Source organism: Bufo gargarizans, chromosome 1 (genome assembly GCF_014858855.1).
Source record: "Bufo gargarizans isolate SCDJY-AF-19 chromosome 1, ASM1485885v1, whole genome shotgun sequence".
NCBI lineage: Eukaryota > Metazoa > Chordata > Amphibia > Anura > Bufonidae > Bufo > Bufo gargarizans.
The window spans coordinates 38,533,155-38,677,333 of record NC_058080.1 but is presented as its reverse complement, the minus strand read 5'-3'; positions in this window follow the sequence as shown (position 1 = coordinate 38,677,333).

Genomic DNA, 144,179 nt, shown 5'->3' with positions numbered 1-144,179 from the left:
GCTGCCGACCCTCATGACGCACATCGGCCCTCAAAGCACCCCAGAACACGAATGAGTGCCCCATGATCCAAACCAACGCGGAACCGGAATCTGAAAAACAAGACAAGGCAACACAAGACACATCAGTCAATGCCCTCCTACAACATTCCCACCCGCACATAGGACCTAAACCTAACAGATTCCCATCTACCAATCCTCTTGATTACCTCGTCACTCATGCCCCACCTGGCCGCCTCCGTCGCCGCCCCTATCCTGAACGAATGCCCCGCAAAGTCCCCCGCTCTAATACCCAACTCCTGCAAACAACGCCTGAACACTGCCAGAAATTGGTACCGGGACAAATACGAACCATCCCGGTGCCTCAACAACGGACCCAATTCACCACCACCCAAAGCTGTATACTCCCCAACACACCGAACCGGACACATTGCACAACCCGGAACCTCAAACAACCTCACAAAGCTCCCCTTACCTAACTTGTCAGTCTTAGACCGACGAATTTTTATCACCACCCTATCCTCCAACAACCCCACATCCTCCTTCAGCAGCCCGCCACCAACAACCCGCACACTTTGACACACCAACTCGCCAATCCGAAACGCTCCAAAAAACGCCAAAGAAAAAGCCGCCCTAAACAGCTTCACCTCCCAACCTGAACTACCAACCAATTCCAACCGCGCGCCTAATCTTAATAACAAATCAAACGAGACCGGCCTCCTTCTATCACTGACCTTCTGACCGCGCCGCCAACCCCTCAACACCTGCCTCACTAAAAACGTCTTGGTCACATCTGCCAAACCCCTCAATTTGAAGCCAAAAGCCAGCCCAGCAATCCATTTATTCAACTTTGACACCGACCACTCCAGTTCCCGCACATGCCCCAGAAACAACAATAACGGAATATCCCCCTCATCAACGTGCGCCCCCAACTCCTCACACCAATCCAGCCACTCTCCCCACACTTTACCGTATGCCAACCATGTTCCGGAACTCATTGAGTCCCGAAGGAGACCGTCTATGATACCTCCAACATCTCCCACATGGATTCCGGACATTCCACTCCCTCGGCATCCGCTCCTGGCGCCAGTTGCCGAAACCGCTCCAGCTGAGAACGAGAAAGGGCATCCGCAATATTATTAAAAATACCTGGCACATGTACTGCTACCACCCAAACATTCTGCGACAAACAGACCAAAACCAAATGCTGTAACAATCGAATAACCGGCGGCGAAGACGCCGTCATACCATTAATGGCCTGAACCACCCCCAAATTATCGCAGTGAAAACGGATCTTTTTATCTCTAAACCGATCCCCCCACAACACCACGGCTAGAACAATTGGAAAAAGCTCTAACAATGCTAAATTCCGAACCCATCCCCTCTCCACCCAGCTAATCGGCCACCTACCCGCACACCAATGCCCATGACAGTACACACCAAATCCCGAACCGCCCGCCGCATCCGAAAACAGCTCAAAGTCAAAATTATCCACAGCTGCCCCCAAAACCAAAGTCCGACCGTTATACTGCTGCAAAAATTCCCCCCACACCGCCAAATCCCCTTTTAATTCCTTCCCCAACCTTATAAAATGATGCGGGGCCGTAACGCCTGCAGTAGCCCCCGCCAACCGACGACAAAAAATTCTCCCCATTGGCATAATCCGACATGCAAAATTGAGTTTCCCAAGCAGCGATTGCAAGTCCCTCAACCTGATCTTAGTCGATATCCTAGCCCTCTCCACCACTAAACGTAAATCCTGCAATTTATCCTCAGGCAACCGACATTCCATCCTTTCCGTGTTGATAACAATCCCCAGAAAACTCAATTCCGTAGTGGGACCCACCGTTTTTTTCCTCAGCCAACGGAACACCAAATAGACCAAAAACCGACTCCAAAGTGCTAAGTAACAACGAACAGACCCTAGACCCAGCCGGACCCAAACAAAGAAAATCATCCAAATAATGAATAATGGATGAACAACCCGAAACGTCCCTAACCACCCACTCCAAAAAGGAACTGAAAGCTTCAAAATATGCGCATGACACTGAACAACCCATTGGCAAACACCTATCCACGAAATAACCCCCTTCCCAATAACAACCCAACAAATGCAAACTGTCCGGATTAACAGGCAACAACCGAAACGCAGCCTCAATATCCGTTTTTGCCAACAACGCCCCCACCCCCAGTTTTCTCACCCACTCCACAGCCGCATCAAATGAAGTATAAACCACTGAACATAATTCAGGGTCAATACCTTCATTGACCGACGCACCTTTAGGATAGGACAAATGATGAATTAACCGAAACTTGTTCGGCTCCTTCTTGGGTACAATCCCCAAAGGTGATACCCTCAAATTGACCAAGGGGGGACTCAAAAAGGGGCCATCCATGCGCCCCAAAGATACCTCCTTCGCCAATTTTTCAGACACCACCCCGGGATGCTCAAGTGCAGAACGCAAATTTTTCTTCCCTGCAACCACCGGCACCGGAAACGAGGGGATACAAAAACCTTCCGTAAAACCGACCCTCAAAAATTCCGCCATCCCTTGATCCGGATATCTATTTAGGAAGGGGCCCATCTCTGCTACCCGCACCGGTGTCAACCCCTTTTCCACCTGCCTCGCCCCCTTTTTGCCTACCCCCTCTGAAACAACGACTGAATCCATGATTCCCGCCGCATGCGGAACATTCGTGTTTAAAACGACACTTTGCCCCAAACCTGCAGTTGCCCTCGTTAAAGAGGAAGCAAAGCCCTTTTGCCGACGCCGCTGAAAAGGACGCCTGTCCTGAACCCCCCGACTCCCCCCGAAAGGACTGCTCCGCACGCACCGGAGCCATCACCCGCATCCATAACCCTATGTCCTTATGGTCCCATCTAATTGTACTACGCACCGCCATCCTCTGTCGGAACTGTTCGTCATACCGCAACCAACCCGTACCCCCGTACACACGAAACGCTTCCCCAATCGCATCCATATAGCAGAAAAGCGCCGAACAACACTCCGGCTTCTTTTCCCCTACCACACTGGCTAAAATAGCGAATGCCTGCAGCCAATTAGAAAACGTCCGCGGAATAAGACGAAACCTCCGCTTTTCCTCCTCCTCCTTCTTACCCTCCTCCTTCTTACCCCTATCTAAATTAAACCTCTCCAGGGGGAGCAAGGAAAATATTTCCACATACTCCCCCTTCCAAATGCGCTCCCGCACTTCCATTTTTAGGTGCGCCCCCAAAGGACCCTCAAAGCAGACATACACCTCCCCCCGCGCCGTGTCGTCCACTTTCGCCCTCTCATCCTCCCCCCCAACCTGCGTCTGAACGGACACCGAATCCCCCACCCTGCTCGTCACACTGGCCGGACCACCACTAACCCCAGCCCCCACTCCCCATGCAGGCCCAGGAGACATTCCCGCCCCCCCAAAACCAGCCACCCACCCCGCCAAACTCTGAAAAAGCTGCCCCAATCCCTTACCTAAATCACCTTGTGGCCCCCCACCTCCCCCTTGGACACCCGTCCATGCATTAATGATACCACAGTTAGCCTCACCAAGCTGCCGGGGGGCTGTGAACCCCGCAGCCGAAGGTCCTGCTTCCTGATGATCTTCCTCCTCAGCACGAACCTCTTCCTCTTGCGCCACCAACATCCCAGCACCTGGCCTGCTGGATGTGCCCTGGTCTTCACCCCTCACACGATGGGCGGAGCCTCCGCCATGTCGCCCAACCGTCTCCTGTGGCCTGTGCGCCGCCGCCATCTCACTGCACACAGCCACGACCGCCTGTTCATCTCTCCCACGCCGGGCGGCCTCCCCCGGACTGGGGGCACCCGCCGCACCTGGTCCCGCATCCACCGCTCTTACTGCCGGAGGCGGGGGAGGGATCCGCCCGCCTGTTCTAGGGCTCCGCCGTGCATATTGATTCCTCCCACGTCGGGAGGGTCTGGCAGCAAGCACACCGCCGCCCTCCCTCCGTGAAGGGTCCCCGCGGGGGCTCTGCACCCGGCGCCGAGCTCTGGGGGTCACCTCAGGACTAAGGCGCGCCGGCGGCCTTGCCCGCCGCGACCGTCTAACAGATGGCGGTGAGCTGACACTACTCACCGCCGCCCCCTGCAACACACCAGCCACCTGTTCCTGCAGCCATTCGGGTCCCCGGGTCTCCGCCGCTGCCCGCAACTGCTCCATTAACAACGCAATCTCCATCGCTAGTTTGCTCCTTCACAGTTTGCTCCTTCTCCCAGATTTTCAAAATCTAAAATGGCTCCTACACTCCTCCCCTTGATATAACCTCCCTACACCACCCCTTTCTAACTCCACCCACCGCAATTCCTACAGCTACTTAACCCTATCACCTCCGGCCCCCTCATGCCAAAACCCCTCATGACGGCCTCCCCTGACTGTCGCCTAGTACAGCCTCACTTTATTTTCTGTAATGTGCTGATAAACATTAGACTTTCATATATTGTAGATTCATTACACATAACTGAAGTAGTTCAAGCCTTTTATTGTTTTAATATTGATGATTTTGGCATACAGCTCATGAAAACCCAAAATTCCTATCTAAAAAAATTTGCATATCATGAAAAGGTTCTCTAAACGAGCTATTAACCTAATCATCTGAATCAACTAATTAACTCTAAACACCTGCAAAAGATTCCTGAGGCTTTTAAAAACTCAAAACCGCAATCATGGGTAAGACTGCCGACCTGACTGCTGTCCAGAAGGCCTTCATTGACACCCTCAAGCAAGAGGGTAAGACACAGAAAGAAATTTCTGAACGAATAGGCTGTTCCCAGAGTGCTGTATCAAGGCACCTCAGTGGGAAGTCTGTGGGAAGGAAAAAGTGTGGCAGAAAACGCTGCACAACGAGAAGAGGTGACCGGACCCTGAGGAAGATTGTGGAGAAGGACCGATTCCAGACCTTGGGGGACCTGCGGAAGCAGTGGACTGAGTCTGGAGTAGAAACTTCCAGAGCCCCCGTGTACAGGCGTGTGCAGGAAATGGGCTACAGGTGCCGCATTCCCCAGAAACAGCGGCAGAAGCGCCTGACCTGGGCTACAGAGAAGCAGCACTGGACTGTTGCATGTCATTCGGAAATCAAGGTGCCAGAGTCTGGAGGAAGACTGGGGAGAGGGAAAGGCCAAAATGCCTGAAGTCCAGTGTCAAGTCCCCACAGTCAGTGATGGTCTGGGGTGCCATGTCAGCTGCTGGTGTTGGTCCACTGTGTTTTATCAAGGGCAGGGTCAATGCAGCCGCTATCAGGAGATTTTGGAGCACTTCATGCTTCCATCTGCTGAAAAGTGGTAAATGGTTTACTGACCATGGTATTACTGGGCTCAACTGGCCTGCCAACTCTTCTGACCTGAACCCCATAGAGAATCTGTGGGATATTGGGAAGAGAAAGTTGAGAGACGCAAGACCCAACACTCTGGATGAGCTTAAGGCCGCTATCGAAGCATCCTGGGCCTCCATAACACCTCAGCAGTGCCACAGGCTGATTGCCTCCATGCCACGCCGCATTGAAGCATCCTGGGCCTCCATAACACCTCAGCAGTGCCACAGGCTGATTGCCTCCATGCCACGCCGCATTGAAGCATCCTGGGCCTCCATAACACCTCAGCAGTGCCACAGGCTGATTGCCTCCATGCCACGCCGCATTGAAGCATCCTGGGCCTCCATAACACCTCAGCAGTGCCACAGGCTGATTGCCTCCATGCCACGCCGCATTGAAGCATCCTGGGCCCCCATAACACCTCAGCAGTGCCACAGGCTGATTGCCTCCATGCCACGCCGCATTGCAGCATCCTGGGCCTCCATAACACCTCAGCAGTGCCACAGGCTGATGGCCTCCATGCCACGCCGCATTGAAGCCTCCTGGGCCTCCATAACACCTCAGCAGTGCCACAGGCTGATTGCCTCCATGCCACGCCGCATTGAAGCAGTCATTTCTGCAAAAGGATTCCCCACCAAGTATTGAGTGCAGAACTGAACATAATTATTTGAAGGTTGACTTTTTTTGTATTAAAAACACTTTTCTTTTATTGGTCGGATGAAATATGCTAATTTATTTTTAGATAGGAAATTTGGGTTTTCATGAGCTGTATGCCAAAATCATCAATATTAAAACAATAAAAGGCTTGAACTACTTCAGTTGTGTGTAATGAATCTAAAATATATGAAAGTCTAATGTTTATCAGTACATTACAGAAAATAATGAACTTTATCACAATATGCTAATTTTTTTAGAAGGACCTGTATATAAAGATAATGATACAAATGAGTAAAAAAATTTTACTTTATATTTATATTTGAGCAAAATGATTGAATATTACATGTCTGTTAGTGGCAAATGAATGTGACCCTTTGCTTTCAGTATTTAGTGTGACCGTCATGTGCAGCAATAACTGCAGCTAAACATTTCTGATAATTGTTGATTAGTTCTGAACATCGCCTTGGAGGAATTTTGGCTCATTCCACCATGCAAAACAACTACAGTTCTGTTCCATAAATTGATTGCTTTAGGTCCTTCCACAACATTTCTATTTGATTAAGGTCAGGACTTTGAGTTGGTCATTCCAAAACTTTAACTTTATTCTTTTTTAATTATTCTTTGGTAGAGCAACTTGTGTTGTCATTGTCTTGCTGCATCACCCGAGTTCCCTTGATATTCAGCTCACGGACAGATGCAGGTATAATTCAGAATTTATGGTTCCATCAATGATAGCAAGCTGTGCTGGCCTAGATGCAGCAAAACAGGCCCAAACCAGAATACCACCACCACCATGTTTCACACATGGGATGGGGTTTTTATACTGGAAAGCAGTGTTATCCTTTCTCTAAACATAATGCTTTTGATTTAAACCAAAAAGTTCTATTTTGGTCTCATCTATCCACTAAACATTGTTCTAGTAGCATTCTGGCTTGTCCAGGTGATCTTTAGCAAACTTCAGACAGGCAGCAATGTTCTTTTTGGAGAGCAATGGCTTTTTTTTTGTAATCCTGCCATGCACACCATTGCTGTTCAGTGCCCTCCTGATGATGGACTAATGAACATTAACATCTCTAATGTGAGAAAGGCCTTTCATTGCTTCGAGGTTACATTGGGTTCCTTGGTGACCTCACAGACCTTTTTCAGCCTGATGAGCATCAACAACTCTTCTTCTTTGGTCATCAGAATTCTCCTTTGTTCGTACAATGATATACCAAGGTGGGGGAAATGGCAGTGCATCTTATGGACCGAATGCTAATGACCACTTCATCAGTAAGCAGAAGGCGACAGCAGCGCTGAATGTAGAGCTGCGCTGGCTGTGCACTGTGCAGACTGGGGGGCTCTGATCTAAGGTCTGAGGAGGAATGGGAGTATGTTAAGGGTGATCTGAGGTCTGTGGAAGAATGAGGTTCTGATAAAGAGGTATGATGGACTTTGGGAGTCTAATGTGGGTCTGAACTGAGGTCTGATGGAGCTTGGGGTACAATGGGGGTCTGATCTGAAGTCTAAAGAGGAATGGAGGTCTGACCTGAGGTCTGAGGAGGAATGGGGCTCTAATGGGGGTCTGATTTGAGTTCTGAGGGAGCTTGGGGGTCTGATCTGAGGTCTGAAGGACTGAGGAGGAATGGGAGTATGCTAAGGGTGATCTGAGGTCTGTGGAAGAACGAGGTTCTGATACAGAGGTATGATGAACTTTGGGAGTCCAATGAGGGTTTGATCTGAGGTCTGATGGAGCTTGGGGTACAATGGGGGTCTGATCTGAAGTCTAAAGAGGAATGGAGGTCTGACCTGAGGTCTGAGATGGAATGGGGGTCTAATGGGGGTCTGATTTGAGTTATGATGGAGCTTGGGGGTCTGATCTAAGGTCTAAGGAGGATTGGGGGTCTGATACAGAGATCTGATAGAAATTAGAGAACTGATCAGATATTTTATTCTTAGGTGCGTCTTATGGTCCGGTGGAATTTGATTCCACGGGTCGTCAACTCATACCCGATTGTCATCCCATTAATTGAAAACACCTGACTCTAATATCACCTTCAAAATTTCTGTCTGGTTACTTGACTTTATAGAGGTTCTGGTACCATTGAGTGGGTGCCTTTGGCCTTTGACCCCCTCGTAATACTCAGTCTATAAACTGCAAGGAGTTGGGGTGCTTTACCAACTGCTTCCCTGGGCTCCTGCAGCAGTGAGGGGTAAACACTCCCTTACTGCACCTTGTCTGGTGTCTTTCCAAGTATCTACCAACTACAGCTTCCTGAAACTCTTCCCTTGGTAGGAAGCGGGAATAGCCCACTCCTGCCCAAGAGGGGGGAGAATGGAATGGTAAGTTCCATCCTATCTAAAGGTCTATGGCAGATACAATGCCACCTGCTGGACAACTAGGTACATTACATGCAATTCAATACATAACAGTTACATAGCACCTAATGAACAGACCTGGAAACAGAAGGTATGGTGTTGCCACACATTGGTTTGGCATTTAAGACAATAGGTTGTAGGAATGGTAGTGCCTGCTCTTTGGTACTACAGATGCATCCTTGGACATGTTCTTTGCAGGTTGTAGCTAACCAGACCAGGGCCCCATATTCCCATGGGGCCCCACAGCAGCCACATAGACTGCTTCTATGGTAATAAACCCCTTGTGCAGAGGCAGAACAAATAATTATAATAAAATAGCTGCCAGCAACCTGTCCTAGAATATGAACAGGACTGATTACCTCCACTTCTAGAGCTTCCTAGGGGCGAGAGGGGAAGGGCCTCACTACACACTACTCTATAGCACTTGCTTATACTACATATAAGTGAGTGTTCCTGTCAGGCTGCTCAGCCATGATGACATATTGTAGGCAGCATCGATCCATTACCATCTGTTGTAGAGCAGTGTTGTGAGTCATTGCCCTTTCTCCCCCTCAGCAGCTCCGCAGATGGTGGCAACCAGTCCTGCTCACACTCTAGGACAGGTAGTTGGCAGCCATTTTTAATCATTCAAGGAGAACTCCTTTAAGACATTCATGTCATATCCATAAAATGAGAGCTCCTCACTCAATATACGGATAAAGTGTGCTTGACTGCTTCTGTGACTACCACAGCAATGAAAGGATAAAAATGCACACGGTAAGCTCCTGTGTTCTGGAGATAGATACTGGTCTCATTTATCAAATATCCTGTGAATAAGCCATAAATGCTATGGAAATACCTGTCATGCTTTGTTGTGGGAGGGAAACACCACACCGAGCATAGGAGGGAAGGGGGAAACAGGGAATCAGGCCTGAGAACTAGGGAAGGAAGATGGATACCTCCTAATGAAAACGCTAACCAAAATCCTGACTGACTACCAGTATGAACAGACCCCAAAGATAGGTGAGTTCATATGCAGGAATACCTAGAGTCCTATCTTGCTCTATAGGACCCTGGTATTAATGGCAGGGAAGAGACTACCTGTTCCTACAAAAGGAAGGACGAATAGAAGTCTATTTCAGGCCTAATACAAACAATAGGGAAATGCAACACACAGAACCCATACAAAATACAAAAGGGAACGGAAAGGCTTAACTTAAAAGAGGCTATGGAAGCACCAGGAACTCAGCCAAGATCCAATCACAAACAATCCATAGGCACAGAAGCTATAAACCGCACAGCATAGTGGGAGAAGCAACTATAAATAAGGAAGGTTAAATTACCACATAAGCAACACCTGGAGGCAAGGGGTGTGGCCATTGCCAGAAACAACACAGACACCTATTGATCCACAAGTAAAACCTGTCAGATCAAACCACGTGTTGCCAGTCTCACAGATCTCTTGCCTTCACTGTCGCCGGGGCGTCCGTATGTCTTGGTACTTCTGTGACAGTACCGCCCATTCTACGGGTGACCTCTGGGCACCCAGGGCTGACCTTATCCAGGTGAGACCTGTGAAAAGCTTTCACCAAACGACTGGCATTCACGTCAGATGCCGGTACCCACATCCTCTCCTCTGGTCCATAACCCTTACAGTGAACAAGATACAGAAGAGATCTACGGAGAACTCGAGAGTCAATTATCTTGGCTATCTGAAACTCCAAACTACCGTCCACCATGACAGGAGTGGGTTGCAAGGAAGATGGCTTCAAAGGTTCAACATATCTCTTTAACAATGATTTATGGCCTGAGGAAGTTCAAGATGAAAAGCTACAGGATTATTAATGGCAGTGATCTTATATGGACCAATAAACCTTGGACCCAACTTCCAAGAAGGTACCTTCAATTTAATGTTTCTTGTGGACAGCCACACAGAATCACCCACTCTAAGGTCCGGACCATTCAGACGTTTCTTGTCAGCCACACGTTTATACTTGTTGCTCATATTCATCAAGATATCTTGAATTTTTCACCATATAGATGACAATGATGACGAAAAACGTTCCTCCTCAGGGATACCAGAAGTATCTGAACCAGAAAATGTGCCAAACTGCGGGTGAAATCCATATGCCCCTAAAAAACGGCGACTGAGGATGAAAAGCCGAAGAAAAGGACAGAACGCCTTCCAGAAGCTGGAAACAAACTGAGTCCCACGATCTGAGACCATGTCAGAGGGAATGCCATGAAGTTTCACAATGTTGTCAACAAACACTTGTGCAAGTGTTTTAGCATTAGGTAGGCCCAGCAACGCTATAAAGTGCACCATTTTACTAAAGCGATCAACTACCACCAGAATAACTGTCTTTCCTGAAGAATTAGGTAGATAAGTGATAAAATCCATGAATGAATAAGTGAGTCCATGGTCTGGACGGGATGGGCAATGGAAGTAGAGATCCGGAAGGCTGGGTATGTGTCACATTAGCGCATGCACAGATACTACAGGCTGACACATAGTCCTCAACACACTTACACAACCCTGGCCACCAGAACCTACAAGAGATGAGGTCGGCAGTGGATCTGCTCCCAGGGTGTCCCGTAAGAATGATGTTCCTCAAACACCTTGTGACGCAATTACGATAGCACAAACAGTTTCCCAGAGGGACAAGAATCCGGTGCGTCTCCCTGTGCCTCTAACACCTTCACCTCTAGGTCAGGGTAAAGAGCGGATATCACCACCCCTTCCGATAGTATAGGACTTGGATTTTCAAAATCCTCAACTCCAGGAAAACTACGTGACAAGGCATCTGGCTTGACGTTCTTAATCCCAGGACGATAGGTGACATTGAAATTGAATCTGGTGAAAAACAAAAACCATCTGGCCTGCCTCGGGTTCAGTCGTTTAGCTGACTCCAGGTAAGCCAGGTATTTGTGATCTGTGAACACCGTGATCGGATGAATCGCCCCTTCCAACCAATGATGCCATTGCTCAAAAGCCAACTTAATGGCTAGTAACTCTGTTACCTACATCATAATTTCTCTGCGGAAGAGTGTTTTTTTAGAGAAAAAGACACATGGACGCCATTTACCAGGTGACGGGCCCTTTGATAAAACTGCTCCTACCCCCACCTCGGACGCGTCCACTTCCACAATGAAAGGTTGTGATACATCCGGCTGCACCAATATAGGGGCAGAAGAGAAGCATTCCTTAATCGCAGAAAAGTCTTGCAACGCCGAATCAGACCACACTGAGACATCTGTGCCTTTCTTAGTCATGTCAGTTAAGGTTTTTACTATTGTCGAATAGTTCTGAATACATTTTTGGTAATAGTTGGTGAACCCCCAAAACTGTATAAGAGCCTTCAGTTTTTCGGGTTGATCCCAGTCCAATACAGCACAGACTTTCTCTGGATTCATTCGAAAACCCAAAGATGACAGCAGGTAGCCCAAAAACTGCCCCTTGTATACAGCAAAAACACACTTCACTAATTTTGCGTACAATTTATTATCTCTTAGGATCTGTAACACCTGTCTAACGTGATCCTGATTTATCTCCACGTCTGGAGAATAAATTAGAATGTCATCCAAATACACGACTACAAACCTCCCCACAAGGTGATGAAAAATTGAATTCACAAAATGCTGGAAAACCGCAGGAGCATTGGTCAACCCAAAAGGCATGACCAGGTTCTCAAAGTGCCCCTCAGGAGTATTAAAAGCCATCTTCCATTCATCCCCTTTCTTGATCCTAACCAGATTATATGCCCCCCTTAAGTCCATCTTGGAGAACACCTTGGCATCAACAATCTGGTTAAACAAATCAGGAATCAAAGGAAGATGGTAAGGATGATGGACAGTAATCCGATTGAGTTAACGGAAATCCAGACATGACCAAAGACCTCCATTCTTTTTATTAACAAAAAAGAACCCTGCTGCCACTGGAGATTTGGAAGGTCTTATGTGTCCATTAGCCAAACTCTCGACAATATACTCTCTCATAGTCTGTCTTTTAGGTCCAGAAAGGTTATACAATCTAGATTTTGGAAACTTAGCTCGGGGAATAAGGTTCATAGGACAATCATATTCCCGGTGCGGAGGTAAATCCTGGCATACACTCTCAGAAAATATATATAGTCAAAATCAGATATGTCTTAGTAGTTAAAACAGAAAAAGATGTATTCAGAAAATTGTCAATGCAATAATCACCCCAATCCAGAATCTGTCTAGCTTGCCAATCGATGGTTGGATTGTGCTTGTTTAACCATGGTAAACCCAGAACCAACGGAGTAGGAAGACCCTCCAACACAAAACACGAGATAAATTCTTGATGAAAGTCACCCACTGTTAATCTGATATCATCCACCACTTGAGATAAACACTTCTGAGTTAGAGGTGCAGAATCAATAGCAAAAATAGAAATGTTTTTTTCTAATGCACTCAGTGACAACCCTTGCATCAATAAAGTTCACCACGGCCCCGCTGTCGATAAACATCTCAATTCCCACGTTTTCTTTACTCTAGCGCCACATCAGCAGTCAGGAGAAATCGGTACTACCAGTCAAAGACAAATGAACATTTTCTGACTGTCCTCTCACCCCTCCAAGAGTCAGATGGGAATTAAATCTCCCTCTTTTTTCTTTTTGCCGTTGAATGTATGGACATACTCTGATAAAATGTAACACTCAAAAAACACACTCCCTTCCAATTACCAGTATGCTTAAAAGTAGATCCATAAGTAGCCCCCCTAATTGCATGGGTTCGTCCCCAGACATAAACCCAGGAGTAGCTTCACCCAAAGTGTCAGAGGAGGACGATACAACATGTGATAGTACGTCCTGAGAGTGGGGGCCCTTAGATCTCTCTCTCAGGCGTCTATCAATGCATATAGACAGAGACACAGCAACCTCCAGGGGTTTCATGAAAGGCCAAAGCGTCCTTCAGCCTCTCTGATAACCCTTGACAAAACTGGCTACGGAGGGCAGGATCATTCCACTCCGTATCTATAGCCCACCTCCTAAACTCAGAGCAATAAATCTCAGTGGAACGATCATCCTGACGAAGGCAGCGCAGGTTGGTTTCGGATAGAGAGGTTCGATCCGGATCATCGTAGATAAGACCCAAAGCTTCAAAAAATTCATCCACCGACTGGACAGACTGCGATTCGGTCGGCAGAGAAAAAGACAACGACTGTGCATCCCCCTTAAGAAAGAAAATAACCACACTGACTCGCTGTTTCTCATCCCCAGATGAGTGTGGGCCTAAAATACAGTTTGCACGCCTCCCTAAACATAATGTAATATTCACGTCCCCCAGAGAATCTGTCTGGGAAAGCAACTTTAGGCTCCAGATAAGCCTGGTCTCCACTACTATCAACAGGACCAACAGCCTATGATCTCTGCATCTGCGAGACAGTTGTGCGGAGGTCAGCTACCTCCAAAGATGGCTTGCAGCTGACCTGCCAGTGCAGCAACAGGATCCATGGCTGCACACAAACAAACAAAAAATGACGGTTAAGGCAGTTTAAGGGAAGGAAGATGGACACCTCCTAGTGAAAACCCTAACCAAAATCCTGACTGACTACCAGTATGAACAGACCCCAAAGGTAGGTGAGTTCATACACAGGAATACATAGAGTCCTATCAAACCCTATAGGACCCTGATACTAATGGCAGAGACGAGACTACCTGTGCCTCCAAAAGGAAGGAAGAACAGGAGTCTCCTTCAGGCCTAATACAAACAATAGGGAAATGTAACACACAGAACCCAAACAAAATACAAAAGGGAAAGGGAAGGCTTAACTTTAAAGAGAAACTCAGCCGAGATCCAACCACAAACAATCCACAGGCACAGAAGCTATAAACCGCACAGCATAGTGGGAGAAGCAACTATAAATAAGGAAGGTTAAATGACCACATAAACAACACCTGGAGGCAAGGGGTGTGGCCATTACCAGAAACAACACAGACGCCTATTGATACACAAGGAAAACCTTTCAGATCAAACCACGTGTTGCCAGTCTCACAGATCTCCTGCCACTCACTGTCGCCGGGACGTCCGTATGTTTCGGTACGTCCGTAACCCCTCTACTTAATTGTTTTCCTGCAGTAAATTCAAAGATGAATAATAGAGAAATAGATCTGCGATAGATAGCTTGATAGATAAATAGAGATAGATAGATAGATAGATAAAGAATACACTGATATATAATGGAAGGATACATATATAATAGACAACTAGATAGATAAATAAATATATAGATAGAGCTAGAGTGATAATGAATGGATAGATTGATATGCTTACATGCTCATGTATTCACTGTACACCAGCAGATGGCGTATGATTGGCAATAGGAATGGGCCTAACCATACTGTTCCTCCCCCTTATTAGGAGTGGTCTGGTCCTACTTCCTGTCAGGAGAGGGAGTTCTACTAAGACTAATACGGAGTGTAGAAGGACATGCTTAAGATCCTACTCCTAGGATCTTAGGGACCATTTCTTGATCCAACTCTCCCGTGACACCATTACTTCAGAAAGACTGCAAGAATATGAAAACCAGACATCAGAAAAGCTACAGCGTTTGCAGTCAGCAGACTGACCAGCAAACCACAGCTTTGCAGACACTGCTGCAGGTGAGGGACTACGGCTCAGATACCCATCACCTAGATAACACCTAGACCCAGCTCAAAGCCTACATTACACAGTAGGCTTCCAACACAAAGCTGTTAGACGGAAGTTTAGAAGAATGACATCTGCGAGAGAACATACCAGAGGAGCCATTATCTGCCACTTGTCCGGCCACCATACCTCATCATCTGGGGATAGAAATTGCACTGCTGGATGTCTACCTTTCCACTGCACTGATTCCCAGGGAGCAACAGCCTAAGGGAGTACACCGTGACACAACATCTCATCAAGGCCACTACCACTCCCATTTTCTGCCCTGCTCCTCACGAATTTGCTGCAGATGGACACTGGTCACATATCCACTATTCTTCTAACCATGCAGTTTACTGACCTATCCCTGCTATTCAGCCTCTGACCTGCTCTCACCCTGCCAGATTATCAGATAATTCCTGCACCACTGGCTTCCGGATTAACTAAATGTCACTGTGTCCTTATTACTTGTCCTTCTATCATCTACTAATATCATCACTGTATTATATGTAAGCCTCCTAAACCCCCATTCACGTGCCCTATTAGGGTATACGGGCATCACAGGGTAGTCCTCTGCTCAGTCTCCTGCTCAGGTGGACCTGGCATTACATGGTTGGCCATCATCCTGAATGGTTGGCCTGATCTAAAGCTGATACATACAGTAGTCAAATGTGAGGGTTTGAAAAGTCAGAGCGGCTGCGATCAGCTGGTCACCAGGCCGCCTTTTATTTAGGAGAATACCCCCTTTAATATGGCTTCCAATGACGAAAAGTTCAATATACAGTTTACCAAATGAAAAAATGTTCTCTTTTTTTTCAGGCTATAGACGCAGGTAAAATCTCATTTTCCGCCATTTCCATCCAGGGCCGGTAATTCATACATTCCTTCGTGACGAGCGGGGCGATGTGCCATCTGTGTTTCTGTATGGGAAGAGCTTTCCGTATCGATCGGCTATTCATTAGAGAAAATCCACTGAATGTCCATAGACACTGCAGCATCCGTCTAATTTATGTCTGGAGTGGACGAGCCTCGCCGCCGCCGCGCTTTATCTCTCCTAAGCCGAAACAAAGCTGTCACGCATTATAATGTTTTAAAGTGGTAACTGGGAGAACTCCGAAAATTAATTAACTCCACCACTGAGGGTTAAATGTGAAAGGAAAAAAAAAATAAGATGATGAGGAGGTTATCCCTGGCTATGGGTATACACAATGCCGAAAGATTTAAAGGCCCCTGGGAATCCAGGTTAGGATTGTAATGAGTTTAATTGCTGCTAATGCTCCAGGAGACCTCTAAATTATTAAATTCATCACACATGTGAATTATAATTACAAGCCCAAATTAGCTTCTTGGGCCCCATCCTCAAAGGGCCCATTAAACTAGTTGGTTGCCAATAAAGTATTCTAGTTAAACAGACTCATCCTAGTCCAAAATGCATAGAAGATTCAATTAAAGTGTAACTCCACCTAAGACAGATGTGTGTAGTTTTAGACAGACTGACCCTTAATTGAGGGAAACTCCAAATTTTTTCTACCTAGGGACTACATTGCCTGAGATTTGGGGGAGAGATGAGGTGTAATCCCTACTTGTGCTACCAGTAATATCTGCTCAGTAGTGGAAGGTGCTAAAGTAGTAGGTCTACTGATGCATTTAATTAAAGAATCACTGTGGCCAAATTTGATCCACAGAAAGGTCAGGGCCTTTGGGGGCAGTGCAGTAAGCAGGGGTGGAACAAACTCTCGTGGTGCACCAAGCTAGGGTTTAAGCTTGAGTCCCTAAAGTAAAGCACCATAGTTGTTGGATAAACCATCACTATTGAATTGCCCTCACCAATCCCTACCATTCTTATTTATGAATGATAAATCCACCCATGTTCTCCCCAAGTTCCTCAACTGATAAGGTGGAGCATGTTTTTTTTTTTCAAGGATTTATAAACTGCTACACTTCCCACTCCCCAGGGGCATGACAGAGGTAAAGAATTTTGGTTGACCAGATATATGGGAACTGCGTCTAACTTCTGTAGAGTGGTAGAATGCATACTTGACCATTGTTCCATACAAAGTCCTGGTGGGGAGGAGGAATTCAGCACCCAATAGACAGCGATCATTGGAGGTTCCAGTGGTCGGGCCCCATGTAGTTAATATTTACCATGTACTGGTACCTGATGATTCTATAAGCATCTGTTCCCCCCTGAGGTCTACGGAGATAGGCATGGGTTATATGAAGGTTCAGTGGCTAGGGGCAGCATGGTAGCTCAGTGGGTGGCACTGAATCCAGTCAAGAACAACATCTGCATAGAGTTTGTATGTTCTTCATTGGTTTCCTTCCAAAAACATACTGGGTCATTTGGTTGGAACCTAGATTGTGAGGCCCAATAGGGACAGTCAGCAACGACAATCTACCTACAGCTCTGTGGAATATGATGGTGCTATATAAATAAATAAGAGGCACCAGTATTTCATGAAATTCCAATGGAGAGTCAGGCGTACAATAGATGCATTAATTCTGCTGCCTGGGCTACACCAGGGATACACTGATGAGCAAAAGGGTAACAATGTTTTGAACTTTTGACATTCAGGCTCCATATCTCACCATCTACTACAGCTTCCAACGTGAGACTACCATTATTTTATAGATACTCATCTTGGCTATCTCCTACATAAATTGGACTTGCAACTATTTAGCATATAATTAGTTATGCAGATTCTTGGCGTGTAACTGCATTGTTACTGTTTTGCTTCTGGTGGTGGAACAATCTTTTTCTTCTTGTATACTACAAATTACAACCTGTACAACATGAGGAACATTTCCCAAGAAAAGAGAAACAGCATCATCCAGCTCATGCAGTATATTGGCCAAGAAAATTGCCAAACTGCATCATGTGAGTTGGGAGAACATGAAATGAAACCCGTCCATCCATTCCAAAGCCAAGAGGTGGTCGTCCAGGCAAAATATGAGAATCAACAAGTCGGCTCATCACAAGGTCTATCAGTTCTGGCACGACAAACATGACAGTGGAGGTGGCTCGTATGCTTCATAATATCACAGACGTCCATGCAAGCACCGTGTGATGCACACTACACAAGTTTGGTATGGTGGCCCGAAAAAAGGTGAAGAAGCCTCAACTTCAATATCGTCATAAAAAGGGTCAGCGCGAGTTTGCAAAAAAGTATGAACCGCGGATTGGAAACGGGGGATTTGGAGTGATGAGACAAAATTCAATAGATTGGGCTCTGATGGGTGCAAAGGGTCCTGGAAGAAACAAGGAAAAGGGGGCTAATGGATTGAGTAAATGAAGGAACTGTCAAAGATTGTTCCTGCTGACAGATGCTCTTTAAATTATAATATTCTGGCTACGAGCAGCCACCTCTAGAGGGAGCTTAGGGGCTTACTGCATACATTTATGCACTGAACTGGGCTCCCTCTAGTGGTGACTGCAGGCAACCTCTAGGTGTGGGGGTTTTATCCACCTATAGATCACAATTTTAACAAATCCTGCACCAAAAACTGAAGCTATTTCTGTAAGCTATGTTTTGCAGCGGTTTTTTAATGTTTTTTTTTTGTGTGTAAATTAGCAATAGGCATAGAATTCTATATGTCTGGGACATACTGTACTTTGTAATTTTACTATCAACTCATATGCCCCCCGATGCAGCAGGGTGGAGTTAGTCATTTGGCTGTTCTCATGTGAATATCTAGATGCATTATTTGTAGTTTTACATAGGACTGCAGGCAAAACCACTAAATTACCATCATTCAGAGGGTTCGCGCAATGCATGAGCAACGCTATACTAGATTTAGCTATATGTCTGCTATATCTTTACTCTTTTTTATTTATTTCAGTATTGATACTGTTTTTCTGCTATACCAGTCATATCATCCGAATCACAAATTATTTACTAGGAGCAGAATGGCGGATTATGTGGATTCTGCATAAAATCTCTCCCAGAGTTTATTCCGTACACACGGAGAGAATCAATTAACGCTATCAAGGGTAACATCTCCTCAGTAAGCAGAAAACAAGTGGCCGGGGTAATCTTAATTAGAAAATGAGAAACAAAGAGAATTTCCTTAAAGATCCCCATTATGAGGCGGTAGATAAACCCAATTTGAACAGCCCCTTGAGGCATCTTCTTTAGATAGGGCCAAGGTGATGCTCCCCTAAAGGACATCTCGGGGATGGTTCTCCTGGTCGACTACCACAAAGGCCGGTGTGCTTCCTTCGCGCTCTTCCAATAAACCTTCAAGGGGAAACGTTCCCTTAGGCTCCTTCAAAAATCTCTTAATCCATAGACTCTTTGCAACAATATAAGAAAAAAAATATATAAATCAGCCGAGCCAAATGTTGTACTAGTAAAGCCCCTCATCTTTGTGTTCCTTCCATTTATTCTCGTCTGAGACGTTCCAGGGAGGGGGGGCCGAAGCTGCTGAGAGGACCGCAGACGGTTTAACGATTTCAAATGAGCTCTGACTCTGGTGAAAATCTGACAATTACACATCAGGATGGCAGATGATGGTTAAAATTACCAGAAATCAATATTCTCACCGGGTGTCCCAGGCTGATAAGACCCACCAAGACAATGTTGACTATTAAAGTGGACAGCTTGAGATATTACACTATTAGTTATGCTATTTTTAATAATCTATAATATTTGGGCTATAATTAATTAATTATACGGGTCAGATAGTATCTAAGGCTGGAATGAGGTCTGAAGGGTCTATTAAGGTTGGTAATGAGAAAGGAGAAATCTAATCTAGAGGCTAAAATCCATGAAACACCGGTGACTTTAGATACATATAGCCCCATTTATACGTCCATCAGTGTGTGTGTATATATATATATATATATATATATATATTTATTTTTAACATATCCAAAAATAATATATAAACTGTAATATATATGTAATAAAGAGAAATATATATTTGTACACAATATCTATAAATCTATCTGTCTAGGTATCTATCTATATGTCTATGTCTACTGTATCTATCTATCTATCTATTTACAGTATCTATCTGCCATCATCTATCCCAAACAATAACACCATGAAATGCACAAATAATACCGCCACACAGTATCCAAATGGAAATAATACCACGTTGTGCCCAGGCAATTCATTCATTCAAAATGGACTGTTCTGTAGCTCCTCTCTTAAGCCTGTATCACACTGGCAGATTTTTCTGTGAGATGATCACTAATGAACCTTCGCAGTGGACGCTCGTTAGCGATGATCTGGCAGTGTAATACTACTGCCGATTACCTGATGAATGAGCATGCTGAAAGATCACAATTTGCAGGTGGCAGATCGCGGTGTCTAATAACGATCTGCTGCCGACAAATAACTATACAGCATGGGGATGAGCGATGGCGTAGCTGCGGAGAAGATCGCTGCATGTAATAGCATCGATCTCCTCCGGTAGCGAGCAGACGATTGGTGGGAGGGACACGCCTGTTGTGTAATACAGCCTTTAGGAAATGTGATTGCAAAGTTTGCCCATCCTGAAACTGGCCCTGCTGAGGCCCTCCCTGTGCAGGCTGTATATGTTGTACTGTATATGTAGAACTCAATATATATTGCTGCGTATACACCGCTACATACAGTGTGGACCTAGAGGTGTTGACTGAGGGGACAAATGTGTTAAAGGGGTTCTCTGGCTTCAGATCTGAACCTGAATAGAAGCTCTTTTTATTCATTGACTACATATGAGTGGAGCATGGGAGCATTTCCTTGCTCGGATGCTCCCACTTGCAATACTGCATTGCGCAGGTTTTGTGCGCTGATGTACCGGGCTTCGCATTACTATGCTAAGCGGAGACTTCTGCGTAGCAGTGAGTCTGGTGACGTCACCGGCACAGATGGCTGTTCTCTAGCATTAACGGAGGCTACTTTGCATAATACCCGCCTCCAAAACAGCCTCCGGCAGCGCTAGAGAACAGCCATCTGTGCCGGTGACGTCACCAGACTCACTGCTACGCAGAAGTCTCCGCTTAGCATAGCGCTGTGAAGCCAGGTACGTCCATGGCGGTAGACAAACAGATCTTGATCATTGGAGCAAGGAAATGCTCCTATGCTCCACTCATATGTAGTCAATAAATAAAGAAGAGCTTCTATCCAGGTTCAGTCCTGAAGCCGGAGAACCCTTTTAAGTAGCCTAAACAAACACTTGTTATGCTCATATTGGGAGCATACATTTTTGCTTTGTGGTTGTAGGGCCCAGGGGGGGATTGGGAATTTAAAGTGGCCCTGGAAAAACAAGTAAAAGTGGTCCCCATTTTTAAAAGCAAATTCAAATTGACCCGGTAGGGCAACAAAAGTAGATGAGTTCAACACAAGCAGGTAGGACCAACACATGTAGATGGGGCCAACACATGTAGATGGGGCCAACACAAGTAGGTGCGGTCAGCAATACCACAGGGCAGCACAAAATACTACCCCAGAAGTTGTCCCTCTGTGGTGGCCCTCAAAAGCTTTCATGTTCTGTCCTTCACCTCCAGTTGTCTCTAAGTAAGATATGGAGCAGGGGAGGTGAGATGTGGGCCACAGCACTAAGCCAGCCCTACCTTCAGCATGCTGCCTAGACTTCCTTTAGTAATGATCAGGCCTGTCTTCCTGTGCCACTGACTACAGGTGAATTTAGACGGCCTGATATTTGGGCAGATTATCGGGAATGAATATTCCTGCAATCTGCCCATGTAAGTGTGCGGCCAATCACCCGATGAACGAGTGAAATGCTCGTTCATTGCGTGATCGTGTCATTCGGGGATGAGCGATCACAATACTGATCCCTCATCTTCATACTGTGGAGGAGATCCACTGAACGTGCAGCCAACTATCGGAAAGGCACGCTTCCTTTCCGACAATCGGCTGTTACATTGGGATGTGTAAACCCGCCTTAAGATAGTGCCCTGTGGCCTATGAAGGGTAATAACAGGGCAGGGAGTCAGGGGCTCCCATGCCCTTCTGCGGTATCCTGAGGACTCCAATGCAGTTCAATTCAGGAGTGGGACCTGCGGCCACTGGTCAGGTACACAAGTAAATGATGCTCCCCGCAGCAGAGAGTAGAGCTCAGGTGGCCCTTTGATCATCGGCCCAATAAGAAATTTTCCTTTAAGGTCTATGGCCAGTCTTCCTTGGTAGGGCCACCCAAAAAAGGGCTGGAGTGGGCGCATGTCTGAGGGTCCAGTCCACCCACTTCCCCTGCCTAATCATATTTGACAACTGTGTCTGCTAAATCCCAGTCACACTGATCATTTCTATCCCTTGCTCTTTATGGTCAGGGTAGGACGAGGAAGCTCAGTTAGCCAATCACACTTCTGTCAAAACGTGGGGGAGCCTAAGGAAGAAGAGTGACCTTTTGGAAATGAGATATTTAAGAACCGGTCTCCTTCCCTAGAGCACCCGGAATGATTCCATTAAACCCCTTCATTAACCCTAGACCAACAGACACATTTTCATTGACTCTTTAACTACCCTGGACCACCTGGAGTATTAACACCAATCCTTTCACATCCAATAGGCCACTGAGAGTTACAATATGGTAACCCCTGAGTAATACTAGACCACACAGGTTGTTATTATTATTAACCCCTAATCGGACCTAGACCACCAGGATTATTACCATTAGTCCTTTCATATCCAATAAACCACCTGAAATAAAAATGAATTAATTCCTAACTAACACTGGACCACACCGGTTATAACCGCTTTATCTAACCTAGACTACTAGGATTATTTCCATTACCCTTTTCATATCCAATAAACCACCAGAAATAAAAACGCATTAACCCTTAAGGAACACTAGACCACATGGGTTACTACTAGTGACCCCTTACCTAACCTAGACCACCAGGGTTATTAGCATAAACACCTTCACACAACATATATCACCAATGCTAAAATTGCATTAAACCCCTAGCCACCCGGACCACTGGGGATATTGTAATTGATATTGTACCTTTTCTGGACCCTGTCATTCCATGTAGTAGTTAGTGATAAGAATTGATAAGGTTCCTTCTAGGACCATCTGTGACAAGAATGAGTCGTTTGCTTTGGTGAGAGAAGAGCGGTGAAGCTGAAGGATGGAGTTCGATAAACACACCTTTTATTGCTGATAGAAGAAATAAAACAGCTGTAAGGGGAACCTGGGCCTGGTTTTATGGTCGCACTGAATTCAGCTCAGTTCATTTGAGCTCCTGTCACGTTAGTGAAAAATACAGGCCACTGAAAGTGTGTACACTGCTGCTGACTTGACCATCCTTCATGTGAAATAACTTCTAGCTGGCTCCTGTGTTCCCAATCTTAGCCTACGGGAAGCTGCAGGCTAGAAAAACAGGATTATTATTAATGCCCTTCTTTCACGGGGTTCCTTTCTGATGCTTCATTTAACCTTAGACAGTAGGTATCAGATTTTTATGTTTGTTATCTTAGAATATGAAGAATAAAATAATTAGGCAACTTCATTAATGTAATCACATAAGGGGACAGGTCACTGTCTCCCACATAATCAGCATACTCCTCTCCTGCCGCTGTCATCTTTCCCATATTCTCATGGGCAACTAAGTATTATTTCCCTACCTACTTCTTAAAAACCCCGTGAGATGCACCAGTGTCCTCACTAATGCATTTGCAGAGCACTGACCCACAGAGGGAGGTGTGTGGGGATGGTGAGGATGATAGGAGTGGTGGTGGTGGTAGTAGTAAGGTTGATTGTAGTAGTGGTGGATAATCCCTGCTCCAGTGCTCCTTCTTCTCCTGAGGACACATCCTGGATTTGGGGCTCTTGGTTTGTGGTGGCTGGGGGGCCTTGGTGTCTGATAAAAAGCAGGGGTGCAAGGCAAGACTCCCATGAGGTAGCAACAGAGAGGGCAATGATGTGACAGTGCAGGTAGGTGATGCAAGGCAATAAGGAGTCCCGTTTGGGGGTTGCAAGTCCACTATACTTTAGTGAGGCACTTTGAGCATGTCACACACAGGCAGTTGAAAAATTAAGTTCAGTCTTTCCAGGTTACATACACAGATTTCACCAGGCTGTATATGGAGATATAGGCCATACAATAAATGCCTTCTATCCCTTCAATGCCCAACTGTGGGATGCAATCCTTCAATTGATGGCCAGTCCGTCTCAGTATAGTGGCAAGCGCCAGAAGCAATATAACCCAATCCACATGCAGTGAAGTCTACAGCCATAAACGTGCGTTACCTTTTACTGGCTATTTGTCCATGCTCTGTCCCTTTATAATGCGTACAGTGTACAGCTAGCAGCCAGAGAGTAAACCGCTAGTTTTTGCAGCTGGTGCCAGTGAGAAGCACCATACAGGGTTAAACCTAAGCTAAGCGAGGCAAAACTCTATTAAGTTAGATGGCATGCCACAGATTCTTCATTGGATTGAGCTCTAGGCTTTGACTAGACCAGGCATGCTCAACTTGCGACGCTCCAGCTGTTGTAAAACTACAACTCCCACAATGCCCTGCTGTAGGCTGTTTAGGCATGCTCAGAGTTGTAGTTTTGCAACAGCTGGAGGGCCGCGGGTTGAGCATCCCTGGACTAGACCATTCAGATTCATTAAAGTGTTTCTTTTCAAACAGTTCACTTTTTAGTATTCTCTTACCAGTTTGGTGAACACATGTTTTGTCATGTTTTTCTTTAAGCAGTGGTTTTTTTCTAATCTCTCTTCCATAAAGATCCCCTCTGTAGAGTGTATGCCTTATAGTGGTCCTATTGACAGATACTTCCATCTCCTATGTGAAGTATACAGCTTATAGTGGTCCTATAGACAAATACTTCCATCTTCTCTGTGCAGTGTGTGGCTTATAGTGGTCCTATGGACAGATCCTTCCATCTCTGCTGAGGAGTATACAGATTAAAGTGGTCCTTTGGAAGGATACTTCTATCTCCTCTGTGAAGTGTGCGGCTTATAGTGGTCCTATGGACGGATACTCCCATTTTCTCTGTAAAATGTGCGACTTGTATTGGTCTTATGGACACTTCCTTCCATCTCCTCTGTGGAATGTCCGGTATAGTGATCCTATAGACAGATACTTCCATCTTCTCTGTGGGGTATACAGCTTATAGTTGTTCTGTGGGCAGATCCTTCCATCTTCTCTGTAGAGTGTACGGCTTATAGTGGTCCTATAGACAGATCCTTCCATCTCATTTGTGGAGTGTATGGCTTATAGTGGTCCTATGGACAGATCCTTCCATCTCCTCTGTGGACTGTGTGGCTTATAGCAGTGCTATGGACAGATAATTCCATCTTATCTGTGAAGTGCATGTCCTGAGGAACATGTCCCTTTTTGTCAAGTTTTTTCCGCAAAACTGTGTCTACACTACAAACCCATGGCAGAAATCCAAGGGTCAACTTTGGATTTCTGCCATGGAAGCCGTTGCAAATGCAAGTTGCACTTTTCCATCATGTATTTTTCAGCACCTGAACATAACCTTAGGGTCCATATTAACCAAATGCTTCTACCTAATCAAACCAATATGACCATCAAACCCTATGATGATCTAAGTACTGTTTATTAGAAGCTCTTGGTTTTGTGGCTGAAATATGGACCCTAAAATATCTCCATATTACTGTTGTCCTAAGGTTGGCTTACCTTACCTAAATGGTACTCTAACAATCTGAGGATATGATACACAGTTTAACGCCTATTCTAGATGGTCAGGATGGGTGAGCTCCATTGACTTCCACTCCTGGCAGAAGTAAAGCAGCACCTCCTCTTGGCCCCAGAAAATGGTCACTCCATGAAAAACTCAAAAATTTCTAAAATGTTTTCTAAAATGACCTCTAACAGACATTGTGGGAAAATAAAAGAATGGTTCACAAAAATAATAGAAATTATGTGAATTTGGAGACTTATAGAATTGAGCCAACCTGTCCAACAATATACAAAGCGTGCAGAGCACGAGGCGAGGCTTTCTGTGTGTGGCGCATCTGCAGCAAATCCTCACAAGGATGCACAGAGCGATTATTAATTGAGTCTGCCTCCATTATAGGGCTAATTAACAATTAACACAAACATAATTACCGCACGTTGACATTTAACTCACAACATTGTTTTAATAATTTTGGGAAATTGCTCTCGGAGGCATTCTGTCATATTTAAATAATGGCCGCACTTTGTCATGTAAATCAAGTGACATTTACATTGAGTTTTCTGCACATTTGTAGTGAATGGTACAGTGTATAGAATAGACAGAAAACTCTGTGGAAAAGCACCTATGGGGCAAATTTAGGAAAACTGTCTAAAGCAAAAACTGTCTTTGTTGCCTATTGAAACCAATCACTGCCCAACTTTCATTTTTAATAGCAGAATTGAGAAAAAAAAGCTGAGCTTTGATTGCTTGCGATGGGCAACTTACAGTTTCATTACTCTCTCCATGTATGAAGCTTTAATATTCAATCTGGCATCTCATAAAAGATGGTCATAATCATTAGTGGTGCGTCCAGCGCCATTATTTATAGCCAAGAAAACTATTATTTTTAGAATCTGGTTTCTGTAGGTGATCAAGGTCATATGTACCTCAAAGCACATCCAATGGTCCTCATTGGCTCCAGTGGATCCAGTGGTGACCTGGCTGAGCTCAGGTTGGCCTCATCTTGTTCCTCGTGGGTGGTACCTGCAGTTTCTATTGGCTGCTCAAGCATAAAAAATCTTGGTTGTGCCAAACTTCTCACCTAAGGGGTAAAAGTGGCCATATTCCTTCAATAGTTGTCAGCTGAATGTTCGTTCAAGCAAAAGCTATTCCTCCGGACGCCTCAAATGCACGTATGTAGACTACATTTAGGCGAGTGTGCATATGTTCTCAATGCTAAGGAGAGTAAGAATCTGCCGGACATCTCTCTTGAGAATAATGAATTGGATATGTTGAAAATTAACATGCCTGAACTTTTTCCCCCTGACATGCCAAGTGAATGTTGGGCGAACACCTAATAAGATGTTCAGAGGATCCTACCAAAATCAGTGGGTTTAGCTGAGTATTGTCCTATGTGTTTGACCACCGTAGGTGGTGAAAATGAATAAGACTACATGCACAAGACATGTCAGTTTTTCATGGCCATTTTTTTACCATTTGTGCATTCATTTTCTGGCTGTTTGTTAAATTTCCGTTTTCCATCCGTTTTTCATGGCCATTAAAAACTGCCATGAAGAACGGATGAATTTCATTGGTATAATTTTTTTAGCATCCCTACCCCTGCAGTGTCCTCAGTACACCCCACAGTGCCCCCAGTATCTAAAATGGGTCCCCTGTAATGTTCCTAGGTTTTATAATGTCCCCCATAGTAGCCACAGTATAGTTTCACCCTGTATATAAAATCCACCTAATAGTGCCCCAATAGTGTTCCCCCAGTATAAAATACTCCCCAATGTTGCCACCCTATGTATGAACCCCCTCCAACAATAGTGCCCCCCGTATAGAAAATGCCCCCAGTAGTGCCCCCAGTATAAATTATTCACTAAGTTTGCTGGTTGCAAAAAAATTAAATAAATAAAATAAAATACCTCATCCACTAGAACGCTCTGACACTCGCTCTGCACTGGAAGGTGACACTCCCAGCATCTGGATGTCATATGTGATGTCATGACGCTGGGAGCAGAGCGAGTGTCAGAGCATTTAAGTGGATGAGGTAAGTATATACTGTATCTATCTATCTACTGTATATATATATAACCCCTGAAAGACATTTTAAACAGTTTTTAATGGCCGTTAGACGGGTGCACTCCTGTCTACACGGCCATTAAAAACGGGCCCATTGATTTTAATGGGGTCTATCTGGCCGTGAAAATGGCCAAAAATAGGACATGTCCTATTTTTTGATGGCCGGTATTTACTGGTCAATAAAAAAAGCGTCCATTTGAATAACCTTATAGAGTGCAATAGAAAATGGCCGTGTGACAGGCGTCAGAAAAATGGGCTCTATTTTGATTTTTACTTGGATATCCTCTCACCCCATAAAATGTATATGTCTTATATTATTCAAGAATATAAATTTTAATGATATTGGTTGCAGCTCAATAAAATGCATTGGTTGGAGCTCAATAAAATGAGTAAATGTATAAAGTATATTGATGTCAGAGAAGGATTTGGAAATAAAAAAGAAACCCAGCCCTAATGACAGCTATGGGTCTCATAAGTGGCCTCTGCACATTTGGAAATTAGTGAACCCATTTTTTCATAAAGTATACAGTTTAGGCTATGTAATAAATTTGTGTCATAAATGACATCTCAGGCCACATTATGACATTATTAGCACTTTTACTTAGGGCATAGCTTTCAGTCACTCAAATCACCCTACTATGTGACATCAATGGGGTCTCTAACCAACTGTTCTTGCATTTTTTTCCCATCTAATAAAGTCCAGTGCTCTGGAAAACATTTGATAGATGGGCACTAAAATACATCAAGGTTATCCCTTGCATAGATATAAACACATAAATTCTGTCTAGCTGGAACCACCACCAGGGGGAGCCCATGAGTTTAATGCATACTATTTATCTACTGAACTCAACAATAAAGTATGCAGTAAACTTCTAAGCTCCCTCAGGTAGCATTTTAATATTTAACTACAAGTTATATTATGAAATAAAATAGGATCTAAAAATGCCACAATGGTAAAATGTAAAATTTGCAAGCACCCATTAGGCTTGTAAAAAAACTATTTTTCCTTAGTATAAAAAAAAAAGTGTAGTAGGCTCCTGTAGGCAATGGGCAATGGGAATATTTGAGGTACAGTATGTAGGAGATGAAGGAGATTTCGGTATCCCTTGACGTATGTTGAGTCTTCTCCAGAGGTTATGACAGAATTACAAGTGTTTTACTTAATCACTGGCTGCAAAAAAAGCATGTGGGTGAGGATCCTTGTGCACCCTCTAGAGCCAATCTAATCCCTCACCAAAAATATCTTCTCTTCCCCCACGAGTTCATCACTTCCAGAGAGAGTGCCGTTCCATTAGGAAATAAAATCGTATTGCTACTTACAGAGGACACAAAGAAGGGACATTCTTCAGTTTAAATGAGATTAAATCTTTTTAAGGGAACCAATTACACTGGGTAGGTTGTTAGAACATATTTATGAGGAGCGCCTAAATACACTTGCAATCTGCCGCCGCTTCTTCCCCACAAACAGTATAAAAACCATATCAATTTCTAGCACCTAATTATAGACGTGACCTGACAGAAAGTCTAAAAGAAACCATGAACACTTCACAAAACTTTACATATTGACCACAGTGGGCAAAGATGTCAACCTTCCAAGGTCATCTCCAGGTCTCACACCCTCTTCCATCCCATTATATTCCTAAACAGCCTACACTTTGATACCCGGTATCATGTTCTTATGAGATTTTATCATCCCTGCAGTTTCCTATGAAAAGAGTTTATTTCATTTTTATAAAATTCACTTAAACGTTAATTAGTTCTCAGGTGAAAAGATTAGAGAATAAGCCTGCCCCCCCACCCAAAAAAAAAAAACAGCACCACTCTTGTCAGTTGGCTACATTTACTTGATTGGAGCTCAACTACAATACCAGACACAGTTTGTGGACAACAGTGGAACCGTTTCTGAATAAGGCTTGGTTTCCTAATCTTACACAACACCTTTATGGATATTTTTTTATGTTACACATTGACCATGAGTTTTTCAGTCACACATGGGCCATGGTGTCGTATGGGACTCAACTCTTCTACATAAAAGTAGGCCCTGGCCTGGTAGATTTCCATCATGAATGTGCAGAAAAATTTGCTTGAACACTGAATGTGATAGCTCCACAAAGGATCTGCAGTACGCCGACCTGCAGGGTATTGCGATGTGAGGTCACGGTTAATAGGCATACGAGGGTTGCTCTGGGTTACTCACAGTTTGTAGGGGGACCCTGGGCAGGCATAGAGCAGTGATGAAGAGGCTGGCACAGAAGTCCTCTGGGGCACTCTCTATATGTAGGGACCAGGCCTGATGTTGGGTGAGGTGCCCTGGATGTTGCAGATGTTTAATGTGCCTGGGGCAAGGCCCCTTTAAGATTCGTGACGCCAGTGCCTGTAACGGTGGCACACCAATTTATAGTTGTAATAAGTGAGAAACACAGGTTGTGGTGAACCAAACTTTTCTTTACTGGACACGGTTAAACTTTATACAGTCCTTTGTAAGTTCAGATCCATAGTGCAGGTTCACATTACAAGCAGGTTTTCACATCAACGGCAGGTATAATGTTCCTTGCAAGATACTCAGAGGATAACAACAACGCTCACAGATCAGGCTGTACCTTCTCCTCAGAAATACTGTATACTGTTCCTAAGAACTCCTGTCTGTTCTTATCCCAAGGCCCGGATGCCCAAATGCTGGCTTTTATCCTTGGTAACAATCTTCCTCCGGTATATATCCCTTGCTTTAAGTTAATAATACTTCTGCCCTTCTGCTTACTTGACTAGCTGGAACACTGGCTCTGCTCTGCTTGTGGGAACTGCAGGTTTCTCCCAGGAGGCAAACTCTTCTCTTGGGGTGAATCTTCTGAGCTAAGAGAGGCTCAGGAACTTCGAGCAGGCTGTACTCCTCCACTAGCCTCCTGGTGGCAACTAGAAGCCTGGGCTGTCTAGCTGCATGTCAGGAGGAGGCCCTCAGCTTGTCACTGGCTGGTGCCCTCTCACTTCTGTCTCCACAGACTCCTGACTACAGACTCTCTCCTCCCTGTCTGGGCCTGAATATATATACTAGGCGCTCCCTATCTCCCTCTAGTGTCTAGGATGAATAACTGTACCCTAATAGGCCTGCTGCACAGCTAACAGGGGAAAATACACATAAATACATATTAAAATGCATTAAAATGGACTGAGAAATACACTGCCACTGTCCCTTAAGAGTAGGAGGACAACGTGGCCCAATTGACCCTTGTGTAGTGCCCACATTTACCTAGTGGGACACTACAGATCTTCATAAACACACTTAAGGTGGGTGAAGTTAGATCTTTAGGAAGTTCACCTTGATTATTGCCAATTTTCAGCTTTGGATTGGCCCACCAAAGTACCGGTGAATCTTCTGCTGGGCCCAGTCTCTGATACCATAGTGGGCCTCAAAGGTCCAGGAGAAAAGCAACTTTTGGAGCCACTAATGTCTATTTCTTTGAATCAAAACCTATTCGACTAAATTTTCTAAGAAACCCCAGTCCAACCCTGCCAATTTGTGCAGACAAAGAGGCAAACCTTGGGAGCACGTTTCTGTAGTCTTTCTCCATCATAAAAACTGCCGTAAAAATTCTAAACTGAAGGGATTTTTCATCTTTACTTTTGACTGCTGTTAGGATCTCAAAATTTCATCATCTTAAAATGAAAACATACGGACGATACTTTGGATTTGTTCCTACAGACGGGTTTGTTTTGGACATCTTTTCTTGATGCATTATCTGGTCCTTGTTCCCTCCACGATATATATCTGAAATGAGAAAAAAATAATAATTCTAAAACTCCTTCTATGTTACTTGTCATAAAAGTAAATGACCTACCGGAGAGTAAAGCAGACGACTTTAAAGAAAACCCAGTGGTCACTTCAATTTATCTCCGTTGGCATTGAAAATCCACAAACTGATTCAATAAGATTCTCGAAGAAAATGGCTTTACGAAAGAGGCATGAAATGGAAACACATTTAGTTTTTTGGATTGAATTTATAGTAGTAAGTAAAAGAAAAATACATCTGTCATGTTGTTAGTCCTAACTAAAACCACTATAGAAAAAAATTGAAAAAAATAATCCAAAAATAAATAAATAAAAAATTAGGAGAAAATCAGCGGTTGGAATGAAGGAATGTCATCTTCGGCTTCACAAGTGAAAGTGACTGGAGACGTTATGCTTAGGACGGCTAAATCTAATGTCCAAGAGAGTTGTTTAAGGACTGATTTTTGGCTGTTAAGTGCTTGTCAAAGCTCACGGGCCCATTCACGAGTCTATAAAATACAAAAGAATTATAGAAGCTCCAGGGTCACATAATTCATTGCACAGTAGATTTAACCTGCCAGCAAGTAATTCATATTTGTGAGAATTACATTGTTTTCCACTTTCTCAGAGTTATCGCTGTCTCTCTCTTCCAGGTCACTATGGATATCAAAAATCAATTTGGAAAGATGGATACTGTCAGAGGATAAAGCATTGAACGCAGTGGTGCCTTCACTCCACTCTTTCTCGTTCTAAATGGATAGGGTGAGAGCTGCTTATACTTTCTGGTGAACCTTGGCATTGGGCTGATTGCTCTTGCATGGACACCAGGCTCTACAAATGAATCTGTTTGTTCAATGATCAAAGGTCAGGCCGGCGACATATTTTCATCACCGGGGTCTGAAGCTTTCTGTTCCATGATCCAGATCAACAAAAAAAATCACGAAACACAGACATTATTTCAGGTCAACGACTTTAGGAGAAGCTTTCTTGGGAAATTTGGTCATTTTTGAAAATTTTTGGTTTAAATGGATACTAACTTTAATTCAATATATCGTATCATGTTACACTTTGAATACTTTGACTACTTTGTATTGGGAAATGTAGACTTTGTAGGCATTATGGGAGAAAATAGCATTTTTCACAAAAACTAATTTCACAAAAAATGTTTTGCTTTGAAAAATTTACTAGTGTAATTTATAGCTCAAATCTACACTAGCTCATATTCTGAAGCATTGACTGCTAGCAGATGTGCCATATTTATTAAAGGTAGTTTATTAAACTAGTTACTTTTGTCATTTGCTTTCGGTGACAAAAATGCTCCAGTTTTTCCTCTTTATTTCGTTATAATGGATCCTCCTGGCGTTTAATCTGTATAGTACTGTGCAGGTCCACCTACTGAGGTGGACGCACATGCTCAGTTCCATCTTTCAACTGCCACCAGCTGTATCTGTGTTAGAAGCTGTGGCAGTTACAGGGAGAAAGCTGTCGAAGATACGGCACACCACCTGAGCTGTGATAGAGAGAGAGCTGCAGTGGAAAGAATACCCCCCAAGCTGTGATGGAGAGAGAGCTGCAGCAGACAGGACATGCCCCCTGAGCTGTGATAGAGAGAGAGCTGCAGCAGACAGGACATACCCCCCAAGCTGTGATAGAGAGAGGGCTGCAGCAGACAGGACATTCCCCCTGAGCTGTGATCGAGTGAGAGCTGCAGCAGACAGGACATGCCCCCTAAGCTGTGATAGGGAGAGAGCTGCAGCAGAAATGATATGCTCCTTGAGTTGTCATAGAGAGAGAGAGCTGCAGCAGAAAGGACAAGCCCCCTGTGCTGTAATAAGAGAGGGCTGCTGCTGCGGAAAGCACACACCCTCTGAGATGTGATAGGGTGAGAGCTGCAGCAGAAGGATATGCCCCTTGAGCTGTGATAGGGAGAGAGCTGCAGCCGAAACTACACACCTCCTAAGCTGTGATGGTGAGATCTGCAACAGAAAGGACCCCCCCACACCCACTGTGATAGGGAGCTGCAGCAGAAAGGACACACACCCTGAGCTACTAGCCTGAAGAGATTCTAGATTCCTGGACCTATCTTACTCCAGCACACTTCTTAAAACCGGGTACCGAAATGCCAGTCTTTTAAAAAAAAAAATTCCTATGATTGCAAATTGGCTCTCCTAAAGATGGAAGAAATATGTCTCATATTGGCCAATCCAGTAACGAAGTAGAGCCAGTTACCAGTTGGTGCCAGGTTTTGCCACCCTGGGCCGAAGGGCCTTGTGTTTGTTTTGACCCTCCATGCCCTTTCCATGACTGGTGGGACAATTCCCCACCCCTTACTTTTTAACTATGTAGTTCCTCTGGAGGAGGGTGTCCAACAGAGGTTCTTTCCACCAAATAGTGAATAGTGTCTACCCCATGTTGGCTGGGTCCCATTAGGAGAAGCAAATGTTGCCTCTATGACTCTGGAAAGGAGACAATCATACCTGTGACCTGCTATATCGAGCAGACTCCAGCACTTCCCTAAACGCTGTGCATTACTGGACCATTTATCGTGAATATTGGAACTTTGAGAATTTGCAAATATCTAGAATATAGTGCTATATCTTCATAATCGCTAATATTCTAGATTTTTTTAATCAGTACTCATGATCCCTCACTGCTTCTTGCTTGTGGGCCAATGAGAAGGCTGCAATATCTTTGACTTTAGGAGCAGTGTCGATCGCAAATTTTCCTATTGCGAATTTATATTGCAAATTTTTAATTGTTGATTTTCGCAATCAAGAAAATAATGACTGGAGATCACAAATTCTCGAAATTCGCGAATATATGACGAATATTCGCGAAATATTGCGAATTCGAATATTGCCTTTGCCGCTCATCACTGAATGTGAAATTCTGAGCTTAGATCTGGAGGTCCGAAGGTCTTAAAGGGGTACAGAGCCTGATAGCTCTTACCTACAGAGATACAGTGCATTATAATAATCAGGGTCCATACGGCTTTGATCTGGAGAGGGGCACAGAGCCAGCACAAATCTCTCTCCTGTCCTGACCCCAGCCATCTTTTACCTACAGAGATACAGTGCATTATAATAATAATCATAGTCCAGTACAGTATTCAGTCTCTGACTTTAAAGGGGTTGTCTGGGTTCAGAGCTGGACCCGGACATACCCATAATTTCACCCAGTCATCCCCCCTGACTTGAGCATTTGAGCAGTTCATGCTCCGATGCTCTCCCTTGCCCTGCGCAGGATCGTGCAGGGCAAGGGCTCTTTTATTTACTATAACACAATGCCGGGCGGAGGCTTCTGCCCAGCAGAGTGTTCGGTGATGTCAACGGCTCTGATGGGCGGGTTTGGACGCTACCCTAGCCATTTTACAGGCTAGAGCAGCGCTAAAGCCCGCCCATCAGTGCCGGTGATGTCACGGGGCTCACTGCTGGGAGGAAGCCACCGCCTGGCAGTCCGAAGAAGAGCCCGTTACGTCACCGGAACTCCACAAAATGACTTTGCCCTGCACGATTCAGTGCAGGGCAAAGGAGAGCATCGCAGCATGAACTGCTCCAATACTAACATCAGGGGGGCTGCCTGGGTGAAATTCTGGATATGTCCGGTTTCAGCTCTGAACCCCGGACAACCCCTTTAAGCAATAATGTTTTCATTCACTGGCAGCAAGCAGAGATGTAGAGTAGAGAAATTATTTTTAAAAAATGTAGAAGAATGCATTATTAAAATGGGGAAACCCATTTCATCTCCAGAATCCTGTCTTCTTCTTATCTATAAGGACACAGAATATGGATGAACCCCCTGTCCCCCTGTGTACATCTGTCAGGGTTATATACAGGGACTTTGTGGCCTCTGACTTGTGCGCAAATTTTTTTTTTTCTTTAATAAAATATTACATCTTTTTTTTTTTTTTTTTTGCAGCCGTTTGACAAGTAACAAGATTTCCATAGAAGACAATAAGTCACTAACATGGCTGTGTACTAAAGAAGAAGGGTGTCTGCCCTAAAGGGAAAGTCATGGATCAGTCAATAGGTTACAATTCCTCCCTGAGCATTAGCCATCTGTAATGAAATTCTTTATGGCAGATGAATCAATAGTACAGGCCTCCGGTATAATACATCGCCATAGCCCTTCCTCCCTGGAGTTATGGAAGTCACATTGTTAATGATGGGCCCGTGAGCTGGTCCCTTTGATAGTAATATAGTCCATACAGTTCTCCAAAAATGCTGTCAATGACTTAAGCACAAGTATGCCTAAAAGTTTAGTACAGCCAGTGAGCTATTCAACAAAATGTATCTGTATAGCGCCACCTGCTGTTTGTCCTTTTCCTTATTTCTCTGTCAAGTTCCTGACGACTACACACATTTCAGTACGGTAAATGAATCACGAGCTCATGGACAATGTCCTGCATTGAAAGGTTTTTCCAAAAGCTAGTAATTTATGAAATACCTTCAGAATATACAATAAATATCTGATAAGGAGGCCTCTAAATCTAACACCTATTGGGAGTCGTGAGATCTTTTGGGCACTTTAGAACCCCCCTCCCCATTTTTCTAGATGAGACAGCCTCCAGCCTAAACATCCCAGTGTGGAAACCCCTATAGACTTAAATGGAGAAAGCTGCATACACACATGACCACCTCTCCATTCAGACTCTCAGTGGCCTTGGCTGATGGAATGGGGTCAAGGTGGAGTCAGACAAAGTCCTATATAAAGCAGGATCCCACAACCCACCTTGATTAAGCATATATTGTCTTCAGAAGAAAGGTTCCAATATACTTTGTGTGGATTGGCCACTCTGGAACATGGTCACATACTGTAATGCTCCTCTGTGGAATGTTCTGCACCTGCTGATGTCTCATCCTTTACCAGGTTTCCAGACTTGTCTATGGACGGGGCTTCACTTCTGCAGCCCAAGATAGGGGAGGTGCTGTGGACATGGCCAAAATTATTCTCCTCCATTGCATATGGGCAAACTCCTGAATCCACCTCATCTGCACATATGTCAGGGAGACAAACAGTTTGGGTCTGTCCACAGCAGGATGCGTCCATAGACTGGAAACTTGGTACAGGACAAGATGCTGGCAGGTGCAAGATTTTCCAAAATGGAGTGTCATGTGACCATTTTCCATGCAACTTCAAGGCAACAAGGATGCTGAAAACTTTTTCTGAAGTCAAGACATGATTAATCATGATTAATTGCTGGGTCATTAAAATCACCATGAATTCTGTATTTCAGACCCATACCAATTTGCCCACAAATTAGTGTAATTTTCTGTTCACCTATTACATTTACCCCTAAAAATTTACACCAACATTGCACTATATACAGGTAGAAAGTGGATTTCTATGGGTGCAGTACTTTCAACCCTAAAAAACAAATTACAGACTTGTATTGTAAGAGTATTTTTAAGTACTGATTGGTTCTGTCCCTTTAGTTCTGTTCCCTTTTAGAATTATCATTCTGTGCAATGATGTGCCTTGTAAATGTAGTACCCATCCCCCATTGTGCTGATAAGACGACATTGCTGAGTGATCTCAGAGACATGCGTGTTACACACTGGAGGAGTGGCTGATGGGAATAACTGTGGTCTGTACTAACAATTATTTGGGATTCCACCAGACACTTCATCCTAGGTAGCATGTAAACATTGATTTGCCCTATCTCTTGTATACTTTGGGGTGTCGGTCATGTGTAATAACGTGGTAGACAGCCATGTGTTAAGCATGATCGACCGGAGCCTTACCCCATATTTAGGTTAGTGATGTTTATTTACTTTTTATGATTCTATATGTCATTTGTTTGTGTTATCGTATATTTAATCACAGCTAGTAAATATATTTATTCACTTAGCCTGAATAAGTTTATTTATTCTCAAATCTCTTGAATTCACGTTACGTTACACTTCTCACAAAGCTTGGTCTCTGCTGCTAAACTGACTGTATCAACAACACGTCCTGTGCATTCAATTATCTCCGCCATCTAGGGACTAAATATAAAACTACACAACATCAGTAATCCACCTGCAAACACGGGAGGAGACCTAGAGCCCTATTAGAATATAGAGATGTAGACTGTATAAAACGTATCTCACCTTCAAGACGGCTTTAGTCAGCACAATTCCCATATGTCAAGTGACCTGAGACCGATAATTCTCCGGGAACATTCTAAACTTGATTTTTTAATATAATTGTGTAAAATGATCTAAATTGTTAACTCTGATAAGGTTAACATTTGTCTGCGGATCTTTAGCTTTAACAGATGACACGTTAATAGACATTGTATCAAGTCACCCTTCAAGAAGATAAATGATACAGTACAATCGCCCAATCCGCATTTATAATCTTTTCAATCAAATTATAACCAGTCAATGTATTTTCAAGTTCACACTCTGCCATTACAATGCTTTACAATACCGCTACCTCTGAAGGTAGTGCTGGCTAAATGAATTCTTCCTTTGCTGACATAGGGCAAGAATCTTATTTGATGATTTCACACATCTTATCTACATTCCTCTACCTCTCATAGCAGTCCTGGAGGATTCGTGTTTCAGCAGAGCTTGACAATCAGATGGGTGAAGGCTCCGTGACCCCTCCGGCAGTGAAAGCGTTAGCCGACGGCTCTCTCTGGATCTTATCCCGATTCCATATTTCTTCCATTTTGTCAACTTCATAAGTGTTTTTCTTCCAGGTGCCATTTGTCACAATCGCTCGTCTTAACCTCTTCATGGAGTACAAGTCCATTATAAGTATGACTGGAGGAGCTTGAGAAAATACAATGTCAAACTTTCTGATCAATTGATGATGGTTGACCATCATATGTAGAAATTAATCAATGACGGTAAGAGTTGATATGGCGTTACGACTATTTAGACTATATGGCATGTCCATAGAATAAGTCAGATAACTGTGGGTTTCCCCGCTGGGACCCCAATTCATCAAAAGAAGGCTCCATTCCGCCCCACAGATTACAATGGACAGTATTGTAGCCAGATTCTACTAGGTTCTAAAGCTGGCCATATAGTCATTTGGCTGACGGCTATCTCTCCCGACTCCCTCATACGCATATGGTTTAGCTAAAGTTGTATGTGTTCTAAATGGGGAGAGAGGAGAAACTTATAGTAGCTTTTCTTGCAACGCCCGCGCCCTAGGGGTGTTATGTGAGTGTAACGGTGATGATGTGCCGAGCGAGGGTAGTAGTACTCACAGTTCAGTTGTCCCCTGGGCCAGCCTGCAGTGGAGGGGAAGACAGAACAAAATCTTCCGGGGCACTCTCTATTGCAGGGAACACCAGCCAGATGTTTGTTGAGGTGCCCTTGATGGTAATGGGTATTTAAGGTGCTTTGGTGGCTGGGCCCCTGTGTTGTTCATGACAACCAGCACCGTTAGGTGAAAAGATTGGGTGTGGGAAAGATGAGGAGTCAGTTGTAGTAAAACAATAAACTTTTACTTGAATCACTTGTCTCCAGGTAGTCAATACAGTTCATTTAGATGGCAAAGTAGATTATCCCAATAATATCCACTGTAATCCTTATAACAGGCTTGGCAATTGTACTTTAAGGAGTTTTCTTCTCTCTATATCTAGCTATGCTCTAGCACTCAGAACTAGTACTACTGAATATAATGCTTTCCTTACTTTATCTTGCACAATCCAATAAGAGCGTTCTCCCTTGTGGCAGGCAAACTCTCTGCTACATTATTTTATGTAGGATGCTCTCCTGAAATATTCAGGTTCACTGTGTCCCAGAAGGCATTTAGTGAAAAAGTATAATTCTGCGCAATAATCATCCGTCGTGTCGAGGTACCTTTACATTCCTCCTGGTCACTGGTGCTTGTGAAGTCCCTTGGGTAAGGTAGCTCTCACCTTCACTAGACTTCCTCTATATTCAGACGTAGACTCCCTGGTCTGTGCTATGCTGCTGGCATTTTGTACTTGTTCTCAGTGCTCCCTTGACCTGGCCACAGCCAAGGGGCTAACATGGCAGCTACATGATGGATTAGGTCTGTAATGATCCTCTCCTAACTCCTCTCAGATACACACTGACTAACTACTTCCTTTCTGTTCTAGCTAAGTAATGATAGCACCACCTAGAGTTGAAGGGTTGGAATAACACCCTACCAGCCTGTATTTGGGATATACAGGGTACATATATCAATTCATTACATTGATAAATAACACAGTTTAAAGTGCCCACACATCTCACTAAGTGGGACACTGCAATCTCCTGGGAGATCAAGAGGATCAGGCAAAAAATTCAGTTTGCCCCATGTTTCTTTCCTAAAACATCATCTATTGGGAGGTCCCCACACTCTTTAGATTGCCAGCAAAGCCTGCCATTAAAGTTGGGTTTGGCCAACAGGTACACTAATGTGTACCTGTTGGCAGAGGAGCTGTCTCCCCCGATTCCCCCCACACATGCATGTTGGGCTCGATTGAACATGCATGCGTTCTGAATGGAGAGAGGAGACTAAGCTTCTGCTAGACACCTCTAACAATGGCTTATCTCCCCAAGAACAAAAGGATTGGGCCCGTTGAATTTCAATCCCTAACATCCGTATTTCCCTGAGAACAAAATCATTGGGCATGTTCAAATCCAACTGCCCCAACCTTATCTCTCCTGACATCTGCTGTCAGGAGAGAGTACACCTTAGATTGTTGGCTGGTTCTCTCAAAATCATCACCTGGACCAGTAGCAGCACATATGCAGTCACTGCTTCAGTGCCCGAGGCAGAGCAGGGGGCGCAGGTGCAAGATTGTTGGGGCTGGGCGAGATGTCCGGCAGGTGGGTGCTTCTTCACCTGCGGGGACAGTCCCTTACAGGTGAAGAACCCTTGATGACAAGACAGATCGATTTGCTAGAATTGATTTGCTGATCCCTACTTTACTTCCAAAGTGTATGGTCAGAATAAGCCAGAAAAGGGGTCACAAAGCCCCCATTATCCTGATAGGACCCTTACCTATCACACATTTATGGTATATCCTGTTGATATGCCGTAAAAGTCTACAATGAGAATACCAATACACATACACTTCAATAAATGTTGGTCAAACCCTACAATTTTGGCAGGAGCAGCCAACGATCTAACGTGTATGGTGGTGACCAAACGTTCTCCCTACAGCAGATTTCAGAGTTAAAAAGAGGTCCAGCACTGTTCTCAAAGGGGCAGAAGCCAATGTCAGAGATGTTGTTCTCCTATACCTATTGAGCAGAAGAGCAGAGCTTGCGTGTTTCAAGGGGAAATTGGGCTGAATTATTGTTTACATAACTCCGGTCTAAATCAGATGCCCAGCTTTAGTTTGAAACTGAAATCATGAAAATTTTGGGTAGTGCTTGTTTTTAATTTAAAAGCTTTAGCCCCTGACCTATAAGTTCTGTATATGACTCAAAGATTTATGATCTATGCCAATTTTCTATCTTCAAGATATTAAATTAAGTCAAAGTACAAGGTCGACATAGCTACAGAAGAAGACAAATCAAAAGGGTTTTCCAGGATTAGAAAAAAGGGTGTCAATCTTTACAGCTCCACTGCAGTCAATGGGTTGAACTTGGTTTTGCAGCTCATCGCCATTAAAGTGAAGGCTCCAACACGGCCAAAGACAATAATGGTGCTGTTTCTGTGAAAAAAAATTAGAACCTGAGAAAACCCTATCAAGTACTGCAGTAGTTTAACGTTTATGACTATTCAGCACCCTTCTTGTCTAAGGGCTATGGTATGTCTTGTATTGTATCTCAGTCTTCACTGTAAATGAAACTTAGATGAAATACCAGACATGGCCCATGGACAAGATTGGCGCTGTTTCTGTTTTTCATCATCTCAGACAATCCTTTGCAGTGATGCTTTTGACTCTGCTACATCTAAACATCTGTTTGCACATACAAATCTGTTTTTATTTTTCATGATGATGGGACCTGCTGCAGTGGATCTTCCAGGATGACTTTGGGTGAGGCTAACTTGACAGGAAGCCCAAAGAGGCAGCTGCCTAAGGTGCAGCTAGTTTAAGGGGCTCATGTCTATTGTGTACCTTCCATGATGATCTATTCCATGAACAATTTTACATTTCTACGATCACAACCGCCTAGCACCATATGTTGTCGTTTTCTTAGCCTGAATATGGCTCTGCAGAATATACAACCCCAGCGCCGGTGCTAGGTACTGACTGATGGGTGAGTCATTTCCAAGATACCTTCTCTTGTATATCAGAAAATTGATCTATCTAGAACATTGTCCTTAGAGAACTTTAACGTCTATTGCTACCTATCTGAAAACGGAGACGTACATAAATCACCGGCCCTTTCTTGTGATGTGGCATTTACAGAAAAAATATTGTTCTTATATAATGTGAGGATTCGGTAAGGGTGGGCTAATACTAAATGGCTTTCATTCACGCTCGTCTTATTTCTATGAGCAGCACAAACCCTGAAGCTACCGGCATCTAATACCTCAAGTGTCAGGGAAGTTGTCGGAGCAATTATATACCGTACGGTGTGTGCATTTCCCTTGTGGGATCCTTACAGAGCTCCGGCCATAACATAAAAATCTATGAGTATTCTGTAACCACACATAGAAGGAGGTTACGTATGGCTGCAGCCGTAAGAGGGGCGATAGACGAGAGGAAAATCGACTAAAATAACTAATAGTTAATTGTGTATTGTACAGAATTCACAAAAATTCTCTATTCAAGGCAGACGTAGAACGGATATGCCACCAATGTCCAATTAGTGGCTGCCGTGCGGGCACTGGTCACCATTTTCTGTGTGCCCACATGGATCCCTTTTTTAATTTTGGAAGTCTTTATATTAAACATAAGTTAAAAACTAAACTAATGGTTACTCATCTAAAAGCTATTAATCTTAACCTAAGGGACTGAAGTAGGGGAAAGGCGCATTCTGACAACCATAACGTCGTACCAAAAATAATGAATAAAATGAAGGGACAGAGAGTTGTTGCAGGACCATATGGCACTGCCACATTGGTAGATTACCTAAAAAACTAAACTAAAAAGTAAGTTAATTATGTCCTCTTTTTCTGTTCTTCATTAGGTGCCATTTATCCCTCCCCGACATTCTCGTTCTCCAGTGCTAGTGCAGGTGAAGCAATGTGTGTTAGAAAGGGGGCAGGGCACCACCTCTTTAGATAAGCTCCACCTCCCTGTCAAAAAATCGCACTACCTCTTTAGATAAGCCTCAAATCCCAGTTAAAAAAATAGCACTACCTTTTCAGAAAAAGCTTCACTTCCCAGTACTCCCAGTCAAAAAATAGCACTATCTCTTTAGGAAAGTCTTTCTGCCAAGTCAAAAATCCACTACCTCTTTAGAAAAGCCCCACCTCTCAGCCACAAATGGCATCACCTCTTTGGATAAGCTCGACCTCCAAGTTAAAAATTGCACTACTGCTTTAGTTAAGGACCACCTCCCAGTGAAAAACGGCATCACTCTTTAGATAAGCCTCAATTCCAAGTCAAAAATAGCATGACCTCTGTAGATAAGCCTCCCCTCCAAGTCAAAAGTGGCATACCTCTTTAGATAAGACTCACCTCCAAGTCAAAATTAGCATACCTCTTTAGATAAGACTCACCTCCAAGTCAAAAGTGGCACAACCTCTTTAGATAAGCCTCACCTCCAAGTCAAAAGTGGCACAACCTCTTTAGATAAGCCTCACCTCCAAGCCAAAAATGGCATACCTCTTCAGATAAGCTCCACCTCCCAGTCTAAAATGGGTGGGTATAAAAGAATATGAATTGACATACTGTTGGATTTTGTACACAATTCTGGGTTTCGTATACCGGACTTGTATAATGCTTAACATAATATAAAAGATGAATATAATAAAAGTAAATTTTACACAGACATTGACCAGACATTGAGAGTTGGAGATGTTGAATTATCATAGATTAGTAAGGCAAGAGGTGATTAAGACTCCTTGCCCTCTCCTTATTATAATGGCTTGTTCCATTGCAGCAGCTCCTTTTCATTTACGGAGTGATACATTCAGTGCTATTATTACAAAACCACATCTCGTGACCTAATGATGGCCTCCATGTCACAGTTATGATTTATATAAGCCCCGGAGTGCCCCTTCCATCTATTATGGCATTTGCCAGCCCCAAGTTAATTCTTTAACTAGGGTGATTACTTATGGGAAACAGAGTGTGTGCATCTCCGAGTGATGAGTGGAGGGATGGAGCGACCTATTAGGTGGAGACTCAGGAGACCCGAGATAATACTTAATATTACTCATACCTCAGACTTTGGTAATCAATCATCATAAAGTGACTGTGTTGGGTAGAAAAGAAAGAGGAAACTGGATGTCAAAGGAAATAATAGGCCAGCAACATGCCTATATGTAGTCATAGGATGGAGGAAGACTAGGACCTTCAACCAGTATGAGAGATTAGGGTTTAAAATTATACAATCATGAAGGCATTACAAATCGGTATATGGCTGTTCTTCCATAAAAGGATAGAATATGTTAAAGTAGAATCCTGACTGGAGAGGAATCATCATTTGGTACTGACAAAATAAATACAGTATTGCAGTTCCAGCCATTAATGGTCTAACATGAAGGGCACATAAATATTCCCCGGTAAAATTGGTCTAAAAGTCACTTCTATCATGCTTTATTTGCTTTTTCAGCATTTGTTGCCCACTATTGGGGTTGTTCATACTTACCTGATCCCTGCTGCTGGGTTCCGGGTCCTTTGCTCCCCTGCTAAGGATCTCCAGTCTCAACATCCGTGGGTCATGTGGGTTGCAGTGGTAAAGTTTTCCCCATGTGTTATGTCAATGGGTCGAGTGACCCATGTTGGACACATCACCACTGCCAACAATTGTCTGCAGTGGCCACATGACCTGCATCAAATCAGATGTAGTAACAGCAGAATCTGTACGCCGCTGTTCCCCCGCTTACCGCTGTGGACCTGGGCGCTGTGCTCAGCTGTGATCCTTCCGTCCACCGCTGCAGTCCTGGGCTCTGTCACTGTACGTGCTGTGGTGCTGAGGATTCTGCCCCACAGGTTCCACACTCTGGACGCTATCCCTTCTCCGGTTACTGCAGGGTCGTCAGTCGCGGCTACTCCTGCCATTTCCACAAGTGAATCTGGATTTGTGTGCTGCCAGGGTGCAACTCCCGCGTCCATCATGCTATGGTGGAGATCCAAAAACCTGTTGTGGATTCCTGAACCAGTGCCTGATCCACTTTGAGTTGCATGGGCAGAAGTTTCCCACTGAGGTGTCCAAAGTTGCCTTCATTGTGTCCCTGCTGTCTGATGAGGCCCTTGCTTGGGTAAATCCCATTTGGGAACATGGAGGTCCAGAGACTACTAATCTGCAGACTTTCCTGGCTACCTTCAGGCTGGTCTTTGAAGAGCCTGACGCACGTCCTCCGCTGCATCAGCTCTGCTGCGTCTATGACAGGGTTCCTAGTCTGTGGGTCAGTACACCCTCCAGTTTTGTACCCTGGTTGCCGAACTTGCATGGAACAATGAGGCTCAACTGGCGGTGTTCTGGGAAGGCCTTTCTGACTGGATTAAGGATGAATTAGCTGGTCGCGACCATCCGTCTACTCTAAATGACCTGATCACCTTGGCCACAAGGATAGATATCTAGCTTCAGAGAATGTTTTAAGGAGGTTGCATGCACCAGAAGACCACCTCGTTTGGCTCCATCCTTCCAGAGGCCGAGTCTTACCCTAGTGTCCACCCCATCTGAAGAGCCCATGCAAATAGAGCACCTTCCATTGTCTGACCAGGAACATTTACGCCGCAAAGCAGAGAACCTGTGTCTGTATTGTGGAGGCCAGGGCCACTTTGTGCGTAAGTGCCCACAGAAGCTGGGAAACACCAATGTCTAGGATCAGTTGGAGAGGTGATTCTAGACAAGGAGAAGTCCTCTCCGAAACTTTCTGTTTGGTGACTCTCTCGCACCAGGCAGTCACATTGTCTGTGCCTGCATTTCTGGACTCTGGCTCAGCCGGTAATTTAATTCAGCAAGCTCTGGTCCATCAGTATTGGCTTCCTACTATCTGTTTAGAAAGGCCTCTGTCAGTGGCTTCCGTAAATGGACTACCACTCCCGGAACCAGTGCTTTTTGTCACTATGTACCTTAAGCTGAAAATTGGGGTTCTGCATTCTGAGATGATCTCCTTTTATGTGCTGCCAGCCTCCGTGAATCTGGTTATCCTTGGCCTCCCCTGGCTGCATCAGTACACTCCAGTAGTGGACTGGCACTCCGGTCAGATTCTGTGTTGGGGATCATCCTATCACTCCACCTGCTTATCAGAGGTCCGACCCGCTTCCTCGCCTACTGTACCTGTAGATCTGCCTGGACTCCCGCAGCATTATGCCAGTTTTGCAGATGTCTTCAATAAGTAAGAGGCCTAGATGATTGTCCGATTGACCTTCTGCCAGGTTCCACTCCTCCTTGTGGTCAAGTCTACCCACTCTCCCTTCCTGAGACCCAAGCGATGTCAGAGTACATCAAGGAGAATGCTGAGATGGGGTTTATCTGGAAATCTACTTCTCTAGCCAGTGCCAGGTTCTTCTTTGTGCAGAAAAAAGATGGATCATTACGGCCTTGTATCGACTATCGAGGTCTGAATAAGGTCACTGTCAAGAATCAATACCCTCTTCCGCTAATCTCCGAACTCTTTGACAGAATCCGCGTGCTATGGTCTTCTCTAAACTTGACCTACGCGGCGCATACAATCTTGTCCGCATCCGAAAGGGCTATGAAAGGAAGACTCTACGAGTATCTCATCATGCCTTTTGCCCTGTGCAATGCTCCTGCAGTATTCCAGGAGTTGGTAAACGATATCTTCCGGGATCTGCTTTATGTCTGCGTGATAGTTTACCTGGACGATATACTGATCTACTCTCCAGGTCTGACCACTCACCGAAAGCATGTACATTTAGTTTTATGGCGGTTGAGAGAGAATCGACTTTATGCCAAACTGGAGAAATGCATCTTTGAAAAATCTACCATACCGCTTCTCAGATACATCATCTCGGATGCCGGGTTGCAGATGGATCCTGAAAAATTGAACACAATTATGGACTAACCCGTCCACAGGGTCTTCGTGCTATACAGCGCTTCCTCGGATTCGGTAATTTCTATCGTCAGTTCATCTCAAATTTTTTATCCCTTACATCTTACTAGGAAAGGGGTGAATGCCAAAGACTGGACTCCTGAGGCAGAGGCCACCTTCGTCCAATTGAAGAGGTCCTTTGCTTCTGCACCTGTTCTGCATCATCCCGATGCCTCTCGCCAATTCTTTTTAGAAGTGGACGCCAAGGGCAAGATGTTGACATGTGGGTTCTCCTCCAAGCTATTCTCACCTGCTGAGAGGAACTACTGTATGGGAGACAGAGAACTTCTGGCCATAAAACTTGCCTTGGAGGAGTGACGTTATCTATTAGCTGGGGCCCAACATCCAGTGATAATCTTCACCGATCACAAGAACCTCACATATCTGCAGACCGCCCAGCATCTAAACTCTCGTCAAGCCAGGTGGGTTCTCTTCTTCTCCCATTTTGATTTTGAGCTGCACTTTCACCCGGCCGAGAAGAACATCAAGGTGGATGCGCTGTCTAGGTCCTTTGACTTCTCCGACCAGCAGGAGGAGCCTCAGTACATTGCAGATCTTGCCCGATTGATCACAATGGCTCTGGTCTTGATAAGAGACATCCCTCCCGGGAAGACATTTGTGCGATCTGCCAAGAGGAAACGTATTTTAGCTTGGGGGCACAACTCCAAACTGGCCATTCACCCAGGGATCCGCAAAACCACAGAACTTGTGTCTCACCACTACTGGTGGCCCACATTGTCCAAGGATGTGAGTGATTATGTTTCTGCCTGCACCGTCTGTGCTCAATATAAAGTCTCCAGGATTACACCACCTGGGGTGTTGTTACCTCTACCTGTTCCTGATGCTACATGGCAACACATTGCCATGGACTTTATTACAGATCTGCCCTCTTCTGCTGGAAGTACAGCTATTTGGGTGATCGTGGACCTCTTCTCCAAGATGGCGCACTTCGTTCCTTTGACTGGATTGCTCTCGGCTGAGGAACTTGCTAAACTGTTCGGGAAACATAAATTCCGTTTGCATGGTTTACCTGGGCATATTGTTTCAGATTGCGGAGTTCAGATTACCTCTAAGCTCTGGAGAGCTCTTGTCACCGATGGTGTTGCAGAAAGCTGGAACTTATAAATAAACATCCGACTGGCTTGATCCCAAACTAAGGAGCATATGGGTGAGCCCTATAAAACCCCTAGAGCTCTCCCTGACTGCTATGCCCATGCAAAGGTCTTTATGGTAGACGATTGCATGCCCACGTACCTAATACTGTGTGACACCTGAAAACCCTATAATAGTGAGGGGACACAGCCACCGGCTCCCTGCACTTTATACAGACGGAGTCAGGGTCACCTAGAATCAAGCCAGCAAGGAAACACAAATAAAGGAAAAAGACTTATCTGAGGAATCAGCAGTAGCAGCCTCCAGCAGTGAACAACTCATCCAGGAAGAAGTATAAACTGCAAAGTGAGGCAGTATGGGAGGGAATATAAAGGGAGACAATTAGTGTAAATAGGTGACAGCTGGGAGAAGGAAAGGAGATGACAAAGTGAAACCAAAACATAGAACGTCATGCAAGAGGTAGAGAAGAACGTCTAACAGACCTTCTCACAGAACTGGGGGTGACAGTACCCCTCCATCTACGGGTGGACTCCGAACACTCTGAGCCCACCTTCTCAGGATGAGACCCATGGAAAGCCCTGATGAGACGAGTGGCCTTGATGTCCGCCACTGGGACCCACATCCTCCCCTCAGGACCATAACCCTCCCAATGAACGAGGTAGAGAAGAACGTCTAACAGACCTTCTCACAGAACTGGCGGTGACAGCTCTCTGCCGACTGATAGAGATCGACCTAGACATCTCTTTCGGTTATCATCCTCAGACCAACAGGCAGGTTGAGCGGGTCAATCAGATATTGGAGAACTATCTTCAGCATTATGTTTCAGCTCAACAACTGGGTACAATTGCTACCTTAAGTTCTCCTATAATAACCACACTAGTGAGTCAACTGGATCCTCTCCTTTCTTTTTCATTTTTAGACAACATCCTCGTACGCCTCTCCCTGTCCCTATATCTTCTGGGGTAACAGCGGCGGATTCTTCTTTTAGGGATTTTTTGAAGATTTGGCGTGATGCCAAGGTCTGCATCATTAAAGCGGTGACCTGCATAAGGATGAATGTAGACCAGAAAAGAAGAAAACCGCCTCAGTTCTCGTCTGGAGATAAGGTATGGCTATCCTCCAAAAACATCAGTTCAAGGTTTCCTAGTTTCAAGTTTGCCCCTAGGTTATTTGGACCCTTCGTAGTTTTGAGGAGGATCAATGAAGTGACTTATAAGTTGCGGCTACCGCTCTCTCTATGTATCCCCAATGCCTTCCACATGTCGTTGCTTAAACCTGTAGTCCTTAACCGCTTCTCGATGGCTCCATCTACTCCTACCCCGATATCTGAAGATTCGGAGGGGACATTCGAGGTCAAGGACATCTTGGACTTTAAGAAGCATGGCAAGGGGACCTACTATCTGGTGGACTGGAAGGGCTTCGGTCCTGAGGAGAGGTCTTGGGAGGTAGAGGAGAATATTCATGTGCCGGACTTGATAAAAAGGTTATTGTCCTGTCGTGGACTCAAGGGGCGTAAGGGAGGGGGGGTACAGTAACAGCGGCAGCTGTACGTCGCTGTTCCCCCACTTACCGCCGTGGGTGCCGTTATCATTCCGTCCACCGCTGCAGTCCTAGGCTCTGTCGCTGTACGTGCTGTGGTGCTGAGAATTCTTCTCCACAGGTTCCACTCAGCCCTGGGCACAACATGCTTGCTGCTGGTGTCTGGTTACACTGCCCTAGGGGCAGCGCGCATCACTCCCTGGGCTGCATGGGTTGGGTCATATGACCTCGCTGACCAACCCAGGCTCTCCTGCAGGTACTAGATGCCTCAGTGTCAAGGTCCTTGTGTTGGCTAAGTTCCTGATACTTACGTGTACTCCTAACTTATGATTCGTTCCTGTACTCTGCTACTCGTCTGATCCCTTCCTGCTTGCCTTGACTCTCCTGTTGTCGACCCGGATTGCCTAATCTGTACCTGTGCCGCCTACCCTGACTTTTTGGCTGTCTGACTACGCCTCTGCCTGCACTGACTACGCCTTTGGTCCTGCACTGTTGCTCCTGATAACAACCACGCCTGCCTGACTACTCCTGTACTTCTGGTACCTACTCAAGTATCTGTTGTTCTGCCTGGACCAGCTGCCTCGTGTGCATACCCTCCTAAAGAGGTAACAACTTGGTGTTCCCCTCGGGAAAGTCTATCCCCACTACCACTACTACTGTGAATAATCAAGGAGTACGCTTAGACAATGCCCTTAGAGGAGATGAGACACGTGGCATAGTGGGTTCACATCCGTTGGTTCGTGACAGATGTTGATGCAGGTAGACCGGAGATCTGCAGTGGTGAAAGGGGAGCGAAGAAGCCAGTGGTGGGGATCAGGTAAGTATGATTCCCTCCTGCTGGGGGATCTGCCTGAAAGACTCAGAGGGGGTGAACAACCCATTTTAAGTGAGTGGAAGAATGGAGATGACTAGTGATGAGCGAAGTTTTGAAAATTCAATTTGGATGCTTTGCTGAACATCAAGAAGAAATTCGATTTGTTACGAAGTACTTCGTCACAAATTGCATTCCATTGTATGCAGTGGGCACAATGATGGGGAACGGCGATCCCCATAATTTAACCCCTAAGATGTTAAACACTGAGAGGGGTTAATAAGGGGTTATAAAAAAAGTACATACTCACCTCATCCATTTGAAGAAAACACGCCCAATCTCTCTTGCGCTGACGTGATGATGTCACCACGTCATCATGCTGGGCAGAAGCGGTGACTGACGACATAGCATTGCCTGTATGACCTATCATGTCCACGCATTATAAAGACAGACAATTGTTCAATTCTAATGATATAATCCTTTATATTTATCTTCTGGTAGCACTGCAGGGGACGTGAATCCTTGCTGCTAAGTTTCTGTACAGATGATATGTGGGAGTCCCTGCTCAAAGAGTTTGCAATTTTTTTTTTGAGCTGAGGGCACCCTTCAAAACATTAATTAATTGAAAAAAGACGATAACACCTTTAAGCTTTTGCTCACTAACATAGCCCTCCTCTAGTGAATGGAAGTGGTAGCCAGTTTACTTGGTCTGGTGTGGTCATATGTGCCTTCAAAATGGTGGGTCCTCCAGTCTTGTTAATAGATGAGTCTTCTGAACATAGGAGTCCTTTCTGTTAATTCTGAAAGCCCAATAGGGTATTTCAGAATGGGTGTTCTAACCCAGACACCCCTTTAATGGGGTATTCCTTGAGTTCAATATTGATGGCCTATCTTCTGGAAAGGTCATCATTACCTGATCAGTGGAGGTCTTTCCTGGATCCTAGTTCTGCATAGAGGCAGTGAGCACTGTGGACTCCTCGTAGTCACCAAGCACATCGCTGTACCTTGTATAGTGGCTGTCCTTGGTATTGCAGCACAGGATCATTCACTTGAATGGGGCTGAGCTGCACCTAGAAGGCTTGACCATTGAACATTACTTCACTGGCCTAGGAAGAGGATGCAGCACTCACCGCGGCTCCATTTCCTCTTCAAACAGCTGACCATTGGGAGTTGGAGCTCCACTGATCAGAGATTGATGATCTATCCTGATGATAGACCATCAATATGGTCCCATGGGTAAATAGTGCCTTCAATGCAGATGTTATACCATTTATTTTTTGTGTTTCTATCCATGTGCTATCAAACTTGTGTAGCTGAAAGGCCTCCTGGTCTGATTTTGTGAGCAGATGTACCCTACCCCTTTCATGCCCTTGAGTCCCTAACAGTCCCATTTGATTTTAAATGGCCGATCAATAGAATAGCTTAATTCCCATAACCTCTGGGAGTAGACATGACATTTTATATTAAGAGATAATGGGCCTGGGTAGGTGGCTTAAGAAGACAAAGATAAAAATCTGAAAAAAATTGAAATCAATTAATATTAATATCCCGAAAGTGGAGCAGGAACCGATAGAAAGGGGGCCTTGTGGTTTTTTTCCCCACAGGGGCTTTAAGTTCATTTGTTTGCTTTACAATCACTTGTTCAGAAAGCTGTACGTTGATGAGGTTAAAGAGATGCTTCAAGCAAGATGCTATTGATTTTAATTACTGGAAACGGCCCTTGGGGACGATGAGCTTTCTGCTGTTTATTTAGCCATCGTTGTGCTGTAGCATTGTGCGAAGAAAGATAGCATCACTTTCCCTCATTACCGCAACAACAAGAGAAAAAAAAAAGCTGAAAAAGGTGTTTAAAAGCCTGAGGTGCAGAAAATGTAAAGACAAAGAAAATCACAAAACCGTGTTCATTAATGCTACCTCGACTCGAAAAGGGCACATGTACAAGGGACAAATGGCTTGTAATTCCAGGGATGGAGACAGAGCAAATTTGCTGCTTCATGCTAAAGTGGACTTGTCAACACCTTGACCACCTGTCAGGACCGGCAGCCTATTTGTGGTCCACGTTCAGTCAGTGATGTGTAATAATTACTTGGCATTGAGGTAAAGCTGCATCATTTTGCCTCAGTGAAGCTAGAAGAGGTGCGCCTGGGCAGGGGGGGGGGGGGGGGGGTATGCCTTTATGTAAAGTCCTGTCTAAAGCCCACACTCCGTGAATATATAAGTGAGGGACATTAATATGTGGAGTCACTGTGGGTAGAGATACATGGAGCTAAAAACAATAATAAATTACTAATAGGAGTTTACTATAAACCACCTAATATACCAGAGTCTACAGAAAATCTACTACTAAACGAGATAGACGAGGCGGCAAATCATAATGAGACTGGGAAACTGAAACTTGTATATCTTATAAAGGAAACAGGTTCTTGGCAATAACCAAAGACAATTACCTCTCCCAACTGGTTCAGGACCCGACTACAGGTACGGCCATACTGGACTTAGTATTAACCAACAGGCCTGACAGAACAACAGACGTGCAGGTTGAGGGACACCTGGGAAATAGTGACCATAAAGTAATACCCTTCCAATTATCATTCAAAAGAGCGTTTCTACAGGGAGGAATGAAAATACCAAACTTCAAAAGAGCCAAATTTGGCCAACTAAGAGAGGCCATAGGCCTAACTAACTGGGACAAAGTCCTCAAAAATAAAAATACAGCCACAAAATGGGATATTTTTAAAAGCATCCTAAAATCTCATTGTGAGAGGTACATACCATATGGGAATAAAAGGTTAAGGAACAAAAAGAAACCAATGTGGATAAATAGAACTGTAAAGAAAGCAATAAATGACAAAAAGAAAGCATATAAATCACTAAAACAGGAGGGGAGCACGGAAGCACTGAAAAACTATAAGGAAGAAAATAGAACATGTAAAAAACAAATAAAAGCGGCCAAACTAGAGACCGAGAGATTAATTGCCAGAGAGAATAAAACTAACCCTAAAATGTTCTTCAATTATATAAATGTTAAAAAGTATAAATCTGAAGGTGTCGGCCCTTTAAAGAGTAATGAGGGGGGAGTCGCAGAGAGCGACGAGGAGAAAGCAAAGCTATTAAATATTTTTTTCTCTAATGTATTCACTGAGGAACATAAACTGTCAGATGACATGCAGAATGCAAAAATAAATTCCCCATTAAAAGTGTCCTGTCTGACCCAGGAAGAAGTACAACAGCATGGCTTCATGAGGGATCAGTCATGTCAAACTAATTTAATCAGTTTCTATGAGGAGGTAAGTTCTAGACTTGACAGCGGCGAATCAATGGATGTCGTGTATCTAGACTTCTCCAAAGCATTTGACACTGTACCACATAAAAGGTTAGTATATAAAATGAGAATGCTCGGACTGGGAGAAAATGTCTGTATGTGGGTAAGTAACTGGCTCAGTGATAGAAAACAGAGGGTGGTTATTAACGGTACACAATCAGATTGGGTCACTGTCACTAGTGGGGTACCTCAGGGGTCAGTATTGGGCCCTATTCTCTTCAATATATTTATTAATGATCTTGTAGAAGGCTTGCATAGTAAAATAAAAATTTTCGCAGATGACACTAAACTGTGTAAAATAACACTGAAGAGGACAGTATACTACTACAGAGGGATCTGGATAGATTGGAGGTTTGGGCAAAGAAGTGGCAGATGAGGTTTAACACTGACAAATGTAAGGTTATGCACATGGGAAGGAATAATGCAAGTCACCCGTACATACTAAATGGTAAAACACTGGGTAACATTTACATAGAAAAGGATCTAGGAATTTTAATAAACAGCAAACTAAGCTGCAAAAACCAGTGTCAGGCAGCTGCTGCCAAGGCCAATAAGATAATGGGTTGCATCAAAAGGGGCATAGATGCCCGTGATGAGAACATAGTCCTACCACTTTACATATCACTAGTCAGACCACACATGGAGTACTGTGTACAGTTCTGGGCTCCTGTAAACAAGGCAGACATAGCAGAGCTGGAGAGGGTCCAGAGGAGGGCAACTAAAGTAATAACTGGAATGGGGCAACTACAGTACCCTGAAAGATTATCAGCATTAGGGTTATTCACTTTAGAAAAAAGACGACTGAGGGGAGATCTAATTAATATGTATAAATATATCAGGGGTCAGTACAGAGATCTCTCCCATCAGCTATTTATCCCCAGGACTGTGACGAGGGGACATCCTCTGCGTCTGGAGGAAAGAAGGTTTGTACACAAACATAGAAGAGGATTCTTTACGGTAAGAGCAGCGAGACTATGGAGCTCTCTGCCTGAGGAGGTGGTGATGGTGAGTACAATAAAGGAATTCAAGAGGGGCCTGGATGTATTTCTGGAGCGTAATAATATTACAGGCTATAGCTACTAGAGAGGGGTCGTTGTCCAGGGAGTTATTCCGATTGCCTGATTGGAGTCGGAAAGGAATTTTTTATTCCCCTGAAGTGGGGAAAATTGGCTTCTACCTTACAGTTTTTTTTTTTGCCTTCCTCTGGATCAACTTGCAGGATAACAGGCCGAACTGGATGGACAGATGTCTTTTTTCGTCCTTATGTACTATGTTACTAGTGTCTGAGGTGGCCCAAAATCACCTAAGAAGATATTAGTAATATAGACAGTAGGTGGGGGGACCTCATAGATTTTTTTTTTATTTAGACCTTGAGCTGCAAGCTGCAAGCTGCCCCTGCTTAGTGACGTCATCAGTCCTAGTTCAATGATTGGCTATTAGAGATCTGAAAAAGACAATAAGTTATTACGAAGAACCATATGGAGCCTTCAATATTATATATTTCTATACTTACAGGATGAACACAATCTGAAAGTCAAGAAGGCATCTTAAGGCACCTAGAATGGGCTACCTTCAAAAATCAAAGATAGATCCAGATTGGGTCCATTTTATGGGCATTATTGTTTATTACACAGGTCCCCAATAGTCTTTGCGTACGTGTCATGCAGTGATGATGTGGTAATTGGGGCATGCCAATTCTGATGTTGCTACTAGGGGTAAATATGAGCATCCAGTAGGCCCCTTTTAACTTAGTGATCTGTTACTTCATTCAAATGAGCAGATAAGTGCATTGAGGGCGGGCCAAGCCACTCTGTGCACCCTTGGTCCTCCTGCCAGCTGCTCCCTCTCCTTCTTGATTGACGTGGCCAGGTTCCTGCATAGACATCTTGCCTAACCTCCCCCTCCCCGTTAATTGAGAAGGAGAGGAGGAGCTGCCAGAGGAACCAGGAGGAGCAAGTGTTGACAGAGTGGCTTAGATGGGTTCACACTAGCGTTATGGAGTCCGTTATGGCTTTTCGTTATAACAGGGTTATAACGGAACAAAACGGAATTCATAGGATGAAATGCAAAACTGAAGCCTTTAAGAGACATTCAGTTTTACTCTCCGTCCTAATAGAAGTCTATTGGAAAACATAATGGATCCGTCTGGGTCCCGTTATGCAAGACCTGTAGACTTTGTTTTCTGTCTTGCATAACGGGAACCAGACGGATCCGTTTATATTCCCATAGACTTCTATTAGGACGGAGAGCAAACGGAATGCCTTTTAAAGGCGTCCGTTTTGCATTCTGTCATAATGCAAGTCTATAGGCAGCAAAATGGATCCGCCCTTCCGTCTTATGGATTCAGTTATGTTCCGTTATAACCCTGTTATAACGAAAAGCCATAACGGACTCCATAACGCTAGTGTGAACCCACCCTTAGCCTGACCCCAGTGCATTTAACTGCTTATTTGCTTATGGATTAAAAGTACTTTTTCTCCAGAATGAAGCAACAAAATGCCAAGTGGAAGGTGTCATTGCATTCATCTGAGCTAGCCCTATAAGACATTTACCCCCAGTAGTAACATTAGATTTCGATGGACCCAGGTAGCACGCCATCACTGCAGGACAGTGTGCTTGGTGTAACAGTGAATTTCCTAGTGTTTTACACTTACCCCCTACAGAAACATCAGGTAGACCCTTTTCTGCAAATTAGGCAGTGGATATTTCGTGCACACCACCATCTGATTGGGGATCCCCCACCATGACATCAACATGCCCTAAATTTTACTAGAGGCTGTATTACCCGTAACACCTCTTTAATGGGTCAATAAAATATTGTCAATCTGTCCATCTGTGTTCTTTAAATGTCAGCAAACATTATTTTTTTAAGTGATGGCTCCGCAGCTGACCTGGGGGACAAGCATTAAAAGTACAGTTACATCTCCGATAGAAGCAATCACTCTTACCAGAGGTTAATTCCAGCACCTCGGACAGCGGCAGAAACTATAACAATGAAACCAATGACTGGGACTTTCAATAAGGTTTGAATTATGTCATAAGTATTGAAGCAGCTGGTGATAGTGAACATCACGGGTCAGATAAATCAACAGTGACAGCTCCCCCAAGAAGCACAGTGGAGTCTCTGACTCTGAGCTAAATGAATACTGATTTATTTCTCTCTCTCCGTCCTGGCATGCCAAGCTCTCTCAGTTTCATATTTTGCTGTTCTGGTCATTTTAATCATTATGTTCTTCGATCTCCATGAATTTATTTATCATCACTGGGGATATGACCTTTGTATAGAATACAGTACTTCATTGTTGAAATTCTTACGATGTTCGTAGTCAATGGAGAGCTTCTCCCCCAGAGACTCCAGATAACATCCAAGTTCAACGGGTTTTGTCATGTTCTATAATGCAAGTTCAAGGGTCTCTGTCTTGCAGAGCTTACAATCTAGTTGAGCTATTTTGTAACACTATAGCATTTCAAATCAACGGTACATCTACACTGTACATAAGAGGCGTCTGATGTTGCGGCTCCTGCCTGATGGTGGTTGGGGTGACCTTGGTGTACAGGTGCAAGGCAGGAGATGTAGGTGCTGTAACCAGGTCGGTTGTAGGAGAGAAACATCTTTATTTGATAAAGTGCAGAATGGAAGTTGTAGTACATCCAACAGAATCAAGTTCCAAGGCAAATTACAGGGCAGTCTCTTCCTTACAGCTGTATATAGGTAAACTGCAACAATGATGATAATAGGAGTAGTAGTCCCTGAGCTCCTTCTAAACACTTTGCAACCTTTCCAAGATGATCACAGGTGCGCAAAACTATCAAAAATGCGGTAGGCCTCCCAGACTACAAACCGTCCACACACATAGCAAGAAAGTGTGATAGGTGCCAGAGACTATGAACCATCGACATGCAAAACGTATCACAATCAGCTCTGAGGGTTGAGGATCACCAAGCGGTCGTCCAAACCCTTATATAAGTGTGAAAGATGCCGTTAACTGTTAATCCTTCCATAAGCAGCAAAGTAACATAAAAACATAGTTTATAAGGCTGAAAAAAGCCCTCCGTCCATCCAGTTAAGCCTGTTACCCTGCAAGTTGAGGCAAAAAAAAAAACTGTGAGGTAGAAGCCAATTTTTCTCATTTTAGGGGAAAAATAATCTTTCCCGACTCCAATCAGGCAATCAGAATAACTCCCTGGATCAACGACCCCTCTCTAGTAGCCCCTCTTGAACTCTTTTAGTGAATTCACCATAACCACCTTATCAGTCTCTATATCAGCTATAAACAGAGAATACTTTACTAGCACCGCCTTGTGATCCTGGACAGTCTATGTCTTCTCCAGCTTTCCCTCAGGGATTGTTCTCTCAACAGGGATGATGTTCCTCCCGGAGTTGAACTGGCATCTGGAGTGAATGGCAGGCAGAGCTAAAAACACAATTAGCTGATGAAATTCCTGACTATAAAGTTCCTCTATCAGAAGGGAAAGCTAATTCCCTCTGCTGAGGCAGGGCATAATTAACTAAACAATACAACCTACAGACAGCTTTTGGTAATAGATGCACAGCATAATACAAAGCATGACCAGATTAAATAACATCAAATCAGGAACCATTTGTAATTACCCTGTTCTGAGGTGCTGTACATGCAGCTTGTAGTTCTACCATAATCACAAAGACTAGCTTATATGAAGATTCTTTATTTGGATTCTGCCAGTACGAGTTCTTAACTCCTATTTTGAGTCATCTTTCAAGTTCTGCTGACTGATTCTGGCTCCTGGATTTTGTAAGATACCTAGAGGGGAATGAGACTGGGGTGGCATGTGCTATGGGTGCTCAGTGCCAGATGGAGCATCAACTAGCCACTTGACCTTCAGCCAAGGTATTCAAGGCTTGGTCAACCAACTAAAAATGTGGTATAGAAAAGTCTATCTATGATGGCTAATTGTATCTTCATCCTCACTTAGCTTCTGATCTGGTGTCTCCATAGTCTTCAAGCTTACTTCGGGACCCAAAAGCAACCCTTAATGTGTCCTTCATCTTCATAGAAACTCTATTACTACTTCGCCATGAATTATTTGCCCCATGAAAACAGTTTTAATTGAAATGTTGACCTGTCGCTGTAGATACCTGGTCATAGTTTTTTTTTGGAGTCGCATCTGTGAAGACAATGACACTTGTGATAATTCACTACACTTGTCTATTTTAAGGTCCTTTTATTGTATTTTATAAGGATTTCCAATAATTGCATAAACTAAACATAAACAAATCAATAGATATCGAATACAACGCCAAATTTCTATATTCCTTCTGTTGTTTGTATATCTATATTGCCAAGCAGAATATATCGGCTTCAATTCAGAGGAGATGGCATGTCTAACGCCATGAAATTGACCTGCTTAAAGGTTTTCTACTATGTGATCATGACCGGTGACATCTGTTTGCGATGGTAATTGCTTACCACATAGCAGGGAAGGAAAGCCACCAGCCAGAACGGCAACGACAGCAAAGCAATCAAGATGTTGGACATGCATGGAGGACAGGTAGACAGTTCTAGTGTCTGACTGAGATAAGCAATGCAGATTAGGTATGAGAACTCTATCTGACCACTTTACCTTAATAATCTCTCTCTGGCTCTTATTTACAGCCATGTCTAACAGCCAGAAAAGCCAATGTGGACTGAAGCGGGTCTCTACCTCTTGTAGCAAATCCGTCCCATCTCCCTCCAAAATCTGGATGATGTTACCACATAGTTAGTACAGTAAATGATAATTTCATGGGAGATTATAGGGTGGAGAATAGAAAAATAACAATTTAAGATTGATACAAGTGAGGAAAAATAAGGAAATTTATTCCATCACACAGCTGTGTGCATTAAATTTATGGTGAGGAAAAGTTGGACATCTTTAAAGTAAAGCAATCATTAGCTTTCTGCAACATTTCCTTACTTTTCTATCACTTTGCCTTTTCTTTTTTTATTTTACACAGATTTTGTGTTTTTGTGTTTTTTTCTTAGCTCATAACTATATATTTTTTCCAAGGTTCTGCTAGTTGCAATTAGAAACAGACAGCACTTTAGCTCCAGACATGTGACAGCTTAAAGAGGTTTGAAGGCCAGTATGGCTTATAAATATCATTAAAAAAATATATAAAAAAGTAATAACTCACCACTCCCCTGTTGCTCTCATTCCAATGCTTCTTGGATACTCAGTGGTCTCTACATCTTGGTCTCCCTAGACACAAGGAATGTGACTACTTAGCAAATCACTTTCCAATTGGTCACATTTCCTAAGTCGAGAGGAACCAGGAAGTCGAGACCAACAGGAGACCTGGGAAATCGAGATGAACAGTCTGCTCAATGGCAATTTATGAACAGACATATCCTCCTGGGTTCAAATCCAACCAAGGGCAAATTCTGCACAGGGCTTGTATGTTCTCAATGAGATTTGTCTATAGACAGCAGCCCATTAGAAATGAATGGAGCAGTGGACCAACGTGCTGTTTCTAGCCACTGTTTAATAAAGCATTTGGAAACTCACCTTTTAAACCAGACAACCACTTTAAGGACTTTTTGAAATTTGACTTCCCACCCAAACACAGCACGGGTTTCCCAGGAATGTCTCCACCAGATTGCTATTGGGGAAGAGTTGCACTGTGACTTATTGGGAATTCTTCCTTTATACTGTTAGATATACTACTACTACTACTATACTACTACTCCTAGACTTATTTATTTATATCAACTGATAAGGTCACCATCCGTCGGACACTGCTTCTGCACTCCTGCCTCGCACACTGCCAAAACACTTAAAACCAAGGGCACCCCAACTACAAACAGGCAGGAGCCCCAAAACCAGGGTGTGCCCTGAAGGAAGAAAGGGTGCACCCCCTTTCACTGCACGACCCTAGGTAGTATCGGTGTGAGGATTGCCATCGTGATCCGTACGCTCAACTATCATTGCCAGAGCTGCTACCGATCCCATCCTCCACTTGCTCCTCCTGGGCGTGCTGCACATTCATACATGCAAATTTTCGTTCCATACCAACAACTCCTTCTTGGTAAGTTTCTTTTCTTTTTCTCAATGACTTCAATAGTCCTAGGCAAAAAGCTGCTTTGTCGCACTAAGTCCCCAGCTACCAGTAAACCAGATATAATATGGAGCGCAGCGAGTAAAATTGAGAACAAAATTTTCATAAACAAACATATGCAGCTCAACTATCCCAAGCATTTGTGTTTTACTCCTTGCCATTTGTCTGTACGCTGAAGACGTCTTTGAACCTTCGCCATAACAGAATTACGGAAGCGGAGTGCAGATAAAGCTTTTTGATGCTTCTAACTACATGTGAAGCGAAGGCGTCCTGTATCTCTTCTATAATTACACTACATCAAGCTGTAAAAAACAATGGTATTTTTTAGCCAAATGGTCTTCAAATAACACCAAGACAAATGTGCGGAGATCAAACGCATCCAACATTTTGCGCTATGAAAGGAATGAGACTCTCTTATCAGTATTTTATTTCCACTTGTGTGTCTTTAATTTTCAGCTCATCATCCCGTTTTACAATTGCACTGTAAATTCTCATTCCATGCACAATTACTTTTTTTTATAACCACAAGTGCCGCCGATGTGTGCTGACTCTTTACGGTTATTTTCGTAGGTACGTTCAGCTAGGGCCATGATATGTAGCGCCCATCTAAATGACACAATTGGTTGTTTGTTAACTCCATGGCCGCAGATTACAATATCAAAGTCATTCTTTAGATCCATTAAAAAAAACTGAACTAAATGATCAAGGAAATATTTGTGCCTGGATAGTCTTCTTGACGGATTCTACGGTGTAGCAGTTTTACATGACTATTATTGTTTTGCATTTGGATATTTTATGTTTTGGATATCTAAGGGCTGATGGTGCAGGTGGTAGAGGTATGGGTTTAGAGCCTGTAGGCAGGGTTGGCCTCATCCACCAGAATACTAGAGGATCCCTCCGGTGAGCCCAGGCTCTGATACCATAATCGGCCCCAAAGATCCAGGAGAAAAATTAATTAAAAAATGTGACTTCCTTTGGAGCCAATCATTTGCCTTGTGGGTCTTTTTCTTTGATTCAAAACCTGTTAAACTATATTGATGATATAGGGTTGGGCCTTGAGAAATCATTTTCTCTGGTGGCCCCCAAGATCTCCAGTCCGACATTGCCTGTAGACTGTATATCTCCTGAGATCAGAGATGCCCAGCCTCCATGAGCTGCCATCCAAGCTACATCATGCTCCCTATGTACGGAGATGTTCTAGAAGCACCCAGCATCCACTGAAGCATGACACAATGGTGTATGAAAATCAGAGGCATATGGAGGTGCATTGGAGGACCCATGCACCTCCATGGTAGTATTTGGGTGTGCAGCTCTATCTGCCCCTATTCTGACTTACCAAATGACAACATCCATGGGTATACCAAGGACGGTAGGGCACACCACTGGCACCAGCAACAAGAGTTATTAATATATTTTTAAACTGGATTACATGTGGCATAGTCGATCAATATGGCTCTATGTAGAGTGGATGAATAAAGATCCAAATATGCAAGGTCAGAAGAAAGAAAGTTCTTTTTGGGGGCCGCCAAAAATCACAGGTGTGGATGTCGGCTTCCAATGTAAGGCTTGACATGTCACAGCAAATTTAGCATGCACACAAAATCACTTTATATAGCATCCTACAGCAGTCATACAGTGTTAACATTGTGTGAACAAACCAATAATAACACTTTTTTCACCCACCATGGAGCCTTAAAAGAGACCTAAAAAACTTGTGCATGTACAGGCCACCACTGTTCTTAAGACCAGCTTTGGAGATGCTCATCTTGCCTCATGGACAGTGCGGCTCTGATCAACCACTTCAGCATAGGCCACCCCAGTGCCAGGGTGCAATTGTCACAGCTGTCTGGAAACTGCGGGTCCAAGGCTCAATTTATAGTGCTGTCACCCTGTGATGTCATTTCTTGTCATGTCTTCACCCATGAACATTATAACTTGTGACTTCACCTGAGATCTTAAAAGGGACACATCAGGAATTTCACAGATGTTTCTTATTATATCATCTCAGACATCATCTCTATCCTCAATCCTCTGCTGTCTTGTACTAGGCCTAGTAGAAGACAGGTAGATGAAAAGCCACCCAGGCACATAGCGTAGAGGGGAGAAAACGCAGTAAGGTATTTTATTATTATTAATGTGTGAAGAAAATATCTTTTGAAGTAGTATTATAGTCAGGGCCAGACTGGCAAATGCAAAAGTGGCCGATGTAAACGGAGCTGCTGAATCCACATAATCAAAATGTAGGGGTGATGGACCAAAGTGCCTGCAACCCCGAACTACACCCCCTTGCAAAAAAGTTATGCAAACTGAACTATATTGACTGTATTGGATATTGCTGTGTTCTGCCTTGTTACCCATTCTGCATTGTGGCCACTTTCCTTCCAGGCAGGTTCTATGTTCAGTAGGGATGTACTGTTTTGGTCATGGGTGCAGATGCTGAAGTTTGGTGCTGTATAAGCTCCATTGAGAGAAGTCAGAAATATAGGAGGAGTCGATATATAGGGCGCTGCTATGTGCGCCTCTTGGCAGCAATGAGTGTGTAGAGAGCAGTGGTGAGTACTATGTATCAGGTGTGACTGAGAGCAGCAGCAAACTGGCCTGGTGTGAGAAGTTGGGTCTGGCCAGTGAGAACTCATGATCCCGAGATCCTGTTTGGTGGTAATGTTAAAGGGGCAACATGATGGGAGGGGAGGGCCGGCTCCTGGTTCATTTGGGCCCTTGGGCGATAAAGTCTCAGTGGGCCCTCTTGTGGCATTTTGCACGGCGCTTACAGCAATGAAACTGCATGTATTATAGATTAAATACCTTACACAGAGCATGCTACAGAGCGGATATATGGGAATCAGTCCTTATGTGCCTACTTTTATTTTCTACCCAGTGTTTCAGTCCCTCAGGTCTACTCACAGATATGTGCCCCCTCACAGTAGATATGCCAAGATATGTGCCCCCTTCACAGTAGATATGCCAAGATATGTGCCCCCTCACAGTAGATAGGCCAAGATATGTGCCCCCTCACAGTAGATTTGCCAAGATATTCACCCTTCATAGTAGAAATGCCAAGATATGTGCCCCCTCACAGTAGATATGCCAAGATATGCCCCTTCATAGTAGATATGTGCCCCCTCACAGTAGATATGCCAAGCTATGTGCCCCCTTCACAGTAGATATGCCAAGATATGTGCCCCCTCACAGTAGATATGCCAAGATATGTGCCCCCTCACAGTACATATGCCAAGATATGTGCCCCCGTCACAGTAGATATCCCAAAATATGTGCCCCCTCACAGTTGATATGCCAATATGTGTGCCCCCTCCACAGTAGATATGCCAACATATGTGCCCTCTTACTGTGGATATGCCAAGATATGTGCCCAGTGCCCCCTTCACAGTGGTTATGCCCAGGTGTTCCCCCTTCACAGGAAGTGAAAAAAAAACCCAATAAATCGTCCTGGCCTCAATCACCTGGCTCCTCCCATGATCTGCACTCCCCATGAGCTGCAGAATACTGTGACACATTGCACTGCTGTGTAGGAGGAGCAGAGGCTGATTCCCAGCCTGCCCCACTCCTCCTCCTACACAGATCAGCAGGACCATTTTGATGAGATTGTGCTGCTGCTGTGGAGTGCTGGCAGCTCAATGGTGAAGCGGGGAGCAAATAGTTCCCTGCTTCAGTGGCGTGCCTATGGTGTTTGCCACCCGTGGCTTGTCCTTTCTCTGCCCCCCCCCCCCAATACTTAAACAAAAAAAATGTTCCCCCTCACAGTAGTATTGCCCTCATTGTACAACCTTCACAGTAGTTTTGTACAGATGTGTGCCCCCTCACAGTAGATATGCCCTCTCTGTGCCCCTTTCACAGTTATAATGCCCTATCTGTGCCCCCTTCACAGTAATAATCCCCATTGTGCCCCCTTCATAGTAATAATCCTCATTGTGCCCCCTTCATAGTAGAAATCCCTATTGTGCCCCCTTCACAGTAATAATGCCCACTGTGCCCCCTTCATTGTAGTAATGCCCTCTGGCTCTGTGCCCCCTCCATAGTAGAAATGTCCATCGTGCCCCCTTTACATTAGTAATGACCTCTGTGCCCCCTCCACAGTAGAAATGCCCTTTGTGCCCCCTCTATAGTAATAAAGTCCGGTGTGTCCCCTCCATAGTAATAAAGTCCTCTGTGTCCCCTCCATAGTAATAAAGTCATCTGTGCCTCCTCCATAGTAATAAAGTCCTCTGTGACCCCTCTGTATTAAAAACGCCCTCTGTGCCCCCTCCATAGTAGAAATGCCCTCTTTGCCCCCTCTATAGTAATAAAGTCCTCTCTGTCCCCTCCATAGTAATAAAGTCATCTGTGCCTCCTCCATAGTAATAAAGTCCGCTGTGACCCCTGCTGTGTGGGCAGAGCTTATGCAGCGCGAGCCGTACCTGCAGGCTGTTTAGTGGAGTGGGGAGAAGTCTTCCTGCTTCACCATTCAGAGCGCTGCCGGCCTGAAGGAGGGGATGAGTGCGGGGAGCTGAGCGGTGAGTGACAGGACCCAGCTCCCTGTGCTCCAGTAATGGTCACTTCCATCTGTATTGATGGAAGCGCTCATTGCTTCTGGCCTCTGGCAGCTGTGCTGTGGGCCCCTGCACTTGCCCGGGTATGCCGGGTGCTGACACCAGCTATGGGTAAGGGGGTTGTGAAGACAGTGAGGATGTGCTAGGAAAACATGGAGCCAAAGATGTCTGTGTGCCAAACACAGCAGCAAGTCAGAGCTGGAAGAAGTCATCATGGCTGTCTGGGATGAATGGGAAAAGCAAGTGATTCCAATCAGGGCCGTCTTTACCAAGGGGCAAAAGGGGCAGCTGCCCCGGGCCCAGTTGCTCCTGGGTGGCCCAAGGCAGCTGCCTCTTGAGCCCTGCTAGCCACTGCCCCGGGTGTCAGGCTGTCAGCTACACAGGGGGTGCTGCCATGCCTGCCGACACTGAGTCCAGGCAGCGTACTGTGAGAGCTGTGATCTAGGACCTTAGATGAGATCATTACCATGTGACCAGTAACCTAGCAATATTACTGGTCACATGGCTATGAGGTCATCACAGGTCCTACCACTAGTGTTGCAGGAGAAGTTTGCCTTAACTGTGGAGCTTTTTTTGTGAAGATTACATCAGAAAAAGGTGACAGGGGCTGTTATGCTAATATACTGTAAACTACTGTATAGTGGGGTGCTGTATACTGTGTGGGGGCCTGTATACTGTGGGGGGCTGTATACTGTGTGGGGACCTGTATACTGTGTGGAACTGTATACTGTGTGGGACTGTATACTGTGGGGGGCCTGTATAGTGTGGGGGGCCTGTATAGTGTCGGGGGCCTGTATACTGTGTGTGGGTCTGTATACGGTGTGGGGGCCTGTATACTGTATGGGGGCCTGTATACTGTGTGGGGGCCTGTATACTGTGGGAGCCTGTATACTGTGGGGGGCCTGTATAGTGTGGGGGGGCCTGTATAGTGTGGGGGGTCTGTATAGTGTGGGGGCCTGTATAGTGTGGGGGCCTGTATAGTGTGGGGGGCTTTATATTGTGGAGTGCTATACTGCTGTACTGTATACTGTGTGGGGCTGTATACTGTGGGTGCTGTATAGTGTGGAGTGCTATACTGCTGTACTGTATAGTGTGGGGGGCTGTATAGTGTGGGGTGCTGTATCGTGTATAGTTTGGGGTGCTGTATACGGTGAGGTGCTATACTGCTCTACTGTAAACTGTGAGGTGTTGTATACTGTGGGGTGCTGTATACTGTGGGCTGCTATACTGCTCTACTATATACTGTGGGGTACTGTATAGTGTGGGGTGCTATACTGCATACTGTGTGGTGCTGTATACTATAGGGAGCTATACTGCATACTGTGGGGTGCTGTATACTATAGGGTGCTATACTGCATACTGTGGGGTGCTGTGGTGCACTGTAACACTAGGGTGAGCCAAGCCCTGGTCTCCTTCCTGCAGAGCGGTGCCCACTTCCAGCATGAGCCCAGCTGCCCAGAGCACTGATCCTGAGCCGCTGGAGTCTTCAGAACTGGAAGTATTTACAGTCATTCACTTTACTCAACCAGGTGTGTGGATTTTTTGTGTGCGTGTTGTGGTGGAGGGCGTGATTGCCTGCTAAGGTGTGGGAAGGCGGGATCCAAGGGGCCCAAGTAAAATTGAGGAAGAGGTCAGAGACCTTGAAACGCGTATAGCGGATGGGATCCTTATATTGAAAAAGACACCTCATCATATCGGAAATACCAGCTGATCAGCACGCACAGTTACGGACATAACCGCATAGACGGCAATTAAGATCATCCCTGACTCAACACAGGAGCCTTGAACTAACTAACAAGTAAAGACTCCTCCGACGCCCTGACCGCGTGGAGTGCCGGTAAGACGCAGGACGCCAGCTACACGTGGGTCACACAGGAGCTAGTCGGGAGCAGGTTTTCAACTACCGTAATGATACTGCGGACATCAAGTATCGGAAAGTATTCCATATTGTCACAAGGAAACCGGGTGAGTGTACTGACCTGTGGTGGGACGCCACCACGGACAGATACGTACAAGCCGGACTTCAAATAGTGAGTACTATTGAACATTTACACTCACGGATATACCGCATAAGCCAGTGAATTGTCTTCCTCAATAGTGCAATATACGATTGAGACTCTGTAGCGCTAGGAATCAAGTTTCAGCGTTCATAAGGACACATGACAACATTTTAAATATGTTTTAGTGATATATATTTGAAATCATCAATTTCACCAAACTGTGATACTTTATACCAGACCGAGATATTTTACATGTTATATACTGTCTATCTCTATTTTAATTGTATGTATGTTATATTGTTATGATATAATGACTATCTAATAAATGAGTTGTAACAAACTAGACCTGATGTATAGCAACAGATATTAAATGCTCACTATAATTTATCTATATATCCTTTAATTCTCCATTGTGGTCAGGGTGAACCACATCTTAGTTAGAGCACCTACCCTGGTAATCAGAAGGGTGAGCCACTATAAACCTACACTATTTATCCAAGTAAATTTTTGCCCAGGGTCCAATCAATATTAAAGACGGCCCTGATTCCAATCAGACATCATCATCTAGTTACAGTTGGTAGTATTATTTATTATTATTACTTATTTGAAGGCGCCATTAATTTAATTGCGCTGTAAAGCAAGAGGGGGTTATACATACGTGATATAAAATACAATCAACAAGGAAATATTAACAGACTGGAACAAAGGGGTAGAGGACCCTGCCCGCAAGAGCTTACAATCTACAAGGGAAGGGGGAGAACACAGTAGGTGGGGGCTCATTTGGCTGTGTGGTGGCAGCATGCTCATTGCAGATGGTAGGCTTTCCTGAAGAGGTGAATTTTCAGGTTACTTTTGAAAGTTTGGATGTTGGGGGAGAGCCTGATGTGTTGGGGTAGCGAGTTCCAGAGTAGGGGAGAGGCACGTGAGAAATCTTGTAGTCGATTGTTTGAAGAACAGATGAGAAGAAAACTGAGGAGGAGGTCCTGTGAGGATCAGAGATTACGTGTGGAGATGTATCGAGAAAGCAGTTCAGAGATGGAAGGAGGGGACTGGTTGTGGATGGCCTTATATGTAGTTGTTACTATTTTAAACAGAATTTGCTGGGCGATGGGGAGCAAGTGAAGAGATTGGCAAAGAAGGGAGGCAGAGGAGAAACGAGGGGAGTGGTGGATTAACCGGGCAGCAGAGTTAAGAATAGATTGGAGGGGAGCAAGAGCTCTAGATGGGAGGCCACAGAAGAGAATGTTGCAGTAGTCCAGGTGGGAGATGACGAGGGCATGGACTAGCATTTTAATTGTCTCAGGGGTGGGGAAGGAGCGAATATGAGAGATTTTTAACCACCTCAGCCCCCCTAGCTTAAACACCCTTAATGACCAGACCACTTTTTACAATTCTGCACTACACTATTTTCATGGTTTATTGCTCGGTCATACAACTTACCACCCAAATGAATTTTACCTCCTTTTCTTCTCACTAATAGAGCTTTCATTTGGTGGTATTTCATTGCTGCTGACATTTTTACTTTTTTTGTTATAAATCGAAATTTACCGAAATTCTTTCAAAAAAATGACATTTTTCACTTTCAGTTGTAATTTTTTTTTAACTACATTTCTATATAAATTTTTCTCTAAATTTATTGTTCTACGTGTCTTTGATAAAAAAAAAATGCAATAAGTGTATATTTATTGGTTTGGGTAAAAGTTATAGCGTTTACAAACTATGGTACAAAAATGTGAATTTCCGCATTTTGAAGCAGCTCTGACTTTCTGAGCACCTGTCATGTTTCCTGAGGTTCTACAATGCCCAGACAGTAGAAAACCCCCACAAATGACCCCATTTCGGAAAGTAGACACCCTAAGGTATTCACTGATGGGCATAGTGAGTTCATGGAAGTTTTTATTTTTTGTCACAAGTTAGTGGAAAATGATGATTTTTTTTTTCTTACAAAGTCTCATATTCCACTAACTTGTGACAAAAAATGAAAACTTCCATGAACTCACTATGCCCATCACGAAATACCTTGGGGTGTCTTATTTCCAAAATGGTGTCACTTGTGGGGTAGTTATACTGCCCTGGCATTTTAGGGGCCCTAATGCGTGAGAAGTAGTTTGAAATTCAGATGTGTAAAAAATGTCCTGTGAAATCCTAAAGGTGCTCTTTAGAATTTGGGCCCCTTTGCCCACCTAGGCTGCAAAAAAGTGTCACACATGTGGTATCGCCGTACTCAGGAGAAGTTGGGCAATGTGTTTTGGGGTGTCTTTTTACATATACCCATGCTGGGTGAGAGAAATAGCTCTCTAAAAGTCAACTTTTCCCATTTTTTTTATACAAAGTTGTCATTTGACAGAGATATTTATCTCACCCAGCATGATTATATGTAAAAAGACACCCCAAAACACATAGCCCTACTTCTCCTGAGTACGGCGATACCAAATGTGTGACACTTTTTTGCAGCCTAGGCGGGCAAAGGGGCCCAAATTCTAAAGAGCACCTTTAGGATTTCACAGGACATTTTTTACACATCTGAATTTCAAACTACTTCTCACGCATTAGGGCCCCTAAAATGCCAGGGCAGTATAACTACCCCACAAGTGACCCCATTTTGGAAAGAAGACACCCCAAGGTATTCCGTAAGGGGCATGGCGAGTTCCTCGAATATTTTTTTTCTGCCACAAGTTAGCGGAAATTGATATTTTTTCTCTATATTTGTCTCCCTTTCCGCCAACTTGTGACAAAAAGTTAAATCTTTCATGGACTCAATATGCCCCTCAGCGAATACCTTGGGGTGTCTTCTTTCTGAAATGGGGTCACATATGGGGTATTTAAACTGCCCCGGCATTTTAGGGGCCCTAAAGCGTGAGAAGAAGTCTGGAATATAAATGTCTAAAAATGTTTACGCATTTGGATTCCATGAGGGGTATGGTGAGTTCATGTGAGATTTTTTTTTTGGGCACAAGTTAGTGGAAAATAAGACTTTGTAAGAAAAAACAAAAACAAAAAAAATCAATTTCCGCCATGCTCCTCAAAAGTGATCTTTTTATAGCGCCGCGGCGATTTTACAGTGTTTTTGCAGTGATCAGAAAAATATATATTTCTGTCACTGCGGTGGGGCGGACTGAATGCAAGTGTGCGCACAAGATCAGGCCTGATTGGGCAAACACTGCGTTTTTTGTAGAGCCTATAGAACATGTCCTATTCTTGTACGCAATTGCGGACAAAAAAGGCATTTTCTATATAGTTCTGGCAATGTGAGGATCCGCAAAATGCGGAAAGCACATTGCCGGTGTCCGTGTTTTGCGGATCCGCGGTGTCCGTGTTTTGCGGATCCGCGGTGTCCTGTGTTTTGCGGATCCGCGGTGTCCGTGTTTTGCGGATCCGCGGTGTCCGTGTTTTGCGGATCCATGGATCCGCAAAACACATACGGACGTCTGAATGGAACCTTACAGGGGGGTGATCAATGACAGGGGGGTGATCACCCCATATAGACTCCCTGATCACCCCCCTGTCATTGATCACCCCCTGTAAGGCTCCATTCAGACATCCGTATGTGTTTTGCGGATCCGATCCATGGATCCGTGGATCTGCAAAACACATATGGACCTCTGAATGGAGCCTTACAGGGGGGTGATCAATGGCAGGGGGGTGATCAATGACAGGGGGGTGATCAGGGAGTCTATATGGGGTGATCACCCCCCTGTGAGGCCAGCTCTTTGACGCAGAGGCAAGAGAGGAATTGTAACAGGAGAGTGCAGTCAACAGTACCAAAGGCAGAGGACAGGTCAAGGAGGAGGAGCACAGAGTAGTGACGTTTAGCTTTGGAAGTTAGCAGATCATTGGCGACTGTGGTTAGGGCAGTTTCAGTGCAGCGATTGGGTCTGAAGCCGGACTGCAGCTGATCAAAAAGTGAGTAGGATGAGAGGTAGGAGGACAGTTCGAGAAGGACATGTTGTTCTAGGACAGGGATGGCCAACCTGAGGCTCTCCAGATGTTGCAAAACTACATCTCCCAGCATGCCCAGACTGCCAACAGCTATCAGCCTACAGCAGGGCATGGTGGGAATTGTAGTTTTACAACAGCTGGAGAGCCTCAGGTTGGCCATGCCTGTTCTAGGAGTTCTGATGCGAATGGGAGTAGCTGGATAAAGAGGATGGGTCAAGGGAAGAGTATTTAGTTATGTAATGGAGTATTATCTAGTTACTGTATGGTTGTATTATCAAGTTATAGTATGATAGTATTATCTAGTTACTGTATGATGGTATTATTCATGAACCTAATGGTGGCATTATGTAATTATGGTATGATGGTATTGCCGAATTTACCTTTTGGTGGTATTTGTTACGGTATGATAGTATTAGGAAACTGTTATTCAGTTATGGTATACAATGGTATTATTCAATGACTGTATGGTGGTATTATCTAGTTACAGTATGGTGGTATTTAGTTACAGTATGGTGGTATTATTCAGTTATGGTATAAGGTTGTATTATTTATTCACTTTATAGGGGTAAAATTTAGTCACTATGGGACACATTTATTAAGATCGGCGTTATAAACCCCTAAGCTGGCGGTGGATCCTCTATATAACTTTGGCACATCCATCGCCGTTTTGAAATGTAAGACAGCTTCCTAGATGGCTTAAATTTAGACTTTTTTATACACTTGAAACAGGCATGAAAAATAATAAATTAGATTCTCCTTCCTGCCCAAGCCATCAGGGCCGGCGCTACCATAGAGGGCCCCAGACTCCTTAGCGGCCCCTGGCCCCTAGCGCCGGCCCTGCCGCAACTACTATTATAGTAATTGCGGACGGTCCCCCTTATAACCGCAGGACTATGAACAATCGCATACAGGCTGCGGTAAAGGAAGAGGCGGCAGTGATAGCTTGCACTGACCCATGCTGTCCAGCAGGTGGCAACAGCAGGAGACTTAAGTGAGGCAGCCAGGCTCTGCATAACAGCCCGGCCCAGTCTCTCTGATTCGGAAGCGCCCCCTACCAACGCTAGGCCCCCAGCTGCCATGACAACAGGGTTGTGGCAGTAACTGGCCCCCTCACACCCCCCAAATGCACATTTCTCCAGTCCAACTGTCCAAACAGAACCAGGGCGGGCTAGTATACTGGCACTGGGATGGGTGAATCAACCAACCTACCAGTAACTGGTTGGTTGATTAAACTGGGTCATGATCCATCCCAGTCTGGTAGGTTGGTTGATTAAACTGGATCGGATCCATCCCAGGCACCAACTCGCCCGTGCCAGTGTACTAGCCCGCTCTGGTTCTGTTTGGAGTCAGTTGGACTGGAGAAATGTGCATTTGGGGGGGGGGGGGGGGGGGGGGGTGGAGGGTGGGAAGTGTGCTGCCATGATGGAGGGGGGGGGGGGATAATGTGACGTGACATGTGGGGGGGAGGGCCCTTATTGTTTTCCGCCCCAGGGCCCCATTTCACCTAGAACCGGCCCTGCAAGCCATGCCCACTTTTTTAGACCTGGCGTGAGCGGGGAGAAGTCACAGATTGCAACATGACAGGACCACCAAAATTTTTTGTCTTTGTCACCCCCCACAACTATTACCCTTCTCTTTTTTTCCATTTATGTAGCTGCATAAGGGCAGTTGTATGGGTTTATTTTGCATGTGAGTAGTATTTTTAAAATAGCACAATTTCGGGGTACATAGTAATTGTTTATTAACCTTTATTAACTCTTTCTGGGAGAGAAAGCAATTTCTGCCTCTATTTTATTGGTCGGTACTGGAACCGTTATACAAAAAAACATGTTTTTTACAGTATGTTTAACTACTCTTGTACAACAATAGCACATTTCATAAGAAAAACAAGTTTTTATGTTGGCACATTTCAAAAGCCATAACATTAATGGAGTCATATGTGGGGTTGTTTTCTGCGAAGGGCGACTGATATAGAACCATTTTGTGGTACATATACATCACTGATTAAAGGGGTTGTCCAAGTTCAGAGCTGTATGAGTGGAGAATTTCATGCTCCGAGGCTCCTCCTTGCCCTGCGCAGCATAGCACAGGGCAAAGGCTTTTTCTTTACTACCAGTGACGTAACAGGCTTCACATTGTTATGCTATGCAAAGACCTAGGCTAGGCTGTTGTACAGGCTAGGACAACGCTAAAGACCGCCAATTAGTGCAAGTGACGTTACGGGATCAATACAATGCTCTCTTAAAGCGTTGGTAATATCTAAAAATTATCTTGGTTGAATAGTGGCAACAGATAGGTCGAAATGTAGTGAAACATAAGGGTAGGGGTCTGGTAAAGGACTATGTTTACGTGCTGCCTTAACCACCTCAGCCCCCCTAGCTGAAACCCCCTTAATGACCAGGCCACTTTTTACACTTCGGCACTACACTACTTTCACCGTTTATTGCTCGGTCATGCAACTTACCACCCAAATTAATTTTACCTCCTTTTCTTCTCACTAATAGAGCTTTCATTTGGTGGTATTTCATTGCTGCTGACATTTTTACTTTTTTGATATTAATCGAAATTGACCGAAATTTTTGCAAAAAATGAAATTTTTCACTTTCAGTTGTAAAATTTAGCAAAAAAAAACACATCCATATATAAATTTTTCTCTAAATTTATTGTTCTACATGTCTTTGATAAAAAAAATGTTTGGGTAAAAAAAAAAATGGTTTGGGTTAAAAAGTTAAAGCGTTTACAAACTATGGTACAAAAATGTGAATTTCCGCTCTTTGAAGCAGCTCTGACTTTCTGAGCACCTGTCATGATTCCTGAGGTTCTACAATGGCCAGACAGTAGAAAAACCCCACAAATGACCCCATTTCGGAAAGTAGACACCCTAAGGTATTCACTGATGGGCATAGTGAGTTCATAGAACTTTTTATTTTTTGTCACAAGTTAGCGGAAAATGATGATTTTTTTTTTTCTTACAAAGTCTCATATTCCACTAACTTGTGACAAAAAATAAAGACTTCCATGAACTCACTATGCCCATCACGAAATACCTTGGGGTGTCTTCTTTCCAAAATGGGGTCACTTGTGGGGTAGTTATACTGCCCTGGCAATTTAGGGGCCCTAATGCGTGAGAAGTAGTTTGAAATCAAAATCTGTAAAAAATGGCCGGTGAAATCCTAAAGGTGCTCTTTGGAATATGTGCCCCTTTGCCCACCTAGGCTGCAAAAAAGTGTCACACATCTGGTATCGCCGTACTCAGGAGAAGTTGGGGAATGTGTTTTTGGGTGTCATTTTACATATACCCATGCTGGGTGAGATAAATATCTTGGTCAAATGCCAACTTTGTATAAAAAAATGGGAAAAGTTGTCTTTTGCCAAGATATTTCTCTCACCCAGCATGGGTATATGTAAAATGACACCCCAAAACACATTCCCCAACTTCTCCTGAGTACGGCGATACCAGATGTGTGACACTTTTTTGCAGCCTAGGTGGGCAAAGGGGCCCACATTCCAAAGAGCACCTTTAGGATTTCACCGGCCATTTTTTACAGATTTTGATTTCAAACTACTTCGCACACATTAGGGCCCCTAAATTGCCAGGGCAGTATAACTACCCCACAAGTGACCCCATTTTGGAAATAAGACACCCCAAGGTATTCCGTGAGGGGCATGGCGAGTTCCTAGAATTTTTTATTTTTTGTCACAAGTTAGTGGAATATGAAACTTTGTAAGAAAAAAAATAAAAATAAAAATCATCCTTTTCCGCTAACTTGTGACAAAAAATAAAAAAATCTAGGAACTCGCCATGCCCCTCACGGAATACCTTGGGGTGTCTTCTTTCCAAAATGGGGTCACTTGTGGGGTAGTTATACTGCCCTGGCATTCTAGGGGCCCTAATGTGTGGTAAGTAGTTTGAAATCAAAATGTGTAAAAAATGACCTGTGAAATCCTAAAGGTGCTCTTTGGAATGTGGGCCCATTTGCCCACCTAGGCTGCAAAAAAGTGTTACACATGTGGTATCGCCGTACTCAGGAGAAGTTGGGCAATGTGTTTTGGGGTGTCTTTTTACATATACCCATGCTGGATGAGAGAAATATCTCGGCAAAAGACAACTTTTCCCATTTTTTTTATACAAAGTTGGCATTTGACCAAGATATTTATCTCACCCAGCATGGGTATATGTAAAATGACACCCCAAAACACATTGCCCAACTTCTCCTGAGTACGGCGATACCACATGTGTGACACTTTTTTGCAGCCTAGGTGGGCAAAGGGGCCCAAATTCCTTTTATGAGGGCATTTTTAGACATTTGGATCCCAGACTTCTTCTCACGCTTTCGGGCCCCTAAAATGCCAGGGCAGTATAAATACCCCACATGTGACCCCATTTTGGAAATAAGACACCCCAAGGTATTCAATGAGGGGCATGGCGAGTTCATAGAATTTTTTTTTCTGGCACAAGTTAGCGGAAATAGATATTTTTTTGTATTTTCTCACAAAGTCTCCCTTTCCGCTAACTTGGGACAAAAATTTCAGTCTTTCATGGACTCAATATGCCCCTCACGGAATACCTTGGGATGTCTTCTTTCCGAAATGGGGTCACATGTGGGGTATTTATACTGCCCTGGCATTTTAGTGGCCCTAAAGCGTGAGAAGAAGTCTGGAATATAAATGTCTAAAAAATGTTATGCATTTGGATTCCGTGAGGGGTATGGTGAGTTCATGTGAGATTTTATTTTTGGACACAAGTTAGTGGAATATGAGACTTTGTAAGAAAAAAAAAAAAATCTATTTCCGCTAACTTGGGCCCAAAAAATTTCTGAATGGAGCCTTACAGGGGGGTGATCAATGACAGGGGGGTGATCACCCATATAGACTCCCTGATAACCCCCGTCATTGATCACCCCCCTGTAAGGCTCCATTCAGACGTCCGTATGATTTTTACGGATCCACGGATACATGGATCAGATCTGCAAAACACATACGGACGTCTGAATGGAGCCTTACAGGGGGGTGATCAATGACAGGGGGGTGATCAGGGAGTTTATATGGGTGATCAGCCCCTGTCATTGATCACCCCCCTGTAAGGCTCCATTTAGACGTCCGTATGTGTTTTGCGGATCTGATCCATGTGTCCGTGGATCCGTAAAAATTATACGGACGTCTGAATGGAGCCTTACAAAGGGGTGATCAATGACAGGGGGGTGATCAGGGAGTCTATATGGGTGATCAGCCCCTGTCATTGATCACCCCCTTGTAAGGCTCCATTCAGACGTCCGTATGTGTTTTGCGGATCCGATCCATGTATCTGTGGATCCGTAAAAATCATACGGACGTCTGAATTGAGCCTTACAGGGGGGTGATCAATGACAGGGGGGTGATCAATGACAGGGGGGTGATCAGGGAGTCTATATGGGGTGATCAGGGGTTCATAAGGGGTTAATAAGTGACAGGGGGGGTTGTAGTATAGTGTAGTGGTGTTTGGTGCTACTTTACACAGCTACCTGTGTCCTCTGGTGGTCGATCCAAACAAAAGGGACCACCAGAGGACCAGGTAGCAGGTATATTAGACGCTGTTATCAAAACAGCGTCTAATATACCTGTTAGCGGTTAAAAAAATCGCATCTCCAGCCTGCCAGCGAACGATCGCCGCTGGCAGGCTGGAGGTCCACTCGCTTACCTTCCGATCCTGTGAACGCGCGCGCCTGTGTGCGCGCGTTCACAGGAAATCTCGCGTCTCGCGAGATGACGCATATATGCGTGACTGTGCGCAGAGCTGCCGCCTCCGGACCGCGATCCTGCGTTAGGCGGTCCGGAGGCAGTTAAAGGGGTTGTCCCACGAAAAATATTCTACAATTTTCAAACCAGACCCTGGATCTGAATACTTTTGTAATTGCATGTAATTAGAAATTTCGGACAGCTACTGAGTTATTCAATAAAATGTATCTGTATAGCGCCACCTGCTGTTAGTTCTTTTCTTATTTCTTCGACCTGCTCACTGAGATGGCCGCACATGCTCAGTTTCATCCTTCAACTGCCTCCTGAGCTGTGATAGGGAGAGCATGGACACGCCTCCTGAGCTGTGATAGGGAGAGCATAGACACGCCTCCTGAGCTGCAGCAGAAAAGATACTCCCCTTGAGCTGTCAGCTTGATATAAATCTAGCAGAGCAATGAATGTGGAAATCTCTGGATCCATGTGAGGTACAGGGCTGGTTCTAGCTTTGAGATTGTCATGAACTATATGATGCCTGATATAATTTTTTACATTAGTCATGGGATAACCCCTTTAATAAACTCTTCTTTCATTTCATGGTGTTGTATATGGAAACAACTTAGATTTCAAGAGTCTGTGCGTCTGGTCCTTGGTGAGCTCTCTGGGAGAAAGTGATAGTACCCGGTGTTTGTAGAGTTGGTGCAGATAGTGGATAAGGTCAGCAGTCATTGGGGGAGATTTACCAAAACTGGTGTAAAGTAGAACTGGGTTAGCTGCCCATAGCAACCAATCAGATTCCACCTTTCATTTTTCAGAGCTCCTTTGGAAAATAAACGGTGGAATCTGATTGGTTATTTTGGGCAACTAAGCCAGTTTTACTTTACACGAGCTTTCATAAATCTCCCCCATTATCTTTTCAGGAATCCTTCTGAACTTTATATATATTGTTCCTGCGAGGCCTGTCCTCAAGGTCTGTGAACTTCTCTGCCAGCTTTTTGACTTCATCTTCTAAGGCTGAGCGTCCATCCACTATGTCATTGCCCACTGAAGCCAGGTTTAGTTTCAATGTGTGCTAATTGGTCGTCCAGCTTTTTCATGTTGTTTTGTAGTTTGGGAGTCAGTTAATGGACGTCTTTGCTAATGGACTTATATATTTGACTAGACTGGGGTTCTTTGGGCCCACCAGAAGAAATTATTCTCAGGGCCCACCCCCTAGACCGTCAATAAAGAATCCAAGAAACTGACTCTAGTGGCAAGTTATTATCTCCAAAGACAGCTCCAAATCGGATTTTTCTCCTGGACCTTTGGGATCCACTATGGATTCTGAGACTGGGCCTACCTGAGGATCGCTGTCGCTCTGGTTGGCCAGTCTGACCCTGCACAAGGCAGATCCAGCGCCGTTCCCCTCCTCTTGTCAGCAATGCCTTCTTCTTTGTCTTCTGGGTGGCGCAGGTGCAGTACAGAAGCCACACTGAAGCGAATGGTGCAGGCGCAAGACTTTGAGAGACTTCAAGAGTAATGATGTGTTCACTGCCTGGCCATGTCATTCAAATTGGTGTGGGCGTGGCATCAAGCAGATTGTGTGGAGAATCTGGGTGCAAAACAAGGTGCAACACCGCTGCCCTCGTTGCACCTAGGGACTATTTTGCATATAATAAAGGTGTGATTTTCTCAGCAATGCAGGCACCTAAGAAGATGGGACCAAAACCACCCGTTTTGGTCATTCAGCTTTATTTGCAATATCTGGTGGTAGATTCCCTTTAACCCATTAAGCCACCATGACGTACCTGTACGTCATGGACTGAACTGCATTAAGCCTCCATAACGTACAGGTTCGTCATGGCTACAAATTGTCACCATGTCTACAGAGACCCTGGCTATTACATACAGCCAGGGATCTCAGCTAACCGGCCCGGGACCAATGAGTGTGGTCCCGAGCTGTACAGACTAGCCAATCAGAGGATTCTAATGCCGGCGAAAGTTCATGACTGTGGGGATCGGAATCTTGTTAAATGTATGCATGATCCCTCCCCCTTTCCGCAGCCCCTGATCGTGCCCTCAATAAACATCAGGATGGCCGAGGGGTCGCAAAAAGTATAGTGTTAAATTACAGAAAATGCTAATTTTTGGTCCCTATAAATGAGGCTCTTTGTGCAGCATGTGCATGAATTTCCGCCAATTATTTTCACATATTTAAGATTGCCAATTTCTGTTTCAAATTTGTCATGTTTGCCAGATTTTAAGACCTGTTCTATTCTCATTACTCTAACAGTTTGCAAAGTTTTCTTATGACAAAGAGGAAATGGTTAACAATGTATTCATACTTTTCCGGGAGGAATAGCAGGGGAGCATCGGAATACTTATTTTATAGGAAATGCAAATGTTTGCTAATGCAACACATGCCCGAAAGTATATAGGGGGTGTGTGTGCTGTGCATCCAGCTTGACATTGTGCTGATATTTCTAATGGAATAGTCTATATCTAATTTTAAAGCACTTGACCTTCCATTGACCACTAGTAACCCTATTACCACATGTTCTCTATCATAAACTTTGCATTAGCCCTTTAACACAGCATTCAGGGCATTCAATTGAAGGAACATGGAGGATGCATGTAGCCAGTTGGATGGGCGTAGACAAAACTTAATCATCTGTATTGATATTAATGACATTTTAGTGGAGAAAATCTTCAAAATGGCAATAAATGAAAGAAAAAAAGCAAACTTAAAAATAAACACCCCCCTGAGCTGCCAGGCTGAAGATAATCTAGCAGAGCAATTGCAGCAATGAATGTGGAGATCTCTGGATCCATGTGAGGTACAGGGCTGGTTCTAGCTTTGCTAGAAAGGGATTGTCATGTACTATAGGATGTCTGATTTTCATTTTTTACAATAAACATTGGATAAAACTTTAATATATTGTATAATGACAACTTTTTCAAACCCCTTTTTGAACCTAGCCATAGAAATGTTTTTCATCTTACCCAGCCATATTTTTGGCAGGACTTAATGTAGTTCAAGGCTAGTGTTGAGCGCGAATATTCGAATTACGAATTTTTTTCTCGAATATCGCAATTTCGAGATTTCGCGAATATTTAGAATATCGTTCTATATATTCGCGAATTCGAATATTCGTATTTTTTTTTTTATTATAATATTTTTTTTCTTTCCCACTTCTCTAAAGTTGTTCTTACCTGTCCTTTGGATTCCTGGCTTCCTGGCTGCTCCAGTCAGTGGCGTTTTCAACTTACTGCTATATTCCATATTAGCTAAATTACAATCTAATCTATATATGTATTTTACGAAATTTCGCAAGTTGCGATGCGAGTAATATAATACGAAATAATCGCATGAAGATTTCAACTTAGCACTGCTATATTCCATATTCTAGCCTAATATGGAATATAGCTGTGCTAAGTTAGCACTGCTCTATTCCACACTAGGCTAGAATATGGAATATAGCAGTGCTAAGTTGAAATCTTCATGCGATTATTTCGTGTTATATTACTCGCATCGCAACTTGCGAAATTTGCAAATGTTCTTAATATTGCTCTAACTTCGTCTTTTAGAATATTACGAATATTCTAAAAGACGAAGTTAGAGCAATATTACGAAATTTCGTGAAATACACATATAGATTGTAATTTAGCTTATATAGTGCTATAATCCCTTTTTTTTTCCTCTAATTTTTTTTGCCTCTTCTGAACTTAAGTTTTGTAAAATATGTACACTGTTAAAAAATATTACTATAGCAGTATATTAGCTTAAATACAATCTATGTGTATTTTACGAAATTTCGTAATATTGCTCTAACTTCGTCTTTTAGAAATTTCGTAATATTGCTCTAACTTCGTCTTTTAGAATATTCGTAATATTCTAAAAGACGAAGTTAGAGCAATATTAAGAACATTTGCAAATTTCGCAAGTTGCGATGCGAGTAATATAACACGAAATAATCGCATGAAGATTTCAACTTAGCACTGCTATATTCCATATTCTAGCCTAGTGTGGAATAGAGCAGTGCTAACTTAGCACAGCTATATTCCATATTAGGCTAGAATATGGAATATAGCAGTGCTAAGTTGAAATCTTCATGCGATTATTTCGTATTATATTACTCGCATCGCAATTTCGGCTTTTGCAAATGTTCTTAATATTGCTCTAACTTCGTCTTTTAGGATATTACGAATATTCTAAAAGACGAAGTTAGAGCAATATTACGAAATTTCGTAAAATACACATAGATTGTATTTAAGCTAATATACTGCTATAGTAATATTTTTTAATAGTGTACATATTTTACAAAACTTAAGTTCAGAAGAGGCAAAAAAAAAAAAGAGGCAAAAAAAGGGATTATAGCAGTATATTAGCTAAATTACAATCTATATGTGTATTTTACGAAATTTCGTAATATTGCTCTAACTTCGTCTTTTAGAATATTCGTAATATTCTAAGAGACGAAGTTAGAGCAAATCACGAAATTTCGTAAAATACACATATTAGCCTAGCCATAGTCAATTAGCATAGGAACGTTGCCTTATACTATCAAGATAAATAATCGCAATACGCGAAAAAAAAATCGTATATTATTCGCGATAATTGGAATAATTACGAATATTCGATTTCGACGAATATAACACGAATATTCATTCGAATATTCGCGAAATATCGCGAAATCGAATATGGCACCTCCCGCTCATCACTATTCAAGGCATCATTTAATTTTTTAAAGGGGTTCTCCGGGAATTAAGAAAATGAAAATACTTAAAGAGGACCTTTCATCGGTCCAAACATTGTGAACTAAGTATCATGATATATACAGCGACGCCACTGCACTTACTATTATCCCTGGGCGCCGCTCCGTTCTCCCGTTATGTCCTCCGGTATGTTCGGTCACTTGGTTATAGTAGGTGGAGGCTGCCCTTGTTCTCCTGGGCATCTCCTTCTCCTAGGCTGTAGCACTGGCCAATCGCAGCGCAGATAAAAACTTCCCAGGCTGTGAGCTCTGCGCTGCAATTGGCTAGCACTACAGCCTGGGAGAAGGAGACGCCCAGGAGAACAAGGGCAGTCTCCTCCTACTATAACCAAGTCCCCTAAGTCTCCGCCTACTATAACCAAGTGACCGAACATACCGGAGGGCATAGCAGGAGAACGGAGTGGTGCCCAGGGATAATAGTAAGTGCAGTGAGATCCCTGGGCGCCGCTGTACAGATCATGACACTTAGTTCACAATGTTTGGACCGATGAAAGGTCCTCTTTAAATATTATTTTATTATAAATATATTCTCAAATACCTTTCATTATTTATAATGGCTCGTTTTGTCTGGGAAGCAATCATCAGGGGAAACAAAATGGCCGCTGTCCCATTAATTCACACAAAACCTGTTCTGATCACACATGAGGACAAGTTACTTCACAACACTGAGGTAAAGAGCTGCCTCATCCTCCTCTCTACTTGTCAGGGATTATGATCCTGAATACAGATGATAAGAACTTTAGCTGAATCTCTGGGGAATTACGTTCATGAGGAGACATGAAGTACAGAGAGGACGGACAGGACAGGCTGTGGTAATGTGTTGCTGTGGTAATGTAGACTGCATACGAGAGCTGCTGCTCATTATCTACATCTCACCCTCCTCTCATGTCTCATCATCATCATCTCCACTCCCACAGAGATTCACCTGTATTCAGGATCATCATTCCTGACAAGCAGAGCAGAGAGGAGGATGAGGCAACTCTATGGTTTATTGTGGTGAAGTAACTTGTCCTCCTGTGCGAGGACAGGTTTTGTGTGCACAGATAGAACGGCGGCCATTTTGTTTTCCCTGATGATTGCTCCCTAGACAAAACAAGTATTTGTGAATATATTTATTATACAATAATATTTAAGAATTTTCTTTTTTTTTTATTCCTGGAGAACCCTTTAAGGAACATGTAAGTTAGCATTTTTGGGGGTTTTCTGGGATTTTTTTTCAATATTGTTGACCTATCCTCAGAAAAGGTCATCAATATCAGATTAGTGGGGGTCCAACTTCAGGAACCCCTGCCGATCAGCTGTATGAAGAGGCTGTAGTTCTCTGTGAGCTCTGCAGCCTCTTCCAATGCCATTTAACTTCATGTACATTGGTCATGTGGCCTAGGCACAATACAGTCCCATTCAAGTTAAAGGGGTTATCCAATCCCTATAATGACCCCCTCCAATGCCTGGGCACCTCATATAGGTTATACTTATTCCACGGGGTAAGTATAATCTCAGTGGCGTACCGCCCATAGAGGCAGACCACGCCACTGCTATGGGGCCCGCGGCACTGGGGGGCCCGTAGCGCAGATAAGGCCCCGCCCACTCATGACCTGTAGCCGGCTATGCGGCTGCTTTTCTCCCCAGGGCCCCCCCCATGTTTAGCTGAATCGCCTCCCAGAGGCGCGGCTAAGGCCCTAGACACCCGCCCCCCTCCTCAGCGCCGCGGTCTGCAAACACCCGATCCTCCTCTCGTCGGCGTCCCAAATCCCGCGCAGGCGCAGTGCCGGCGATTGCCTGCGCCTGCGCTCTGATAATACGGCTGAGGGCAACAGCTTCAACATCGTCACTGGGCATGCGCCGAGCCCAGTGACGATGTTGAAGCTGTTGCCCTCAGCCGTATTATCAGAGCGCAGGCGCAGGCAATCGCCGGCACTGCGCCTGCGCGGGATTTGGGACGCCGACGAGAGGAGGATCGGGTGTTTGCAGACCGCGGCGCTGAGGAGGGGGGGCGGGTGTTGAGGACTTAGCCGCGCCTCTGGGAGGCGATTCAGCTAAACATGGAGGCGTTAGAGTTTTCATATTTAGGCGGGCACGGCACTTCAGAGGGGCACCGTGGAGAAAGAAAACCGCCCCTCTGGGCTCCAGTCCTTACAGCGTCATTTGCTTATCCTAAGAATCGATTTTTAGAAGAAAGGACAAGACTGACATGGAAAAGAAGAACACAGATGGAAAAAAGGTACTTTATTAAACATGGATCCATGAGTACCTTTTTTCCATCTGTCTTGTTCTTTTTATTCTGTGTCTTGTCATTTCTTCAAAAAATCGATTCTTATGATATGTAAATGACGCTGTAAGGAGCCCAGAGGGGCGTTATTCTTTCTCCACGGTGCCCAGGAACGCCCCTCTGAAGTGCCGTGCCCGGCTAAATTTGAAAACTAATAACGCCTCCAAGTTCATCTAAATCGCCTCCCAAATCCGATCCTCCTCTCGCTGGCATCCCAAATCCCGCGCAGGCGCAGTGCCGGCGATTGCCTGCGCTATGATAAGATGACTGACGGCACTACGCCTGCGCGGGATTTGGGATGCCGGCGAGAGGAGGATCGGGGTGTTTGCCGCAGAGCGGCACTTAGCCGTGCCTCTGGGAGGCGATTTAGATGAACTTGGAGGCGTTATTAGTTTTCAAACTTAGCCGGGCACGGCACTTCAGAGGGGCGTTCCTGGGCACCGTGGAGAAAGAATAACGCCCCTCTGGGCTCCTTACAGCGTCATTTACATATCATAAGAATCGATTTTTTGAAGAAATGACAAGACTCACAATCAAAAGAACAAGACAGATGGAAAACAGGTACTCTGTTAAACATGGATTCACGAAAAAAAAATTGGGGGTAAATTGCTAGTGACAGATTCCCTTTAAGGCTACTTTCACACTTGCGTTCAGAGCGGATCCGTCTGGTGTCTGCACAGACGGATCCGCACCTATAATGCAAACGCTTAGATCCGTTCAGAACGGATCCGTTTGCATTAACATGAACAAAAAAAAAATATGCTGATGGACTTGAGTCAGACCTGTTCAGTCACTATCAAGAGCCTTACAGTGATGGTGAAGGTCCAGCACCTTCATTTACATCACCATGTGGGACGGTGACCCTTCCTCTGACATACATGTGCATCATTCTGTTCCCATAGCATATAGATAAACTTATATGACATTACACATCATATATACATCCCTGGGTATCCTTTCCATTTTAAATACAGCAAGCAGAACAAAATGAAATGAGGATAAGTTGAAATTAAACATTTTAGTAGGTTAAAATGAGAGATATTAATCAGTTTATTAAAATACACATCAAAGCGTTATCAAGAAGTGGTTACTGTAAACTGCTTCAATTTTGTCAGTTTATTGTGTAATTTTCACATCGTAAATGTAAGTATGCTTTTAAACACGCCACCAAAATCACACCTCGTCGTAACATCCCCGCTCACAAGATTATTCCTAGCATTTCCCTTCTTATTTTTAAGACCACATTTTTTTTTAAATCTAACATTTTAAAGTATTCCAACTTTCCAAAAATTCTCTACCTTTTCCATACTGTATTATTTAGACAAGTTATGGATGTATTCTGGAGAGTTTTATTGAGAAAATGTAGTCCTTGATAATAATAATTCATTAAGGAAATAGGCAAAAAACATGAAAAATCAGATGTTAAATATTGACGGTAAATTTTGATATTATTTTTCTCTTTTTTTCTTTAATTAAATTTGAAAGATTTAGAATTTTTTATTCCATTTTTATATTACTTTTTTATATTACTTTTATATTACTTTTTAATCTTTTTTTTAGTGTATTATATTTTTATTTTCTTCGAACAACTGTTATTTATATTTTATTCCATTTTTATATTTATTTTTAATTTACTAATTTCATATGAATTTATAAGGGTGCATTCACATAACCGTTTAGCTTTCCGTTCTTCTGATCCGTCAGAAGAAGTGGGAGAGAGAGAAAAAAAAACTGGATCCAGTAAAAAAAACGGATCCTGCTGCATCAGTTGTCATCTGTTTGAGACATTTCCGTCTGAGATTAGTTTTTTTAGACGGAAACAAAAGTCCTGCATGCAGTACTTTGGTTTCCTTCTAAAAAACGGATCTAAGATGGAAATGGCAACAGGATCAGTTTTTTTTACAGGATCCTGTTTTTTTCCCCCTCTCACTCTTCTTCTGACATATCAGAAGAACGAAAAGCTAAACGGTGATGTGAATGCACCCTAATAAATATATATATATATATATATATATATATATATATTTATGCATATATTTATTTATATATTCAATATTTATGTACACATTTATATTGATTTTATATTTGCTTTTATTTTATTATACTTTTTAGTTTATTAACTGTTATTTACATTTTATTCAGTTTTTATGCATTTTATTCATTTTTTTAATGATTTCATTTTGAAATTTTAATTTGATCAATAACTTTATTTTTTATTCTATTTTTAATATTTATTAGAATAAGGAATACATTTTAAACACACATAAATTATATATATATATTTACCTACGGAAATGTATCTCCATATTTTATTAGTTGACTATTTGGTATAATATATCCTTTTTATATATAATATGTGTGATTTTATACTTCAGTCTTATCTTTGTCTCAGTAAATGCTCCCAGCTGCATATCTCCGTCGGAGGAGTGTCTGTATCACATCCGATAAATACATTACAATGTATTTTACTTCTGCTTTGCATTTTATGTAAGCATGTGGCTGACACCACAGTATGATTGGAGCCGCTATACTAAACGCTTACCCTTTCCGCTGTTGTGCAGCTGTGGGCAATTTATCTATGTCTCACCTATCTTAAAACACTTTTATCAAAATTGGCGGTCAAACAGAACTGAACCATGGTGGCCTCAATTTTAAACACTGTGGTGCAGATTTTAATTTAGGAAAGATTAATGCTTTCTCAAGTCTTAATGCTACAGCTCTCTGTTATCTGCACTGGACGTGTCAGCTAATTTCTGAAGAAGGCTGGGAAACAGAATGCTGCATGCTGATGTTTGAGCAGTCCCTGCGAAGCTTATAGGAAGGAGAGATAATAGAGAGGGGAATAGGACAATTTTCTCAAATTTCCTTTAAATTACAAATGTTTCCGTGTTTTTTCATTTTTATTTTTTTTAACCAACAGCCACAGTTTTATTTGGCCCAGCTATTATACATGTTAGAAATGCTGCAATTTATTGGAATAAAAAATATTTTTTATACATTGTTGCTTCCATTATATATGCTATGACTAGGTTTTATTTTTCTTTTATTATGTATTTTATAGATACATATTTTAGTTTTTCCCCCCCTTTTTTATTGCTTTATGAATTGCCATTAGGGAAAATGTCCCTAAAATGAATATGGAGTACCATTCAGATGGCCATATGGAATTGTACAGGTGGCACATATCTCGCTTGTACAGGTGGCACAGTGTAATTACAACCACTCGTCCCCTTCCCTTGAATGGTCAAGCAGTTGTAATTACAATGCGCCACCTCTACAAGCGAGACAACGCGCAATAGTCGGACCGCCACCAATCTGATATTGATCCTGAGGATAGGTCCATACTTACTAATGTTTTGGTTGGTAAAAATCAAGACATTAAAAACTCTGAACCCTAGGAATGTCCAACTCCAGGACCACTCATTTATGGCAGGGTTTATGTTAGCCCTACCTGTTTTTGGCCCAGGACAGCCCGAATTTACTTGGACTGTCTCTGAAACCAGGGACAGTCCCTGACAATTCAGGACAGTTGGCGACTATGTAAGTAATCAATATCTTTCCATCACGCAGGCCAAAGATTCAGTTTGTTACCCCAACCATGTATTTTAATACTGTGGCAAAAAGCAGGGTGGCTTGTTGTTTGCCCCCTCCAGCTCCCAGCAACTGGGGCAAGTGTCCCATCTACCCCCTCAACTTCCAGATATGCCCCTGGAAATGCATTAGTGGTGTGTTTTCAAGTTTTATATTGGATTTTGGAATGTATTCTTTATGTACTATTGTGTGCTGCCTTTGCACTTGTACAGTATATCCTGATCATATCTATAACGGCATTGTGTGAAAGTCAGTTATCTAAGCTATTGTCCTACTACTGATAATTGGACCTCATTGGGACACATTGGATTTGTCAATGGACTTAGCTAGCTCAACTAGAATATAAAGAAAAATTGGCAAACTGACAAGAACAGAGGGGGTTCTGGGCTTCCCCTCCCATACAGCCCCAAGTACTTTGGATTGTTTTTTTTACAATAGTGGTGTCCCTTGGATTTTAGCTGATAGAGAATAGTTGCCTTAATAGTTAAAGTTGTGAGGTACATAGAACGTAGTTCTGAGTACTGGAAAACTCCATTGCTTGATAACAGTGGACACTATGGACATCCTTTGACTTCACTGAGTCGCTTGTGATGGTTTTCTGTAGATAAACATGAACATTAAGTTGGCCACAAACATCTCAGTCATCTTTAGCAGGACTGGTCAATGATCTAACATGTATCGGGAAGAGTCCTCTAATGGCAAAGATCAGGAGTAAGGATGAAGCATGTTGGATTTCAACATGTCTAATTCTTTGTTCCTGAATGAGATAAGATTCCTCCAGAGGTGTCTGGTGGTGACTTTATCCCCTGCCCAAAATGAGAAGACATGCAGGCATGGCCAAGCTGAGTGTGCGTATTTATGGTGTAGTTGGGAGGAACAATTGTTGGCCAAATGATGATTTAGCCAAAAGCTATCCTAAATATGTAGTTCCTCCACCATATTGTGGGGTGGGGTCTGCCAATGGTTGTCTAAGCTAGACAGGTTTACCACTACTGTGTGTCCTGGTGTTCTGTAAGGTATTTGCATTATAAAACTGAATTTGGCCATGTGTATTCATTTTTCATTCTCAAACATATTGTCCTTCAAAAAAATATATATTTTTTTATATATATATACAGTATATATATATATATATATATATATATATATATAGTATATAATTTTGACTATATATAAAAAACTAAAACAATTTAACAAATTACACGAATTAGAACAAAATTCTATGTCCTCACTATCTAGAGTAACAAACCTATCACCAAGAAAAAATGTGACTCTCTAATAGCTTATCAAGGTCTACAAGTAATTAAAGTATACATTTTAAATTCAAAGGGGTGTGACCCATTAGGAACACTTGAGTGCCCAGCTGCTTCTTGTGCTGACCTTTCTAAGTCAGCAGAATGGACAGATGGTATCAACACAGATCCCTTGCAGACCCTGAAAAACAGTCAAGCATTTCATCAGCAGAATGAAGAGCTAAATTCCAATTATTTGAGGTGACAAAAAGCAAACCAAAAAAACAAAAAGAAAAAAAATATGTAGATCCTTTCCCATAGCGATTATATGTACTTTCCAATATGTACAACTTTTTAGCATATATAGTAGTATAATAATAGTAATAATTTGATGTGACAAAAATATGATTTTTTTTTAACTCCAGATTGACCATATGCATAGCTACAGATGCCCTTTTGTTCAAGTCTTCACTAAAAGCTAACTTAGCTCATGCTACAATGAGGAGCTAGCTACTTTTTTAAATATGTACAATAGATTCAACATTTTGGTAAAATTTTTGCTGTATAATAATATTGAAGCACTGAGTACATGATTCCGAGTAATATCATGATTAACAATTGCCAAGGGAGCTTTTTACATTCACACGGATTGGCTTCTGATGTCATTTCAGTATTTCAGTCCTCTGATGCAGATGATATGCATGCAGGAACCTGTAGGGGGAGCTACTGAGTACCAAGTCCTCCCTGGCTGTCTGCATTGATGCAGCCATTTGTGTGCTTTGAGTCTGGACTAGTGTTGAGCGAACTTGCGATTTGCAAGTTTGGCGTTCTGGTTCGGGTTATCTAAGAAATCCGTGATGGATTCCGTTACCACTATGAGGGCATGCACCACAGAAGCCTATAAGAAGTATTCTGCATTGCTTTACATCATAGATAGGGATGAGCGAATCGAATTCGGATGAAACATCCAAAGTCGATTCGCACAAAACTTTGTTTCAATACTGTATGGAGTGAGCGCTCCGTACAGTATTAGAATGTATTGGCTCCAATGTGCCGAAGTTATTACTTCGCGAAGTCTCGCGAGACTTAGCATAATACTTCAGTAATTGATTTAGGCCTCTTGCACACGACCGTAGTGTCTTTTTCTGTATTTTGCGGTCCGTTTAAAACTGATCAGTTTTTAATTTTTTTGGTTTCAGTAGTGTTTCCACTTCCGTTCCATTTTCCGTTACGTTTTCCATTTGGTTTCCGTTTGTGATCCGTTTTTTGCAGGATCCCAAACGGAAACGGAAGCATACAATAATGTTTAAACAGTAAGTACATAAAAAAATTGGGCTGGGCATAAAATTTTCAATATCACCATGGTGACGTCACCAAAGGTCCTTTTCCTCCCAGGTCCTCAAAGAAGGAGAAAGAAGACGAGCCTGCACGAACAAGTGGATGAAGTGAGTTTAATTTTTTATTCTTATTTTTTTTTAACCCCTCCATCCCTAATTTATTAGCATTCTCTATTAAGAATGCTATTATTTTCCCTTATAACCATGTTATAAGGGAAAATAATAAAATCTACTGTCACCGCCAGACATCTAAGAAGCTCTGACAGACGTTCTTCAGAACCTCCTGCTTGAGGTTCTTTTGTTTTGCTTTCGTTTTGTCATCTCGTTTCCCTCTCTCAGCTGTCATCTAGTTGCACTGATTGCATCCCTTTTAATCCCCTCCCATACTGCTTCACTTTGCGGTTTATACAACTTCCTGGAGTGTGTACACGCTGGATGCTAGAACTGAGGCTTCTACAGATAAGTCTGTTCATTGATTTGTGTTTTCCTGTTTGCTTGATCCTAGGTGACCCTGACTCCCTCCGTATTAAGTGTAGGGAGCCGGTGGTCGTGTCCCCTCACTATTATAGGGTGTTCAGGTGTCATACAGTCGAGGCACGAGGGCATGCAATTTTCTATCATAGAGATCTTTGCATGGGCTGAGAAGACAGGGAGAGTTTCAGGGCTTAAATAGGGGTCACCCTTTTGTTCCTTAGTTTCGGATCAAGCCAGTCGGATCTTTATTTGTAACTTCTTGTTTTCTGTTACACCATCCGTGACATCTACACAACACCGATCCCAAACCCGAACTTCTGTGAAGAAGTCCGGGTTCGGGTCTGGGTCTACGAAACATGCCGATTTTTCTCACGCGCATGCAAAACGCTTTGCACTCGTGCGGAAAAATCGCGCATTTTTTCCCGCAACGCCCATGTGAAAGAGGCCTTATAGTGTCTGCTGAGACCGATGAGAAGAATGATTGGCTGCAGTGGTTATGTGCAGCAGCATCGGAGTACTGGTGGAGTGCAGCAAAGAACAGGACTGGAGAAAAAGATGAGTATATTATTATTATTTTTTCTATTTTAAACTATTGTAGGGGTTGTCCATCATTTTTGATCATCTGAGATGACCATTTTAATAGTTATACCAACATTTGTTTTTCAAAACGAAATAATTTTATTTGTACTGTATGTAAAAATGTTTTTCTTTGCATTATACAAATTTGGCCTTCTTGTGTTGGGTCTGTTACTGTAGACTGTGAACTAATAGTCCTAAAACATCTCTGTCCACTCCTGGCCTCCATGAGAAGACACTCTTACTTTACCCATACTTTGCTCATCCTCTTGTCTCTAATAATAACTACAATTTAGTAAAATCTATTTGAGCAAGCCGTTCAAAACTGATGTATAAAATGGTCCTCGAGGGACTGTTCAAAGAAAAGGGCCAACATACATATGATACTGGGGTGTATCTAGGAAGTAAGAATTGATAAGGCATGTGGCCTAAGTTCTTGGTGCTGGAGGGCCGCCAGCACCCAGTTGATGACATTCTAATACTAATGAGGCTTTGTCTCTATTTTTGAAAAATTACAATTTAGGAAAACCTCTTTGACATGCAAAATTGATGTAGAAATGTTCTTCGAGGGGACCAACATGGGACCAACATGCATAGGATACCAGAGTGAATCTAGAAAGTGAGCAGAGTCTTCTTGAGGATGGGTCTCCAAAAAATAGTACCAACATACATAGGATCGATGGGTGTAGCTACTGAGAAGTTTACAGGCCAAGTGTTCCACCAACAAGTTACACTAATTAAGATAGCAGGCTAAGAGAGAGAACTGAGGCTGTGCTCCTTCTAAAGGAAAGCCACCCAAGATCAATGCCGATCTTCTCTTTTTTGGGTGAGGCTTCACAATATGTATTTTGGCCCTACCCATACGTATCTGAAGCACAATAAATATAGTGTTAATATGTGAATGGGTAAATTGCAGTTTAATGTGGGGAGTACTCAGTCTGGCATAATTGAACTTGCTTAAACGTATTCAGCATCTTTCAAGCTTTGAGACTAAAGTCGAGCACTTAATAGAAATATGCAGGTGAAAGTACAATTAATTCTAATTACCAGACCATACATTGTTAGTTGCACAGCCATGAGTAAAATTAAAATGGCAATCACAATTAGAGAGCTGCAACCTCATTGTACAACAAATTAGTCACAAATTAAAAGTCCTGAGACTATTATGCATTCCCTCTATTGCCTTATTGTCACAACTGCCTTGCCAGGCATGTAACCTATTATGTATTGAACGCCACTTTAATTTTCTAATGTCTTTTGTTTTTTCATTTTTTCCCCCTGGCTTTTCAGCATTTTTCAGATTTGAAGTTGGGAAGTGCTGAGGCGCCTTCTAGTTTTAGTCGTGTAGGCAGCACCTTTGTAGTCTACAGCATGCAAGGAAAAATTAAAGTGTGGCAAATAGCTTGGAATGAGAGTGATCTGGGCCCCCATGCATTAAAAGTCATGGGCCTAGGACCAACCACTATAGCCATCGTACATGTAGGCCAATTATCGAGATTAACCGTTCCAATGATGACGTTCCCAATAATTGGCCAGTGTAGAGGTGAAGCCGATCACCCAACTAACAGGCAAAAATCTTGTTTGTCCGATAATTGCATTTTGGTTGTGGCACCTAAAATGCGCTGTGTAAACAGGGAATGTGCTGCTGACTGCAGGCAAACTGAATGGGGGATGGGCTGTTGTAGTTCTGCACTGGGCTGTGTGAACGACTCTTTAAGCAAGCTCCAACTGACTTGAAGATCATCAACTGGTGATAATTAGTGTCCCGGCATTGGCCGTGTAAGAGGACTCTTCATTTTGGTCAATAAAATGCATTCAGGAGCGCTAATCACTTGTATTTCTCATTCTTTTCAAACCTTGGACAAAACTTTAAATGGGTTATCTTGGAATTTATATTAATGACCTATCCTCTAGATAGGTCACCAATATCAGATCAGATAAGAGACTGGCTCTCTGTGAGCACCAAAACCTCTTCCTAGGTCATGTGACATCACTGTACATCGGTCACATGGCCTTGTTGCAGCTCATCCACATTCAGGTCAATGGGGCTGACCTGCAATACCAAGCACAGCCACTATTCAATGTACAGCACTGTGCTTGGAAAGCTGCCGGGAGCCATCTGTGCTCACCAGAGCTCTCTGGAACAGCTGTTTGGTGGGTGTGTCGGGACTCAGACCCTGCCGATATGATAATGATAGGTCATCATTATCAATTCCTGGATAACCCCTTTAAGGTAATTGTCTATCTAAGGCTGTGGAGTGTGGACCCCTCTTTGCCCCACAAATTACAGACTATTGGGTTCTGGATTTAAAATTTTGCCTGGTGTACATTACAGACATACAATTTTCATGAGATCTTTTTAATTAAATAGGCCATCTTCTATAAGTTCTTGCCATTACTCTTAGGTTCTTTCTCACTTCTTTCTGGATTGCCCTTGTGCTCTTGGTGAGATCTTAACAGGATGCATACTCTTAAGGTGGACATACACATTGGATAGAAGTTGGTTTATAGAACAGCATTTTAACAATCATCTGATGAACGATTGTTTCACAGACACAGCCATACATACTTCAGTCCTTATTGACCATTACAGTCATTCAAACTGGCCATACATGTTCAATTTAACTGGGTGGTGGACGTAAGATCTTTCTGGGATCATTCTTTTAAAGAAAGACACAACCAACTTCTTTTCAGACTATGGTGATCTGTCATCGATCAGCTATGAAGATTTGATCAACTTAGACTAATGTATATGGCCACCTTCATTAACCTCTGTGTTAATGACTTCTCTAAGAGCAAATTTGTTTCAATTAAGGAGATGAGATTGGAAGTGCGTGTTTCACGGGTGGCCCACCAGTTAAATAAAGGCACATAAAACCTAGCTACTGATTATTGTATCGTCACTATTGTACTTCTGGAAAATGCCTTTAATTCAGGGAGGAGATTTTGATTGGTAAACTTTTCTCTAACTCTTCAGAGTTTCTGTGCTTCTTTGCCAGGTATAATGAAAGCTCTGTGCATTTGTTTCCAGACTTTTGTATCATAGTCTAGGCTATTGGTATTGTATCAGTGTATCCTGGGACCTGTTGTTATACTGTCTTTCGTTGCTGTTAGCAAAGTAATTGTGTTGCTGTGGATTCTGTTTTCTGTTGTTTTGATTTGCCTTGGCTGTCGCTTGGTTATATTGCAGGTCAGGGTCAATTCAATGGTGTCTTTAATTTTGCCTCTGTCATTCACCACTTTCTACGTGAATTCCATTATCTTCTGCTCCATTTCAGGACTTCCTTATTTGGTTCCTCGGTGAGTTATTTCTAAGTATTAGTTAATATTGACACATACCTCATATTTTTCTTGTAACCATCTGATTGTTGTGCCCTTCTGCCTTACGTTGGGGTGATGTACCATGCCTACTAATTACCTTATTCAACCAACAGTTATTTTTTCTGACTTCACCATAAACATGTACATTGAGCTTGGGTTTCTTCAGCGGGTGGAGAGGTAATAAGCTATTTCCAATCTTTCTGCTAATTTCCTGCAGGAATTAAGGATCCAACATGCCTAATCTTTCTTTTGGACCGCATCTGCTACTGGAGAAGAGTCAGGAGACCCCATACATATTAAACCCCAATCCCGTCAAAATTGATGGATTTCAGCTGACATTTATGTAATGCTTATAGCCACCTTTAGGTCAGTCATAATCTGTTATAGGATGCTATAGAATTTTTGTCACAGATTTTGATATCCCAAGGGCAGATAACATTTAGGAAGACCAGGAGTTAAAGTTCCTATGAAAAGAGGGTGCTATACTTCTCATCCAACTATACTAATGCTACTAGAGATAAGCAAATAAATAAAAAAATCAATTTGGCCGGTTCACCGAATTTTCTGAATTTGCGGCGAATCGTGTTAAAAAACGTCTATTTCCTGGCTGCAGAGAGCCTGTATAGTGGTGTAGAACACTGTGCCTTGCAGTAACATGGAGTCTGATTTGGTAGTGAAACAATATTGTGAATCAGTATGAAATGCAGATGACAGGCGTCACTCTTAGAATCACTGCACACTTCACTTATTAGGGCAGTAATGGAGCCAAAACTGACCAAATAACTCAAGTGTGAACTCAGCCTTACAGGTCTGATGTTAGCGCCAAGAAGAAGCGCACTCCTTTTACACCGTCGCCAGCTGATTCCACATAGATGTCTACAGGAACCTGTACTATTAAACACTTATACAAGTAAAGCCCCCGGACAGAGTGGAGAGGGTGTCAGCAGCAAGTTTGTGTTGATGTCACTGATTATTTTGCCCTTCCTCTGATCCGTCAGAACAATAACTCACAAAAAACAGATCCTGTCTGGGGAGCATCCACCTTCACTCGGTCAGCATTTGGTCAATAATCCATCAGTATTGCTAATGCCTAAAAAAAAAACAGGAGTGGATCCAAAAGAGAGATGACCGAGTCAACCATTCAAGAACTGCTGGGTTGCTGGTCAAGACATGACCGCTAGCTGACACCGGGAGCTCAGGCCTCTTGTTGCGACTCCTGCTGCCATGTCTCCTTACTCTGCTGCGACCTCTGCCTGTGCCAGAAACATTTAGGCCTCTGCCACTACCCTGTTCAGGGCAAGGCACTTCTCTGTCTGACATACTATTAGATCAGATAAATAAATTAAAAGGAAATTAAAACACCCCAAAAAAGTCTGTAATTTTCTCACTTCACCACACAATAGCTAATAAGCCCTTTTTTTCACACTATTACACACAAAAAAGGGCTTTAGAACATATAACTGCACCGCTGAACGGCAAATATATTTTACTTTTGCCACTAATGCACAACAAAAAGGGCTGTCATTTTAGCACTTCACCACACAACGACTAATAAGCTCTTTTTTCCCACTAATACAAGCCAAAAATGCTTTAGAACATATAACTGCACCGCACAAGGGCAAATAAGACGTATAAATATTTCCTTGTAATAAACCCTGTTAATGGCTGTATCACACAGCACTAATGGCTGTATCACCCCAAAACCAGAATGGTCTACTGAAATTACACAGCTGTATAATGGCAATTTGGGTCCCCAGTCAGTGCTACAAGGTGTAGTAGGATTGTTCCTATTACCCAGGCTGTAACCTCCCCTACTGAACCCTGTTATTATTATTATTATTATTCCTCCCTATCCTTTGCTTACACCTTGAATAATCTTTCCCTGCACTTGTAAATCATTTTTTTAGCACAATAAAGTTTTTCCAACACTGTCCCTAGCGGCTGCTGACGTCTCTCCCTGCACTAAGTACACTGGAAAATGGCAGAATCCAAGATGCCTGAGGCTATTTATAGGGCGGTGACATCACAGGGCTGGCTGGCTGCATGCATGGCAATGTGGGTGATCCCTCGTTCCCAGAGTTCCTTGCTCCATGTCCTCACACGTGCAGCAGCCATTTTAGGAAAAAATGCGATTCAATACCACGAGCATGAGGAAATTCGGATTCGGTGCGAATCGAATTTTCCCTGAAATTCAGATCGAATTCTACTTAGTCAAGTTCGATTTGCTCATCTCTATATGCTACAATATGAGGATTTATAATTAGCTTCCCTTTATTTGTAAAATCTATGCTCTTTTTCTTACAGTGGCCCCTCTTGTACCTTAGTACATCTGCCCTGTTAGTTGAAGAGTTCTATAATGCACTAAAAGACGTTGTCTGAGATTTAGATATTCATGGCCTGTCCTCAAGGATAGGTCATCAGTATCCTGGCACCCCGCTGGTGGGACTCCTGGCACCCCGCTGATCAGCTGTTTGAAGAGGCTGCAGCACTCTGGTTAGCACTGTGGCCAGGGGCGGACTAGGAACTTAAAGTAGCCCTGGAAAAAATACTAAAATTGGCCCCATTTTGTAATTGGGTCCAAACTGATGGAAGGCAGAGCCAGCAATACCATATTGTGGCACATTATACCACCCCAATAGAGCCAAATACCACAGTACATCATAAAGTACTGCCAGCAGCACAAAATACATCCCCAAAAACCTCCACTGGCCGCCCGTGAGGAGGGCCCAGGTGGCCTCCTGGGCATCAGCCCACTGGTAAATTTCCCTGTAAGGTCTATGGCCAATCTGCCCTTGGTTGTGGCCTCCTCACAGCTTACCACACACAGCACTGCACATTGTATGATGGTTGTGCTTGGTATTTCAGCCCAGGCCGATGCACTTTGGAATGAGCTACATCTATACCGTGTGCCTCTTCAAATAGTCGATTGGTGAGGGTGCCAGGATTTGGACGCCCAACGATCAGATATTAATGACTTACCCTGAAGATAGGCCATCAATATCAAAATCTCAGACAACTCCATTAAATGTTCCTCTGAAAAAGAAATGATGTCCACATACAACGTCTTACCTTGATAATACCAAGCATAATAAAACAATCTGCTCATGGAAATAGGAAGTTCGCTTGGAGGATAAAGAGATCAGCCTTAAATCATTAAGCAATATTTTGCTCTGTCAGAATATGAGAAAGTGTTTCTAAATGGGTTTTGCAGCCTCCGGCACAAGTTATTTTAGCAAAAATGCATTTGTGATGGTGAGAAGGATTGTTCAAATTAACTTTGAAGACATACTAATAGAAGTACAATATAATCAAGTGAATTAAAAGCATACCTAAAATGAAAAAGATAAACTTAACAGGGCTCCTAGATGCTCATGTTCTCTACCTTTGTGAAGCATTTCCTTTCAAACTAAGCCTTTTATACTGCTGACCTCTCCTTCTTAATTCAGTAACAAGAAGCTTATCTGCCATGTTACAGAATCAGTGAAGTTGCAGCCCAGTCCCGGTCACTGTTTCTTAAAGCCAGCTAGCTCACTTTCGGCCTGGAGTCATTTATTTGAAAACCTGCATGATAAAGGGTCCTTCATCCTCCGAAATCTTGCAAATATATTTTTTCTGGGTAGACAATAAAGGTATCTGTCCTATAATACCTTTGACACAAAATATTTAACATCACAAAGATTTTTCTTTCTAACTTGGCACTATTTGGTGTATATACTTTTTCGGTAAAACATTCCCAGATATTTTAGGGATTTCTCTTTCAGTCTCTCTACCTTATCTATGTGTTCTTGCATGGGCAAATGGAAGGTAAGGGCTGCAGGAAATCAAGCGTCATCCAGATCTCTATTTTTGAATGTATGAAGTGTGCAACTTGTGAACTTGCAAATGCAGCTACCATACTGCACAGGTACCCAAGGTACAGTACACTTTATATTAATATATCCTTAAATCTCTGCTGCCTGAAGCAAAAATTGAAATAGTGCCCCTCGTGCTACATACAGTCAGGTCCATAAATATTGGGACATCGACACAATTCTTACATTTTTGGCACTATACACCACCACAATGGATTTGAAAAGAAACAAACAAGATGTGCTTTACCTGCAGACTGTCAGCTTTAATTTGAGGGTATTTACATCCAAATCAGGTGAACGGAGCAGGAATTACAACAGTTTGCATATGTGCCTCCCACTTGTTAAGGGACTAAAAGTAATGGGACAGAATAATAATCATAAATCAAACTTTCACTTTTTAATACTTGGTTGCAAATCCTTTGCAGTCAATTACAGACTGAAGTCTGGAACGCATAGACATCACCAGACGCTGGGTTTCATCCCTGGTGATGCTCTGCCAGGCCTCTACTGCAACAGTCTTCAGTTCCTTCTTGTTCTTGGGGCATTTTCCCTTCAGTTTTGTCTTCAGCAAGTGAAATTCATGCTCAATTGGATTCAGGTCAGGAGATTGACTTGGACATTGCATAACATTCCACTTCTTTCCCTTTGGTTGCTTTTGCAGTATTCTCTGGGTCATTGTCCATCTGCACTGTGAAGCGCCGTCCAATGAGTTCTGAAGCATTTGGCTGAATATGAGCAGATAATATTGCCCGAAAAACACTTCAGAATTCATCCTGCTGCTTTTGTCAGCAGTCACATCATCAATAAATACAAGAGAACCAGTTCCATTGGCAGCCATACAAGTCCACGCCATGACACTACCACCACCATGCTTCACTGATGAGGTGGTATGCTTAGGATCATGAGCAGTTCCTTTACTTCTCCATACTCTTCTCTTCCCATCACTCTGGTACAAGTTGATATTGGTCTCATCTGTCCATAGGATGTTGTTCCAGAACTGTGAAGGCTTTTTTAGATGTCGTTTGGCAAACTCAAATCTGGCCTTCCTCTTTTTGAGGCTCACCAATGGTTTACATCTTATGGTGAACCCTCTGTATTCACTCTGGTGAAGTCTTCTCTTGATTGTTGACTTTGACACACATACACCTACCTCCTGGAGAGTGTTTTTGATCTGGCCAACTGTTGTGAAGTGTGTTTTCTTTACCTGGGAGAGAATTCTTCGGTCATCCACCACAGTGGTTTCCGTGGTCTTCTGGGTCTTTTGGTGTTGCTGAGCTCACCAGTGCGTTCCTTCTTTTTAAGAATGTTACAAACTGTTGTTTTGGCCACACATAATGTTTTTGCTATCTCTCTGATGGGTTTGTTTTGTTTTTTCAACCTAATGATGGCTTGCTTCACTGATAGTGACAGCTCTTTGGATCTCATCTTGAGAGTTGACAGCAACTGATTCCAAATGCAAATAACGCACTTGAAATGAACTCTGGACCTTTTATCTGCTCATTGTAAGTAGGATAATGAGGGAATAACACACACCTGGGCATGGAACAGCTGAGAAGCCAATTGTCCCATTACTTTTGGTCCCTTAACTAGTGGGAGGCACATGTGCAAACTGTTGCAATTCCTACACCGTTCACCAGATTTGGATGTAAATACCCTAAAATAAAATCTGACAGTCTGCAGTTAAAGCACATCTTGTTCTTTTTTATTTCAAATCCATTGTGTTGGTGTATAGAGCCAAAAATGTTAGAATTGTGTTAATGTCCCAATATTTATGGACCTGACTGTATTTTGATGGACAGTACATACAGCACAACATACCTCTTACATCCAGTGATGTCTCCCCTGATATAGATGTTCTCTTTCCTCATCTTCTCCATTCGGATCAGACCACCACTGACAACTTCAGCTCATCTCTGTAGAATTTGCCACACAGACATCTTAGATTCCTCACATTTCCAACATCCTCCCTCTCCTAGTTCCCCCTACGCTCCTGCTGTACCCCCAATTGGAATAATGCTTCCCAAGAGTGCCCCATCAGTAGCAATGCCTTCCCTATTGTGCATAATAATAATACTAATGCCCCACAGTACCACCAGTAGTAATAATGCCACCATAGTAACAAGGTCCCCTCTTTAGAGCTCACAGTAGTAATAAGACTAATCTATTAGGCTCACCTATAGAGCTAACAGTAGTAATATAGCCCCCTATAGTGTCCCCATTAGTTCTAATCTCCCCCAGTCGTCCTCACCTCCCCTGTAGAGCCCCTGTATTATAATTGCCCCTTTAGAGCCAGTATGTATAATATCCTCCTGTAGTGCCACCTATATTAAAATGTCCCTGTAGTCAGGGGCGTAGCTAAAAGCTCATGGGCCCTAGTGCAAGAGTTCAGCTTGGGCCCCCCTTCCCTCAGTGCTTGTTGAAGCCTTCCTGCTGCCTGAGGCAAACATTAAAAGGGCACCCCCTCATGCCAAATTCTTGACCTAACCCCTTCCCTACAGGCAGAGGTGTAAATTGACCAGCATGCACTTTCTATAATGCCAGTGTCTTATGGGACACAAGGGTCTTTGGGCCTCTCAGGCTCCTGGGCCCGGTAGCAGCTGCTACCTCTGCACCCCCTATAGCTACGCCCCTGCCTGTAGTGCCAACATGTATAATGTCCCCCCCTGTACAGCCCACAGTAGTTCCGACATATTTTTTAAAAAAACTAAATACTGACTTGACGCCTGTGATGCAGGTCACAGGCCTCTTCCACCCTGTAGCTTGAGCTGCCATTTCACCAGGAAGCAGGTGTATGTAAATTGTGCAACCTGAGACTCGGCGCAGGAGGTTGCAATGTTGCCATTGCAAACACCTGTGCCATTCTACTGCCTCGTAAGCTGCAGGCCTAGTGGCTGATTGGTGGGGATGGGAGCCAAAGGCTCCATTGCCCCGCCATAAACTGCCACTCCCTCAGAGGCAGGTCAGTTGCTGACTGAGGCGAGATGCTCATCTTGCCTTATGGCAGATGTGGCCTTGGTCCACCCTTACTTGTCCATGAATTTCTTAGGATATAAATTCAATATAATCTCACACAGGCACAGACTGTATAGCCTAAACCCAACAAAATGTTTAAAAAACATTTCTTTCCAAACTGGTCACCTTATACCACCCATCTCAGATACCTCAAGCCTAGTGGAGCAGCAAGTAAGGACACATCTGTAGGCTTTTGACTGGGTAAAAGTAATAAAGAAAAAACTTTCCATCAGCTCTTTACCCAACCATCTTCCCTTCATATGATGCCATACAAGGCCACACAGAGCTCTGTAATACAAACCCACAGTGACTCCACGTGGCACCATATAAGGTCCAAGCATATGCCTTTACTGTGAACATGAACTGTTTTCTTTCATGAAAATTTCAATTTTAGCTCCATTTTAAATTCTTGAGAACAGTATCTTATTTCCTACCCTCCTTGTAACATTCTCCAATCCTCCCCGTTCTTTTACCTATAGCTGCAGCTTGCTGTTAAACATGTCTTTTAAGATCTTTATGACCTCGAAGTAGTTTGCTATCTCCTCATCTACGGTGTGTTCTTTCAATCTGTTCCTAGTATTATATCTTCCTGACTTTTATTACATCCCTTGAACAAATCTTGCAATAAGGCGAAGAAAAAAGAAACTGAGGTTTAGTTGGTAACGAAGATTTGAGAAGTCGAAGAAAAACCTCTTTTTTTATACGCAAACTGGAAATATAAGCTTGAGTAAACGCATGTGTATCTTGAGGACATAAAGAGGACCTGTCATGCCCTTCAACAACAGCCCCTCATTGTACCTGGCTGTAGCCGCCACGCCACAGATTCTGCCGCTGTTTTCTTTTTCTAGCCCCAACCCCCACTACTTACTCCTATGCCATTAGTTTAGACTCAATTGAGGCCATGTACTGTCAATGGCGCAGTCAACAGCAATGATTCTCCCTGGGGAGGGATCCCAGGTCCTATTTAAAGGACCTGTCACATCCGTTTATTTCAACTTATCCCCAGGGGTGCACCTAGCATTTCTGCTGCCTGAGGCGAAAACTGAAATGGTGCCCCAACCCCCCAATGATAATTTCATGACCTAACCACTTCCCTTCAGCCCATGGCCCTTCGGTTGTGCCTCTCTTGCCCCTGCCCGGTGATGCCTGAGGCGGTTGCCTCACCTGGCCTCATTGGTGGTGCACCCCTGCTTATCCCCTATCCACAGGGCCCCCGTTCTCATATTCAGATAGGGTCCCAGCAGTCCTTCCAATCTAATAGTTATCCCCTATGCTTTGGATAGCAGATTACTTGAATGAAATGGAATACCCTTTAAGGAACAGGTTATAGAGATGTTGCCTCGTACAACTGAGATTATTGTAGGGAGTCAAACAATAGAGTCTGCACGTTGAAGGAGCGTTTTGCAATTTTTCTTACTGAAATGAAAATAGCACTTAGTTTTTCTTATAAGGGTATATTCACACGACCGTATGAATGGGTCCGCATCTGATCCACAATTTTTATTTTAATGGGGCCGCAAAAGATGCAGACAGCACATCATGTACTGTCCGCAACTATAGTTTCGTTCTGCTGCCCTGCAAAAATATCGAACATGTCCTATTCTATTCTTGCCTGCAATCGGGGACAAGAATAGCAATTCTCTACAGTAAATTGCGCCGGCCACGTGTGGTACGCAAAATGCCGGTATCCGTGTTTTGCAGATGCGCAATTTGCGGACCGCAAAACACTTATGGTCATGTGAATGTAGCCTTAATTAAAGGAAAAAAGCCTTGATGTACATGCTAGTTACTCAAAGGTGCAATCATGCAAAGCACATGCACAATTGCAAAATTCATAAAGAAATGTTAGTTAAAGTTAGTCTGATCCTCACCAGTGCTGCCATAAAGTGCAAAATAACGCCTATAGTGCAGTGCAGTTCATAAATAATGCCACAATACCCTGAGTGCCATACACTTCCCAATTAACACTGTAGCAGCCCAGAGTGGTGTTTACCACTGTCTTTACTTGTTGCTACTGTCTTTATTGGTCTAACCTCATGTCATCTTATGCATTTATTCCAGGTCCTCCACAATGTGCATTTCTAACGTTATATAACTGTTTATTACATTTAATATGCCTGGTTCACCAGCAGGTGGCAGCAAATATGGCAGAGCTGTACTTAGATAGAATGGAGCTAACCATTCCATTCTAATCCCCCTCCGGAGGGAAGTGGACTAGTTCTACTTCCTGCAGGAAGGGTGGGGACCAGTTAGTTCCAGTCTAGCTTACCCCCAGCTAGGGGAAGGGTGTGCAGGGACACGTCTCTGGTGGACGTGCCCACGCCAGCCAGAGCACCTTAAGCCATGGAGGCCAAAGCTTGAAGCCTCAGGAGCCAGAAGGAAAGTTCCCTGGCATAACCTAGTCAGACTACAAAGTGAAGTGCAGCATACTGAAGAAGCTGAGCTATACAGCCAGCCTGGCAGTACAGCAGAGTCAGAGAGAAACAGATATAGCAGAGTGGAGTTTGCCTGCCAGTTTCATGCTAAAGCCTGCTGAAACCAAGACAAAGCCTGTAAACTGTTTTGGAGAACGTTTATGCAAAGTAAAGCTGCCATTGAACCTCATCTCAAGGTCTGTACTTCAGTTATTCTTTTGTCCCTCAATCATTCTCTATTTACTGCTTCGGAGCCAAAGTCTGGGGTCCAGCAGTATCCAGGTAGCAGCACCTTGACACATAAAGAGACATTTTAGGCCGCACTTTACCACTTGGCTTTCCTACACTTGGGTCAAGTTATAGAGAGTCCTAGGGGGAGGCACCTGTTACAATTTTACCATGAATGTCCACATAATAGTGCCATACGATACTCACATAATTTACCAGTACACATCACAGTACATATAAATTAGATGTTTCATTTTGTAATGGAAAAATTTAAATGTAAAATATTTGCAGACTTTGCTTATGCCCCGAGTCTCAGTGATGAAAAAGATATATATGCCAAATGTCATAAAGATTGGATAATATTTAGAGGTTGCACACTTTGATAAGTTTCGTAAAAGTAGGAAAAAAACTGATTTTTCAATGTTAATTACTTTTATTGGGAAAAACTAGAAATCACAAACTTAAAATAATATTAAAACAAGACACTAAGATTAATAGGTAGTATGATAGGCAAAACATGTGTTATATTAATCAACTTTGAACTATGCAATCCTTTCTTTTGTTAGCTCGGTGACAACTTTTCTGTGATGTTCGACTTCCCTTAATAAGAATTGTTTTTGTTGTCCGTCCCTGACCGATTCGTTAAACTTTTTTATCAGAGCAATTCCTCTTTCTGCGGTATCATTGACTACCTTAAGAGCGTTCACATGGCTTTTTAGAGAATCACTGCAGTATTCTGTCACGTCGTGGATCCCAAACAATTCACAGATCGTCTTTGTTTTATTAGTAACGGAATGGCTCAGGTCTTTTCCTTCAAAAACTAGGTTTTTATCCTCTAATCGTTTCATTTCCTTTTTCTTTGCAGGTTTGGTTTCAAAATTTTTTGTCAGATTTTCCTTAACAGCCTGAGTTATACGTTCGTCCAAAAAAGCCAATCCTACGTTTGTTTCTGACAGATACCAAAGGTCTCTCTTAGAAACTGTGAGAGCACTTTTTTGACGTCTGCATCTGGGTAAGTGCTCAGAAGCTGGAGCATATCCAAATCATTCTTTGGATCCCATCGACTTACAATTGCCTCGTGCCAAAAGCGAACATATATGAGGCTGAGAGGCTGTGCAACCAGTTTCATTCCATTCAATTCTCGTTGAGGAATATTCAACTGTTTAGTGAAGAGGACAATTGTAAGTGCATATCTTGCCTTTGCCATCCACCTTGCTTGATGCAGAGCCCCCGGGATCCTGAAACTGAAGTCGTTTTTAGACCAACCTCCTAGGTACAGAGTAATAATGAAAGTGATCAATGTCTGCAACCCCCAAATATTATCCAATCTTCTCGAAATTGTCACATATATATATTGTTACATCACTGAGACTCGAGGCATAAGCAAAGTCATAAGAAAATAATTTGGAAAAATGAAACACCCTAATATACAGCAATACATACAGTGCCCATGCAAATAATAATACTACATAGTCCACACAAGAGTGCCTTACAGTTGCCTAAATTATGCCACCATACAGTGCTAAAACATTTCCACCACCTATACTGTACGTATAGCAGTTCCATATAGCAGCCAAGTAGTACATCCAAACATTGTCCATATAACAGAGCCACACCAGACCTAAAAAATTCTACCACACATGCATTGTTCACAATATACTGTCATACAGTGTCCACATAATACCACCATGTGCTGTCCACACAATGGTGTCATACAGTGCCCAAATATTACTGCCATACAGAGCAGAAAAGAGAGGGAAGGAGAATGGAAGTTGTTCAAAGCAAGCTGGGTAGACTGACAATAAAAGGCTGCACACAGGCATTCAATGTCATTATCATGCAATGATAATTCATCGAAGTCTATAGGAGAAGTGATCAAATGATCGCATGTTAAAGTCCCCTAGGGAGAATTAAAAAAGTGAAAAAACTACAATTCAAATCACTCCCCTTTTCCCATATTAAAAATAAATAAGCAATAAAAAAAATAAAGACCATTAGCACTGCTATGTCCCAAAATGCCTGTACTATTGAAATCTAAACGTTTTTATCCCATAAATGTATTTATATGGAGTATTTTATGCTGATTTGACTATATAAATGTGGTATTGATGTAATTGTACTGACCCGGAGAATGAAGGGAACAGGTCATTTTTACCGTGTAGGGAAAGTCGCAAAAATGAAACCCATAAAATGTGTTGGAATGTTTTATTTTTTGCCAATTCCATCCCAATTGGAATTTTTTTTCAAGCTTCCCACTACATCGCATGCAATATAAAATGTTGCCATTCAAAAGTACAACTTGTCCTGCAAAAAAAAAAAAATGACAGCTATCTGAATGACAAAATAAAAAAAAAGTTATGGCTCCAGGAAGTCAGGGAGAAAAAAGGAAAACAAAAAAATGGAAAATCACTTGGTTATAAAGGGGTTATATAATAAGATAGCACATGATCTATCATTGTAAAAGTCTACATTCACATGACCGCGGTGCCGCTGTGTCCGTGTTGTGGACCGCCAGAAGCCCATGGGCCTTTGCCTCCATACCACAAACCATAGGACATGTCCTATGTTTCGCTGCATCTTGCAGATCATGAAGTCAATGGGTCCACACCACGATACGGAGTGCTCACGGAGTATGCCCATATTTTGCAGACCCACGGTTTGCAGTCCGCAACGTGGGCACGGTCATAAGATAAGATAAGATGCCTTTATTGTCACTGTACAATACAATGAATACAATGTACATTACAATGAAATGTTGTTTGGAGCAATCCTAGATGCCATGGACAGAGGAACAAAGAGCTGACATTTAAATTAAAGTATTATAATAGAAAAAAAGAAACACATTGCACTAAATAGCATTACTATTCATAGTTCACAGTATATATATATAGCAAGAGCAAAGTAGGAAGTGCTTATGAATATATATACCAACTAATTCAGACACCACTGAAGACAAGAGATCATCATGGGGTCAATAGTCTCTGAGCATTTAGGAGACTGATTGCTTTGGGGTAAAAGCTGTTCTTCAGCCTAGTGGTGCGGGCATTTAGGGCTCTAAGACGCCTACTGGAGAGTAGGGGAGTGAAATGGCTGTGGCCGGGGTGAGTTAGATCCCAGCAGATAATGTTTTCCCTGTTGCTGTCATCCAGTAATCCGGTTACACGGATGCCAAATTATGCAGTGGGTCAGGATATGGGTATAATAGTCTATAGTTTGTTCGTGACGCCAATTGCAGCGTGCACAGGGTACTAACACAGGGCCCTTTAAGGTGTTGTAACTCACGTACCAGGTTAGGAATGCCAGAGTGGTGTAATGTCTCTGTATAGTAGTGGTAATGGTGTCAACGGTGTCTCCTACCTGGGTACGGCTGGACTCCTGGATCCTGGCTCACTTGCAATAAAATTTGTGTGGTGCTAGTAGGAGTAATTGAGGAATTTGCAGCAGTAATTGAGATCCAGACTTTGGGTGAAGTTCAAACTTGTCTTTACTAGTAGTAACTTTCATCCATGCAGGATACAGCAATAGTCTTTGGTCCCAGCAGGTATTGGCAATGTGTGACAGGAATATATCTTCTGCTCTTTCATGTACCTGGAGCTTTGCAGGAAAGGATGTCTGCTTTGTTAGCTCTAAACTGTGGCAGGAATTTGGCTTCTGCGCTTTCTAACTTCTGCTGTCTGGGGACTAACTAGCTGAGGAGGAATATGGCTTCTCCTGGGTCTCTGGACTTTAAATCACAGTTGTCTTCACAGGGTATAGTTTCTTTCTGGAACTGGAGCTGTCTGCTTGCTTCTACCAGCTGAGGCTGAAGGCTCAGGCTGGGGATGATGATCAATTGTCTCAGCCGAGACAAGATCCTCGCTTGGATCCCTATATCTGGGAGCTCCTAACATGCACAGCCTTCCCCTAGAAAGGGGTGGCTGGCACACTAACTTAACTTCCTTCCCTCCCCATGAGACAGGATGTGGCCACAGTCCACTTCTGCTCACAGAGGGGGGAGCTGAACTGGAATGTACTATTCCAGCTGAGAAACACTAAACTGAATTAAACTCCTTGCTAACACATTGCTGCCACCTGCTGATGAACATGAAGAATTGCAACAATATATATTTGACAAGGCTTTGAATGCACATTTGTGAGAATATGATGTAAAATTGCACAAGATGACAAGGTGAAAGCTCTTAATAGATTGTAGCGGGGTAGAAGAGTTTAGTAACACAACTCTGGGGTGTTACAGTAACTGAGTACCAGTGATTCTTCCAGCCATTCGGATGATGCGATTGAGGATCTTCTTGTCCTCAGAAGAGTAGCCGGAGTACCACACTGTGATGCAGTATGTGATAAGAGATTCTATGGTGCACCGTGTAAAAATTGACTAGCAGCTGTTTTGGGAGTTGTGCTATTCTCTTTAGAAAATGAAGCCTCTGAAGGCCTTTTTTGGTAATTTCTGATTGTTTTTTATCCATGACAGGTCCTGACTAATATGAACTCCCAAGAATCTGAAACTTTGAACTATCTCCACGTTTCCACCATTAATGCTGATGGGATGGTGTCCCTGTTCGTTTCTTCTTCCTAAAATCAAGAATCAGCTCCTTTGTTTTCTTGGTATTGAGTATGAGGTTGTTGTTCTTACTCCATCTCTCTAGGTTCTCAACCTCTTTCCTATAGGCTGTTTCATCATTGTTAGAGATAAGGCCTATCATGGTCATGTCATCTGCAAATTTTATGATAGGTATTGGTATTGTGAATAGGTTTGCAGTCATTCGTGAAGTGAGTAAAGGAGAGGGCTCAACACACAGCCTTGCGGTACCCCAGTGTTTAGTGTTGAGGATGAAGAGAAGTGCTTGCCCGTGCGTACGATTTGGAGTCTTTTTGTAAGAAAATCCAGTATCCAGTTGCACAGGTGTGAGCTGAGACCCACGTTGTTCAGTTTCGTTGCCAACTTGTTGGGAGGGATGGTGTTAAAGGTGGAGCTGTAATCAATGAACATCATCCGCACATAGCTGTCTCTCTGCTCCAGGTGTGAAGGGCAAGTAAAAACAGCATCCTCAGTTGACCTATGTGCTCTGTAAGCAAACTGGTATTGGTCCATGGAGGTGCAGATCTTGCTCTTCATGTGCCTGAGGACAAGTTGTTCAAAGCACTTCATAACAATAGGAGTGAGAGCCACCGGGCGATAATCACTTAAGGTCTTCACCCTGGCCTGTTTTGGAATTGGGACAATTGTGGAGGACTTCATGCAAGTGGGGACAATGGCCTGCTCTAGTGAGCTGTTAAATATACTGGTAAACACTGTTTTCAGCTGTTTAGCACAGTTTTTTTTAGGACCTTTCCAGGAACTTCATCAGGGCCAGCTGCTTTGTGGGAATTAATGTGGCTGAAGGCCCATTCTACCTCATGTGCCCTCAGCATCAGGGAACATGATGGAGCCTCTTGCTTGGCTAATTTGATGATAGGCAGCTCATTGTCTGTCAAATCATACCAAAAAATGATTTAGGTCATAAAGAGAGAAATAATTTCCAGTGTTGCTCTTATAATTCGTAATGGACTTGATACCCTGCCACATGCTGTCGGGAAACAGAGCTTGTAAAATGATATTCTATTTTTGTTTTGACGAGGTGCTTCGCCTCCTTAATGCCCCTCTTCAGATTGGACCTGGCTGTTTTGTACTCCTCTGGGTCTCCCTTTTAGAAAGCAATGTTTATCCATGGTTTCCTATTTGGGAAGGTCTGGATGATTTTAGTATCAGTGACATTGTCCATGCAAAATTTAATATAGGATAGGACAGAGGAGGCATATATGTTTAAGTCTGTGTGATTTTCCTTTGTAGCTACCTGTTTAAACAAATCCGAATCTGTATCCTCAAAACAATCCTGTAGTCTCATTGTGGCTTCTTCAGGCCAAACTCTGATTGTATGCAAAGTAGGCTTAAAGGAAACCTGTCTCCTGGAATTTGGCAATACAGGGAGTGCAGAATTATTAGGCAAGTTGTATTTTTGAGGATTAATTTTATTATTGAACAACAACCATGTTCTCAATGAACCCAAAAAACTCATTAATATCAAAGCTGAATATTTTTGGAAGTAGTTTTTAGTTTGTTTTTAGTTTTAGCTATTTTAGGGGGATATCTGTGTGTGCAGGTGACTATTACTATACATAATTATTAGGCAACTTAACAAAAAACTAATATATACCCATTTCAATTATTTATTTTTACCAGTGAAACCAATATAACATCTCAACATTCACAAATATACATTTCTGACATTCAAAAACAAAACAAAAACAAATCAGTGACCAATATAGCCACCTTTCTTTGCAAGGACACTCAAAAGCCTGCCATCCATGGATTCTGTCAGTGTTTTGATCTGTTCACCATCAACATTGCGTGCAGCAGCAACCACAGCCTCCCAGACACTGTTCAGAGAGGTGTACTGTTTTCCCTCCTTGTAAATCTCACATTTGATGATGGACCACAGGTTCTCAATGGGGTTCAGATCAGGTGAGCAAGGAGGCCATGTCATTCGATTTTCTTCTTTTATACCCTTTCTTGCCAGCCACGTTGTGGAGTACTTGGACGCGTGTGATGGAGCATTGTCCTGCATGAAAATCATGTTTTTCTTACCTTGCAGACTTCTTCCTGTACCACTGCTTGAAGAAGGTGTCTTCCAGAAACTGGCAGTAGGACTGGGAGTTGAGCTTGACTCCATCCTCAACCCGAAAAGGCTCCACAAGCTCATCTTTGATGATACCAGCCCAAACCAGTACTCCACCTCCACCTTGCTGGCGTCTGAGTCGGACTGGAGCTCTCTGCCCTTTACCAATCCAGCCATCTGGCCCATCAAGACTCACTCTCATTTCATCAGTCCATAAAACCTTAGAAAAATCAGTCTTGAGATATTTCTTGGCCCAGTCTTGACGTTTCAGCTTATGTGTCTTGTTCAGTGGTGGTCGTCTTTCAGCCTTTCTTACCTTGGCCATGTCTCTGAGTATTGCACACCTTGTGCTTTTGGGCACTCCAGTGATGTTGCAGCTCTGAAATATGGCCAAACTGGTGGCAAGTGGCATCTTGGCAGCTGCACGCTTGACTTTTCTCAGTTCATGGGCAGTTATTTTGCGCCTTGGTTTTTCCACACGCTTCTTGCGACCCTGTTGACTATTTTGAATGAAACGCTTGATTGTTCGATGATCACGCTTCAGAAGCTTTGCAATTTTAAGAGTGCTGCATCCCTCTGCAAGATATCTCACTATTTTTGCCTTTTCTGAGCCTGTCAAGTCCTTCTTTTGACCCATTTTGCCAAAGGAAAGGAAGTTGCCTAATAATTATGCACACCTGATATAGGGTGTTGATGTCATTAGACCACACCCCTTCTCATTACAGAGATGCACATCACCTAATATGCTTAATTGGTAGTAGGCTTTCGAGCCTATACAGCTTGGAGTAAGACAACATGCATAAAGAGGATGATGTGGTCAAAATACTCATTTGCCTAATAATTCTGCACGTAGTGTAGAGCTGAGAACATGGGCTGCTAGATCGCCGCTAGCATATCCGCAATACCTAGTCCCCATTGCTCTCTTTGTTTTTATTGTGTCAAAAAAATGATTTGATAGATATGCAAATTAACCTAAGATGAGTCCTGTCCCTGAGATGAGTCTAGCGTGAAGGAGCCCAGCACCACCCCGCATCCTCAGAATCTCCTCCTTGCTCCCCGATGTCACAAAGCTAGAGCGCTGTAATCTCGCAATGCATGAGATAGTGCATGCGCAGTGTCGGCATAGTGTTCCTTCCCTGTGCTGGCATCAGCCTCAGGGAACAAACTGCGCATGCGCTAGCTTGAGCATCGCGAGATTACGGCGCTCCAGCTTTGTGACGTCGGAGAGCTATGAGAGCAATTTGGACAGTGCCAGATACACGACTACACTTATGTGTCATAAGTTCTAAATCAGCGGAGCAATATTGTTCAGCAATTACTGTGGAGGTACACCAAGCATTATTGACATAAATACACACTCCACCTTCCTTCTTTTTACTGGACTCAGCAGTTCAATCAATTCGGTAAACAGTCCGATCCGCAAGTTCAATAGACTCATCCGGGATGTTAGTGTTTAGCCAGGTTTCGGTGAAAAATGAGGCGCAAGTGTTCATCCTATCAGACGAGATCCTCAGTCTCAGCCCATCCATCTTGTTCACTATAGACTGGGTATTTGCGATGAACAGGCTGGGTAGCGCTTGCTTGTTTGGGGAGTTCTTTTTTTTTTATTCAATACATTTTTATTAGTTTTTGGAAAAGTACAGACCAAGAGTACAGTAAGTAATGTATAACATGTCAGCACATTCACTTAGCCGATTTGGCAGTACTGACCAAAGTTTTATACATAACATAAAGTAATCAAAATTAGGAAAACCAAAGAGAAAAACATTGGGTATTCTTCTCGCAAGGGACATAATATATTAACAAGACTTTTAATACAAATGTGAACAAGTCAAGAAACCTGTATCGCCAATTTTGACTTTGCCCAGAAGTTCCACATATTCGCAAACTTAGAAGAGGAATGGTGAGCTCTTGTAAAAGTTTTTTCATATATATTTAGTTTTACAAGGGCATCTGATAAGCTAGGAATATTTGAGCTTTCCAATTGTGGGTAATGGCTAGTTTAGTTGATAGAAAAAGATTTTTACCTATTATTACCCGGAGGTTGTACGGGATGGTGTCTAAATCTATGAACAATAGAGCCATTGAAGGCGAAGGAGCTGGTGACCCAGCAAATCAGAAGCGAGGGAGAAGGCACCTTTCCATAATCTATGGAGAAAAGGGCAAGATCCAAAAGACGTGGTACAGTGTGCCTGTGCCCGCATCCTCTCCAGCATAAATGTGAGACTCCCGGGAAAAGGTGTCTCAAACAGTCCAGAGTCAAATACCATCTCAAGATAGTTTTCATCAAAGATTCATAATGAAGGACACATTTCAACCCCTTGGAAATGAAGTTTAGGGCTTTTTTTCTATTGCTCCTCCAAGAAGGAGGTGCCTAGCTCCCTTTCCCAAGAACGGAAAGGAGTCGACTTCGTAAAAGACTCTTTATCTCTTAATATCATATATAGTGGGCGTAGGTGGGTACTGTTTGGAGGGGGAGTGACCATACTTTAAATATCTCCAAATTGGCAGAGGCCTGAAAGGGAACGTTAGTTTGGAGGAAATGCTTGATACAGAGATATTTATAAAAGTCAACATTGGAGAAAAGTAGTGTGTAAGTATTCAAAGGTGTGTAGCTGTTCTGTCTCAAACAGTTTGAATAGTGTGTCTAACCCACAATTCCTCCAGGATGTGACAGTCAAATCTGGAATAAGATATTCGAGCACTGTGATAGTCAGAGATATAGGGGAATTGGAGCTAAGTTTGTAAAATTGGGACCAATTCTTTAGGGCCGTAGAAACCAGGGTTGGTGTATTCGGGATCCAAAAGGAAGGATAGAGAGATGCTAATAGGAGAGATTTAAGGTTATGTGAAGGAGTCAGGGCGGAGTCTATGTGGACCCAGTGTTTAGAGTAATCCTCCAGCCACCAGTCTCTAAGCTGGACTATCTGTGAGGCCAAGAAGTAGTCATATATGTTGGGAACTTCTAGGCCCCCGAGAGATTTGGCCTTTTGCAATAACACTGATTATATGCAAGGTTTCCGCTTGTTCCATACAAAGGTGTAAAGGTGTTTGGAACATGCATTGAAAAAGGATTTTGGCGGGGTTATTGGTAGCGTTTTGAATAAATATAAGAGCTTTTGGAGCGTAAACATTTGGAACACTGTGATTTGACCTACCCAGGATATTTCATACTCTGCTAGATTATGGCGTTCCATTTCTAAAGCAGCTAAGAAAGGAAGGTGATCGACTTTGTAAAGTTGGGAAATGTCAGGAGTCAGTTTTATTCCCAAGTAGTCAATCTGGGAATCTTGCCAGTCTAGTGTAAAGGATGACTCTAAGAGCCGGAGTTGTTGAGGGGTGATAATTAGAGGAAGTGCTTGGGATTTAGTAGCATTTAGCTTGTAGAAGGATAGATCACCAAATGAGGAAATAATACCTAAAGCTGAAGTTAAGGAATTAAGAGGATTAGTTAGAGAAAGAATAATGTCGTCCGCATACAAACTGATTGTATGACTTCTGTTTCCAATTGTGACACCCTTTATTCTATGGTCTCTCCTGATCGCTTGGGCTAGGGGTTCTATTGATAATACGAACATCAATGGGGAAAGGGGACATCCCTGTTGGGTACCATTGGTTATATTGAAGGGCTCTGAAAGTGCCCCAGTTGATCCAAACTCTGGCGCTTGGACAGGTGTATAAAGCTTTAATGGCTAACAAAATTGCCCCTGAGAATCCCAAATGAGATCAAAAGCCTTTTCGACGTCAAGCGCTACCTAGTAAAGCAGAAGTTTAACTCTTCTGTAAGAAATCTATGATGTTTAGAATCCGCCTGGAGTTTTCTTGAATCCCACTTGATCAGTGTGAGAATGGGAATAAAGGGAGCTAGACAGATGGCCAGGATTTTAGCATAAATTTTGATGTCTGTATTTAAGGGTGAGATCGGGCGGTATTTTTGGGGTCATCAGAGGGTTTATCTGATTTGGGAATCATTACTATGGTTGCTTTCAGCATCTCCTTCGGAAGGTCTCCTGTATCCATCGTCCGCTGGAAGATACGGAGCATATATGGGGAAAGCACCTTTTGAAACGTCTTGTAGTAAGTGGTGTATAAGCCATCAGGGCCTGGGGCTTTATTGTGGGGAAGTTTCTTGATGATGCCTAATATTTCATCCACTGAGATGGGGGCATTTAATTGTATTAACTGGTCGCTATTGAGACAGGGGAGGTCAAGGGAGGACAGAAAGTGGTTTATCTCCACTGGCAGTTTGGGGGAGTGGGTTCTGTCTGGGGGATAAATTATATAAGGATTTGTAGAAATCCTTAAAAGAGTTGGCTATCGCTTGTGGGTCCATTACTTTTAAGCCTGACCCTGAAAAAGTAAGGAATGGGATTTTAGACTTGGTTGATCTTGTTTTTAATCTGTGGGCCAAGCAATTTTGCCCGCTCTATTATTCTGTCAGTAATAGGAAGCTTTAAGAGATTTCAAATGTTTTTCATGACTATGTAACATCCCGAAGTATGTTACTAAACTCTCTTTCCCTGCTACAACATGTTAAGTGTAATTTTATTGTCTGTCTACAGTATATAATCATAATGTCATTTAATGTATTTCTAGGCCTGTTTCATATATTATGCTGTAATTTCCATGTGCACCAGCAGGTGGTAGCAGTGTGTGATCAGGACCATAGCCAGTTTAGTATTGCTAGACTGGAATAGTTCATTCCAGTTTTAGCTCCCCTCCTCTGTGAGCCGAAGTGGGCTGGTGCCATGTCCTGTCTCATGGGGAGGAGAAGGAAGTTAAGTTAGTGTTCCAGCTACCCCCGCTTGGGGTAGGCTGTGTTAGTAGGAGCTCCCAAAAACAGGGATCCCAAGACAGGATCTTGCCTTGGCTGAGGCCAACGAGCACCTTTCCCAGCCTGAGCCATCAGCCTCAGCTGGTTGACAAGCAAGCAGCCACCTCCAGCCTCCAGGAAGAAGCATTCCCTGTGAGCCAAGCTGTGAGTACATATCCAGAGTCCAGGAGAAGCCACATTCCTCCTCAGCTAGTCAGGCCCATACCAAGCAGAAGACAGACAGAGCAGAAGATAGATACCTGCCAGATTCTCCAGGCACATAGTATAGAAGCAGAAGAGATACTGATCCCTGCCATACATTGCCTATACCTGCTGGGACCCAAGACTATTGCTGTAACTTGTATGGATTTAAAGCTGCCATTCAGTAAAGACAAGTTGGATTATATTTCAAGTCTGGATCTCATTTACTATTACCAAAGTTCCTCAGTTACTCCTATTAACAACACTCATTTTATTGCAAGTGAGCCAGGATCCAGGAGTCCAGCCGTACCAAGGTAGGAGACACCGTTGACATTACACAGAGACATTATCTCCCTCTGGCATTCCTCACCTGGTACGTGAGTTATAACATCTTAAAGGGCCCTGCAACAGTACCTGCGCAAGCTGCAATTGGCGTCACGAACAACTCATAAACTTATATATATATATCCTGACCCACTGCATCATTGGCCACCGTACCAGTGTCCTGCTCATTGCAACTATACAACAGACAGTCCTTTAATTGGAGTCTCAAGGATTGTAATTAGTCTGCATGCGACACCGAAGGGTTAGCTTTGTTCAACGATTCCAGTGATTGGATTTGGTGCATTACTTTTGAGATGCGTTCCTCTCTTTCTTTTTTGGCTCTGTGGCCTACTTTGATAAATATTCCTCTAATGAACGTTTTGTGGGCATTCCATAGAGAGAATGGGTTTGACACCGAAGCCATCGTTGGTGTGAAAATATTCAACCAGCGCATCAGAAATTTCTATTTTGTGTTTGGGTGCTCTAATAAGAAAGTATTATTGCGCCAAGGGATATAAGGTGGTGTAATAGCTGATTCATTAATAGTCAGAGTGATAGGAACATGGTCTGGTCAGGTAATTAGTTCTATTGAGGTCTGGGAGGCCTTACGTAAGAGAGATCTATCGACCAAAAAGAGGTCTATCCTGGAATAGGAGTTATGTGCACTCAAGTAGAAGTAATAGTCCCTCTCTCTGTCCTCGATGGATCCTCAAGACATCATAAGAAGAAGAGGAGCCAGAGCAGAGGGATGATCTCTAGTGAGAGCCGAAGTGTCAATGGAAGGATCTATCACAACATTAAAGTCTCCACCCCAAAGGACCAGGCCTTTCTTTACTTTATTCACCTTAGTTATAAGTTTCTGTAGAAAGGAAACTTGGTGTCTATTTGGAGCATATAAGAACACTAGGGTGTATAACACATTATTTAAGAAAGTGATTATAATGATAAGCCTGCCACCCTGGTCCACAACGGACTCTACCAGTTGAGAAGCTACTGAGTCCCTAATCGCCACGATTACACCTCTCTGTTTTTTGGTGTAGTGAAAATGGAATACATAGGGGAAATGGGTATGTTTCAATCTATGAGCATCTGCTTTTATTATATGCATTTCAGTGGCGCAGAGAATGTCACACTTAAGAGTTTTAGCCTCCTTCCACAGCATAGATCGTTTAAAAGGACTATTAAGGCCCTTGGTATTCAGGGCGGCTATCTTAAGAACCATATGTAGAAGGGTAGAGGCTGTGTCAGTAGATAATATTGGTAAGTAGACAATATGAACCTGAAGTTAGACAGAATACAAGGTCTGCAGTGGATATGGACCAGAGCGGCAAGTTCGGTATAAGCCCTTGCGAGAAACCTAAGGATTACATATACATGTAAACAATAAAACCAAATTAACAAACAAAAGCGGAACGAAGAAAAGAAACAGGCCGGCATTAAGTGTCGACCTACTATAAGAGGCATATCTTATGGCTCCCAGCCGGGAAGACGCCAACTGGCACCATTATATCTATGTCAGTTGAACCAAAGAATCAACGATTAGGTCTTCTCTTTTGTGACACTAGCTGCCATTCTGGGTGCAGTCAGGGTGGGTGCTGTCGGACCTGGACCTAAATCCTCCATATCGATGTTCCAAGGGTCCAAGAGTTTCCTTCCCTGACTTCCAGTATGCATATGTCATTAAGAGTCCCCTGGTGCTGTATTAAAACTTTTGTTGGGAACCCCCATCTATATGGGAATGGGATGTTTTTCTGCTGCAGAGCTGTAGTGAATGGGCTCAGTGTACGTCTCTGCTGAAGAGTAATGGCAGATAAATCTGTGAACATTTAGATTTTCTTGTAGGGAGAGGGCAAGGTACCTTTCTTCCTTGCTGCTACCATCAATGCCTCCTTAATATGAAAGAAATGCACTCTCGCCAGTACATCTCTGGGCAAGTTTTCTGGGAGATGCTTCGGCCGCGACACTCTGTGGCTCTATCAATTATTAAATCATGAGAGGAGAGGTCTGGAATTAGGGACTTCATGAGGCCTTGAAGGTAAGGGAGCAGATCTCTGGGAGAGATTTCTTCAGGGATCCCGCTAAATTTAAGATTGTTCCGGCGGGGCCAAATCCACTACTTTGGCCCTGAGACGGTCAAGCTCTTCCGTCAACTTGTTATGGGCGTCTATCAGCTGATTATACTAGGTAGCGAAGTCGCCCATTTTAGATTCCGCATGGCTGACTCGCTTATCGATAGCCTTCACTGAGTTTTGAAGCGGGAGGATAAGGGTGGAGAAATCTTTGTGCATGGATTAGCTGAATAGGACTAGCATGTCCTTTAAAAGATTGCCCGAAGCAGACCGTTCAGTTGTAGGGAATGCCTGAAGTGCGAGTGTGGTAATGTCCCTCACCTCATCTCTCTGTATGGACGGTGCTGAAATGCGAGACTTCTGCCCCGCGGGGATTGTGGAGAGAGATGGTTCAGCTGGACAGTCCCGTCTGCCTGTGCCTGGCGACGGGGAAATTAGTGTTTCACGGAAGCGATTCTGCGATGGTGAAGAAGAGAGGTTCTCATGCAACGGCGACTTGTCTGCTCCTTCTGGTAAAAGCTTTGTAGGTAAGTCCGGAGCGTCAGAGGAGCTTGAGCCCGGAGAGCGGGACAGCGGTGGGGATGCGGTGCCATTTTGACTTTGGCTAGCGGGACAGCGGTGTGGATGCGGCGCCATTTTGCCTTTGGCTCTTTTCCAGGTAGAAGTCCAGTTTCCCCTGCTTTTTCATCGACCGCTTGCCTCTAGTCATCATCGGGACAAATAGGCCACTGATTGAGTGTTGTTTGTGGAGATTAAGTGGTTTGCTCTCCCATTGTTGCTTGTATGGCGCTGGAGCTATCGTCTCACGCGACCATCTTTCTTTGTCGGAAGACCACGCCCCTTGGGGGGTTATTTAATCAAGTATTGATGCCGCCCCTCTTGCCAAGCTTCTGCTTCCTCTCCCGTCTCCTCATGTGCCGTCACTTCGACGGTATAATCATCCACTCGGGCACCGATGTCCTTAGAATCTCATCCAGGATCTCCCGGATCCGTGATCTTAGAATCTCATCCGGGATATTAGGGGGTAGTGGTGGAACAGGACCTTTCATTCCGATGTGCAGTAGCTCTTGCACACTATATGCTATGTCTGCTGTAGCAAACTGAATACAGTTGCTCGCTGTGCTTAAAATTAAGGTAATAACTATGCAAAAAATAATAAATTGGCATCTAAATTGAGAGCTCCGGGCTGCTGCCTCCATGCGCACTGCCATCACATCGTGTGTATGCAACCTAGGTAGATATTTTTCAGAAGACTTGAAAAGCCAATAACATTTCATAAAGATACAAGTAAAGATGTACAATACTGAAGACCAATCAAATCTAGGCATATATGTTGATTTAAGCACTGCTGTCATCACAGAAGCTACTGAGGACCAATCAGATTCAGCCATGTGTGATGATCTCACAATGACGGCAGCACCAATGATATCACAGAAGCTAGTGAGAACCAATCAGATTAAGGCATGTGTGATGATGTAACAGAAGCTAGTGACATCACTGGGTTCTGAGCCTTTAAAAACCACTGCCTGGCATTACCTTCAGCCATATTACCTGTGGAAATAGAGAAGGCGTCAGACAGACAGGCTTTTATTCAGCAAATCTTTCATTTCGCTTTGCGAATCTGTTGTTTTGTGTTATGTAGGTGCAGGGTTTGGCATTCTTGCACAATGCACTTTGGGTACACCGCAGAACACAACAACGTCTGATGAAAAGCTGAGTACACATTTATGTGGGCTTAGGGGTCCTTTTCCAGATGAGTCCTTGGCCCTGGCTGCACAGTTCTGTATACAGCCATTTAGGGAACTCTAAACAGGGGCGGCACCCTCTTAAGTTGGTAGGCATGGTGGTCCCGGTACAGCCATATTGGTTACTAGTCCTGAGCAGACGTTACAAAAGAACTTGACACCTTAAGTGAGAATATTTTTGTTAACCAGCATTGAGCAGCAAGGAAAATTCTAGAGCCTGATGATCTCACCGCTGGTTTTCTGGAGGTGTCTAAATGGTCTTGTGGAGAACCAGCGCTACATAGTGTCACCTACTGTGATAAAGAATCTGCAGTAAATGACTTCTGGCAACAGATCAATAATTATTCATTTGCAGATAGTTGAGTGGGTGTGATTGTTTGGGGCCAACCGTCTGGAAATCCCATGAAAGAAGAATCCCGCTGGGACAAATGCTTCCATAGACGAGAGAATGATGAGTAAATTCAGTATGACTGCCCTAAGACAGAAGTGATCTCTATTACCCTGCAATACAACTCTTGTATACTGTATGTTCACACTGACGAGTGACTGTGTAGTTATATAGTCAGTCCTTCTTCAGCTCTTCTCGTCTGTAGCTCAACATTTAGGCAAGCAGTAGGCAGAAGAACGGACTGACACTGACATGGACCTAATGATTGTGATAAAAGGAGTCATGAACTTCATGGCCAGAGGCGGACTGACAACTCATGGGGCCCCCCGGGCAATAGGAGATTATAGGGCCCCTGTGTCCCCTACCCACCCTCAAGCCACACTCACACACATCCCCACACACGTATTGCGCCGCCCACATCACCTACACTTGGTACAGAATTTCTCTTCACTATGTTCAAAATAAAAGTTAATTATAGTTAATGGGGCCGGCGGGCATTCCGTCTGCATTCCAGCAGTGCCAGTATGCAGTCAATTCCGGCAGGCTGTTCTCAGAATCACTAACGCATATGTGAAGGCAGCCTAATACTGCGCCACATACCTCTTACATCCAGTGATGTCTCCTTTGATGTAGATGTTCTCTTTCTTCATCTTCTCCATTCAGACCAGACCGCAATGATGATTTCTTTCAGCCATCTCTCATCTCTGCAGAGTTTGACAGACATCTTAGTTTCCTACTTTTCCTTCCACCTTCTCAACATCCCATCATGCACCCCCAATACTGAGACGCTGTACCCCCCACAACTATACTGTAGAAACAGATAAACCCCCTGAAAATACTAGTTACACACAGATTGCGCCCCCTTCAATAATTATTGGAACACAATGCTCTAAAAAATAACTGCACCCAGCAAATAGTGCCCCTGACACTAATAGTGTTACCATAATGTCCCCCAAAAATAACTGCGCTAAGCTGATACTGTGCCAGGGTGCCCCCACAGTAACAGTGCTCCCCAAAATCCTAGCAATAGTAATAATTCTGTGCCAGAGTGCACTTAGTAGTAATAGTGCTCCTACAGTGCCCCCAAAAGTAATTGTGTCCCAGAAGTAATAATGCTCCCATAGTCCCCCAGTTGTAATAAAGCCCCCTTATAACATGCACCAGTACACAAAAAGGCCCTGTTGTGTGGCAGTAAAAAAAAAACACCTCCTCTTAGTGCCCCCAGTAGAGCCAATTTCCCCAGAGTGCCCTCAAGTGATCAAATGACCCATACTGTGTGCCACTACAAAAAACACTTAGTGCCCCCAGTTGAGCTAAGGTGCCCATAGTACCCCTATAATTTGTGCCAGTGTAAAATACTCCTATATAATGCCCCCATAGTGCTCCTCTCCATCCTATATAGTGCCCCCAGAAGATGCCCCCATAGTGCTCCTTCCCTGTTCCTATAGTGCCCTTCATAATATGCCAGTATAAAATGCCCCTATAGACTGCCCCACATAGATGCCCCCATAATGCTTCTCTCCCCCCTTCCCCATAGTGGCACCAAAATGGCCTATATAATGCCCCCATAATGTTCTTCTCCACAACTTCTCCATAGTGCCCCCCATAATGCATGCCAGTATATAGGGCCCCCAGTAGATGCCCCCATAGTGCTCCTTTCCCCAACACTTCTCCATAGTGCCCACCATAATGTGTGCCAGTATACAGTACAGACGAAAAGTTTGGACACACCTCCGCATTCAAAGAGTTAGCTGTTTTTTTCTTGCCATAATACAAATTCTAACAGTCTATTCAGTAGGACTATCAGCTGTGTATCCACCTGACTTCTCCACAACGCAACTGATGGTCCCAACCCCATTTATAAGGCAAGAAATCCCACTTATTAAACCTGACAGGGCACACCTGTGAAGTGAAAACCATTTCAGGTGACTACCTCTTGAAGCTCATCAAGAGAATGCCAAGAGTGTGCAAAGCAGTAATCAAAGCAAAAGGTGGCTACTTTGAAGAACCTAGAATATGACATATTTTCAGTTGTTTCACACTTTTTTGTTATGTATATAATTCCACATGTGTTAATTCATAGTTCTGATGCCTTCAGTGTGAATCTACAATTTTCATAGTCATGAAAATAAATAAAACTCTTTGAATGAGAAGGTGTGTCCAAACATTTGGTCCGTACTGTATAGGGCCCCCAGTAGAAGCCCCCTTAGTCCCCCGCATATTTGCCAGTATATAGGGCCCCCAGTAGAAGCCCCCATTGAGACCCTTCCCCCCTTCTCCATAGTGCCCCCCCATAATGGACCAGTATATAGGAACCTCATTAGATGTCCCCATAGTGCTCCTTCCCCCCTTCTCCATAGTGCACCCCCATAATGGGCCAGTATATAGAACCACAAGTAGATGCCCTGATAGTCCTCCTCCCCCCTTCTCCATAGTGCCCCCCCATAATGTGCCAGTATATAGGAACCTCATTAGATGTCCCCATAGTGCTCCTTCCCCCCTTCTCCATAGTGCACCCCCATAATGTGCCAGTATATAGGGGCCCCCAATAGATGCCCCCATAGTGCTCTTTCCCCCCCTTCTCCATAGTGCACCCCCATAAGGTGCCAGTATATAGGGACCTCATTAGATGTCCCCATAGTGCTCCTTCCCCCCTTCTCCATAGTGCCCCCCATAACATGCCATTATATAGGGGCCCCAATAGATGCCCCCATAGTGCTCTTTCCCCCCTTCTCCATAGTGCACCCCCATAATGTGCCAGTATATAGGGGCCCCCAATAGATGCCCCCATAGTGCTCTTTCCCCCCCTTCTCCATAGTGCACCCCCATAAGGTGCCAGTATATAGGGACCTCATTAGATGTCCCCATAGTGCTCCTTCCCCCCTTCTCCATAGTGCCCCCCATAACATGCCATTATATAGGGGCCCCAATAGATGCCCCCATAGTGCTCTTTCCCCCTTCTCCATAGTGCACCCCCATAATGTGCCAGTATATAGGGGCCCCCAATAGATGCCCCCATAGTGCCCCCCATAATGTGACAGTATATAGGGGCCCCCAATAGATCCCCCATAGTGCCCCTCCCCCTTCTCCATAGTGCCCCCCATAATGTGCCAGTATATAGAGGCCCCAATAGTTCTCCCCCTTCTCCATAGTGCCCCACCATAATGTGCCAGTATATAGGGGTCCCCATAGTGCTCCCCCCCTTCTCCATATGGACCCTCACCCCCCTTCTTGCCATACTATACTAAAAATAATTAAAACAATAAACACATATACTTACCTCCATGACTCTCTCAGTGATGCGATGCAGGCCTCTTTGTGTTCCAAAAAATCTGACGCAGAATTTCTCACAAAGGCTAACCCTTGAATTTTTGCCACAGATTAGCAGTGGGAACAGCAGCAGCGTATTAACCCCATTGAGGGTGCAATGTGTGTGTGGTAGCCCACCTTCAAGATGCGACGTGTCACTTCTTGATGTGGACTTTAAAATAATGTGGAAAAATATGGAAAGCAATGGGACACAGTTTTGTTGAGGAATACACTGAATAGTCATCATGTGAACATACTCTAATATTGAGAGATCTTGAGCATGTGTACTTAAAGGGGTTGTCTAATAATAATAATCATAGTACTGTATTCTATAGTTTTCAAACCATCTCCCGGATCGGAATACTTTTGTAATTGAATGTATTTTAAAATGTATTATAGCTACTGAGTTATTCATTGAACTCTATCTGTATAGCGCCACCTGCTGTCTGCTCTTTTTCTAATTTCTCTGTCCTGCTCACTGAGATGGAAGCACATGCTCAGTTCTATCTTTCAACTGCTACTAACTGCAGCAGACAGGGCATGCCCCCTGGTAAGGGACACACCTCAAAAGCTGCCAGCTTGAAATAAATCTAGCAGAACAACTGGAGCAATGAGTGTTGAGATCTCAATCCATGTGAGGTACAGGACTGGTTCTAGCTTAGTTAGAAATAGATTGTCATCTACTATATGATTAGAGATGAGCGAATCGAATCCACCAAAGTGGAATTTGATCCTGAATTTCAGGATAAATTCGATTTGCCACAAAGACAAATTTTCTTGTGCTTGGTGGTAGCGAATCGATCTAACCTGAAATAGTGTAAAAAACTAAAAAATATAATAATTACCTGCCTCCATTTGCTCGCAACGGGCCGGCCGCTGCCATCTTGATGGCAGATCTCGGCCGAAATCCCGTGCGTGGTGATGTATGACGTCACCATGCCGGCTGACGTGATTACGTCAGCTCAGGTTGCGTGAGATTTCGCGCCATATCTTCAAGCAAGATGACGGCGGCCAGCCCGTCGCGGGCAAATGGAGGCCGTAAGTTAGATTTTTTTTAAAAAATTTATGGTAATCTACCACTATTTATCCACTCAGATGCCGCCGTTATGTATGAACGCAGCATCTGAGGGGGACAATCACTGGGAGCGGCGCTATCGCAGCTCCCTCTCATTGCACCCGCTAGTTACAAAAAATTTGCTTCGTGACGAAGTAATTCGTCACTAAGCAAATTTTTTGTTAAAATTCAATTTTCTAAAACTTCGCTCATCTCTATATATGACGTATGATTTTTATTTTTTACATTAATCATGGGATATTGGCAAGGGTTCCCCTTTAGCCAATGAATGCAATATATTAGGCAGAATTTTACATTTGTGGACTCTAAAGCCAATGTTAAAATGTTTTTGTTGGACAATAATAAAAAAAATGTTGCATCTTATGTTATCTACACCATGTAGCATAAATGTCTTGTGACCATATTGTCCCACATTTCAATGGAATCACCTTTCCCTTGAAATGTATGAAAAATGCGGGAATGTATAAACTAGTGAATGGGAGTCCTCCCTACAGAGGGGGGTATTTATTTATCACATATCCTGTGGCTATATCATAAAAACCCTAGATGAAAATACTCCTTGGTAGATTTTGGGGGAGATTTATCAAAACTGGTGTAGAACTGGCCTAGTTGCCCATAGCAACCAATCAGATTCCACCTTTTATTTTTCAGAGCTCCTTTGGAAAATTAAAGGTGGAATCTGATTGATTTCGCCAGTTTTGATAAATCTCCCCCTTTACTTTTAAATGGATGCTCACAATACATCCATATCAGCTGTATTTCAGGTAGAACACAGCCGGTAATGCAGAACCTCATCTGTCTTGACATAGACATTAAAATAAAAAAAAAAAATTTTTATTCCTCTGACAATCTTTCGGAACGGACACCCCATCAGTCGCTAAGCTAGAAGTATAATTACAAATCTGCATGGCAAATTTATTTCCATTTCACCCGACTTAATTGAATGTAATACAGAACATGTTTGTGAGCATGTAGCTCTGAAATTAACAAGACGAAATAATAGATTTTCCCCTCTTCTAATCGTAGAAGGCACATCTTAGTGATTTTTTTTTTCTATTTTACTGTGCAGAGGGGAGTATGCTTGAATGAATTCTCTTTATTCTTCTTCCTGGACTCAAGAAATAGCATAAAGGCAGACAACTCTCCAGAGCCTCTCATGTCTTGATATGGTCAATGGTCCATTCAAGAAATGCTCACCAAAGGCCTCAAAGTGGAAGTTTTCTTTAATTGGTTGAAAATTAAAAAAACATTCATACCAAACAAAATTGTAACCTCTGACCTTGTGTTGTCAGCTCTGCCTGACACCAAACTTGTCTTTGATTGCTGGAATCCTTCCCCCCATTTAAATGGTGGCTCTCGTGGGACCTGGTGGAGCTTGAGTTGTAGAGGCAGGTGGCACAGTTGTGATTGGGTCAATACTCAATGTATTGCGAGGCTTAGCGAAGGACTTGATAGGATTCCTCAGTTTTCTTCTTTACACTTTGTCCTAGACATAACCTTGGGAAAATGATTAGAATTATAATGAATTATTTTTGCGAAATTTTTTGGTGACTTTTTAGTGAAAGATCACAAATTTATGAGGATAGAACAATCACAAATGAGCTTTAAATTAAAATAATGAGTAATGACAAGAAAAAAATGAACAATCACTATGGAGTGTAGCATCTAAAGGCCCCAATACAGATAAGAGAAAAGTGAGATGCATCCGGCAGTCTAACTTAGAGGGTCTCCAGACGTTGCTTTGACAGAGGATATGCAGTGATCCAGTGGATCACTGCAAGGGTTTATTTCATGCTATAGAGTTAGGGGAATAGTATCTCTCCTTACGGAGAGCACCTTAATTGACTTAAGAAGGCTTATAGGCCATACATGATCCCCTGGAATTCTGGGAAGAATGGATGCAAATAAGCTCTCAGCCTCTAATGCCACCAGATGGAAGTCAATGTTCTACCCTTTAACTAGGCCTTGAGGCATGACTTAGATAATAATTAAGCCAGCACCTCATCTGCAGACAGCTGTTTCAGGGTGATTGCCCCTCATCAGTGCAGAGCAGAGAGTACTGGCTTAACTGGGTGAGAGACCTACCGTAGGTCAGGATTTGGGGGGTACTATCTCTCCTTATGGAGAGTACCTTAATCAATGTGAGGAGACTTATTGGTCATACATGCTCCTCTGGAATTCTGGAAAGAAGGGATGCAAATGAGCTTTTAGCAAGTTCTGCCTCCAATGCCACCAGATGTAAGGCAGCTGTTCTAAAAGTTAACATTTGACCCCTTAAATAGCCCTTGAGACATGACTTGGATAATAAATAAACCAGCATCTCATCTGCAGTCAACTGTTTCAGAGTGATTGCCCCTCATCAGAGCAGAGCAGAGCAGTACTGGCTTAACTGGGTGAGAGGCCTAAGTCAGGATTTTGAGGATACTATCTCTCCTTGCAGAGATCTCCTTATTCAACGTGAGGAAGCTTATAGGTCATACATGCTCCTCTGTAATTCTGGGAAGAATGGATGCAAATGAGCTCTTAGCAAGCTTTGTCTCTGATGCATCCAGATCATCTCAAGGCCTATTTAAAAGAAAAGTTGAACATTGACTTATAGGATAACTGCCTTACATCTGGTGGCATCAAAGAGAAGGTTTAAAACCACCAAAGCCGTGCATTGGATTGAGACAGTAAAGTATTTATCACACTAAGACTATAATGCTGTGGAAAGGGCATATTGTTTCGGTGCCCACCACACCTTGAGATGGACTGGCCATCCAAATCTGTGATCTGCACCCCTCAGCCTGAGAATTGCAGGAAGAGTTAATAAGAACAGGGCTGCATGTCTGTGGTTATTTGGAAAGATTTCAAAGTGTATTGTACTTAGAGAGAGACAAGGAAAGTTACTACTGTCTATACACAGCTATTGGGAAAAGCCTACACTGTTAAATACTTTGGGACTGTGTACATTGCTGCTATATGTACTACTACTCCTATCATCTATTCAGTGAACAGAGACTTTATTTATTGTAACAACAGGCCTGGTCATATACTCTGCCATCCATTCACTGGTCCCTGTGTCTACACTCCTGCCTTGCATCCATCTACCTAACATCAAGAACATCCCATCCAACACCAGGCAGGAGCCTTAGAACGTCCAGGGTGTGTGCTGAGGGGAAAAAGGGTGCGTCTTCCATTCACTGCTTGGCCTTAAGGAGCGTTGGAGTGAGGACAGACACCACTCCTATCAGGACCACAACTACCATACCACACACCATCCTCTCCACCTTCCACAAAGGCTTATTGTAAATGTTGGGGGAAGAAGGGTCATTTGTTTTGGCAAAAGTAAAGCCAATGCCAGAGATGTATAGCAGCGGCTTATTTCCCACAGCAAACTGAGTATGTATGTGTATGGGTGGGACAGGAGATGTAGTTGTTGCCTGATCAGCCATTAAAGGTTTATTAGCACCTTGAGGGATCTCTTGTCCTTACCCTTAAGCCCCTCATGGAAATATGTCACACAGTTCCTAGGATAATCCCAGCTGGGGACAAATGCACAACAGGAACTAGAAGGTGAAGGCAATGGTGATGTGAAGCCAGAGATTAGTACCCAAGGTCAAAATGAGCTGGGTCATGTGCCGTGCCATCACACTTTACCGCTGACGACATTGATTGACTGGCAGAGGTGATGCGCAGGGAGCAGCAGGAACTGGGACGACCAGACCAGGTTAGTGTTTGAAATGAAGCAATAATAGCTAAATAAATGACCAAGTCTAATATTTTTTACTCATTTATTTGATTTGGTTATCATTATCTATTTTCAGGACTAGTTGAAAAATCTGATGTAATTTATGCAGACGTATAGAAAATACTGAAGGGTTCACAAACTTTTATGCACCACTGTATGTGAACGTAGGCTACAGATGTAGCATAATGGACCCTGTCCTTAAAGAGTCAATGTACTTTCACACATTTCATTTAATAGAGAATGATGTTATGGTATGGAATGGTATTATATATTGATCCCCTTTTTCACTATATACACCGCAGGGAATGAATGGCACTCTAATAATAATAATAATAATAATACATAATAATAGTGTAACTAGCAAATTTCTAAATCACTTCATTTAAAAACTATGCCTGCATCTACCTGAAAAAGCTGTAAAGTCATGGCCACTGTCACGGCTGACGGATGGGGAAAACCCTCAGCCGTGCGATGCCAGAAGATGTTAGTCGCCACTTGGCCAGGAGCACAGGATAAGGGAGCAGGTCACCTCCTATAACGTCCCTAATCTGACCCTGACTCCTAGCTGTATGAGCCGACCCTGATGGTGGGAGGGCTCATACTCCGGAACCTTTAAGTCCCTACTAGCCCTCAGGGCGGCCCTTACTAGGAACAGGGTAAGACGACCTGTTCCTCCTGGATACGAGGAACGGGAGTCTCACTGGCCAAGCTGCAAGGAAGGGGAGACATATACAGACATATAGATATGGCAGGTGAAAAACACTAGTTCCAAACTAACCTGCCACAGCCTTGCTGACTGGAACCCATGCACCAGGTATTGCTGTCCACACAAACACTAAGGAGACAGAACACACAATACACACAGGAAACCAGGACATCTATAGCTGTAATAAACATAGAAAGTAACACATCAACTAGACATCATACATGGGTTTTATGACCACAAGGGTGGCCCTCACTGGCAGATGGAATAGGATACCAGGAGGATGACTCCAGCAACATGCCTGGAGTACCCCTCAGACGTCTGATCTCCACAGAGGCTTTATAGCCCAAAGTGGCCACACCCAGACAGAAACACACAGGAAAGGGAGTTAACCCTTCCAACACAAACCAGGGGAGTGAAAACACTTAAAGGGGAATTGTCCAAACAAACCTTACACTGCAGCTGTTACCGCAGGCAACGGCATGCGTGGCAACCATGTCTTGGTAGACAGCCAGAAGGCCGAGACACTGCCACCACATGTACAACACCACACGTTGCCACGGATAGCCACCAGTGAAGGGAAATGACACAGCGCACACCAAACAAGGAAAGTGCATACAAACACACACACAAAGCCAGAGGCAACCGCACGCATACCTGTTGTCCGCGGCAACCGCACTTGAGGCAAACAACTAAGTGCCCCCAGCTGCGGTTGACACAACACCCAGACCGCGGGCAACTGCATGCGGCTCCCAAGGAGTCACGACCATAACCATGGGCGTGAAAGCCACTAGGTGTCTCACTTCCACCTGTTACAGTCCACTTCCTGTTGTCAGGTAAGATCCCTCCCTAATAACAGATACTCAAAAGATGGCTCGTGGGAAATGGGGCATGTCATAGCTAGCTGAGATCCTGAGCCTGATAAAACAGCTGCTTCGACACAGCTTTTGAACATTATGGAAGCCTTCAATGCAGGGGTGCACCTAGCCTTTCCTTTCGCCTGAGGCAAAAAATTAAACGGCGCCCCCCCCAATCCCAATGCTAAATTCTTAACCTAACCTCTTCCCTCCTAACATTACATACAGCACTACAAAACATACAGGGTAATACAGCACTACATACCTCTTACATCCAGTGACGTCTCCTATGATGTAGATCTTCTCTTTCATCATCTTCTCAATTCAGACCAGACCACCATGATGATTTCTTTCAGCCATCTCTTGTCTCTGCAGAGTTTGACAGACATCTTAGTTTCTTACTTTTCCATCGTCCTCCCACCTTCTGAATACTCCATCCTGCCACCCCCAGTGCTGTGCCCACTTTGCTCCCTAATACTATACTGCAGAAACAGTCCCCCTCAAAATACGATTACCACACAGAGTAGTGCCCCCTTCAATAATTCTTGCCACACAGTACCCTAAAATAACTGTACCCAGCAAATAGTACCCCTGACACTAATAGTGTAACCATAATGTCCCCCAAAAATAATTGTGCCAAGTTGATACTGTGCCATGGAGCCCCCCCCAGTAATAGTACTCCCAAAAGTCCCACCAATAGTAAGAATTCTCTGTCAGATCGCACTTAGTAGTAATAGTGCCCCATACAGTGCCACCAATAGTAATAATGTCCCCACTGTATCCCAGATGTTCCCCATAGTCAGTAGAACAGTGCCCCCAAATGTGTGCCAGTGCAAAAAATGCCTGTATAATATGAAGCACTTTAGTCACCTGTAGTAATTACAAGTCCACACCAGGAGCTTGCAGACTTGTGTGTTCTTTTTAACTCATTGTGCCAATATTGTATGTGAGTGAGCAATAGAAGTCATACTCACAAGTCGCTGGTAGTGTTGATTGAGCACCGTAGTGCTCTGGGTCTTGGGCCGAACACGCTGGGATGTTTGGGTGCTCGACCGAGCACCCGAGTATAATGGAAGTCAATGGGAGAACCCAAGAATTAAACCAGGTACCCCCTGCTCTGAAGAGGGGAGGATGCCTGGTTCATAGGAAAATGTCAGAAATTGATGGAAACACCACCGAAATGGTTCAGGAACAGCATGGGGAGGATGTCTGGATACATCTTGGACTCCCAGGTCGCTGCTGGGAACGATGTTGTCCGAGTAGTACGCCACTTTTACAGACTGACAATAATACGAACAAAACCGAAGATAAAATCGATTTTAGAGGAAAAATTGTTAGGAAACATTCTTTCCTGTATATTTACTTGTACATTTACCGGTGGCATCCATATTGCGCCACTAGAGGTGAAATTCGTGGACCGGCGCAAGACGAACCATAGTGAAAGCATTTGCCAAGGATGTTTTCATTAATCAACAATGAAAGTCGGGGGTTCGAAGACGATCCGACAGGCGATCTGGCAGCGTTATTCCAATAACCTGCCGAGCAGCTTCCGGGAAACCAAAGTCTTTGGGTTTCGGGGGAAGCATGGTTGCAAAGCTGAAACTTAAACTAATTGACGAAGGGCACCACCAGGAGTGGAGCCTGCGGCTTAATTTGACTCAACATGGCAAACCTCACCCAGTCCGGACATGGAAAGGATTGACAGATTGATGTGGGTGGTGGTGCATGGCCGTTCTGAGTTGGTAGAGGGATTTGTCTGGTTAATTCCGATAACCAACGAGACTCCTCCGTGCTAATTAGTTACGTGACCCCCGGCGGTGAGGATTGTGTTGACCAGACTCTTATGGGAGAGTGCCTGCTGCTTAGCTGACAATCGAAAGAATTATGGTTGAGGGCCTGCAGGTGAGCTGACAATCGCAAACATTATGGGCGAGGGCCTGCTGCTGCTTTGTTGACTCTAGATAACTTCTGCCTGATCGCACGTCCCCGTGACATCGATGATCCATTTGGATGTCTGCCCTATCAACTTTCGATGTTCTTTTATGTGCCTAACATGGTGAACCATGGGTAACAGGGAATTGTTGTTCGATTCCGGAGAGGGAGCCTGCGAAACAGCTACCACATCCAAGGAAGGCAAGCGGGGGCGCACAAATTACCCACTCCTGACTGTCAGAGGAGGACACTGTGTATTGAAAAATAAAATTTTATTTTACAGAAAAATTTTAGAAGCGCACACGTTACACAGCAGATGTGGTCCTGGCCAGGTCACTGTCAGAAGAGGACACTGTCTATTGAAAAATTTAATTTTATTTCAGAGAAAAATTTTAGAAGCGCACACGTTACACAGCAGATGTGGGCCTGGTCAGGTCACTGTCAGAAGAGGACATCGTCTATTGAAAAATGTAATTTTATTTCACAGAAAATTTTTAGAAGCGCACACGTTACACTGTGAGGGCAGTACTTACCTGCACGTTTATTGGCTGCTTAGAAGCTGCAAAACGTGTGGGCAGGAGACTCGAGCATTGCGTTCTAGCACATGCGTTACTCAGCCGAGTACCGCCATGTGCTGAACATAGCGATGCTCGAGCCGAACTGGTATTCGGCCGAGCATGCTCGCTCAACACTAGTCGCTGGTACAAAACCTTTTGTTTCTTTTATTTCTTTACTTCATTCCAATATAAAATGGTACATCATGAGGGAAGCAAACATCGTTCACACCTCCTCCCTTCCACGCAACGTTTTGGGAGAACATGCCCCCTTACTCATGTGTGAGTACGTGTACCATTTTATATTGGAATAAAGTAAAGAAATAAAAGAAACAAAAGGTTTTGTACCAGCAACTTGTGAGTATGAATTCTATTACTCACTCACATACAATATTGGCACAATGAGGTAAAAAGAACACACAAGTCTGCAAGTTTAAAAGACTGTCAGTACAAAAAATGCCCCCTTATAATGTGAGCCAGTACAAAAATGCCTCCTTATAACGTGGGCTAGTAGAAAAATGTCCCCTAATAATGTGCACTAGTACAAAAATACCCCTGTTCTGTGTGTCAGTAAAAAAAAAAAAACTCTTAGTGCCCCCAGTAGAGCAAATGTCCCCATAGTGCCCTGTTAATGTGTGCCAATGCCTCCTTGTGTGTGCCAGTACAAAAAATACCCCTCTTAGTGGCCACAGTTGAGCTAATGTCCCCATAATGTGTGCTAGAATAAAATACCCCCATATAGTGCTCCCAGTAAATGCCTCCATAGTGCTTCTCTACCCCCTTCCCCATAGTGTCCCCCATAATGTGCCAGCATAAAATTCCCCTATATTGTGCCCCAGTAGATTCCCCCCATAGTGCTCCTCTCCCCCTTCCCCATTGTACCCCCATAATGTGCCAGTATAAGGCCCCTATATAGTCCCCCCATAGATGCCCCCATAGTGTTCCTCTCCTCCTTCCCTTTAGTGCCCACATAATGTTCCAGTATAAAATGCACCTATATAGTGCTCCCAGGAGATGCCTCCATTGTGTCCCTTCCCCCCTTCCCTATTGTGCCCCCCCATAATGTGCCAGTATAAACTGCCCCTATATAGTCCTCCCAGTAGATACCCCCATAGTGCTCCTCACACCCCATTCCCCATAGTGGCCCAACAGCATTGTGCCAAATAAAAAAAAAACACACTAATACTTACCTCCATGCAGCTGTCAGTGATGCAGTACAGGCCTCTTCTGGCCTGTGTCCTGTGCTGTACGCTGCCCGAATCAGAGGAACGGAGAAGTGAGATGCTGGAGAACGGTGATACAGTTGAATAAAGAGAGGTGAGTGCTTAAACAATGGAAGTGCTAATTTCCCACAGCCCTACCTCTGCTTCTCCCACTTTTGTCCAGGGTTGTGCCATCTGAGGCAATTGCCTCACCTTGCCTAATTGGTGGTGCAGCCCTGCTCCTATGTGTCTGTAAGTGTGATTTCCCCCTCTTTATCTGTTCTGTGAGAATCAGAGCGGAGAACAAACATAGTGGGAAGTAAGGGAAAGGACATCCCAGCAGCAGTACTGTGCTGGCAGACTTCACAGAAGAGATATGCCTCCTGCTTCTGAGTGAAATGCATCTAGCTGTGCAGTGGAAACAGCGAATAATATAGCTGAGGAAGACTTTAGGGAAGCCCAAATACACCTGTTCCTTCACAGTTATGATTCTATAATGAATGCGGACAAGAATAGGCAGTTCTATGGGGGTTCCGGCCGGGTGTATTGCGGATCCGCAATGCACTACGGACGTCTGAATGGACCCTTAAACTCCTATAAACTACCAGTAATTTTTTTGTACGGTACCTCGATGAAATGACTTCTAAAAGATAGAAATGTCAAATACAGCTTTACTGCATCTGTATAAGGGCTCATGCACACAAACGTTTTTTGCGTTCAGTATACTGACAGTTGTTTTAGTTCAGTGTGCGTTACTTATACTGAACCATTCATTTCAATGGGTCAGCAAAAAAAACTGAAGTGTCTCCGTGTGTATTCCATTTCCGTATTTCCATTTTTCCGTTCAGTTAAAAGATAGAACATGTCCTATTATTGCCCGCAAATCACATTCCGTGGCTCCATTCAAGTCAATGGGTTTGCAAAAAAAACTGAACACATACAGAATGTACTCTGTATGTCTTTTGTATCCGTTACGTTTTTGCAGATACATCTATACGAAATTTTATGCCCAGCCATATAGAAAGATGGAACGGAAAAATGGAACGGAACCGAAAACACTACTGAAACAAAAAACTGAAAAACGGATCCGTTAAAAACGGCCCGCAAAACACTGAAAAAGACAGCCGGTCGTGTGCATGAGCCCTAAAAAAAGCAAAAAATATCAGACGTGTATAATTTATGATTATTTAATGGGTTGGTTAAGAGTAATATCTCCTGCTTTTGAAAGCTAGTAAAACATACCCAATAATAATAGGTGTCACCATGAATCACAAGAATAGGAAATATTCTCCGGTTTATTGAAATTCACTGGTGTCTGTATGATAATGTTTCCACAAAGCAGTCGGGAAGCAATGTTAATCTTTTAATGCCATCAATTCACGACATGATACAAATAAGACTATACTCAAGTGTGGCGAAGCAACTATACAGATGTCACGCTGCAGAAAAATAAATAAAAAATCCCTGGATCACCTTAGTCACCTTGGTTACTGATATATACATGGCGTCTGCTGATAAGTCCAATCTTTATGCTAACATATCGTATGCCTAAAGGGCACGCAGAGACTTACCCCTACAGTCAATTATTAAAAGTCAAAAGACCGGTGAGTAACAAAACCGAATGTGATTTCCGAGCAGAAGTGAAGACGACCATGTCCGAACAATGGTTTCATTCAAAGGTTATGGAGAACATAAAATCTGTCCCGCTGAATCCTTAGCTTTTACATGGTCCTACAGTGTATTGTCTGGCAGTGCCTCTGTTATGAGAGCAATATGAATAGCATTGACTATAAGAATTAGTGTTGATCGAGCATGCTCGGCACATTGCGGTGTTCGGTCGAATACCACGTGTGCTCGAGCACGATGCTTGAGTCTCCTCCCAGCATGTTTGTTGGCTGTTACGCAGCCAATAAGCGTGCAGGTAAGTGCTGCCCTTCACTGTAATGCCGTAGCCATGTTGGTTACGGGCATTACAGTGATTGGCTGGCCGGAACGCGTCATTGGGTGCTTTATATGACACGTGGTTCGTCCAGTCTTAGTCAGGGAGAGCTGTGCTGTGGAAGGGACAGATAGTGTAGGGAATTAAATTTAATTATTTTGTTAGGCAGGGTTGGTGTTAGAGAACCAAAAGTTGTTTTAAGGACTATTGTGTCTGGCAGCAATATATATTTTACGTGCAATTGTTTAGCCGCTGCATTACCTGCGCTACATCTCCAGTATAACGTTAGCGCATCCGAAACATCTGTGACATTCAGTCTAATTTATTTGCGCATACACTTTCAATACCTGCACTACTGTACGTGTGACATACTTGCAAGCATATATACCATTTAATATGCGGAAGGTGAGCAGTAAGGGACGGGGGAGTGGCCGTGCTGCTGATGGTGCACTCAGAGGCCGTGGCCCTGTGTGCGGTTAAACTGTGCCTGCTGCCAGAGCACAAGAAACACACTCATCCATGATACCTAGCTTCATGTCCCAGTTTGCAGGGCGGCGCAGGACACCACTCTCAACGTCACATCAGTGTGACCAGGTGGTCTGTTGGATTGCAGCAGATAATACTTCCAGTTGGTTAAGCACTACTCTGTCTTCCACAAAGTCCAGTCTCAGTAGCCAAGAGTCTAGTCAACAGAATCCTCACCCTGATCCTCCTTACTCCAACCATGGGGAGTCTTTGCAAACAAATAATCCCACACTCGGATATTCAGAGGAGCTCTTTTCATCGCCATTTCTTAATTTGGGCCTCTCGCCAAGCCCTCTTAAAGAGGGACATGAGGAGATCTTGTGCCCTGATTCCCAAACTCTTGAGCATCAACAGTCAGAAGAAGATGACAGTGGGGAACGGCAATTCGTGTTTCACGAGGTGGATGATGATGATGAGACACAGTTGCCAATAAGTCTCAAGTCTGCAATTAGTTTCTCAAGAGGTTCATGATGAGGATGAGACACAGTTGTCAATAAGTTAGGTTGTTGTTAGGTCAACAAGTCAGGAGGATGACTAGAGTGAGGAAGTGGAAGAGGAGGTGGTGGACGATGAAATCACTGACCCAACCTGGGAAGGTGGCAAGCCGAGCGAGGACAGCAGTACAGAGGGGGAGGGATCCGCAGCACCGCAACAGGCTGGAAGAGGCAGTGGGGTGGCAAAATGGAGAAGGCAGGCCACACCAAACAGGCCCGCAACTGTTCCCCGGAGCGCCCCATTGCAGAAATCTCTTTTGCCAAGGGGTAGGTGTTCCGCAGTCTGGCGCTTTTTTGATAAAAGTGTGGACGATAAAAAAATTGTCATTTGCAACCTGTGCCATACCAAAATGAGCAACCTCACCAACAGCAGCATGATCCGCCACATGGCATCAAAGCACCCTAATAGGTGGGTCGAACACCTGGGTCCACAATCAGTGTCTGCGGGTCACACCACTGCCTCCTCTTCCCCTGTGTTACATGCTGACCAATCCCTTGTCCAAGACGCAGGCCCAGATGCCTACCGCCCTGGATTTTTGCAAGCACCATAAGCTAGCACATCGACTTCTGTGTCCCAGCGCAGCGTACAGCTGTCTATACCCCAGGCCTTTGAACGAAAGCACAAATACCCAGCCACCCACCTACAGGCCATAGCACTAAATGCGCACCTTTCCAAATTGCTGGCCCTGGAAATGTTGCCACTTAGGCTTGTAGAGACTGAGGCTTTCCACAGCCTGATGGCGGCGGCCGTCCCTCGTTACTCAGTCCCCAGCCACCACAATTTTGCTCGGTGTGCTATCCCCGCCTTACATCAGCATGTGTCCCGTAACATCACCCGTGCCCTGACCAACGCAGTTATTGGGAAGGTCCACTTAACGACTGACACATTGATTAGTGCCTTTGGCCAGGGATGCTACATTTCCCTGATGGCATACTGGGTGAACATTGTGGAGGCCTGGAGCGAGTCATACCCTAGGATGACACAGATGCTACTGACGCCAAGGATTGCGGGCCCTACTTCCATCAGGATTTTCGCCACCACCTACATTAGTGGCTGCAACCCCCCCTTCTCCTCCTCCACTTCCACCTCTGAATACTCCCCTTGCAGCACCAGTCAGCCATCAGTCAGTAGCTGGAAGCAGTGTAGCACTGCAGTGGGGAAGTGGTAACAGGCCGAGCTGAAGCTTATTTGCTTAGGTGGCAAACAGCACACCGCCGCAGAGCTGTGGCAGGGTATAAGGGACCAGACTGAGCTGTGGCTCTCGCCACTCAACCTACAACCAGGCATGGTTGTGTCTGATAATGGCCGTAACTTGGTGGCGGCTTTGGAGCTCGGCAAGATCACACACATAACATGCCTAGCCCACGTGTTCAACTTACTGGTTCAGCGGTTTCTCAAAACCTAACTCAATTTGCCTGAGCTACTGGTGAGGGTGCGCCGCGTGTGTGCCCATTTCTGAAAGTTATCTACAGCTGCCGCCAGTCTGGCAGCACTGCAGCAGCGCTTGCAATTGTCAGCTCACTGACTGTTGTGCGACGTGAGCATGCGCTGGAACTCAACGTTTCACATGTTGGCCAGACTTTGTGAGCAGCATAGGGCAGTAGTAGAATACCAGCTGCAACATGGTCGTCACCTTTCCAGTCAGCTTCCACTCTTCACAAGCGAAGAGTGGGCATGGATGTCTGACCTCTGTGAGGTTTTACGGAACTTTGAGGAATCAACACAGATGGTGAGCAGCGATGCCGCTATTATCAGTGTAATCATCCCACTTCTGTGTCTACTGAAACGCTCGCTGCTCACAATGAAGGCAGACACTTTGCATGTGGAAGAGGTGGAAATAAGGGAAGACAGTATACTGGGTGATAGACAGACCACCCTCATTTCGTCTTCTCAGTGCGAATTGGATGAGGAGGAGGAGCAGGAGACGGTTGCCTCTGCTACAGAGGGTAGTACCCATAGCAGGTTTATTCCATCGGTTCAGCGTGGATGGGCAGAAGAGAAGGAAGAGAATGAGGAGATTGAGAGTCATCCTCCTGATGAGGACAGCGAAATCTTGTCTGTTGGGACTCTGGCACACATGGCTGACTTTATGTTATGCTGACTTTCCCGTGACCCTCACGTTGTACGCATTTTGGCCAACACCGATTACTGGTTGTTCACCCTTTTTGACCCCCGCTACAAAGAGAACTTCTCATCTCTCATTCCTGTGGTGGAGAGGACTAGCAAAATGGTTCAATTTTTGTGGAAAAATTGCTCCAAAAATTTCTAGCTGACAACGCTGGCGGCAGAGTACGTAGTTCCTTGGCCAACCGAGGAACACACAGCAGTTCCAACAGAGGAAGGGCAACACTCTCCAAGGCCTGCAACAATTTCCCCGCCAGCACCCTCACTCTGATGCGTGGCCTACTGTCACACGGAAGGAAAAGTTTTGGAAGATGGTGAAGGAGTACGTAGCAGACCGTGTCAGCGTCCTCAGTGATCCCTCTGTGCCTTACAACTATTGGGTGTCCAAGCTGGACTTGGTGCTCTAAGCCTTGGAGGTGCTGGCCTTCCCTGCCACCAGCGTTTTGTCTGAGGGGGTATTTAGTGCTGCTCGGGGCATAATAAACTGATAAGTGCAGCCACCTGTCAACTGAAAATGCTGACCAGTTGACTTTTATAAAAATGAACAAGGCCTGGATTGCCCCTGACCTCTCTACTCCAGCAGAGGAAAGCGTCTGAACATAAAGGCACTTTAAATGTGGCTTTTATGGTGTAAAAAGGGTATATGGTTCAATCTTCCATTTCTTGTCCTCCTCCATCATATCAACATGCTTATTAGGCTGCCCTTACTACTAATGTTTTAGAGGGTCAGCTCAGCAGCAGTTCCTCAACCATAATTTTTTCGATGGTCAGCTCAGCAGCAGGCCCTCGCCCATAATATTTTTCATGGTCAGCTCAGCAGCAGGTACTCGCTCCTAATGTTTTAGAGACTCAGCTCAACAGCAGACCTTTTACCCCTAATGTTTTAGATGGTCAGCTCAGCAGCAGGACCTCACCCATAATTTTTCCATGGTCAAATCAGCAGCAGGCCCTCACCCCTAATGTTTTAGAAGGTCAGATCAGCAGCAGACCCTCACCTCTAATTTTTTAGATGGTCAGCTCAGCAGCAGACCCTCACCCCTAATTTTTTAGATGGTCAGCTCAGCAGCAGACCCAAACCCCTAATTTTTTAGATGGTCAGCTTAGCAGCAGACCCTCACCCTTAATGTTTTAGAAGGTCATATCAGCAGCAGGCCCTCGCCCCTAATGTTTAGAGGGTCACCAGCAGGCCCTTGCTCCTAATGTTTTTGAGGGTCACCAGCACACCACCGGGTGTGTATGATGCCCTCTTGTATGTGTATTGGAGTGTCGGTTCCTTGTAATTTTTGGCAGCACTTTCACTTAGTGCATAGGCTTTATGAGTGCAGGAGCCCCACTACCTAAACAATTGTACCGCAATGTGAATGAGGCCCTCCATTATGTGATATACAGGTTGTATCGGAGTGCCTCTTCCTTGTAATTTTTGGCAGCACTTGCACTTTATATACCATTAAAAATACAGGAAATTAATGTTTCCTAACAATTTTTACTCTAAAATTGGTTTTGTGCGTATTATTGTCAGTCTGTAAAAGTGGCGTACTACTCAGACAACATCGTTCCCATCAGCAACCTGGGAGTCCAAGATGCATCCAGACATCCTCCCAATGCTGTTCCCGAACCATTTCAGTGGTGTTTCCATCAATTTCTGACCTTTTCCTGTGAACCAGACACCCTCCCCTCTTCAGAGCAGGGGGCGCCTGGTTTAATGCTCGGGTTCTCCCATTGACTTTCATTGTGCTCGGGCTCCCGAGCACTTTGGTGCTCAATCAACACTAATAAGAATGTAAGAAACTCTATATTCAGTCTTGCTTTTAAGATACTTTAACCATTGACAACCAATCAAAATGCAGCTTCGAATAGATTAGGGCGTCAATTTTCTACATTTTAGTTGATATTTTATAGCACCAGTAAATAATTTTCTATCTACAGTTATTGCTATGATAATTTCTTATAATTTTGGGATTTTGGAAAAATTTAAATTTTTCTCTCATTGTACTTTAAAGGAGTTGTTCCACCTCACACATTGGAAGCATATTGCTAGGACAGGGGCATAGCTAAAGGCTCATGGGCCCTACTGCTATACTTCATCTTGAGCCCCGCTTACGTCATTGCTTTGTGGCCAGGGGGAGGGGAGCACATAGCCTTTGTGCTGCCTGAGGCAAAAATTGAAATGGCAACCCCAGCCCCCATGCCAAATTCTTGACCTAACCCCTTCTGTCCAGCCAGAGGTGTAACTTGACCAGCATGCACCTTCTATAATACCTGTGATAAAAGGGTCTCTGCCCCCCTCAGGCTTCTGTGCCCAGTAGAGACTGCTACCTCTACACCCCCTATAGCTACACCCCTGCACTAGGATATGCCACCTATGTCAGATAGGTGCTGGTCCCAGAGTGAATGAGTGCGCACTGCGCATGCACGACTTACTGTCCATTCACTTTTAATGCAGTTCTGAAAATAGCCAAGCCAGCGCTCGGCTATTTTCGGAACTCCCATAGAAATAAATGGGGGGCGGCTGGGACCTGGGTCCTCCTCCTGGTTAGTTAAAGTCAGTGGAGTGTATATCTAGCTCAGTTACAGTGAAAACCTGCTATACATCTGCAAGCTCCTCAGAACTAGGCCCCAGTCCAGAGAACTACCATCTCTGAGACTTTTTCGGCCAAGAAAGCACTTTTGCTATCCAAGTGCTTGACAGAGAAGTAAGTTACAAGGTCTAGAAGGTATTGTGCACATTTATGAAAGAGAAAGACCTTGATGTTGTGAAAGAGAACATTGCTAGAACACTCTTCCACACTTTGAGATGGTTTGGCCAACTTTATCTTAAATCTGCCCCCCCCCCCTTCCCCGCCCCAGGAATTGCAGAAGCATCTACCAAAAGCTTCACTGCATGACCATGGTTCTGCTGAGAGACTTGAGAGAGATAGAAACAGAGAGAAAGAGTACTACAACCTCCTTCATTGCTGCTGTTTATACACTACTATTGGGAAAGAATTGCACTGTTATTTGCTTTGGAACTGTGTCTTGTTGTTGCTGGATGAACTACTACTCCCATTTTGCTCTTGGGAGTAAATGGAGACATTATTACAACCAACTGGCCTGGTTACTGACTCTACCATTCGCCAGGCACTTCACTTGCCCTCCTGTCTTGCATCCAGAGAAACAACTAACACAAAGGGCACATCAACTACCAGCAGGCAGAAGCTCCAATTTCAGGGAGTGCCCCGAAGGAAGAAAGGGTGCGCCCTCCATTCACTGCATGGCCCTAAGGAGTGCTAGAGTGGAGATAGCCGCTGTGAACTGTGAGTACTACCACCACCCTCTGAGCCACAACTACCACTACCATCCTTTGCGCCCCTCTCCGGGGCTTTCTGCAGATATATGGATTGATATGAGATAGATGATAGATACACAGATAGATAGGAGATAGATGATAGTGTTTCGCAGACAACCCATTCCCGCCACTGACCCGCCATAAGGGCACAGGCATCCCTCCACTCACCAGATGTGTACTGGGGTTAGTATTGAGTGAAATATATCTGTAATGCAAAGGTTAACCTTCCCTCTTTCTTTCTGTTGCTGACTAAGGTGCTGCTAAACCCTCCTCTGTGTTCTGGGCTGTTTGTTCCACCCCTTTGCCTGAGCTTTAGCTATTCTAGGGTTTACTAGTCCTAGTGAAAGGGAACCTGTCACCTAAAAAACGCCTCCCAAACCGCCAGCATTACCTTAAAGTAGCCAGCAGTATGTTCCTAAAGATCCTTTTCTTCCTCCGCCAGATGCACCAAAATCTTGAAAAACGGACTTTAATCCCCTGCACGCGCTATGTAACAGCAGAGTTTGAAGTCAAGGGGGCAGCGGCCTCCTCACTTCAAGTCAAGATAACCACGCCCCTTTTCTATGCCCCTTCACCTCTGATTGACAGCCGCGCACATGAACGTCTGACGCGCACTCACACTCGGCCAGCTTTGCTGAACAGCTGTCAATCAAAAGCGAAGGGGCATGGAAAGGGGGCGTGGTTATCTCGACTTTAAGCGAGGAGGCCTCTGCCCCCTTGACTTCAAACTCTGCTGTTACATAAAGTGTGCAGGGGATTAAAGTTAGTTTTTCAAGATTTTGGTGCATCTGGCGGGAGGAGGAAAAGGATCTTTAGGAACATACTGCTGGCTACTTTAAGGTAATGCTGGTGGTTTGGGAGGCGTTATTTTGGGTGAAAGGTTCCCTTGAAGGCATGCTTTTTCTGCCATGTATAAACTCTGCCTGTTGACTGTTTCTCTGCTGCCTGCCTGACCTTGGACTTGTTTTATGGATATACTCAATCTCTGCATGCCTTGACTTTGGATTTGCTTTACAGATATGCACACACTCTGCCTGCCCTATCCTCAGCCTGTTTCCTGACTGTGCGTATTACCTGACCACTTGGTGCTTTGAACTGGTATCTCTGACCCCTGTGGCTCACCTGCTAACTACACTGACTCTATTCCAAGAGGCAGCAACCTGGTGGGCCCCCTGCAGCAAAGACCAGATCCCTGTATAGGGGTTAAAGGGTGAAAACCAGGTGGTCGCCAAGTCAGTCTGCCTGTTTTCTGAGTCTGAGTCTCTGCTGTCTGCCTGACCTTGGACTTGTTTTACGAATATACTCAAACTCTTCATGCCTTGACCTTGGATTTGTTTTATGGATATGCACAAACTCTGCCTGCTCTAACCTCAGCCTCTTTCCTGACTGTGCGTATTGTGTGACCCCTTGGTGCTTTGAACTGGTATCTCTGACCCCTGTGGCTCATCTGCTAACTACACTGAGTCTATTCCAAGAGGTAGCAACCTGGTGGGCCCCCTGCAGCAAAGACCAGATCCCTGTATAGGGGTTAAAGGGTGAAAACCAGGTGGTCGCCAAGTCAGTCTGCCTGTTTTCTGAGTCTGATTCTCTGCTGTCTGCCTGACCTTGGACTTGTTTTACGAATATACTCAAACTCTTCATGCCTTGATCTTGGATTTGTTTTATGGATATGCACAAACTCTGCCTGCTCTAACCTCAGCCTCTTTCCTGACTGTGCGTATTGTGTGACCCCTTGGTGCTTCGAATTGGTATCTCTGACCCCTGTGAGTTAGCTGCCAGCTACACTGAGACTTTTACAAGAGGTAGAAACCTGGTGGGCCCCCTGCAGCAAAGACCAGATCCCTGTATAGGGGTTAAAGGGTGAAAACCAGGTGGTCGCCAAGTTTGTTTTCTGAGTCTGATTCTCTGCTGTCTGCCTGACCTTGGACTTGTTTTACGAATATACTCAAACTCTTCATGCCTTGACCTTGGATTTGTTTTATGGATATGCACAAACTCTGCCTGCTCTAACCTCAGCCTCTTTCCTGACTGTGCGCATTGTGTGACCCCTTGGTGCTTCGAACTAGTATCTCTGACCCCTGTGAGTTAGCTGCCAACTACACTGAGACTATTCCAAGAGGTAGAAACCTGGTGGGCCCCCTGCAGCAAATTTAGATTCCTGTATAGGGGTTAAAGGGTGAAAACCAGGGGATCGCCAAATCAGTTGTTACAGTGGTTCCACATCCACTGCCAATGATAGATTGATTGATAGATAGATAGATAGATAGATAGCTAACATGACAAGACCTGGAAATATTTAATGATCATAACTGAATTTGAACTTATAAAAATATTATTCTTATTCTCAGAATTAGGTTGTTTCCTTAGCACAAGAATTTTCAGTAGAAAAATAAAAGATCTATCTATAGACACAAACGAGCGGTGCATTTAATTCAGCGCTGGTATGAAGTAATAGAGTACTCCTGTATCTTTTACAGATGTAAAGAGATCTAGACTTCCCCAGGTTCCCGAAGCACATTGAAAGCCCTAACAAAGCTGGCCATAATAGACTCTTCCTGCCATTATCCATTCATCCAGTGTAATAAATGACTCGGCCACAGCATGCCATATACCACCCG